This window comes from Dendrobates tinctorius, unplaced genomic scaffold, assembly GCF_039654945.1.
Source record: "Dendrobates tinctorius isolate UK_male_01 unplaced genomic scaffold, ASM3965494v1 ptg000164l, whole genome shotgun sequence".
NCBI classification, from domain to species: Eukaryota; Metazoa; Chordata; class Amphibia; order Anura; family Dendrobatidae; genus Dendrobates; species Dendrobates tinctorius.
This window is the reverse complement of record NW_027361831.1, coordinates 5,249,688-5,393,866: the sequence shown is the minus strand read 5'-3', so window position 1 is coordinate 5,393,866 and position 144,179 is coordinate 5,249,688. Positions and strand designations below refer to the sequence as shown.

At 45.1% G+C, this 144,179-nt stretch overlaps 1 protein-coding gene and 1 pseudogene across 4 annotated transcripts; both read left to right on the top strand.

The window, feature by feature from the left end:
• Positions 1-57,076: 57,076 nt before the first annotated feature.
• Positions 57,077-126,624, top strand: LOC141052930 (uncharacterized). 4 transcript variants are annotated; one of them, XR_012220928.1, is made up of 13 exons: positions 70,770-70,899; positions 96,521-96,670; positions 96,800-96,979; positions 97,063-97,186; positions 97,270-97,367; positions 99,014-99,163; positions 99,293-99,460; positions 99,546-99,669; positions 99,753-99,850; positions 100,049-100,139; positions 106,238-108,070; positions 120,257-120,624; positions 126,008-126,624. XR_012220928.1 is itself a non-coding variant. In XM_073550251.1 (11 exons), exons 1-11 carry the CDS (start codon positions 70,873-70,875, stop codon positions 107,761-107,763), a joined length of 2,736 nt encoding a protein of 911 aa, XP_073406352.1. In that variant the 5' UTR covers positions 70,770-70,872; the 3' UTR covers positions 107,764-109,369. The 4 variants fall into 4 exon arrangements, 3 of the variants coding, with proteins under 3 accessions (XP_073406353.1, XP_073406352.1, XP_073406354.1); XM_073550251.1 differs by lacking the exons at positions 120,257-120,624; positions 126,008-126,624 and having other exon boundaries at positions 106,238-109,369; XM_073550252.1 differs by lacking the exons at positions 70,770-70,899; positions 96,521-96,670; positions 96,800-96,979; ... (1 more) ...; positions 120,257-120,624; positions 126,008-126,624 and adding an exon at positions 57,077-57,132 and having other exon boundaries at positions 106,238-109,369.
• Positions 57,705-66,794, top strand: LOC141052973 (uncharacterized; annotated as a pseudogene).
• Positions 126,625-144,179: the final 17,555 nt, after the last annotated feature.

Genomic DNA, 144,179 nt, shown 5'->3' with positions numbered 1-144,179 from the left:
CAGCAGGCCTCATCCTGGGCTCCAACAACGCCAGTTGGTGTTCAGAAGTGCCGTCTTCACAGAGAAAAACACACTAACTCCTCTGTTAGTGGAGTTCAGTAATGCCAGCTGTTCCCCTGCTGTGTAGACGGCAAAGTCTCCTGCTGCCTCCACATGCCAAAAAACAGCAGGCCTCAGCCTGCTCCATGCCTCATCCTGGGCTCCAACAACGCCAGTTGGTGTTCAGAAGTGCCGTCATCACAGAGAAAAACACACTAGCTCCTGTGTTAGTGGGGTTCAGTAATGCCAGCTGTTCCCCTGCTGTGTGGATGGCAAAGTCTCCAGCTGCCTCCAAACTCACACTACAACGCTTTTTCTCCTCGCTCCAAGTAGGCCTCAGCCTGCTCAGAGCATTGATCCTGGGCTACAACACAGCCAGTTGTAGCCTGGAAGTGCTGTCCGCACAGATAGAAACGCTCGCTCCTGTGTTAGTGGGGTTCAATAATGCCAGCTGCTCCCCTGCTGTGTGGACGGCAAAGTCTCCTGCTCCATCCACATTCAAACTACAACTGATTTTTAACCATGCTCCACTTATGCCTCTGGCTCCACTGTCTCTAGTATTTCCCCTGGCCTCCAACCCCGCGAGTGACAGCTCTGAAGTGGCGTCAGCACAATCCACACTTGTTCCTGTGTAACTTGGCCTCAGTCACGTCAGTTGATCCCTTGATGTGTGTCCGTAAAGGTCTCCTGCTCTGTCCACATTCCCATTACTAGTAGTGTGAATGAGGACAGAGCAGGAGACCTTGCCGGACACACATCGGGGCATCAACTGACGGGACTGAGGCCAAGTAACACAGGAACAAGTGTGGATTGTGCTGACGCCACTCCAGAGCTGTCACTCCCGGGGTTGGAGGCCAGGGGAAATACTAGAGACAGTGGAGCCAGAGGCCTAACTGGAGCACGGTTACAATCAGTAGTAGGCTACAACCTCTATAAAACGTGCTGGAAGTTGGCCTCAGCCAACTCCATGCCTCATCCTGGGCTCCAACAATGCCAGTTGGTGTTCAGAAGTGCCGTCTTAACAGAGAAACACACACTAGCTCCTGTGTTAGTGGGGTTCAGTAATGCCAGCTGTTCCCCTGCTGTGCGGATGGCAAAGTCTCCTGCTGCCTCCAACATCACACAACATGTTATTTTCCACTTGCTCCAAGTAGGCCTCAGCCTGCTCGGAGCATTGATCCTGGGCTTCAACACAGCCAGTTGTAGCTTGGAAGTGCGGTCCGCACAGATAGAAACACTCGCTCCTGTGTCGGTGGGGTTCAGTAGAGCCAGCTGTTCCCCTGCTGTGCGGATGGCAAAGTCTCCAGCTGCCTCCAACATCACACTACTACTGACTTTTAACCGTGGTCCACTTAGGCCTCTGGCTGTACTGTCTCTAGTATTTCCCCTGGCCTCCAACCCCGCCAGTCGCTGCTCTGATGTGCCGTCTGCACAATCCACACTTGTTCCTGTGTTACTGGGGCTCAGTCACGTCAGTTGATCCCCTGTGATGTGTCCGGCAATGTCTCCTGCTCTGTCCCCATTCCCATTAATAGTTGTGGGAATGTGGACAGGGCAGGACACCTTGCCGGACACACATCAGGGGATCAACTGACGTGACTGAGCACCAGTAACTCAGGAACAAGTGTGGATTGTGCAGACAACTCTGCAGAGCAGCAACTGCCGTGTTTGGAGGCCAGGGGAAATACTAGAGACAGTAGAGCCAGAGGCCAAAGTGGATTACGGTTACAATCAGTAGTTGTGTACAACCAATATAAAACTCGCTCCAAGTTGGCCTCAGCCTGCTGCCTGATTGACCCCTGGGCTTCAACATCGCATGTTGCTGCTCAGAATTGTTTGCCACGGGTACTCCCTCCTGCCCAGCCAGGTTCCAGCAACATCAGCTGTTTCTCGGCAGAGCCTTTGACCTAGGTGCCTCCTTCATGGTATCCGAGTTCCAGCAACGTCTGCTGGTCCTTGGTAGTGCTTTTTAGCACAGGTACCTCCTGCTTAGTAACCGTGTTCCAGCAACGTCAGCTGGTCCACGGTTGTGCCATTGGCTGTTGTTCCTTTTGCTGCCCCTCCGGGTTCCAGCACCGTCAGCTGGTTCTCGGCAGTGTCTTTGCCACGGATACTCCCTCCTGCCCAGCCTGGTTACAGCACGCCTGCTATTTCCAAGTAGTGTCTACGTCACTTTGCCACTGATACGTTGTCCTGTCGTGTTGCGGTCGAGTTAGCCGAGTCTATGGTGCCTGCAGTTTCAGTGCTTCCTATGTGGGCTGCGGGTTCTGGTAACAAAGGCTGGTTCCATAAATGCCAATAGGACAAGCACTCCCTGTAGGACTGTGGGTTTCGGTAACTGCGGCCGCCTCGCGGCCTTGCAACTTTGTTTTTCATGGGTACCTTCTGCTACCCATCCGGGTTGCAGCACCGTCAGCTGGTTCTCGGCAGTGCCTTTGGCCTAGGTGCCTCCTTCTTGGTATCCGAGTTCCAGCAACGTCTGCTGGTCCTTGGTAGTGCTTTGGAGCACAGGTACCTCCTGCTTAGTAACCGTGTTCCAGCACCGTCAGCTGGTCCACGGTTGTGCCATTGGCTGTTGTTCCTTCTGCTGCCCCTCCGGGTTCCAGCACCATCAGCTGGTTCTCGGTAGTTCCATTGACTCTTGTAGCTAATGCTACCCATCCGGGTTCCAGCACCGTCAGCAGGTTCTCGGAAGTATCTTTGGCACGGGCACTCCCTCCTGCCCAGCCTGGATCCAGCACGCCTGCTGTTTCCGGGTAGTGTCAACGTCACTTTGCCACTGATACGTTGTCCTGTCGTGTTGTGGTCGGGTTAGCCGAGTCTATGGTGCCTGCAGTTTCAGTGCTTCCTATGTGGACTGCGGGTTCTGGTAACAAAGGCTGGTTCCTTAGTGCCAATAGGTAAAGCACCCCCTGTAGGACTGTGGGTTTCAGTAACTGCGGCCTGCTTGCGGCCTTGCAACTTTGTTTTTCATGGGTACCTTCTGCTACACATCCGGGTTCCAGCACAGTCAGCTGGTTCTCGGCAGTGCCTTTGGCCTAGGTGCCTCCTTCTTGGTATCCGAGTTCCAGCAACGTCTGCTGGTCCTTGGTAGTGCTTTGGAGCACAGGTACCTCCTGCTTAGTAACGTGTTCCAGCACCGTCAGCTGTTCCACGGTTGTCCCATTGGCTCTTGTTCCTTCTGCTGCCCCTCCGGGTTCCAGCACCGTCAGCTGGTCCTCGCTAGTTTCATTTGCTCTTGCAGCTTCTGCTGCCCATCCGGGTTCCTGCACCGTCAGCTGGTTCTCGGCAGTGCCTTTGGCCTAGGTGCCTCCTTGTCGGTATCCGAGTTCCACCAACGTCTGCTGGTCCTTGGTAGTGCTTTGGAGCACAGGTACCTCCTGCTTAATAACCGTGTTCCAGCACCGTCAGCTGGTCCACGATTGTGCCATTGGCTCTTGTTCATTCTGCTGCCACTCCGGGTTCCAGTACCATCAGCTGGTTCTCGCCAGTTCCTCAGCCTTCTTGTAACTTCTGCTACTTTTCAAAGTTCAAGCTTGTGGAAATGGTTTTTGATTCTCACTCTGGATCTCCCTGACAATGACCCTGAAGACGACAACCCTGAAGACCACACAGAAGAATACCTAAAAGATGACCCTGAAGAAGATGACAAAGAGGACAAAGAACAGGAAGACAACCACCAAGATGTAGAACAACAAGAGACAGAAGACAAAGAAGCATAAAAACCAAAAGCAGAAGAACATTAAGCATAAGACTAAAAATCTGAGCAAATGAGATTATCAAATTTATAAGCAGAAGAAGACTAAGCAGTGTATGGGGGTGAGTCCGTTCCTCCTCGTGGTGCCCCTGGAAAAGGCCTGCTGCTGCAGGCCAAACTGAACGTGGACAAATCCTGTTGTAAATCTTTTGTGACAGGCTGAACGGAAGGTGTAATCTTCAAACTTTTAGAGATAACAACTACAGGAATGCCTGACACAAATAAGAATATGATGAAGAAGAATAGGAAGAAGAAGAAGAATAGGAAGAAGAAGAATAGGAAGAAGAAGAAGAATAGGAAGAAGAAGAAGAATAGGAAGAAGAAGAAGAATAGGAGGAAGAAGAAGAAGAATAGGAAGAAGAAGAATAGGAAGAAGAAGAAGAATAGGAAGAAGAAGAAGATACTGCTGCTGCTGCTGCTGAAGATGATGAAGGAGAAAGTGTGGGAGAAGTAAAAAAGGAGGTGAAGAGCATGGAAGTATTGAAATCTACATATCTGACAAAAAATTAAAGACTTTAACATAGTCAATATCTTTGTAACTACGAACGTCTTTAAAAAAAAAAACTAATTCCTGCTATTCCATTTGATTGGGCTAAACCTCTATGGCTTTAATGTCTCCAACACCTCCCACAATACATTCTACATTATTATTAGTTGTTTTTCTCCATGTAGAATTAACCAACAGGGAAAGAAAGGGTTTTTTTAATTCCGATATTTCTGTTCCATTGACTTGAATGCGACTTCCGGGATCGGAATCGGCGATACCCGATACTTTTTTTAGATCGGCCGATCCATTCCGATACGATATTTTTCAGTATCGGGTGGTATCGCTCAACACTAGACGAGATCCAAGACTCCATCTTGGATCAGGGCGAACAGGTGCAAGCAAGTCTGGAATCCTTACACACTGGCTCAAGATTGCATGGACCAGGGATCATCCCACTGAACGCCCACTTTTTTTTTTTGTTACCATGGGTATAATACTACTCAGACAACACAGGGTTAGAGTAAAACAGTGTGGCAATACTTTATTGAACCACAAACAGATAATAACACATAGAACTGTCCCAACAAAATACCCTAGATGGTGCAACATTACAGAATTTCACCCTTCCACTGACTCGCCCAGATTAAAGCAACTGCGACTTCAAGGGCCAACTACCTCTACCCATGACACGCACAGAGAGAAGGTAACAACAGGTAACAACAAGCTTAGGAAGCTGACAGTCCATTGAGGTACGAGGCCAGGTGACCTGACTTCTCTCAACATCTACATGGAGCCACAATAGTCAATCAGCATATTATAAAACACTGATTGTTCAGTGGCACCACACCCTTGTCATGCAGAAACAACAGAGAATGTTACAACAAAAAGTAACTCAAACGTCAACATCCAGGCTCATACGAACAATAGTCTTTGCTTCTTGACCAAACAATCTTAACAATTCCGAAACAGGGAAGAATAGGAAGCATTTAAGGAAGCCAGGATGGATGAACACAGAACTTAAGCACATGCTTAAAAGGAATAAAGAAATGTTTATAAAATGGAAAGAGGGAGGCATATTTAAAGAAGAATATAATGCTGTCTGCAGAACCTGCAGGGCACAAAACAGATTAGCTAAAGCTGACAATGAATTGAGGCTTGCAAGAGATGTCAAAAGCAATAATAAAGGATTTTGGGGATATGTCAAAAGTAAAAGAAAAGTCAAAGATGCTATAGGAGTTTTACAGGATGAAAATGATGAAATGGTAAGACAGCATGTTGAGAAGGCTGAACTTTTAAATTCCTATTTTGCATCTATTTTCTCTCAGAAAGGAAATGTAACATCAACTGTTCTTCACTGTCCTATTAAGGGAATAGAAGAATCCAGGATATCTATAAACAGAAAGATAGTGAGGAAACACTTAGCTAACCTAAATGAATTCAAGTCTCCAGGTCCAGATGAATTATACCTCAGAGTACTGTAGGAGATAGCAGAAGAAATTTTTGAACCCCTCTCCATAATCTTTGAAAATTCTTGGAGAACAGGAGATGTCCCAGAAGACTGGAGAAGAGCAAATGTTGTTCCTATCTTCAAAAAAGGGAAGAAGGTGGACCAAGGCAACCATGTCCCGGTGAGTCTGACTTCTATACCAGGAAAGATCTTTGAACAAATTATTAAAAAACATGTATGTCAGTACCTGGATAAGAATGAAGTGATTAAACAGAGTCAGCATGGGTTTGTAACTAATAAGTCATGTCAGACTAACTTAATTTCCTTCTATGACAGAATCACTGATTGGGTGGATCAAGGAAATGCCGTAGATATAGTATATCTTGACTTCAGCAAAGCATTTGACAAAGTATCCCATACAATCCTTATTGAAAAAATGACTAGGTATGGAATGGACAAGGCAACTGTTAGGTGGATTCATAACTGGCTTAGTGATCGGACCCAAAGAGTGGTCGTAAATGGCTGCACATCTAGTTGGAAGAATGTCTCAAATGGGTTACCACAGGGCTCTGTCCTGGGCCCTGTATTGTTCAACATCTTTATTAACGATTTAGATGAAGGAATTGAGGTTAAACTGATTAAATTTGCTGATGACACAAAGCTAGGAGGGATAGCTAATACTAGAGAAGAGAGAGAGGGGATTCAACAAGATATAAATAAACTGGAGAAGTGGGCAGCAACTAACAGAATGGTTTTTAACAGGGAAAAATGCAAAGTACTACATCTGGGCAATAAAAATGAAAAAAGCATATACAGAATGGGAGGAATAGGGCTAAGCAACAGCACATGTGAAAAAGACTCGGGTATACTAATAGATCACAGACTGAATATGAGTCAACAGTGTGATGCAGCAGCAAAAAAGGCAAATGCAATTCTAGGATGTATTAACAGAAGCATACAGTCTAGATCACGTGAAGTCATTATTTCCCTCTACTCCTCTTTGGTCAGACCTCATCTGAAATACTGTGTCCAGTTTTGGGCACCACATTTTAAAAAAGACATCAACAAACTGGAGCAAGTTCAGAAAAGAGCGACCAGATTGGTGACCGGTCTGCAAACCCTGTCTTATAAGGAAAGGTTGCAGGATTTGGGAATGTTTAGTTTGCAAAAGAGAAGACTGGGAGGAGACTTAATAGCTGTGTACAAATATCTAAAGTGCTGTCACATTGTAGAAGGGTCAACTTTATTCTCATTTGCACAAGGAAAGACTAGAAGCAATGGGATGAAACTGAATGGGAGGAGACACAGATTAGATATTAGAAAAAACTTTTTGACAGTTAGAGTGATCAATGAGTGGAACAAGCTACGACGAGAAGTGGTGAGTTCTCCTTCAATGGAAGTCTTCAAACAGAGGCTGGACAGACATCTGACTGGGATGATTTAGCGAATCCTGCTTTGAGCAGGGGGGTTGGACCAGATGGCCCAGGAGGTCCCTTCCAACTCTACGATTCTATGATTCTATGATTCAACCAAAGGCAAACACATAAATTCAAAAGTCAGCATAAAGATAAAAGTCTATGCATAATTGCTTACTTAAACTTACATCTGACATAATTAAGAAGAAATGCTGTGTTGTCACATTGCTCCTCCATCTTAAATAGCCAGTTGTGATAGACTTTCAATCATCCTTCTCTACTTACCGGCGACTATCCATCAGCATGTCTTGAAGCACAGACATGATTACACATATCATACAGTTTCCTCAGAGCATATTTCATTTTTTACTTTGCGAATAAACTCTGCACGTAATTGATGAGAACCGACTCGTATCCATTGTGTCAACACACGGTGTCCTCCACATCAAGTGGTTTCTGGATTAAATCCGATCAAGTGTCAGTGGCCTGGTATTTATTCTCTTAGAGCTGGCACAGCACCTATAGTTGCCATTTCTTTTATAGTTGCAGTTTCTTGTTGCAGTTATACATCCACTCTGGTCCTCTTCCCAAGGCAGAGCTGGTGGGGTTTGACATAGTGGCATATGAAACCTTCTGTGCATGCCTCACCTATGGTCTGCTGGGTCTATTTGTATCTGTATGCCTTCCTGGCTTTGGAGCCCTGGGATGGTGTCTATGAACATCAGTCCCCTGCAGCTCTCCATATCCATCGGGCTGAGTAGTATCCCGCTGCTACCACCAAAATGTGGAGACATGGGGGGATCAACTGGTGCTGTAGTCCACTGGCCCACGACCGCATGTACCAGGGATCATCCCACTGAATACCTGCTCACCTTTTACTCTGAGCATAATATTACTCAGACAACACAGAGTGAGGGTAAAACAGTGCGGTAATACTTAATTGAACCACGAACAGACAGTAACACATAGAACAGGCCCAGCAAAATACCCAAGATGGTCCATAATTACAGAGTCTCAGCCTTATGTTGACTCGCCGAGATTAAAGCAGCTGCGACTTCCAGGGCTGGCTACCCCCACCTGTTACACACACAGAGAGGAGGTAATGACAAGCTTAGGAAGCTGACGGTCTACTGAGGTATGAGGCCAGGTGACCAGAGGGTCACAACCTGTCTTCTCCAAACATCTCCATGGAGACAGGTGACCGGTGGACCCCAAACCTGGCTTAACCAAACATATACATCGGGCTCAGGTGACTGGTGGGTCCAAATCCTGGCTTCACGAAATGTATCCATGGGTTCAGTGATGGTCAGAGCACCAGGACTACCCCTGTCATTAATTCATCTGTTACTAATCAATGTTAAAGCTAAAAATGCTGGCCCAAGCCCTCTCCCATGCATTCATGCTGCATAATTATACTATTTGTACTCTGGGTCAATTGATGCCACATTTGCTGGTGTTAACCTCTAGTTTGAGCTGTTTTGAAATATTTTTGGCCCCAATGAAGGCGTTGTCTATGTGTTTGGTTCTATTGTATTACTTGGGGTTCGGATATATTCGTTGAACCGTACAGCGAAGATGTTCGGTGAACATCAGGGTGTTCATTGATCCGAACCTTGAAAAGTTCGCTCATCTCTACCCAGCAGGCATGACCGCTTGAAGATGCTCAAATTAATCCCCAATTATCATCAGAACAGAGGTCCTAATTGTGTGACATAATGGCTCTCTATCTAGACATATTCATCAGGAAGGACTTCCCTGGCCGTTCATCAAGTAAACAAAGGCAACCCCAGCCATCAGATAGTCAGTATACCGGGTTTCTTTACAGGTAAAGGCAGATATTCATTGGGAAACAGAGGAAATATTGAAGCTTGGGATAAGACGAAAGTCCAAAAGTAAGTGGGCCTCCCTAATTGTAATTGTTCCGAAATAGGACCAGACCATATTTTGTGGGTACTACAAAACTTGCGATCATCTGATCACTCGTGCTATGCACGGTATTGCCACAGGATTGCTGTATATAACAAATATCATGGTCCCCTATGAATGGCAGCCACAAACTGGTTTTCACAGGAGTACCATTATGACAGCCACGCGGGTCATCAGCAGACTTCTGGTCATAATGGCAACCCATCAGCGAACCACCATCATTTCACTGCGGCACCAATGGACACACAGAACGGTTAGTCCACCTGCACAGTAAATGCTACTGTCACAGATTGACAGCGGCATTTAAAAGTTTAACAGCCGCGGACAGAACCCCGCTCCTCTCGGATGTTCGAGGCAGATGATGGTTGAATAACACAAGTAGACAACATTGATTGTAATATGTTTATCAAAAATTTATGAATATTAAAGTTCAAATGTCCAACGTCATATCCATTGCTGAGCAGCTCTGAAAAAAACACTTGTAGAGATTCTCCAGGTCTTGGAAACTGCATCTGCTCATGTTCTCAGCGCAGGTCAGTGCAGATATTCACCTTTTTCTTCCAAGATGTGTCATGCCTGTATAGAAGCGATAAGTCGCCTTTCTCATTAACCTGAAAACAATTAAAAGACATGTTTTAAAAAAAACTAGACAATATCCACTGGTTATCAAATGAAACAAACTCAGCAAAGGCAACTTCAGCGTTATATTTCTGGTCATCAGCTGAAGTTGAAATCGACTTGAAATATTGCATTATATATTGTCTGCAAAAAGGGCCAATCTGGAAATTGATAAAAGGAAGTTGCCAATATTAGTGTAATGATAGAAAAATGCAATATGAGCCATATGACTGGTGAGAGCGCTCACAATAGATCTGTACGGCTTGTAATGTCTGAGGGACGCATCTCGCCCGTCAGATCGTGTGTTGGCGATTCTTCCGCAGCAGTAGGCTGATAACTTCATCATTTCCTGCTTTTCTCAACCAGAATTAAAAAATTGTACAGCGAGAAAAAATAATTATAAGAAATACAGAAATAAAAACTGTATTCCATTTCTTCTATTATTACACCTTGCTTACACTATCATGTCCTCGCTGCTGCTCTTCTTGAAAACAAGAATGATTGTTACTTCCAATGATTTAGTTTTGACATGAAGAACATATATAAATGGAGGAAAACCACAGAAATATTTACCTGGAAAATCCATGGTGGAAGCTTTGTGTCAATCAGAATAGGTGGATTCTGGACATTTGCTGTTAGCTGCTTGTGATGAAGATGTAAACTGATTGTCTCCCTACGTGGGGAAAAAAGGCAAAGTATATAAAAACATTTAAAGTTTAAATGATAAAACTCAATAAGAGACTAAATTAGAGGCTCAAGACTCTCAATATTTTAAAAATCACTTCTTATAGATTGCTGACGATAGTGGAGGCTCCGTTCTTACCTCCATCACAGGTAGATGAGATGACAATATTTAGATAAGTCTCATTATTCAAGAAACGAACCTGAAAATATAAAGAAAAATAATTACATCCAACAAAGCGTAAACTCATAGAAGCTTTTCCAAAGCATTGTAGATAGATGCTGGGAATTGCCAATCATTCCATATCCAGCCAGTTATGGCAAATGGAACCGGGGTTTATCTGGTAACCTATGAGGACGGATTCCGGATATTTCCTGCTAATTGCTGGTGATGAACACAGATATTCATTGTCTCACTACTCAGCGAAAATAGATAAAAGCGTCTGAACTTTATAAAGAAACCAAATTAGAGACGGAATATTCTGAAGAATAGTTACATGTTTAGCTGATGGACAGTTGACGTAATCGGCCTCCACACCGGCGACAGAAACATTTGTTCTCGGCTATTTTTCGAAAACGCCCAATTCTGCAAAGATAAGAGGAATATTGGTTACTGGACTGGAATGAATGTTCACTTATACCATGGATTTAATTAAAAAGGACAAATTGAAACCAATATATTAAGATCTGGCCACAGCACAGAAAATGTAACATGTCACATCCTAAACCCTACGGCTCCGACGTCAGTCCGCTCTGATAGTAGTAAAGTATAGAAGCATTCTACCAACAGAACCGCACGGACGTCTCCGCAGTGATTGTGTGTCATGAGGAGATAAATCATAAAGTCCACTTACTCTTTATCACACAGGTCGCATTTATACTTGTACTTATAGTGGATGGTATAACTGTGATGTTCTGTCACTTTTGGCAGCTCGGGATGGATACGATTTACCCTCCTGGTGAGAGCCTGCCACCACGGGCCATGGTTGTCTCTTTGTTCACCGATGTGTAGCCAACAGGCCGCATGGCACAACTCGTGCGCAAGTGTGGATCGTACTCGCACTAAAACAAGAGGTTATACAGTTATGAGAAAATCTGAGTACACCCTGATTGAACTGTTTGGTTTTACACAGCAAGACAAAATACATCCTGATATGAACAACACGTGACAAGTCAACCATCCATTAGTTACCGAAAAATACTTAAAAATGCAGTAGCAGAGAGTGAAAAATAAGTACACCCCATGAATCAATACCTTTTAGAATCATCTTTAGCAGCAATAACTGGAAGTTGCATCAATGGTGTACTTAATTTATCACACATTGCTCTGGATTTTTGACTAAGTTTTTAAAGAAAAAAAAAAACACTACATCATTTATTTATCATGTTGTTTTCTGAGATTGAATTTCCCTACTTTTAGGACTTTAAGGACCTGATACTTTTTTTATTTTCTCCTGATATGTAAAATATTAGAATTCATAGAGGGTGTACTTAGTTTTTCTTATGACAGTATGTACAGTGATCGTATAAGATGTATTACATCACAAGCAGCAGTTTTTTGCCCTGTATACAGGTTGTCTTATGAAGCCGCAGGATGGATGTGATGTGAAACCTACCGGCAGAATCCAAGACTTTCTCAGAAAGCTCAATAACTGAGACTCGGCGGTTGTTATCCAGCTTGTTCCAGCACTGAGCGGATGTTGATGTCAGCCTCTTGCTCCATGAAATATCCATTTTCACAGGGAGCTAAAATAGAGGAAACAAATTCCATTACATCATTAAACTCTTTGAACCTAGTCTTACAAAGTCCCCAACTCTCATGTGTGATTTACAGCACTGGTCTACTTGTATGGGGTCTACCGAGAGATCCAAGATGTGAGAACAAAAATAAAAATAAACTTTTTTGAAAATGTCCAAATATCAACTAAATGGTTTTTATATATGTAAAAATCCTGCGAACTTCAAGCCAAAAGTTGCTAATCTTTTTGTCTCTGCGTGGTGGATCATCTAAGGTTTTCCTCTCATCCCACAGATAAGAAGAAGGTGATGACATTTACCAAACTAAGTGAGATTTACCTGATCTATTCCATAACTATATTACAGAGACATGACAAAGGGGTTATGATACCCTTCAGAAAGTTATAGATATTTTTCTTGGAATTTGTTGTTTAATGGGGGAGATAATAGAGAAGTCATGTATCACCCAGAAACCGATGAAAAGATGTGATACCTTATTCCCGAAGATTGTCCTGTTGTACAGATCGTACAGTCGCTCCACCAGCTCATTCTTTGTTTCCTGGAAGTTGGTAACATAGATGGAAGTGGGAGAAATAATCTCTTCCAGGAAACAGCTGGGGATGTTACATAGTGGTGTCCTGGGAAAGATAAGGAATCATACATGAATCCACAGGAAACATCTTGCCTAATTCATGGCTTTATATAGAGGTAGATGCACCTGGCATAGCTTACCTCTCCTCTGTATCAGAGCTCTCCTCGCTGTCAGATGGTGAATTATCTGTAGAGAAATATTGAAGCGTGAAAATACTTTTTATAAGGTTCAAATCAGACATGTTAGTATGCAGGTCCGTACTAAAGAGAGGTCTATAGATTATATAGAGTGTAGACCACTAATAAGACTATGAATATGGGATCTGACCAAAGCAGAACACGTAGCTGACCAGACCACCAGAAATCCACAGGATCATCCATTGGGATCAGGTTCTGAAATTATAATGGGGTTCAACAACAACAGGGCCTATAAACTCTCAGACGTCTATTCCACCTATTGCTCAGCTAATCGATCCTTATTAATGTTGTATGTGCTCAGTACAAGATCAGAAGTGAACATGTCCTGAATGACTGGAGGGTGGACCCTCAAATGGTAAGGGTCCGTTCTCTGGAGCCTTCATGTAAAATAAGACTAGATGTCCTATCACCTTATTTCCTGATTTATGGTAGCCTCCATTGGGTTTAATGGAGATGTGGGATTCCTTGTGCAGGGCTTTCTCTATTGATGTATATTGGATTTATGAAAAGAGAAAAGCAAATGTATTGCACATCTGTAATAAATTCTATAGGGACAGCAATGGCCATAAGTCAACATGGCGGTGAGTTGTTCTCCCAATATGGAAGTGTCTGAGATATAGGACCCACACGAATCAAGCATGTGTAAAATAGGATTACGTCTGTAAGGTATCTTTAATTTAACCCCTTAACACCTATGTACGGCGCTCGTCAGTAGAGAATGAATGGAGAGGTCTCTGGAGTTGAGCTCGCCTCTTTCCCGGCAGATGATGGTTTTGTCATTCAGCCATCATCTGCCTCTGACAGTCGAGAGTAGATTGGAGCTCTGCCTGCTTCTGTTAACCTGTTAAATGCTGCTGCCATTCTCTGACAATGGCATTTACAGCACATTTCCCAGGTGGCTCACTGTTCCAACTCCTGATCAGTGCCCTTGTAATTGTTAGATTTGGAAACTGACCTGTGACAGTACAAAACACTCATTGTTATTTCTACAATAACACAAACCTGGATTGTGTCTAGAAATGATAACTTACCATTGTATGTGAAAGTTCCTCTAGTATTTGATTCGTCATCATCAATACTACTGATGTCATCGGAGCTGTGAAATGAATGTAACAGAATATGAGCCACCATTAGTCATTAATCCCCATCATGGACTATCTAGTAATGGAGGAGGTGTAAGTCTTACCAGGTGGAACTGTCCGTATCATCTGATGATGGTGAAATCAGATCTGTGGGGGCAACACAACATAAATCCCTTATTAGGCTATTGTAATAGCAACGACTGGGGCTCAATATCAAATAAATACATTCTAATAAAGTATGCAGTGTACCCCTATATGTACATGGGGCGAAAAATCACATTCAGCTACAGTAACTCACACTGTGCATGGCCACCATCAGAAGAAATCCCCAAATCTCATTTCTGGCTGACTTAAGAGCGAATGTATGAATAATGTTCCTGACGACATTGTGAAAATGGTGGAGGTGGTGGACCTACACCAATAAAGCTTGACTAAAATAGGATTACCCCTTTAATGTATCTTTCATTTAAAAATGCACAGACCCTTCTATAATTTACCTTTAATTGTTACATTTGGAAACTGATCTGTGACAGTACAGAAGGTTCAGTGTTCTTTCTACAATAACCCCGGATGTTATCTAGAAATGATAACTTACTATTATACGTGGAAGTTCCTGCCCTATTGGAATCATTGTCATCATCATTAAGAATGATTTCATCGGAACTGTGAAATAAATGTAACAGGTAATGAGCCACCATTCATCATTAATCCCCATCATGTACTTAGTAATGGAGGAGACGTGTGTCTTACCAGGTGGTACTGTCCGGACCATGATCTGATGGTGGTAAACTCAGATCTGTGGGGGCAACACAACATAAACCTCTTATTAGAATATTGTAATAGCAATGACTGAGGCTCAATATCAAAAGAAATAAATCCTAATAAAGTATCCAGTGTACCCCTATATGTACATGGGACACAAAATGCATTCAGCTACAGTAATCTGCCCTGTACATGGCCACCATGAGAAGAAATCCCCAAATCCCACTTCTGTCTGACTTCATAACTCCTGCATGAATATTCCTGACCAAATGCTGAAAAGAAATGGTTAATATGAGCTCATTTACTGTAGGCTTCCAATAGAAATAAATCCAAGCCCTGACCACAATGTGCATGTGATCTGCACCCAATGACTACAATATGGCATCGATATGTATCAGAGCCTTTACTCTGGATTAGGGGTACAGTACCTGGTAAACTCGGAGTCGGGCCCGAATTGAAGCCAGTGATGTTATCTCGGCCATGAGACCTAGGAATTGGCTTCTTTCTTGGATGATACTGAAAAAATGGCAAACACGTCAGATATAATCTATAACCATGAACTTCTCCAATCTATAATATTTCTCCATATTCCACTGATTACAGGTAGACTCAGATATGGATGTGGTTTCCATTGGCCTGTGCTTATTTCATATACAGAGTGTAAAGGGTGTACCGGACACTTATGGTTAGCTATGGATAGGGGTGGTGGTGACATTTGTGTCTTCTTACAATATTATTATGTATCGTGTACATGGATATATTGTCACAAATATTACAGGTGAGTGCAGTCTTTACTCTGCAAACATGATCCAAAGTATCACCCCATCTACTTGGAGCTATATGTTTGGTCCCACCATCTTTTTCTGGACAATTTGTCCCAGATATATTTTAGTAATTTAAGACTATAAAATGATACCTGATGGAAGTCGTCATCATCACTGCTGTCCTCGCTGTCAGAGAGAACTATAATTCGCTTAAATCGCTTTTTTCGCATCATATTAGCACAAGTCACTCACAACACTCCTCTCTCCACAAACGCCTGCAAAAACCCTCAACGGAATCCTGGATGACGGAGCGTTCTATAGCGTCCAGCCATTTGTGACATCATTAGAATGCTGCAATTGTTTGCTCATTTTTTGTATTTTACAACTTTAATTGTACTAAACATACTGTACAAATACAAAAAAAGGAAATCAGATAAAAACAACAATCTTCCTAATTCCTTCACTCCAGACCTTTTTCCAATTGTTCAGAAATATATAATAATTAAAAAAACACATAAATCAACGTAAGAAATAAAGAAACTCCACTAATGTTTAAGCTGTTGATTATCCCTTTCTCCGTGTTTTAATGCTCTCCACTACATTTTTTTCCAATTGTTCTCCCAATTTTCAAAATTCTCTGAGGAGTAAAACCAGACCCTGTCATATTTTGTAACTCTCTTAAGTAATTTCTTCTCTTGTGTAATACTCCATTTTTTCCTTATCCATTTCCTAAAGAAATCCACTCTTGCTATATAAAGCCGCCTACTTAAGACTCTTCTTCCTCATTTCATCTCTTCCGCTCCAAAGAGCCTTTTACAATTGTGGACTTGATCTCAATGGAGATCTGAGTCCCCAGGTTCCAATCTATATCTTCATACCTTCTGATAAATGTATCACATCTGCCCATGTTCCTTACACAGTTTACAAGTATTGTCCGCTTTCTTCTTCATTCTGTAGAGTGCTTGGTGAAAATAATGGGACCAATGGATCAACTGGGTCAATTTATGAATTTATTGATTGACATCCCACTTATATGTAAATATATATGTATATATAGTGACTCTAATATTTACTCCATACATTAATCTAACTCTCAAAGATAAAATTATGCATGTAATCTCCAGTTATTAGTGTATAAATGTATTTATTACATTATAGCATATTGTATGTTATATACAAGGTTATTATTATTAGATTTTTTTCGTGTGGCAAATGATCAATAAGTAATCCATTCCTCTGAGTGATGATGTGAAAGTTGTTTGATCCCTTCGTACTCTTCACCGCTTGTTGAATCTGACAATATCTAAAATCGTGAACTCTACTTAAAGGGGTTGTCCCACAAACAAAGTTCGTTTTAATCAATAGATCTCGGAATAATAATAATTTCCATGATTGGATGTGTTTAAATGAAATGTTCCTGTGCTGAGATAATCTTATAAATGTGCCCCTGCTGTGTACTGTGTAATGGCCGTGTCTGACCATGCAGGAACATTGTCTGATCACACCACAGCTCCTGGGCAAGGGAGGAAGCCAAAGAGAGTATACAGACATTAAGGTACCGTCACACTTAGCGATGCACCAGTGATCCCGACAGCGATATGACCCGGTCAGGATCGCTGGTGCATCGTTAAGTGGTCGCTAGTGAGCTGCCAAACAAGCAGATCTCACCAGCGACATAGCGGGGTCGGGGGTCGCTACTTACCTGTCAGACAAGGCGATGAAGACGTCTTCCCGCCCGCGTCCACACGTCGCTCGTCTCCACAGCAGGAAGCTGGCGACGAGAAACGGCTCAGGCCGTTCTCGCGCGATCAGCGATAATCAGCGAGGGAGCCGGTTGGAGGTAAGTATCACACATAGCGATATCGCTGCTACGTCACAAAACCAGTGACATTATAGCGATATTGCTAGCGATATGGCTATGTGTGACGGGGCCTTTACAGTACAGGATCGTAAATTCTTTCTTTGAGGTAAATCTTTTTTTAAAAATAGGCAGGGAAATGCTTTATCTCACAAAAGGAATTAGTGGTGATCCAATGCTGTAATGTCTGTATACTCTCTTTTGCTTCCCCCCAGCCGAGGAGCTGTGGTATGATCAGACCATGTTCCTGTATGGTCAGACACGGCCATTACACAGTACACAGAAGGGGCACATTTATAAGATTATCTTGGCACAGAAACATTTTTTTTAAAAGACATCCAATTGTAGAACTTAATATTATTCCAAGATCTACTGATCTGGGAATAATAAGTCTGATATTAAGTCTGATAATAAGTCTGGTCTAATTGTACTGATTAAAAGAGAGCTAACTGCAGAGACCACAGCAGTGGGTGAATGAGAAGGATAAATGAGTTTGTTTTTTTAATCAGAACTTTATGGTGGCCAGAATACTGTATGGAGAACTGTGGGGGTGCATTATACTACATGGACAACTATAGGCAGTGCATTATACTGTATGTAGGACTATGGGGTCCATTTTACTACATGGAGGACTATGAAGCAGTGAATTATAATGTGGATTTGGCGACATTATGAGGGTCTGGCTGTGGGGACATTACAAGAGGGGCTGGTTGTGGGCACATTACAAGAGGGGCTGACTGTGGGAACATTACAAGGGGCTGGCTTTGGGGACATTACAAGAGGGGCTCTGGGGGACATCATATTATATGGGAGGCTGTTGGGGGCATTATAATGTATGTTAAGGGCTGTGCTGGTGACCATACTATATAATGGGGGCTGTGGTGGACATCATACTGCATAGGGGGCTGTGGTGGACATCATAGTGTATATTTGGAAGTTGTTGTGTATATACTGTATGGGTGGCTGTGGTGACCATCTTGCTGTGTAGTGGTACAGTTTGGAGAGGACAAAATGGTGAGCAGTATGGGGGCATAGTGTAAAGAGAAGGCACAAAATGGATATGGAAAGGGGACAGCGTGAAATGGTGCACAGTATGGACAAAGGTTAGCATAGCAGGGGACAGTAAGGAGATATAGAGAGTGCAAGGGAAAGCAGTGGACAGGGGGCAACCATGGTATAGGCCGTGGTTCTTAATGATGGACATTGTGGCAGTTATAAAAAAAAAACAACAAAATGCCTAGACCTGTGGCAACCTCCAATTATCAAATCATCATATAAGAAAAATCAGGAAGTCATATTGCCATAAAAATATAAATTTTTATTAGGTAGTATTAAAATGGTACAATGAACCTACTAAAAAGTTAAAAAAAATGGCAAACAATGCAAAAAAGAACGGCTATTGGAGGAATGAAAAAGCCAGATGGTATGCACTAATAAGCAAATAATAGGTTGTATGAATTAATCTCACAATGCGAGTAATACACATATATATATACATATCAAGCAGCCAGAGGGCCTGCTAGCAAAGTGCACAGTGCATAAAAAAACAGTAACCAACTTTATAATGCTCATAATGTAGAGAGGGCACATACTATATACAATAGTAGTGGCGAAAATATATTATCCATATGTGAACCATATTAGGAGCAATCGGCTCTATTGCCTAAAAAACAATTGCTTCAATATCCGAGTGTCCCAAATTAGACTCAAGTGATGCAGTAAGGAAAAAGCACAGAGAGCAGGCTGAGAGATAAGTAAAAATTGGCAGCTGAATGCAATACGTCATACCTCCAATGAGCCATGGCACCCCCGACGCGCGTTTCACATGTTGCTTCCTCCAAGGGAGCGTGCGCACACACACAACAGCACCTCTCGCCTGCCTGCCGCCCACCCTTCCTATCCACGCTCTGGCACAGCAGCAGCCACTGAATGATGACATCATTCAGCGGCGCTCCTCTGTGTTAGGAAGCGCGGGTGGCGGGCAGGAAGCAGGACGGATCCTTGCAGCTCTGCTGCTATTTTCTTTTGCAGGCAGCAGAGCTACTCTGATCACTCCCTGCCCGCTGCCCTGCAGGGCCCCCCATGGCAGTACCAGATCGCAGCTCTGAATCTCCTCGGTTCAGGGAACAGGCTGCTTTTTTAACAAGCGGTTCCATCGAACCAGGGAGAACCAGCCAAATCCCACCCCTGGGTGTATGTATAGAAAAAATATTCAGCACCCAAATATGTTGTGCAGTTATATGTATATATAATAGGTTCCATGTGAGATGCATGTCCCTAATGTATCAGCAGTGTCCGCCCTCCCCCCACCTTTGTAATTCCCACCTGCGGCTTTTGTAATGCATGTCTGGCCTGACGCTTGTCTATTGGCCAGCCCTCTGTATCTGTGTGATATATTCTGTGTCCTGTGGGTAAATTGTTGTCAGACTGGAAATACATGGAGAAGCAGTGATCTTTTATATGCGCCCATGCACTCAGAGGAGTTCCAGCCAGCGTCATTCATTCAGACTCCAGCCAACGCAAAGCGGACCTCCGAAAACACGGGGTGGTACTGAAAGAGGTACCCCAGCTTGGTAGACCCCGTTACAACTCTCTTTGCAGGAGAAAAGTTATTTCTTTATTCACAAGATAGGAATCCAGAAAGGTTTATAATAATGTAACGTTTCGGTCTCAATTAGGACCTTCTTCAGACTAAATAAACAGAAAAAAAAAAAGTACATAGTCAGTCAATGTGAACTGGTTTACATACACATAATTCATCAAAGACTATAGTACATAGAAGCAGAAAAGATGGCTGCTAAACCCAAAAAAAAAAGAGGTATGTCTATGTCATAAAGAAAAAAAACACAAATATATCACAAGACAAAATATGTAATAAATGATAAGCCTTTCACGCATAGTACATATTAAGGAAAAATGATCAATCTGAGATATAGCACTGCATAATTTAAATATAAACACTATGTACAATCTGACTTAATATTTAATAGAGTAATACTAATAGAGGGGATGGAAAAATATAATATAGCATCAGCATATATCAGAATCACTAAGATATGTAGTATTGTATGGCTGATGAAAAGAATAAGAAAAAGTCAGGCATTTCTAGCCAGAAAAGAAAAAACAAAATGAAAATAAAAATAGGGAAAATAAGACAAAAAAATTCTAATGCCTCTTTCCCTTATAAACCTCCAGAGATGCCCCGTGTGTTCCCTTGTATAATTAGTAGGTGAAATCGCCTATCATGGCACTGATAAAAGGTAACTGCATGGTTAATACTAACATAGGCAAAAGGAGCCCAGCATAGTGTGCCCGTGAAAAAACATATTCAGCTTACCATATAAGCGCAGGAAACGGGGTGTCTGTGATAACGGCGCCTGTCAGAAATGCGGGTGTCTGCTGCAGGTATAGAGGTCGCTAAAGTGAAAGTGCCAGTGTTCGGACTTATATATCGGTTGTGTGTCAGGGATAGAGTGTGCACCCAGGGTCACATGTGTTGGCTTCCCAGAAGTGTGTCTGCTTGTAATGGATGCATCCCTGTGGAATGCAGGGTGGAACGCACAACCGGAAGTGCGTCATGGTAAAATGGCTGCGGCCGGAAGTACCGGTGACACGCATAGTGGAATGCAGAGGAAGTTGTGATGACATCTGGATTCTCTTTTTTAACCAGGGATTCATCTGTAGAAGGAGTCAATTGTAGAGAATGTTTCAAATAGAGCAAAAGACAATAGGCACAAAAATATAATAAAGGATATAAAGGTAAAATGAGAGGTGTAGGCCTGGTGCTCTGAGAGCCCTGCCAAATTAAGGCAACACACATGAAAGAGACCCAACTTGGAGTCTAAACCTTTCCAAATAAATTAGGGGCAGACACCAGGAAAAGTGGCATCAATTGACCCACAGTAAAAATGTGTTAATAGCACAGGAACAGTCATCGATGGGCCATGCATGAGGTGTCATGGTCTGGGGCATCATTTAGAGCTTTGAATTTAAGTTTAAACTAATATGAGGTGGGTGAGGGACCGATGTGAGCCTTCTTTTCTGGGAGCCCTGATACATCATGCAACAGCTCAAATTGCTTTTTTCAACCACACTTGGGTGGCACAAATATCAGCTTTTTAGACCACAAGTGTTAGAAAAATTTAAGGATAGTAATACAGGTAGTTGACTGAAAGTAAGTGCAGGCCTTCCAGTCTGGGAGCCCTACTGCTACATGCAACACACATGAAGGAGACCCAACTTATAGTGCAAACATTTAAAAAAAAATATTGCCACACATCAATAAAGTGGCATCAATTTCCCCATAATAGAAATAGGGTAATGGGCCTCTGACACCCCTTCCATCACAAGCAACCAACGAGATGGAAACCCAACTTGGAGTGTCCATATTTAAAAAAAAATTGTCACACACCACTATAGTGTCATCAATTTTCCCTTAGTAGAAATAGTATAAGGGGTTTCTGGCACCCCTTCCACTACAGGCAACCCACCAGATGGAGACCCAACTTGGAATCTCCACATTTCAAAAAACTATTGTCACACACCCCTAAAGTGGCATCATTTTCCCAGAGTAGAAATAGTATAATGGGCCTCTGATTCCCCATCCACTACAGGCAACCCAACAACCCAATGAAGATCCGACTTGGAGTACAAACATTTGAAAAAATGATTGTCGCACACCCCTAAAGTGGCATCAGTTTCCCAGAGTAGAAATAGTATAATGGGCCTCTGATTCCCTTTCCACTACAGGCAACCCAACAACCCAATGAAGATCCAACTAGGAGTACAAACATTTCAAAAAATGATTGTCACACACCACTAAAGTTGCATCATATTTCACAGAGTATAAACCGTATAATGGGCCACTGACACAACTTCCACTACAGGCAACCTACCAGATGGAGACCTAACTTGGAGTCTCCACATTTAAAAAAAATAGTGAACACCACTAAAGTGGCATCAATTTCCACAGAGTATATATAATATAATGGGCCCTAACACCCTTTCCACTACAGGCAACCTTACAGATAGAGTCCCAACTTGGAGTCTCCGCAACTTTTTGATAACGGGTGCTCTGGTCCACTGTGTAATAATTATATGGGTACTACGGAATCTGATCGTGAGGGACAATATGAGACAGAGACCAAAGTTGATGTAAATAAGTATATTTCACAAGAGTGACAAAACTAAACATAATACTTTCTGCAACAGTAACAAAAACGCAGCACAATATGGAATAATGCAGGTAAAGCAAAACCGGCAGTACACTTTGTGCAATTGTAACGAAAATTCAGCACAATATGTATATGTCCTAAGCGACTGAAGAGCAGGGTAAGACCCCTCTTTATAACCAGTCCAACAGTACTAATACTCAAGTGTGCACAGGGCACAGAACGTAGGAGTCCAGCAGCAGATTCCGTATGTAAGGAAGTACAACGTATTAATGAAGAAGTCCCACAATGTAGCAAATCAGCATGCACACAGTACTAGGGTACATAAGTCCAGCTAACATAACGGTGAAATGCACACGGTATTCAAACATAGAAGTCCAGCATGACCCAGGAGAAGCAAAACAGGAGAAGGTCGATATATGTACCTATAGGGCTGAAAGTCCCACACAAGTCCAGCAACGCAGCCCCAACAGACACAGACACAAAGGAGATCGCAAAAGTCATGATTCCATACTGGCCACAGCAGCTCCAAGAGTGATCATCTCCACACCAGAAGTCCACACAGTAGTTGAGTACAGTCGGGCAGTAGGCAGCAGAATGTAGAGGGGAATAGCACTGAGTAACAAGCAGCAGCCGCAGCAGGGAGTCCGCTAACAGATGGGCAGGAGCAAGACAGCAACAAAATACTCAGGCACAGGAGAGCACATGACCCAGACTTAAATAATCAGGACAGACAAGAAGTTCCATGACAGGACGAGATCCAAGACTCCATCTTGGATGAGGGCGAACAGGTGCAAGGAAAGTCCGGAATCCTTACACACTGGCTCAAGATTGCATGGACCAGGGATCATCCCACTGAACGCCCACTCTTTTTTTTACCATGGGTATAATACTACTCAGACAATACAGGGTTAGAGTAAAACAGTGTGGCAATACTTTATTGAACCACAAACATATAATAACACATAGAATTGTCCAAACAAAATACCCTAGATGGTGCAAAATTACAGAATTTCACCCTTCCACTGACTCGCCCAGATTAAAGCAGCTGCGACTTCCAGGGCTGGCTATCCCCACCTGTTACATACGCAGAGAGGAGGTAATGACAAGCTTAGGAAGCTGACGGTCTACTGAGGTATGAGGCAGGTGACCAGAGGGTCACACAACCTGTCTTCTCCAAACATCACCATGGAGACAGGTGACCGGTGGACCCCAAACCTGGCTTTCCCAAACGTATCCATCGGGCTCAGGTGACTGGTGGGTCCAAATCCTGGCATCCCTAAATGTATCCATGGGTTCAGTGATGGTCTATGGAGCAGATCTGTATTCTTTCAGCAGGGGATGTGGTCCCCTAAGTTGACATCTTGTAGAATGTCCCATCTGTGTCCCTTGTGATGGAGCCATGATGTCCTGGCTGCTGTCTTGTATAGTGTTCCTGGCTGTGGTTTTGAAAATAGTCTTTGGTTCTTTGGGTCTCTTGTTACAGAGGCATATCCCCTTTATATAGTTCAAAACTGTTGTACTTCAAGGTATCATCCAGAGTTCAAATGGAAGATGTGATGAGATTAACTCACATTTTTTGAGTATTTAATCGCTAGGCATGGTTCATCCTTCTCTGGTTTGCAGGTCAGAAAGCCACAGGGTCCCACACAATGGCCAATCATCATATTATCAAACACCGATTGTTCAATGACCCCACGCCCCTGTTTTGCAGAGATAACAGACAACAAAGTTTCAGCAAACAGCAACTCAAACGTCAACATCTAGGCTCGCACAGACAATAGTCTTTGCTTCTTCACTAAGCATAGACAAACACATAAATTTAGAAGTCAACATAAAGATAATAGTCTATGCCTCCTTGTTTACCTAAATTTACGTCTGGTTTAATTAAGAAGAAATGCTGTGTTGTCACATAAATGTAAACTGTATTACTGTCATATAGAAAATACTTATAAAATTGAGATACCCAACACACAAATTGATCAATTCATGTGTGCCCACAAGCCACGACAAGGCATAATATTGTTTGAGGCACATTAATCCTTCTGCTATATTCATGGTGGATAGGGAAGAAATGTAATTTATGGAAAAAAAACACACTCTTTAAGCTTTACAGAAGACAAGTCCTTGTTTAATGCAGCTTTGTACCTTAAAGTATAGCATTCATGTTTCCAGGGACATATTAGCTCACCTTAATGTATTAAACCCGGTGCTTATTGGAATATACTGTATATAATTTGCCAACAATAAAGAAGGCAATTACCCAGTTTCACCCATATGGATGGAAGGTTATGTATAATGTAGAATTGTTTACCAAACAGATGTATTGAGCATGAAGCTATGCTATTAACCTTGCATGCTGACTGCTCCTGTGCCATTAACACATGCAAAGTGCTAGTTCTTCTTGCACTTTCAGATGATTCTTACATCTGTACAAGAAATAACCTGTATCTGCTGAAACTGTGCTTCCCCAGGGAATCGTGTAATATCCCGAGCTCAGGGCTATTAATGCTGGTTAATTCTCCAATATACCTCATTGTCTCCCTTATTGACATAAATGCTTTTCCATTGCAGCTAATCCAGAGGTTGACAGATGTGGCAGAGGAGTGCCAGAGCAACCAGCTGAAAAAGCTCAAGGAAACGTGTGAAAAGTACGGTAATCTCTTATTGTCTATAAAATACTCATGAGTTCTAATATAATTTTGCTTTTTTTAAAATCTATGTACGTTATGTATATTTTGCAGGGAAATGAAAGAGTTAAAAAAGAAGATGGACAAGAAGCGGCAAGAAAAGGTCACAGAAACCAAATCGAAAGATAAGAATCCGATGGAGGAGTAAGCGTGGGGCGCTACACAAGTTTTTGTATTTTCATTGAAGAAATTATATCATTATCATCGAAATATCTTTGCATTTTTCTACATATATAAATGAAATGGATGTTTAAATATTAACATTATGATTTTTTAATGCATTTAGAGCATAAGTATTTGATCTCCTAAACTCTAAAGTCTCAGTCTTTGAAGTATGACCTCTAGTTCATCTGGCAATAGGGCTCCATTAAAGGGAATCTGTCACCCTTTTTTTGGCCTATCAGCTGTCGGCATTGACATCAGGGGTTTATCTACATCATTCTGTAATGCTGTAGATAAGTCCCCGATGTAACCTGAAAGATAAGAAAAATACGTTCGATTATATTCACCGGAGGGGGCGGTCCGGTCCGTTGGGTGTCACCATCCGGTCCGGCGCCTCCTATCTTCATACGATGCCGTCCTCTTCTTCCCTTCCTGTAGTGGCTCCGGTGCAGGCGCACTGCTCTGTCCTGTTGAGGGCAGAGCAGAGTCCTGCAGTGCGCAGGCGTCGGGAGAGGTCTGGCGCCTGCGCACTGCAGTATTCTGCTCTGCCCTCAACAGGGCAGAGCAGTGGGCAGAGCAGTGCCCCGGAGCCACGACAGGAAGGAAAGAAGAGGACGGCATCGTATGAAGATGGGAGGCGCCGGACCGGACCCTGACACCCATCGGACTGGACCGCCCCCTTCAGTGAGTATAATCTAACGCGTTTTTCTTATCTTTCAGGTTACATCGGGGGCATTACAGAATACTGTAGATAAGCCCCTGATGTCAGTGGCGGCAGCTGATAGTCCAAAAAAAGGGTGACAGATTCCGTTTAAACAGCCATATTGTGGCTCCATACAACCTTTTTGCATAAAGCACCCATAAAAGTCCTAGCGCCTACACTGTAGCTTTATTTATGGAAACCAAAAGAAAGGAGGTATGCTCCACACCATCAGGCTATTGCCACATGGTTACTTCAGTGTTGTGACAAAGCTACTGCCAAAGATCACAGTAGCACAATGTTGCAACGTAGTAAATGAGGTCACATTGCAACCTGCAAATTGCCACAAGTATTGTGTGTTGCTGCAGCCACCTGGGTGTCCCAACACAACCACATTAGCCGTCATTAAGTTGCAGTGTAGCATCGTGATTCTGCACTCTTTGACTGCGCCATGAAGCACACAACCGTGTAACTCTTTCCTGGAAAAATGTTAGTTTAAATACAGTGGCTTGCAAAAAATATTCACCCCCTTGGCATTTTTCATGTTTTGCTGTCTCACAACCTGAAGTTTCACAATTTTTTGTTTGAGGGGTTGCATCAGTGCATTTAAACAACATGCCTACAACTGTGAACATTTGGTTTCCTTTTCATTGTGAAGCAAACAACAAATAGGACAACACTAGCTGAAGAGCCCGGCGCTGCCCGGGCATAGTAACTAACTGTGGTTAGTTATAACAAATTATAATTATCCTCCATCCCATAGTCCCATGCCCATATACCCATCATACATATCCACGATCCCATAGGCCCGTGTCCATATACCCATCATACATATCCGCCATCCCATAGGCCCGTGCCCATATACCCATCATACATATCCTCCATCACATAGTCGAGTGCCCATATACCCATCACACATCCTCCATCCCATAGTCCCATGCCCATATACCCATCATGCATATTCTCCATCCCATAGTCCCATGCCCTTATACCCATCATACATATTCACCATCCCATAGTCGAGTGCCCATATACCCATCACACATCCTTCATCTCATAGTCCAATGCCCATATACACATCATACATATCCTCCATCCCATAGTCCCGTGCCCATATACCCATCATACATATCCGCCATCTCATAGTCCCGTGCCCATATACCCGTCATACATATCCTCCATCCCATAGTCCAGTGCCCATATACCCATCACGCATCCTGCATCCCATAGTCCCGTGCCCATATACCCATCATACATATCCGCCATCCCATAGTCCCATGCCCATATACCCGTCATACATATCCTCCATCCCATAGCCCCGTGCCCATATACCCATCACACATCCTTCATCCTATAGTCCCGTGCCCATATACCCATCATACATATCCGCCATCCCATAGTCCCGTACCCATATACCCGTTATACATATCCTCCATCCCATAGTCCAATGCCCATATACCCATCACACATCCTCCATCCCATAGTCAACCATTATGACATCATAATGAGCGGCGGGGCTTGCAAACTATGATGACATTAGCGTCACCATGGCAACCATTGTGACATCATAATGAGGGGCGGGGCTTGATGCGCACACACTGTTTCCCCAGTATGTAGATAGGGGCATTATGACATCATAATGAGGGCCGGGGCTTGACGCGCACACACTTTTTCCCCATTATGTAGACTGGCAAAATTGTTTGGCGAATTGGAACGCGCGGGGTTAAAATTTCGCCTCACAACATAGCTTAGGACGCTCTCGGGGTCCAGTCGTGTGACTGTGCCAAATTTTCTGGCTGTAGCTGCGACGGTGCGGATGCCTATCCCGGACATACACACACACATACATACATACAGTACATACATACATACACACACTTGAGCTTTATATATTAGATATAGTGACTCTAATATTTACTCCATACATTAATCTAACTCTCAAAGATAAAATTATGCATGTAATCTCCAGTTATTAGTGTATAAATGTATTTATTACATTATAGCATATTGTATGTTATATACAAGGTTATTATTATTAGATTTTTTTCGTGTGGCAAATGATCAATAAGTAATCCATTCCTCTGAGTGTTGATGTGAAAGTTATTTGATTCCTTCGTACTCTTCACTGCTTGTTGAATCTGACAATATCTAAAATAATGAACTCTACTTAAAGGGGTTGTCCCACAAACAAAGTTCATTTTAATCAATAGATCTCGGAATAATAATCATTTCCACAATTGGATGTGTTTAAATGAAATGTTCCTGTGCTGAGATAATCTTATAAATGTGCCCCTGCTGTGTACTGTGTAATGGCCGTGTCTGACCATGCAGGAACATGGTCTGATCATACCACAGCTCCTGGGCAAGGGAGGAAGCCAAAGAGAGTATACAGACATTAAGGTACCGTCACACTTAGCAGTGCACCAGTGATCCCGACAACGATATGACCCGGTCAGGATCGCTGGTGCATCGTTAAGTGGTCGCTAGTGAGCTGCCAAACAGGCAGATCTCACCAGCGACATAGCGGGGTCGGGGGTCGCTACTTACCTGTCAGACAAGGCGATGAAGACGTCCTCCCGCCCGCATCCACGCATCGCTCGTCTCCACAGCAGGAAGCTGACGACGAGAAATGGCTCAGGCCGTTCTCGCGCGATCAGCGATAATCAGCGAGGGAGCCGGTTGGAGGTAAGTATCACACATAGCGATATCGCTGCTGCGTCACAAAACCAGTGACATTATAGCGATATTGCTAGCGATATCGCTATGTGTGACGGGGCCTTTACAGTACAGGATCGTAAATTCTTTCTTTGAGGTAAATCTTTTTTTAAAAATAGGCAGGGAAATGCTTTATCTCACAAAAGGAATTAGTGGTGATCCAATGCTGTAATGTCTGTATACTCTCTTTTGCTTCCCCCCCAGCCGAGGAGCTGTGGTATGATCAGACCATGTTCCTGTATGGTCAGACACGGCCATTACACAGTACACAGCAGGGGCACATTTATAAGATTATCTTGGCACAGAAACATTTTTTTTAAAAGACATCCAATTGTAGAACTTATTATTATTCCAAGATCTACTGATCTGGGAATAATAAGTCTGATATTAAGTCTGATAATAAGTCTGGTCTAATTGTACTGATTAAAAGAGAGCTAACTGCAGAGAACACAGCAGTGGGTGAATGAGAAGGATAAATGAGTTTGTTTTTTCATTAAATCTCTTATTTATTGAGTTTTGTATTTTAAATTACAGAAGGTACAATAATCATATACAATAAGTACCATTAGCACTATAAGTACCTTTAAGGGTATAGACAAGCCAAACATTAAATGTTCATATTTAAAGAAATATGATATACAACTAGTAAAAGTATAAAGAAGAAGCATTACATTACATTGTACCACTTCAAGATCCTCTTTTTCATATTGACATGACCCTTCTGTGTCTCTATTAATATTAATAATCCATTCACACCGTCACATTGAATTTATCTTGTGTGTTAAAGCATTCAGCTGCCAGCTCTTTCATACAAAAGATCATAGATAGTTCCTCATACCATTCTCGTATAGATGGTTGTTCTGTCATTTTCCAGAGCCTCGGGATAATTGCACGAGCCGCGGCTACGCAAAACCTTAAGATGTCTTTTTTAATGTGGTTCGGAGAACCTGGGAGCATAGACAGTAGCGCCACTTCAGGGGACCCTACAATAGTTATACCTGTAATCAACGTATAATTTCTGAAAACTTTATCCCAGAAACCGCGTATCTTCACGCAATCCCACCAGATATGTAGCATGGTTCCTGTCTCTGCGTCGCAGCGCCAACTGTTATGAGTGAGTCACCGTAGGAGGCAAAAACAGAAATACTGGCTAAGTCCAGAAAACCAGAGAAGTTGGCAGCTATCGGATTGCAGACCCCTGAACCTATCAACAACAACTAGCAGTAGCCGTAGGGGGTTCCTACGGTGCCCTAGACCCCTCGATCACAGCCGGAGAACTACATAGCCTAAAGACAGAAAGGGAAATCTAAACTGCCCCAGAGCAGACCCCAAAGCAATAGGCAGCCCCCAACATATAATGACGGTGAAGCAAGATGAAAAAACACTCACACAGATAGAAAGATAGGCTGAGCAAATGATGGGGCCCAAGCTAACTAAATAGAACAGAATAGAAAAGCTGCTGTCTGCAATCCGCCAAAACCCTGTCAAAAACAAGAGCCAACAGGCTGATAGGGAAAAAGTCCCTGAAGACTCTAGGCTTCAAAAGACTATATCAGTACTCAGGTATTTTCTGAAGACAGAGCAAAAAGGAATTCAGCTCACCCCAGCAGGGAATGGCAAGTCCAGAAAAACAATGCAAAACAAAACCAAAACACAAATGCAAAAAGCAGAGCAGAAAACTTAGATTTTGAGGAGCAGGAATCAGACTGGTCTCCAAGAATCCCTCAGAGAAATCACCCGCAAGGCAGAAGGGCGTCGGCTGCCTTATATCCAGTCAGCAATTTCAGTCACCCAGTCATCATCATTCAGCTCAGGTGCTTGGTAATCAGCCTCACTACCTTCCTTCACCAGAAGAGGGAGTTCATCAGACCTCAATGGTGAAGGGGAAAATGAATTCACAACAGTACCTCCCCCTTGAGGAGGGGTCACCGAACCCTCATCCACGCCACCAGGGCGATCAGGGTGAGCCCGATGAAAGGCACGCACCAATCTTTTGGCATGAATATCAGAGGCAGAGACCCAGGAATTATCCTCTTGACCATAACCCTTCCACTTAACCAAATACTGGAGTCTCCGTCTAGCCAGACGGGAATCCAGTATTTTCTCTACCTCATATTCCATGTTACCTTCAACCAATACAGGGTCCGGAGGTGCCACCCCAGGAACAACTGGTTAAACATACCTCTTCAACAAGGACTTATGAAACACATTATGGATTTTAAATGTGACAGGAAGAGCCAAACGAAAAGAGACCAGATTAATAATCTCCAAAATCTTGTAAGGTCCAATAAATCTAGGCTTAAACTTAGGAGAAGCCACCTTCATAGCGATATTTTTTGATGATAACCACACCATATCATCAACCTTAAACTGGGGACCAATGGTCCTATGTCGGTTAGAAAACCGCTGGGCCTTTTCCTGGGAGAGAGATAACTTATCCACGACTTGGTCCCAGATCTGGTGCATTCTCTCCACCACAGTGTCAGCACCTGGGCAGGCAGAAGGCTCCACCTGCCCTGAAGAAAATCGAGGATGAAACCCAAAGTTACAAAAAAAAGGTGACATCAAAGTGGCAGAACTAGCTCTATTATTTAAAGCAAATTCGGCCAAGGGCAAAAATGAAACCCAATCATCCTGATCAGCGGAAATAAAACATCTCAAATATGACTCCAAGGTCTGGTTTGTTCTCTCCGTCTGCCCATTGGTCTGAGGGTGAAAAGCAGAGGAGAAGGACAACTGAATTCCCAGCTTGGAACAGAAAGTCCTCCAAAATCTAGACACAAACTGAACTCCTCTGTCAGATACAATGTTCTCAGGAATCCCGTGCAAGCGAACCACCTGTTGCAAAAACAGGGGCACCAACTCAGAGGAAGATGGCAACTTAGGGAGTGGTACAAGATGAACCATCTTAGAGAACCTATCACAAATCACCCAAATAACAGTCATTCTCTGAGAGACAGGCATATCAGAGATGAAATCCATTGAAATATGGGTCCATGGCCTCCTGGGGACAGGCAAAGGCATCAACAACCCACTAGAGCGAGAACAAGGTTTAGACCGGGAGCAAGACCCACAGGACTGCACAAAATTCCTGACATCACGAGAAAAGGCGGGCCACCAAAAAGACCGACTCACCAGATCTCTAGTACCAAAAATACCTGGATGACCAGCCAATGCAGAGCAATGAACTTCAGACATCACTCTCTTCTTCCACTGGTCAGGAACATACAACTTTCCACTGGGACAGCGCTCAGGTTTGTCCTCCTGGAACTCTTCCAGAGCACGTCTCAAATCGGGCGAGATGGCAGAAAGAACTACCCCTTCGCCTAAGATGGTGGCAGGCTTGGTCACCACAGGAGAATCAGCAATGAAGCTCCTAGAGAGGGCGTCTGCCTTGACATTCTTAGTGCCAGGAAGAAAAGAGACCACAAAATCAAAACGTGTAAAAAACAAGGCCCACCTAGCCTGTCTAGGGTTCAAGCGTTTGGCCGACTAGGTAAATCAAATTCTTGTGGTCAGTGAGGACCACGACTTGATGTTTAGCTCCCTCCAACCAATGTCTCCACTCCTCAAATGCCCATTTCATGGCTAACAGTTCCCGATTCCCCACATCATAGTTTCGTTCAGATGGAGAGAACTTTCGGGAAAAGAAAGCACAGGGATTCATTTTAGATGTTACAGGATCCTTTTGGGACAAAACAGCTCCTGCACCAATCTCAGAAGCGTCCACCTCTACCTGGAACGGGAGTGAGCCATCAGGTTGCCGCAAAACCGGGGCAGAAGTAAATCTTCGCTTCAGCTCCTGAAAGGAAGAAACAGCCTCCAGAGACCAATTCAACACATCGGCACCCTTCTTAGTCAGATCAGTCAATGGCTTGGCAATACTAGAAAATTTTGCTATAAATTTCCGATAAAAATTAGCAAAACCCCAAAACTTCTGGAGGGCCTTCAAAGAAGTGGGCTGAACCCAATCACAAATGGCCTGTACCTTGGCCGGGTCCATTTCAATAGTTGACGGAGACAAAATAAATCCCAAAAATGAAATCCTCTGTACCCCAAAAAGGCATTTCGATCCTTTGACATACAGGGAATTCTCCCCCAAGATCCGGAACACAGTCCAAATATGTTCCACATGAGAATCCCAATCCTTGGAGAAGATCAAAATATCATCCAGATAGATAATCAAAAATTTATCCACAAAGTCTTGGAAAATGTCGTTCATGAAGCACTGGAAGACAGAATGGGCATTAGTGAGCCCAAAAGGCATCACCAGGTACTCAAAATGTCCCTCCGGAGTATTAAACGCCGTCTTCCATTCATCCCCATGCTTAATGCGGATAAGATTATACGCCCCCCTGAGGTCAAGCTTGGTAAACCAGCAAGCACCTTTAACTCTGGAGAATAGATCAGAAATCAGGGGTAACGGATACTGATATTTAACAGTAATTTTGTTGAGAGCATGATAGTCAATACAAGGCCTTAATGAACCATCTTTTTTAGCCACGAAAAAAACCCCAGCACCTAAGGGTGAAGAGGATGGTCTAATATGACCCTTCTCCAACGACTCCTTAATATAGGATCGCATAGCCTCGTGCTCGGGTACAGATAAATTGAAAAGCCGACCCTTGGGAAATTTACACCCCGGGCTCAGCTCAATTGCACAGTCATAACTCTTATGAGGAGGCAAAGACGCAGACTCATTCTCACTAAATACATCATAAAAGTCAGCCAAATAGTCAGGACTCAGGAACATCATGCGACTGGGGAGAGGTGGAGAAAACAGGAGCATCACTAAGGGCACACCGACAACCCCAACTCACCACAGACACAGATTTCCAATCCAAAACTGGATTATGGATTTGCAGCCAGGGAAACCCCAGAACAATGGTATCATGCAAATTATGCAACACCAAAAATCTGCAATTTTCTTGATGGTCTGGGGCGACCCGCATTACCACCTGGGTCCCAAACTGAGGTTTATTTTTCGCCAAAGGAGTCGCATCAATACCCCTCTAAGGGATAGGCGTCCGCAAAGGCGTCATAGGAAATCCACAACATTTAGCAAAATCCAAGTCCATCAGGTTCAGAGCTGCTTCCGAATCCACAAAAGCCTTGGCAGAAAATGTGGACAGGGAGCAGATCAGAGTAATTGCCAGAAGAAACTTAGGTTGAACACCACCCACAGAAAACGTGTGAGCACAACGTTTCTCTCCTTTAGGGCAGACAGAAATAATATGCGAGGCATCTCCACAAAAAAAACACAGCTTATTATGCCTTCTGAACTCCTGACATTGTGCCCTGGACAAAACTTTATCACATTGCATAGGTTCAGACATTTGTTCAACAGGTGGCAACACCTCTCGTGCGGTCTTGCGTTCACGCAAACGCCGATCAACCTGAATGGCTAATGACATAGAATCGTCAAGACAAGAGGGAACAGGAAATCCCACCATAGTATCTTTTACGGTTTCTGACAAACCTTTCCAAAAGAAAGCTGCCAAGGCATCATCATTCCAGGTAGTAAGGACCGCCCACTTTCGGAATTTTTGACAGTACAACTCTGCAGAATCCTGACCTTGGCTCAATGCCAACAGGGCCTTTTCAGCCTGATCAATAGCATTAGGTTCATCATACAACAACCCCAAGGCTTGAAAAAATGCATCCACATTATTTAGAATAGGATCATCAGGTTTCAAAGAAAACGCCCAATTCTGGGGATCGCCGCGCAGCAAAGAGATGACAATTTTAACCCGCTGCGCGGAGCTCCCCGACGAGTTAGGCTTCAAGGCAAAAAATAATTTACAATTATTCTTGAAATTCAAAAATTTAGACCGATCCCCAAAAAACACATCAGGAGTAGGGATCTTTGGTTCAGCAGCATGTGAATAAGTAAGATAGGCGGAAATTCCCCGCATTTCCGCAGCGAGCTGCTCCACACGATCAGACAATTGCTTCATCTCCATTGAGAGAAAAAATTCCCCCTGCGGCCTCAGAGATATAGAGGAAAAAATATACACAAAGAAATTCTGACACCTTTTTTTTTTTTTTACAATTCTTTCCTGCTATTGAGTACCCTAGGATCTGCAGTATGGCTGGTGATTCTGTTATGGATGAGTCACCGAAGGAGGAAAAAACAAAAACAATAGCTAAGTCCAGAAAACCAGAGAAGTTGGCAGCTATCGGATTGCAGACCCCTGAACCTATCCACAACAACTAGCAGTAGCCGTGGGGGGTTCCTACGGTGCCCTAGACCCCTCGATCACAGCCGGAGAACTAAATTAGCCTAAAGACAGAAAGGGGAAATCTAAACTGCGGCAGAGCAGACCCCAAAGCAATAGGCAGCCCCCAAGATGAAAAACACTAACACAGATAGAAAGATAGGTTGAGCAAATGATGGGGCCCAAGCTAACAAAATAGGACAGGATAGAAAAGCTGCTGTCTGCAATCCACAAAAACCCTATCCAAAAATGTACCAACAGACTGATAGGAAAAACAGGCCCTGAAGTCGCTAGGCTTCAAAAAGACTATATCAGCACTCAGGTATATTCTGAAGACAGAGCCAGAGATCAACAGATCAGAGACAAAAATGGAATTCAGCTCACCTCCGGCCGGGGATGGCTGAACTACAAAAAACAAGGCAAACAAAACCAGAACTAAAGTGTACAAAAAGCAGAGCAAAACTTAGCTTTGAGAAGCAGAAATCAGACTGGTCTCCAAGAATCCAGCAGGAAAATCACCAGCAAGGCAGCAGGGCGTCGGCTGCCTTATATCCAGTCATCAGTTCCTGTGACCCAGTCATCATCTACCTGCTCAGCTGTTTGGTAATCAGACTCACTACCTTCCTTCGCCAGAAGAGGGAGTTCATCAGACCTCACTGGTGAAGGGAAAAATGAACTCACAACAATTTGCCCACTTTGATGCCAGTTCTGATGCCCAGAACCCCTTTGTGCCAGGCTGGAGAGACATGGATTTCATGTGGGGCATCAGTAGGTATGTAAATCAGGTGTTAGATCATTGGCACAAAGCCATTTAACCCCTTAAAAATAGCTGTTACTTATTCAAATCTGTGAAAATGAGTGATTTGACCACTTTGATGCCAGTTCTGATGCCGATAACCCATTTGTGCCAGGCTGGAGAGACATGGATTTCATATGGGGCATCACTAGGTATGTAAATCAGGTGTTAGATCAGTGGCACAAAGCCATTTAACCCCTTAAAAATAGCTGTTACTTATTCAAATCTGTGGAAATGGGTGATTTGCCCACTTTGATGCCAGTTCTGATGCCCAGAACCCATTTGTGCCAGGCTGGAGAGACATGGATTTCATGTGGGGCATCAGTAGGTATGTAAATCAGGTGTTAGATCAGTGGCACAAAGCCATTTAACCCCTTAAAAATAGCTGTTACTTATTCAAATATGTGGAAATGGGTGATTTGCCCACTTTGATGCCAGTTCTGATGTCCAGGACCCATGTGTGCCAGGCTGGAGAGACATGGATTTCATGTGGGGCATCAGTATTTATGTAAATCAGGTGTTAGATCAGTGGCCCAAAGCCATTTAACCCCTTAAAAATAGCTGTTATTCAAATCTGTGAAAATTTAACCCCTTAAAAATAGCTGTTACTTATTCAAATCTGTGAAAATGGGTGATTTGCCCACTTTGATGCCAGTTCTGATGGCCAGAACCCATTTGTGCCAGGCTGGAGTGACATGGATTTCATGTGGGACATCAGTAGGTATGTAAATCAGCTGTTAGATCAGTGGCACAAAGCCATTTAACCCCTTAAAAATAGCTGTTACTTATTCAAATCTGTGAAAATGGGTGATTTGACCACTTTGATGCCAGTTCTGACCCAGAACCCATTTGTGCCAGGCTGGATAGACATGGATTTCATGTGGGTCATCAGTAGGTATGTAAATCAGCTGTTAGATCAGTGGCACAAAGCCATTTAACCCCTTAAAAATAGCTGTTACTTATTCAAATCTGTGAAATTGGTTGATTTGACCTCTTTGATGCCAGTTCTGATGCCCAGAACCCATTTGTGCCAGGCTGGAGAGACATGGATTTCATGTGGGGCATCAGTAGGTATGTAAATCAGGTGTTAGATCAGTGGCACAAAGCCATTTAACCCCTTAAAAATAGCTGTTACTTATTCAAATATGTGGAAATGGGTGATTTGCCCACTTTGATGCCAGTTCTGATGTCCAGGACCCATGTGTGCCAGGCTGGAGAGACATGGATTTCATGTGGGGCATCAGTATTTATGTAAATCAGGTGTTAGATCAGTGGCCCAAAGCCATTTAACCCCTTAAAAATAGCTGTTACTTATTCAAATCTGTGAAAATTTAACCCCTTAAAAATAGCTGTTACTTATTCAAATCTGTGGAAATGGGTGATTTGCCCACTTTGATGCCAGTTCTGATGGCCAGAACCCATTTGTGCCAGGCTGGATTGACATGGATTTCATGTGGGACATCAGTAGTTATGTAAATCAGCTGTTAGATCAGTGGCACAAAGCCATTTAACCCCTTAAAAATAGCTGTTACTTATTCAAATCTGTGAAAATGGGTGATTTGACCACTTTGATGCCAGTTCTGACCCAGAACCCATTTGTGCCAGGCTGGAGAGACATGGATTTCATGTGGGGCATCAATAGGTATGTAAATCAGCTGTTAGATCAGTGGCACAAAGCCATTTAACCCCTTAAAAATAGCTGTTACTTATTCAAATCTGTGAAATTGGTTGATTTGACCTCTTTGATGCCAGTTCTGATGCCCAGAACCCATTTGTGCCAGGCTGGAGTGACATGGATTTCATGTGGGGCATCAGTAGGTATGTAAATCAGGTGTTATATCAGTGGCCCAAAGGCATTTAACCCCTTAAATTTAGCTGTTACTTATTCACATGTGTGAAAATTGGTTCTCTGCCCACTTTGATGCCAGTTTTGATGCCCATAACCCATTTGTGCCAGGCTGAAGAGACATGAACTTGATGCGTGGCATCACAAGGTATGTAAATCAGGTGTCAGATAAGTGGCACAAAGCCATTTAACCCCTTCAATACCATACCTCAGTGCCCACTTTGATGCCCATTTTTGTGCCAGCCTTCTATTTTTTGTATCTATTTCTAAGTGTATTCACAAAAGGACACATGATTGCATATTATTGTATACTTAGAATGTTTTATTTTTATTGAAAAAACCTGAAAAAAACAGAAAATACAAAATAGCCGAATAAGAAACTGAACGAATAAGAAACCAACTTGAGCAGCGTATTACTGGGCACAGGGGGCAGTAACCCCTCCATTACTGGGCACAGGGGGCAGCAACATTATATAATGCACTGATAACTGTTAACAACATATATCTGGTGAGCAGGAGACAGACGGCCGCTCCTCTGTTATCTCTCAGTAATAAATGTACAATTACTGTGATAACGATTATTATTATTATTATTTATCGGCCTTCAGCTCGATCTGGAGCCGTGATGACTTGATGGATGAATGATCTGTAGGAAGAGGAGAGGGGGATATTGATCTCACCGCACCTTGCAGTCCATTGCTGGGCGTTGAATTCCGTGTGGAAGGTGCCGGCCCCGTTGGTGAAGTTCAGCCAAATAATGAAAGTGTGAGGAGGAAAGAAATCGTCACATTCATCCAACAATAGATGAAATATATCAAAAATTTCTTGTAACATCTTTACAAACATGGATTCCAAAGCTTTCTAAAACACCTGACGCGTTTTGGGCGTCTAAGCAGCCTTCGTCATAGGATGCCAGAAACGCGTCAGGTCTTTTTGATATCTTTGGAATCCATGTTTGTAAAGATTTTACAATACATTTTTGATATATTTCATCTATTGTTGGATCGTTTTCCTTCTCCCAATTTCATGATCTTTCTGAAGATCTACCTTGTAAGCGCCTAGATCGGTCCACCAGGGACTTCTCCACCGTTATGTTGATGGTAACGAACCGTTGGGTTGATACAACCATATTTACTAGAGAACAAATTTACTGCCACATGATGGACAGGAAAAAAAAAAAGGAAAGGAAAGCTAAAAATAAAGCAAACACACATCCATGGCAAGAGATATACATCTGGAGGGAACCAGGTGGCGAAGGATGTCTAACGGCTAACCCATATACTGTGACAGGGTCACTGGCACAGTTTGTTGAGGGGAGATATGTGTCACGAAGATTGCTTTCTTCCGTGATCGAAAACTCATAAATGTATCTCCAGCATGCTATGTGCTGAAGGGGTTAATCGACCATGATAAGGGACTGGGTTTTTGGTGAGTAGGTGAGAGATGGGCAGGATGACTACTCACCATATCTATACCTCAAGGATGTGGCTGAGGAGTTAAATGTTCAGCCTCTGTTTTTTATTCTCTGTGTTGTATGTTTGGAGAAGAAAGTCTCTAGACGTGGCTCCAGGAGGAGCTGAGGACTTTGAGTGTTCCATGCGGGTGAATCTCGCAGAAAAAAAGGACTCTATCGGACTTTATCTTTTTGTTTTGCCTTTAGGCCAGAAAGGCCATCTTTATTTTGTTCAACCCTGCTACGGTTTATGCTGTGTTCTAATAAACCAGCAGATGAACCCTCTAAGCTACAGACTACAATGCACCATAAAGCAAACAAAACATCATAACCCCCCATATCCCCCCCCAAAAAAAATAAAAAGTTTGCAAAATTTAAAGCACTTTGTATTTTCTTTCTTTACATTTTCCCAGTACGTTGAATGTTAAAGTGGATGATGTCATTTTGAGCTGCAACTCGCCCCACAGAAAATAAGCCCTTATGTGTCTATGTGGATAGAAAAGTACAACAGTTACGGCTTTTGGAAGAAGAGAGAAAAAACGCAAAAATAAAAAATCGCTATATTGGGAAGCCATGAAAGAGAATGTAGGTCACGTAATGCATTCCCAAGAAGACTCATGGCTGTACTAGCTCAAAAGGGTGCTTCTACTCAATACTGACCAAAGGGTCTGAATACTTATATCCATGTGATATTTCAGTTATTCTTTTTTAATAAATTTGCAAAAATTTCTACATTTCTGTTTTTCTCAGTCAAGATGGAGAGCAGCGTGTACATTAATGAGAAAAAAATGAACTTTTTTGAATTTACCAAATGAATGCAATGAAACAAAGAGTGAAAAATTTAAAGGCGTCTGAATACTTTCCGTACCCACTGTATGTGTGTATACATATGTCACAATTCTGCCTACATTGCTGTAATACCGCTAGGCAAAAAACCCATAAGAACCTCATGTTCAGGTATATGTATTTTTGCCTGGCGGTATTAGATCAATGTATGATTTTAGGAGGTGCGTTCCATGATCTTTTTTTTCAGCAAATTGCATGATCTATACTTTTTTTCTGACTCCTCCCATTTGGCACAAGTGATTTTAATTAGCAGGAGACTGCGAAGGGGTTCCGCCTATTTTTGCTCTCACTTGAGAGCTGAGGAAGGTGAGTTTCAATGCTCCTTTGATTTGGTGTTAATGCTGTGTGACGGTCATTGTTGATGTTGTTGTGTGCTTGTGGGGCGGTGTGGTCTGGAGTCATGTGGATTCAGCCTTACAGCATGGGTGCTGTGAGGCACCAGGTCGCCCGCCCTGCTGGTGCATTGTTCCGGCGGTGGTTAGCGCATTGCATCACTGCTTTAAGGTAATAGAAGTTAGGACCCACTGAGAGATTCGCCGTGATGTGGCAGTGGGCTACATACAGTCTGATCAGAATGTTAAACTAAGAACCTCATGTTCAGTTAGATATAATTTTGCCTAGCAGCATTAGATCAGTGTATGATCTTAGGAGGTGCTGTCCATTCTCTTGGTGACAGTTCAGTACAATTGGACGCTGGGACGTGCTGAGCTGCCAGTGTGATCAGTGATTGTCATACAGCTTAATCAGGGCGAGGGCATGCAGGATTTCATCTTTCCTATTCAGAGTGATTACCTGCCTATTTAGCTGGCTCTCTGCCTCCAATTACTACCAGTTGTAGTTTATGCTCAGTGGTATTTGCGTGTCCTGTGTTCCTTTGCATAGTCTCAGATATATGTTACATTGCTTCTGACCATCTGTTTACCTCTGTCTTGATTCTCTATCTTCCTGAAATTCTGATTGCAGACCGTGACTTGACTACGCCTTTGTCTTGCCCCGTTTTTATGACAAACTTTATTAGGATCTAGACCAGGACCTTTTGACTATCACGCTCCACGGCTTGCCCGTGAGCAGTGACTAGTGTCACAATATATATCTACATGCATATGTAACATATTTTTCTCTCTCACCCATGACAGCACCGCGGAGAGAGGGGATCCGCCCATCCTGGACAGGAACCTACAGATAAAAAGGGTGGTACCTCCCCTCCGCCTTCAGTTGGGTTCCTATCCCTGATGGGTGACCTACAGAACCAGCAGCAGCTTACCAAAGAGGAGATCCAGGGCCGTCCCGTCCGAGGATTGACTGCGGGGAGGCCCCTGTCATGGCGGGGTCGGTTCCTGAAGCCACCACCGCTGCAGCCGACGGGCTCGACAGGGTGGGCGGGGGTTAGAGGACCGAGCCGCTGCTCCAGAAAGGAGGCTGGGGCTGGTGGGGACCCAGGGCACACGCGAGCCGCACTATGGTACAGAGGAGTACCAATACGGCGCTGCCCTGGAAATGAACAAACTACTTCTGGGTCCCCGTGGTCGGCGCATGCGCACGGCGCACTCCCAGGAGAAAGCAGTGCAGCCTGGGAGAGGAGGTGACGTCACACGCCGGGAGATTCGAAAATGAAAGCGCTGAAAGTGCTCCTGGCTGGAAGCGTCCCGGAAGTGGGGGACAGTGGAACAGCAAGAGCACTAGCCCAAGCAGGAGCCAGGCAGCAGCGACACCACCATCTCCGGCAAAAAAGAGCGGACAGGTGTGGTGACCGGTCTAGTAGCCACTCCACGCAGCGCAGCAGATCGGCTGCAAGGAGCAGTCACCATCCTCAGATCAGCCCATACGGGACCTGAATCCACCTCCCGAACTGGTACCTGCAACCGCGCTTACCTGGTGAGTGACCTTCGAGAATGTTCACCATTGTAACAGACTTCTTTTCCCTTATCAGGGAAATAAGAAGGGGGGAAAACAAAGAACGGGGTATGCCCCACTGGTAGCAGAGCTCTACCAATCTCATGAGATAAGAGGCTCCATGAATCCCGCGGACCTAAGAGCTGTAATCAGTTCAGAGTACCCCCCCTTTTCATCCCTGACATGCGGGGGGGAAGTTAAAGGGAGGGACGCCATAGCGGGTTCCCAGTCACATGTCTCGACGTCAGAGGAGATTACCTCACATACCTCGGACACCGGCTCATCATCCTCAGATGAGCAAACGGGAGGCCGTCATTGTTTTCCCCTAGAGGAGGTAGACACGCTGGTAAAGGCAGTAAGATCTACCATGGGGGTGGCAGACCCTCGCCCTGATAGGCCAGTCCAGGACATAATGTTGGGGGACTGGGCCAAAAGAAACGCAGGGTGTTCCTGATAAACGAGAATGTACAGGGAAAAAAAAAAAGGGGAAAAGCCGGATAGGCAGTCTCTTCCCTTAAGAGGAAATATCCCTTTGACGAAGGGGCGTCCACATCTTGGAACAAGGCCTCGAAATCCGAAGTAGCTGTCGCCAAGGCCTCAGAAAAAAAAAAAAATTTGCACTCCCCTTTGAGGACAGGGGTACTCTGAATCACCCCTTAGATAGAAAGGCCGATACCTTCCTCAAGGGTGCTTGGGAAGCAATAGGCCAGCTATAGCGGCAACATGTACCTCCAGAGCCTTATGGTATGGGTGGATCAACTAGATAAATAGTTGAGGGAAGGTACACCCAGGGGAAAAGATTCGGGAATCTATTCCAAGAATAAGGGGAGCAGGCGGCCTTCTCGGCGGACTTATCAGCCGACTCAGTAAGATTATCATCCAAAGCGGCAGCCCTGTCAAAACGCAGACCGAAGAAAGTTGTGGCTCAAATGTTGGCCAGTGGATTTACAAGCTTAAATGAAGCTATGCTCGATCCCCTGCGAAACGAAGTTCCTATTCAGGGAGACGTTTGATCACATCCTCCAAAGGCAGGGGATAAAATGAAGGGATGCCCAAACCTGGGGCCTATAGCTTTTAAAAGGTCCTTTCATAACAAAGTTCTTTCAGAGGAGGTCACCGAGGGAACAGGAATGGGATGAGAGAAGAGGAGATAGAGGTCCTCTTCGGTAACTTATCCCGAGACAAGAAACCTTCTAACTGACAGTTTGTGGAAGGAAATCTTGGACAGCCCTTGGTTATTAGTAGTAGAAACAGCAAGGCACTCATCAATTGGTTTGTGGCAGGTGCACAAGTAGGGTCTCCAGCCCATATAATAGTACAAAAGAACTTGGCACTCAAAGTGGCGAATGAAGTGAATGTTTGTTTTATTTGAATCCAGATTATACGTGTTAAACGTTTTCGATCCAACAGTGGATCTTCATCAGAAATTCTCTGGACTGTATTTTTGAGAGTAAAGGAGAGATAATGCGAGATTGGCGTCCTCCACTTCAGCGGACACACCGCACGCTACATGAGCCACAAGGAGCAGCGCCACAAATAAGCGACTTAGGTCGCTATACCAATAGCGCATTATCTCTCCTTTACTCTCAAAAATACAGTCCAGAGAATTTCTGATGAAGATCCACTGTTGGATCGAAAACGTTTAACATGTATAATCTGGATGCAAATAAAACAAAGATTCACTTCATTCGCCACTTTGAGTGCCAAGTTCTTTCGTACTAGCCCTTGGTTATTAATTCTGATCACCTTGGGCCTAAGGATAGACTTTTTCTCTCTCTCTCTCCCACCTCAAAAAATACGTAGTAACTCCACTAAGATCCTCTATACGGAATAAAAGCGCTCGAAAACGAGGTCCTAAGCTTAGTAAAGAAAGGAGTCCTCCATGAGGTTTCCCTGCAGGAGAGGGGCAGAGGCTTCTATTCCCCTCTTTTTCTGGTGACCAAACCGGATAATTATAAATTTGAAAAGTCTAAACGTTTATGTCAAAAAACAAAAATTCAAAATGGAGTCAATCAAATTAACCACCAAAATCCTGTTCCCACACTGCTTCAGGACAGTATTAGATCTCAGCGACGTGTACTATCAGGTCTCCATCCACGAAGACTCCAGAAAATACCTCAGACTGGCGGTCACTATAGAGGGCGAGATAAAAGGGGTCCAATACGGGACCTTGCCGTTCGGAATATCTATAGCCCCATGAATATTCACAAAACTAGTAGCAGAAATGATGGCCCGCCTAAGGTAGCAGGACAAATTAATAATCCCATATTGGACGACTTTTAATAGTGGCTAAATGCAAGGAACAGAGGGACAGAGTGATGAACACTCTACAGAACTTCGGCTATCTTCTGAACCTGAGAGAATTGAGGTTGGAGCCAACACGTTCGGCAGTTCCTAGGAAAACACTGGACTCAAACACCCAAGAGCAATACCTCCCGGACCGCAAAAAAGAGAGCATCGCTCAAATGGTAGCAGGTGCGATTCAGAACCCTTCCATGACACTAAGAAAAGCAATGTCATTACTAGGGTCTCTTTCTGCCTGCCTACGGGCAGTCCAATGGGCACAGCTACATACGAGACCTCTCCAATGGGATGTATTAGCCAGCCAGTTAGCATTACAAGGTCACTTAGGGGGCCGCATTACCCTAGATTCTAAAACTATTAATTTCCTAGCCTGGCGTGGAAACAAAGACATCCTATCCAAAGGGATTCCTTGGGTAAAAAAAAAAAAAAATCACACATATAATTACCCCGGATGCCAGTCCCACAGGATGGGAAGCGTACATGAACAGCAGGGTGGCCCAGAGGGAAGGGGGAGGCCAGGAACTAGAAGCCTCCTTGAACCAAAAGGAACTCGGGCAGTAGGCTACGCCTTAACACACTTCCTACCTGTGCTGTGAGGTCATCATGTCCACATATTTTCGGACAATCAGGTGATGGTGGCTTATATAAATCATCAGGGGGGAACCAGGTCCCGAGCTCTAATGAACACGTCTTCCAAAATCCTCACCCTATCTGAGTATCTCTCTCAGCACTGCACATACGGGGAACAGAGAACTGGAGAGCAGACCTTCTGAGTCGCACCATATTACGCCAGGGAGAATGGGTCCTAAAACAGTCCTTTTTTCTGCAGATTGTAGAAATGTGGGGAGCCCCAGACATAGATCTGTATGTCAACTACAAAAACAAAAAAGTGAAACCTTTTTTTGTTCCCTAGACCCCAGGGGGAATCCTCGGGCCCTGGACGCTCTTATGCTCCCGTGGACACAGAGTCTAATGTATGCCTTTCCCCCAATCATTCTCATTCCGGCAGTCATAAGGAAAGTCAGAGAGGACGGAGCAAGAATGATACTAATGGCTCCCCTCTGGCCAAAAAGAACTTGGTTCTCCTGGCTGAGAATGCTCTCAATAACCGACCCTTGGGTCCTACCAGATCTCCCAGACCTACTGTCTCAGAGACCAGTGTTACACTCTCGAGCAGTGAACCTCCATTTAACACATGGAATTTGAAAGGGCACTGCTGAGGGAAAGGGGTTTCTCTGAAAGCCTAGTTTCTACATTACAAAAGAGTAGGAAACTGGTCACGACAAGAGCCTATGGGAGAACTTGAAGGAAGTTTCTGTCCACCTCCAGGGTCCAGGATGGAGTCCAGATTGACAAAATTCTCGAATTTTTGCAGAGGGGCTTAGAGCAGGGACTTGTGGTTAACACACTGAAAGTACAGATAGCGGCCTTAGGTGCCTTTTATAACCAGGATTTGGCAGGCAATTCCCTGGGTAGCACGGTTTATCAGGGCCGCAACCAGGTCTAGGCCAATAGTTAACCTGAAATTACCATCATGAGACCCGAATCTCATACTATCTGCACTAACAGGTCCCCCATTTGAACCTATCCAGTCAGCTCCCCTTAATATCTTATCATTAAAACTGTGCTTCTAACGGCGCTATCATCATCTCACAGGGTAAGCAATATTCAGATCCTATCAACAGCGCCACCGTTGACCAAAATTCTAGAAGATAGTCATCTTGAAGCCTGACCCGGCATATCTACCTATAGTGGCATCACATTTTTCATAGGTCCCAAGAGGTAGTCCTTCCTTCCTTCCTTCTACCCAAATCCCAGGAATAGGGGAGAAGAAAGATTTCACACCTTAGATGTGAAGAGGTGCCTAGTTCAGAGGCCACCAAAGGATGTAGGAAGGAAGGCTCTCTCTCTCTCTCTTTGTGTGTTTCCAGGGACCTCGGAGGGGACTCAAAGCATCTAAGAGTACCCTGGCAAGATGGATAAGGGATGCGATTGGCATATACATCCAGTGGGAATACCATTCCGGAGGGGTTGAGAGCTCATCCCAAAGGAGCAGTAGCGACCTCGGGGACTGAAAGATCCGAGGTATCGATAGAACAGATCTGTAAGGTGGCCACCCGGCTAACACCTTCTACCTCTTTTCAGACACTATCATTTAGAGCTAGCCTCTATGTCTGACCTGACCTTCGGGAGAAGGGTCCTTCAGGCGGTGGTCCCTCCCTAAGCTACTAATCTCTGTAATTCTCTCCATGGTGCTGTCATTGGTGAGAGAGAATAGCTTAGTTACTCACCGATAACGGTGTTTCTCGGAACCCATGACAGCACCCACTTATTCCCCCCCTTCACGAGTGTGGTGAGCACGTTTTACTGTCTGTGGAGTGTTTCCGTTTAGGCACGGTGCTTCTTGATAGTAAGCAATATTATAATGTTGTGTATATACTTCTGTTTAACTAATCTGGAAACCCTCTGATGCTCTGTAACCAACTGAAGGCGGAGGGGAGGTACCACCCTTTTTATCTGTAGGTTCCTGTCCAGAATGGGCGGATCCCCTCTCTCCGTGGTGCTGTCATGGGTTCCGAGAAACACCGTTATCGGTGAGTAACTAAGCTAATTGTAGCTTTCCAGTAAGGCAGCCTAATGACCAGCTATTGAAATGAGAATTGCAGAAAATCGTGTAAACCATTACATTACTTAACCCATCGTGCGGCGATAAAAAAAAAATTAGTAGATGGACTCGTTAGGTCTAGTTTTCAAAGCGACAATGGCTAGAGTAATGATGGCTACATCTGGGCAACCAACTTTAAACTTTCCTTTACTATTTTATGAATGTAGCTTACAAAATATAGAGAACACAGCTAAAACATTTATGTAGGATTGATGTAACCTTCAGTAAACTATTATACATAGAATTTGTTGAAGACTTGCTTGTCTAGATGATTTTTTACAGTCCAGCTTTAATCTGAACTAAAGGAAGGCGGTTCATCATCATCATCGCCCTCAGACTCTTCTTATGAGAAGAGATTAAGATCACCGTTTTCAAAATTGTATTCACTGCTTTCTTCTTGGTCTCAAGGGTCTTTCTATCCTAAATTATGAATATAATCCTGAACTACCTCTATCATCAAATTACTCAATTTCTTGAGTCTGATCCATTTTTAAAGACTGATTCGTCATCTAAAGGGGCTTTTACACATAGCGATATCGCTAAAGCGTCTCCGATTTTGTGACGCAGCAGCGATATCGCTAGCGATATCGCTATGTGTGATACTTACCTCCGACTGGCTCCCCCGCTGTCTGTTGCTGATCGCACGAGATCGTCCAGTTCCATTTCTCGTCGGGCACTTTTTGCTGGGCTTCCTGCTGGCGCCGACGAGCGACGCGTGGACGCGGGCGGGAGGACGTCAGGATCGCCGCGTCTGAAAGGTAAGTAACGGCCGCTGCTGCGTTGCTACATAGCTGTGAGATCTGCCTGTGTGGCAGCTCACTAGCGACCATTTAGCGATGCACCAGCGATCCTGTCCGGGTCGTATCGTTGTCTGGATCGCTGGTGCATCGCTAAGTGTAAACGGGCCTTTAGTGTTCAGGTGAGGATTGTGTGCTGTTTTCACTCATTCTTCATCTCTTACTGTGTAGATAGGCACCGACACACGCTGCTTTACTTTACACAGGTCAGTGTGGTGGTATCTCCTGTCTTTATTGCTCAAACACCCCCCATTGTTTAACCACCTGGATGAGACGGTCGCTATTGATCACAGTATCTTAGGGCTTAAACAACCCGTGCAATTAGTATTATGTAAGATCTTGAGATCTTTATCTGGAGATCTTGTGGTCCACATGGAGCTGTAGGGCTACAGGATTCGGCAGAGCTGGGAGTAGTGTGGAGACTGCGACCAGCTGGGACCGGTGTCTTTCTGTCCTCGTGGAGCTCCGTGCCTGGTTTCAGCTGGGAGAGAGTGAAGCTGCTGGCTACCTGCCTTGTACCCATTTCCAGCATGCAGATGATCCCGGGATAGGAAAGCTGGTGGAGTGTGTGGTGCTGGAGATGTTCTGGAGATCTTGTGATCCAGGTGGAGCTGAAAGGGTGAGCTGGGCAGGTTTGGACTGACTGTTGGCGTGTCCCCTGATGTCCCTGTCTTGTTGCACCCATGCCCTCCCCCCCAGCAGTGCTGGGAGCACCCTTTATGGAAAGTTGTACATTTAACTCTGCTAAGCTGTGACTGTTCAGTCTTTATAGCTACAAGCTGAGTGTAGTCATGGCCACTGCACTCTGTAAACCTACTCTTATGATTTCAAGGGACGATTTATTATTCTGGAATCATCCGCAATTTCTCATGGACTCCCCTTCTTCTAGCATGATTGCTAATTCAACAATTGAGTACATAAAATCCATTACTTCTGTGAAACCTGTGGAGGTGTACTGCAAGAGAGGTAGGAGAGGAGGAGTCCTGGCACGCCTTCGGAGGAGAGGGTTCAGAACAGCTCTTCCTTCACTCCACTTGGCTAATGTCCGTTCCTTATCTAACAAAATGGAGGAACTGAACTTACTTTGTAACATGAGATCTGATATGGCCAATTCAGCTGCTCTTTGTTTTACTGAGACCTGGTTGAATGACACCATCCCTGATTGTAGTCTGGATCTACCTGGTTTTGTTATCTACAGAGCTGACCGTGATTGTGTAGCTTCAGGTAAACAAAGGGGGGGTGGGGTATGTCTCTACATCAACACTAGCTGGTGCTGTGATGTTAACATACTGGGAAAAGGTTGCTCTCCAGATCTAGAGTACCTTGCACTCAATTGTAGACCATTTTACGCTCCAAGAGAGTTTTCATCTATGGTTCTGGTTGCAGTATATATTCCCCCTCAAGCATCTGTTAAAGCTGCTATTGGTGAATTAGCTTGCAAAATATCAGAATGGGAGAAAGGATCTCCTGAAGCATTTGTGATCGTAATGGGGGACTTTAACAAAGGAAAACTCAACCTGGATCTCCCCAAATTTACTCAACATATAAACTGCTTCACGAGAGAGAACAATACGCTTGATCACTGCTATACTGTCTTAAAAGGGGCCTACAGGGCAGTGAGGAGAGCAGCAGTGGGCTTTTCAGATCATTGTCTAATTCATTTAATTCCAGCCTACAGGCAAAGGTTGAAAACATCCAAACCTACAGTTTATACAAAGAAGACATGGTCTGAGGAGGCAAAATTGCAACTGCAAGCATGCTTTGAATGCACGGACTGGGAGGTATTCCAGGAAACATGCTCGGGTCTGGATGAATGGGTTGATGCAGTGTCCTCATATATCCGTTTTTGTGAAGACACGTTTATTCCATCCAAATCTGTCCACTTTCGGGGAAACAACAAGCCGTGGTTTACAAATAAAGTCAGGTTGATCCGTAAGAGAAAAGAGGAGGCTTATAAAGCAGGCGATATTACTGAATTCAAGAAACTTAGGAACTCGCTATCTAAAGAGATCAAGTTAGCCAAACACGAGTATGCAAAGATTCTGGAGGAAAGGTTCTCATCAAAAGATACTAGATCTGCATGGAGAGGATTAAGAGAGGTCACCAATTATAAAAGCCACCCCACTATAGTGAACCCCAGCAGAAGTCTGGCACCAGAGTTAAATGAATTCTACTGCAGATTTGAGGCAAGCTCTACACACAGTGGCTATTCATCTCTAAGCTCCTCAGTCTGTTCATATAAAGATCATTCATTGTGCAACACCCAAGTAGTGATCTCCGAGGCAGAGGTGATACCCATCCTGAAGGGACTTAAGGTCAAAAAGGCACCTGGCCCTGATGGTGTATCTCCAATGTGTCTGAAAGTATGTGCTACCCAGCTTGCCCCTATACTGACAAATATATACAATGTGTCACTGAAAGAGTGCGTTGTACCTCAGTGTTGGAAAAATTCCACAATTATCCCTGTCCCCAAGAAAGTGGGATCCTCTGAGTTGAACGACTATAGACCAGTAGCACTCACATCTGTAGCTATGAAAGTCTTTGAAAGAATTATGATGTCCCACCTGATAAAATTCACGCAGAAGCTATGGGACCCGCTTCAGTTTGCCTATAAGGAGAATCGGTCGGCAAACGACACTGTCAATCTGGCACTGAAGTACATTTTGGATCATACAGATGAACGGCACTCATATGTCCGGATTCTTTTCATGGACTTTAGCTCAGCGTTCAATACCATTGATCCGAATTTACTTCATAAGAAAATGGTAGCTCTTGGAGTCCCTCTCAACTTATGCTTGTGGATTTATAACTTCCTGACAGCCAGGATACAGAGTGTAAAAGTTGGACCATTCACTTCGGACACCTTGGTCACAAACATCGGGGCACCTCAGGGGTGTGTTTTGTCCCCGTTACTGTTTTCTCTCTATACGAATGATTGCATCTCTTCAGCAGACTCAGTAAAAATCTTGAAATTTGCCGATGATATGACACTGATTGGTCTCATCAGGGGAAATGCTGAAGACTTGTATCGGAGTGAGGTGAAAAGAATATGTGACTGGTGTAAAGCCAATAATCTTGTACTCAACACTAAAAAAACTGCTGAGATGGTTGTGGATTTTAGTAAAGATCAACATGAGATACTTCCAATCTACATCCATGACGAAGTGGTTCTTAGGGTCACAGAGACCAAATTCCTTGGTGTTATCATCTCTCATGATCTTAAATGGGGGAAAAACGTGGATGCTGTTATAAGAAAAGCACAACAGAGGATGTTCTTCCTGGGTCAGCTGAAAAGATATGGTTTGTCTAAGAATCTGCTGATCTTATTCTTTAATGCTGTCATCAGATCTGTGATTTGTTCCTCTCTGATAGTCTGGTATGGGGGAGCCACTGCGCATGACAAACTCCGCTTACAAAGGACTTTCAGAACAGCAGAGAGAATTATAGGCTCCCCCCTGCCTAAAATCCAGGATCTTTATGATAAGAGTATTCAATCCCACGCATTGAAAATTTCATCCGATCCCTCTCACCCGGGACACTCCTCATTCCAACTACTCCCTTCAGGACGTCGCTTCAGAGTCCCCAAATGCAGCACCAACCGCCATATGAACAGCTTCTATCCACTCTCTGTTCAACAATTAAATCGTCATGTGTAGACTATATACTGTATCTGTCTTGTTAGATGTTACTTGTTGTATCTGTTGTTATATATTATGTTGCCTCTTTGCCACAAAGAATTCCTTGTATATATGTAATATGTACTTGGCGATAATAAATTTGATTGATTGATGATAGATTGATGTAATAGTATGTGACAATGACAAAACGGCCTCTGCATGATGTACAGTTACAGCAAAGTGATTTTCCAACCAATCATAAATACAAAATCTATGTTATTCTTTATTATCTCCAGTAATTGTATTATTACATGGGATCTTTATGTTGTTACGTCGTCATCTTCCCATTCAGATTCCTACAATATCGGCTCCTCTCAGTGGAGATCTTCTAAATAAGAGAATTTTCCTGATTGACTCATCAAGGATGGATAGGGACAGAGACAAGATGGCGCAGAAGATATTACACCTCACCCTAGAGATCCTCTTCCGGCTTACTGGGGAGGTGAGAGATCCTGATGACGTCACATTACATCATTCTTATCTATGGGAATAACAGATGGACAGAACTGGAGAGGAGAGGACTCTGGAAATGTCTGTAGTGAGATTTATTAATGTGTCTCTCCATAACCAGGATTACACAGTATTGAAGAAGACCTCTAGTAAGCGCTGTCAGGACCCTGTGTCTGAGGGTTGGAAAAGACCTCTGAGCCCAATCACAGGGCCTCCACCTCACCCCTTAATACATGAGGACATCAATGACCAGAAGATCCTAGAACTCCTCTACAAGATGATTGAGCTGCTGACTGGAGAGGTGACACTGCTGGGAATGCTGGGACATTATACAGTAATGCTCTGAAGGGATTGGGGGATGACAGTATCATTGTATGTGTCAGGTTCCTGTAAGATGTCAGGATGTCGCTGTCTATTTCTCCATGGAGGAGTGGCAGTATTTAGAAGGACACAAAGATCTGTACAAGGACGTCATGATGGAGGTTCCCCAGCCCCTCACGTCACCAAGTAATAGACAGGACTAAATACACATGGCCTATAATTATCTGTATGTAAAGAATGAATTTAGTCCCTGTATGTGTTTCCTCCAGTTCTATCCAGTAAGAAGACAACACCAGAAGAACCTGATGTTCCTCAGGATCATCAGGTAGATGGAGAGAAGGTGACATGAGATCTCCCCTATGATGTGTAGACGGCTGTAAAGGTCTTGTGCTCAGTCTTGTTTTATCCACCACTATTATGTTTTATACTTGTGTAATGAGAACGGTGGAGATGTCAGGATTAGAGCTGATCATAGATGCGACTTCTCCATCTGTTTGTTACTTTTACAATATTTTTTTGCAGGGTGAAGATCTGACCCATATTAATACTACAGAGATATATGTGAGGGGTGATGAACAGTCTAAAGAGGAGAAAAAGACAGGGGGAAACAGGGGTAAAAAAAAAACTCCAAAACATTAGGGGAGGGCACAATACTAAGAAAAGATGAAAGATTGCCTGCGAATCAAACCAAACCGGGTCCTTTAAGGGATATAGCTTGACAAAAGGTAGACTGGTTAAGTATTCAAAAAAAGGTCATTATAAGTGCTAGCAAAGTGCCATGCAATATAACTGATGAAGGTGACCAGAAGACCCCATCTTGAAGAAGCCTTTTGGCGAAACAGCGCTCGTCGTGCGCAGGACTGGTCACAGTATCCCCTTCTGTTGCCGCATCTTACCACAGCAGTCCGCACCAACCATTTCAGGTAATTTCTGCCGACATTTCCTACATTTTGGTACAGTGTTGCTGTACACTGCGTTTTTTTGGAAAAGGCTGCAATAACGGCTGTTTATGATAGTCTTCTGGTCACCTTCATCAGTTATATTGCATGGCTCTTTGCTAGCACTTATAATGACCTTTTTTTGAATACTTAACCAGACTACCTTTTGTCAAGCTATATCCCTTAAAGAACCTGGCTTGGTTTGATTCGCAGGCAATCTTTCATCTTTTCTTACTACTGTGCCCTCCCCTAATGTTTAGGAGGTCTTTTCACCCCTGTTTTCCCCTGTCTTTTTAACCTACTTTTAATCTTGTATATTTAATTTGCTCTCTGTCACCAGTCACTTTGTACTGCTACGGCAGATTATGTGGTTTCCAGACTCTTGGAGATGAAGCATCTTCAGCCTCGGCTCTTTGTGTCTCCACACAAGGTCTTTGAACACATTTTCTATGATTTATAAATGCTTTTTCTTTTGAGTCCAAAATATAATATTTGAAAGCACAAATAAAATGGTGGAAAAATGGGCCACTTTTTTCCAACAGATATTTTTTATCCTGTTTTTTAAAAAAAGGAAATTACACTAAAATGTCTGTAATCACCTATTCTCTTCTCCCAAACCAAAATGTGGGGGTAAAATTTTCTTTACATCTATACAGAAACCTCATTATTCAGGAGCAAAAATCTCTTTTGTGTCATCAATCTCCAAGTACCAGAACGTTTGTTATTTTTCCTAACTACCATAGTAACAATCAGCACCCGGCAGTCACATAGCGAGATGCTAATGCAACGTTTACCACCTGGATGAGACGGTCGCTATTGACCACAGTATCACAGGACTTAAACAAGCCGTGCATTTAGTATTATGGAATAGTATGTGACAATGAGAAAACGGCCTCTGCATCGTGATGTTCCAACCATCATAAATACAAAATCTTTGCTACATCTCTTTCTATGTTTTTCCTTATTGTCTCCAGTAATTGTGCTATTACCGTAGGATCCTTTATGATGTTACATTTTTCCTCCCATTCAGATTCCTACAGTTTCTGATCCTCTCAATGGAGATCTTCTATATAAGAAAATGTTTCTGATTACCCCATCAAGGATGGATAAGAACAGAGACAAGATGGCGTTGGGGATATTACACCTCACCCTAGAGATCCTCTTCCGGCTTACTGGAGAGGTGAGAGATTCTGATGATGCCACATTACATCATTTTTATCTATGGGAATAACAGATGGACAGAACTGGAGAGGTGAGGACTCTGGAAATGTCTGTAGTGAGATTTATTAATGTGTCTCTCCATAACCAGGATTACACAGTAGTGAAGAAGACCTCTAGTGAGTGCTGTCAGGACCCTGTGTCTGAGGGATGGGGAAGATCCCCGAGCCCTCCACCTCACCCCCTGATACATGAGGACATCAATGACCAGAAGATCCTAGAACTCCTCTACAAGATGATTGAGCTGCTGACTGGAGAGGTGACACTGCTGGGAATGCTGGGACATTATACAGTAATGCTCTGAAGGGATTGGGGGATGACAGTATCATTGTATGTGTCAGGTTCCTGTAAGATGTCAGGATGTCGCTGTCTATTTCTCCATGGAGGAGTGGCAGTATTTAGAAGGACACAAAGATCTGTACAAGGACGTCATGATGGAGGTTCCCCAGCCCCTCACGTCACCAAGTAATAGACAGGACTAAATACACATGGCCTATAATTATCTGTATGTAAAGAATGAATTTAGTCCCTGTATGTGTTTCCTCCAGTTCTATCCAGTAAGAAGACAACACCAGAAGAACCTGATGTTCCTCAGGATCATCAGGTAGATGGAGAGAAGGTGACATGAGATCTCCCCTATGATGTGTAGACGGCTGTAAAGGTCTTGTGCTCAGTCTTGTTTTATCCACCACTATTATGTTTTATACTTGTGTAATGAGAACGGTGGAGATGTCAGGATTAGAGCTGATCATAGATGCGACTTCTCCATCTGTTTGTTACTTTTACAATATTTTTTTGCAGGGTGAAGATCTGACCCATATTAATACTACAGAGATATATGTGAGGGGTGATGAACAGTCTAAAGAGGAGAAAAAGACAGGGGGAAACAGGGGTAAAAAAAAAACTCCAAAACATTAGGGGAGGGCACAATACTAAGAAAAGATGAAAGATTGCCTGCGAATCAAACCAAACCGGGTCCTTTAAGGGATATAGCTTGACAAAAGGTAGACTGGTTAAGTATTCAAAAAAAGGTCATTATAAGTGCTAGCAAAGTGCCATGCAATATAACTGATGAAGGTGACCAGAAGACCCCATCTTGAAGAAGCCTTTTGGCGAAACAGCGCTCGTCGTGCGCAGGACTGGTCACAGTATCCCCTTCTGTTGCCGCATCTTACCACAGCAGTCCGCACCAACCATTTCAGGTAATTTCTGCCGACATTTCCTACATTTTGGTACAGTGTTGCTGTACACTGCGTTTTTTTGGAAAAGGCTGCAATAACGGCTGTTTATGATAGTCTTCTGGTCACCTTCATCAGTTATATTGCATGGCTCTTTGCTAGCACTTATAATGACCTTTTTTTGAATACTTAACCAGACTACCTTTTGTCAAGCTATATCCCTTAAAGAACCTGGCTTGGTTTGATTCGCAGGCAATCTTTCATCTTTTCTTACTACTGTGCCCTCCCCTAATGTTTAGGAGGTCTTTTCACCCCTGTTTTCCCCTGTCTTTTTAACCTACTTTTAATCTTGTATATTTAATTTGCTCTCTGTCACCAGTCACTTTGTACTGCTACGGCAGATTATGTGGTTTCCAGACTCTTGGAGATGAAGCATCTTCAGCCTCGGCTCTTTGTGTCTCCACACAAGGTCTTTGAACACATTTTCTATGATTTATAAATGCTTTTTCTTTTGAGTCCAAAATATAATATTTGAAAGCACAAATAAAATGGTGGAAAAATGGGCCACTTTTTTCCAACAGATATTTTTTATCCTGTTTTTTAAAAAAAGGAAATTACACTAAAATGTCTGTAATCACCTATTCTCTTCTCCCAAACCAAAATGTGGGGGTAAAATTTTCTTTACATCTATACAGAAACCTCATTATTCAGGAGCAAAAATCTCTTTTGTGTCATCAATCTCCAAGTACCAGAACGTTTGTTATTTTTCCTAACTACCAAAGTAACAATCAGCACCCTGCAGTCACATAGCGAGATGCTAATGCAACGTTTACCACCTGGATGAGACGGTCGCTATTGACCACAGTATCACAGGACTTAAACAAGCCGTGCATTTAGTATTATGGAATAGTATGTGACAATGAGAAAACGGCCTCTGCATCGTGATGTTCCAACCATCATAAATACAAAATCTTTGCTACATCTCTTTCTATGTTTTTCCTTATTGTCTCCAGTAATTGTGCTATTACCGTAGGATCCTTTATGATGTTACATTTTTCCTCCCATTCAGATTCCTACAGTTTCTGATCCTCTCAATGGAGATCTTCTATATAAGAAAATGTTTCTGATTACCCCATCAAGGATGGATAAGAACAGAGACAAGATGGCGTTGGGGATATTACACCTCACCCTAGAGATCCTCTTCCGGCTTACTGGAGAGGTGAGAGATTCTGATGATGCCACATTAAATCATTTTTATCTATGGGAATAACAGATGGACAGAACTGGAGAGGTGAGGACTCTGGAAATGTCTGTAGTGAGATTTATTAATGTGTCTCTCCATAACCAGGATTACACAGTAGTGAAGAAGACCTCTAGTGGGCGCTGTCAGGACCCTGTGTCTGAGGGATGGGAAAGACCAGTGAGTCCAATAACGGGGCCTCCACCTCACCCCCAGATACATGAGGACATCAATGACCAGAAAATCCTAGAACTCACCTACAAGATGATTGAGCTGCTGACTGGAGAGGTGACACTGCTGGGAATGCTGGGACATTATACAGTATCGCTATGAAGGGATCGGAGTGATAACTGTATCATTCTATGTGTCAGGTTCCTATAAGGTGTCAGGATGTCGCTGTCTATTTCTCCATGGAGGAGTGGAAATATTTAGGACACAAAGATCTGTACAAGGACGTCATGATGGAGGTTCCCCAGCCCCTCACATCACCAGGTAGTAGACAGGACTAAATACACACGGCCTATAATTATCTGTATGTAAAGAATGAATATAGTCCCTGTATGTGTTCCCTCCAGATCTATCCAGTAAGAGGACAACACCAGAGAGATGCCCCCGTCCTCTTCGTCCACAGGAATGTAAAGAAGAAAATCTAGATGTTCCTCAGGATCATCAGGTAGATGGAGAGAAGGTGTCATGAGATCTCCCCTATGATGTGTAGACGGCTGTGAAGGTCTTGTTCTTAGTCTTGTTTTATCCACCAGTATTATATGTTTTATACTTGTGTAATGAGAACGGTGGAGATGGCAGGATTAGAGCTGATCATAGATGTGACTTCTCCATCTGTCTGTGACTTTTACCATATTTTTTTCAGGGTGAAGATCTGACCTATATTAATACTACAGAGACATATATGAGGGGTGATGAGCGGTGTAAAGAGGAGATTAATAGATATGACTACCCAGGTGAGTAGTAACCACTAAATGCAGATAAATCACTTATACTTTTCAATCACTGGTTGTTATGATACTGGTGGAGCACGGCTGCAATCTAATGGCTGGAGAAGCATGAGCTGGGAACAGCGAGCAGTAGTTGAAGTTCTTGGAATTAGCACTAGGAATCGTAGGAACAAGAGAGTAGAGGAGTGTGGAAAGTCTGGGTAAAACAGTTCTCAGTAGCTGGAGACTGGAATTAGACTAAAGGCTAGACACATTATTCAAGCAATGTGTGAGAGTTCCATGTAGCTATAAGTAAGTCCAAAAATGTGTACTTTTATTGTTTATATATTTTTTCATACAAATATTTAATTATGGATACAATATCTTTTTTATTTATTTTTTTATATATATATTTTTACAATTATTTACAAAAAAAAGTTTTTTTGTTTTTTTTTACTTTTTTACTTGTCCCACTCTAGGACTATCATTTTTTGCAGGCTGATTGCTTGTACAGCATGGGGATGCAGCAGCTTCTCTGTGTTGTACAAACTGTCAGCTCTGCACTGCGCATGATCAAGCAACTTTCCTAGCTCTGGTGACCCGGATGTTGGGTCACAATGGCATCGATCGGGACCCAGCGTCACGCCGCGGGGTCTCTGATCCAAGGGCAGAGGGGCTGTCATCTCTCGGCTCCCGAAATGCTACGTTTGATTGCAGCATTTAGGGGGTTAACGTGCCGGGTGTCAGTTGTCAGAATTAGCTGACACCTGGCGGTGATTGCGCACGCACAGCTTGTGTGCACACATGATCACCATGATGGAATAATCCATCCCTGGTTGATAAGGTCCAGGACGCAGGGACGCATTATTATGTCACATGTCAGAAAGGGGTTAAAGATAATATGGTTTTCCTATAGGAGCCCAATCTACTGCACTCCCAGAACATGTGTAGCAAATGTGCATTTTCAGTTCCACATCTTGGACAATCTGCATTTGGACATATTCCTATTTTACCAATTCTAAAAAGAAAGCTCGGTGTTCTATATACACTATAAATAAGGTAGATCTGCGAGAGCCTCTGAGATTCACATGGGGACATTCTAGGAGTGAGTTCCAACACTTATTTCCACTGTTCTTCCATAATGGGCCCCACATCTAAGTATAGGGATATTTTGTCCTCTTGCACTGTGGATTTAGTGTATATTTCTCTATAGTGTGTACTTAATGTGGACAGCATACCTGAAGTGTCTGTAATTATTTCCCCTTCTGCTGATACTAGTTTAATTATATGTATAGACCCATTTTGCGCCTTTGCAATTTTTGCCATAAAAATTCCTGCACTTTCCCCCTCAATAAAGTATAAAATAAAAATCTAACTTTGGGACGTCATCCCCGTTAGAAGATCGGTCATGTCCCTCTGAGATGACTCCACTGCTGCCTATTCGTTTCCTATGGATTTTCTATGTACCGTAGTTAGCATCTTGCATCATGATTTCTTGCTGCGATTCCTGAGGTTTCTCCTGTGTTTTGTATTTTATTTTGCTGATTTCTCTTCTGCAAATTCCCTCAAATGAAAGCCTTAATCACATCCCACACTGCTTCCCCCCAGGGCTGTTCCCTTGTTGTTACGGAAGTATTCCAAAATACTAGATGGGAGGGACCATTTAATGGCTTGTAGCCAATAAGGATGTAGCCTGTTTGGCACGCAGTCTCCTTTTTACGTTCATGGAGAAGAAAGGTAATTATAACGCACTCAAAACCTAGCAACAGTCATAGATAAATCCAAACACGTACTCCAATAATAGCCAACAACCTCTAGCCATGCAAAAAAAGCTACCTCTGACAATGAGTGCTAACCAGGGCCCAGATTATAGAGGAGATAAGGGTGGCTTACAGTGAACAGCGGAGCCTTAACACAGGAAAGCTTCAAGCGCTCTCAACTGAGCAGATTAACCCCTGCACTGCTGAAAGAAACTTGTACCATTTAAAATGAAGGTGAAGTGCTTCTAATCAGTGCAGGAGTAGGAGAAATCAGATGCTGTGGTCTTCTGGCTTCTCGCTGTAGCGGTAAACCCTTGACAGTAGATATTTTGTAGGCACAATGTAATGGGGGCAACGCTTGTGGTTACCTGGCAAGTAAAAAATTGCTATCATAAACAGGCTTGGTGCTAGCAACTTTATTTTCCAGATCTCAGAAATTCCCCCGCTTGTCACCCTTTAACCCTTATACATAGACCTGAAGTTATACTGGGACCCCTGGGCAGAGGCCATGGAGTTAGCTGCTGTTCGGTGGTGCGAGATGGCAAGAAGAATAGTCAGGTAGTTGGAGCAGAACCAGGAAGACAGAGAAAATACAAAATCGGAAGATGCAAGAGTAGTTTGTAAAGTGGCTGGAGTCACAACAGAGTACAAATACACCTGTCCTGAGCTGAGCACAGAGGTCTGAACCAGAGGACAACAAGGCTGTATCTGACAGCTTCCGGCTTTATACCTCAGGATTTAGTAGGTTGTAGTGCTTTCCAATTGGCTGAAGCAGGGAGCTGATTACTCCAGCCAGACTACACTACAAACATGCCATTTTGTTACCCAACACATCATGCCTAGATTGTGCTCCAAGAGACATGCACACAATAAATTGTTAAGTAAGTTCTTCTCACATTAGCAATGCCATATACATAGATGCTAAATGTAGTTTGGACACACTGCAAGACTCAGAAGTCAGGGAGAGATTTGACTTTTGGAGATTGGAATTTGCTGGATTGGTTTATGGACGCCATGCTGTTTTTCAAGAACCTTTGAGTTACTAATAATATTGAAAACTCTTTTTCCATTGATAGATGATGGGCCTGAGTGGGGACTTGTTTTTTTGTGGGGTGAATAGAAGTTTTTATAGGTATTATTTTTACCTACATAACATTTTTGGTGGCTTTTTATTCCAATATTTAAAGGCAGAATAACCAAACAGTTAACACCACGCTTTACCTTTTCACTCCATGAAGCCTATTAGGCTAGGTTCACATAGCGGTAATGCAGTCCATTCAACGCATAGCGTTGACGGATTGCGTTAATGCTACTTCCTAACGTGATCGCGCTAGTGCAGAATGACGGCACATCGCTAACGCATGCCAATTATGACATGCGTTAGCGATGCGCTCGCCTATAGCAGTGTATGGGTACGTTAACGCATCCGTTACATAGCGTTAATGCTGCTATGCAGGGGTGGATTAAGGGTAGCCAGGGCCCGGGGCAGTTCAGACTCTGTGGGCCCCCCTCGTCACGTGACGGGGGTCACGAATCGTAGAGCCACACTCTACATAGAGAAGAATGGGGCCTCCAGCACCGACCTCCACCCGCAGAGCCACACTCTACATAGAGAATAATGGGGCCTCCAGCACCGACCTCCACCCGCAGAGCCGCACTCCACATAGAGAATAATGGGGCCTCCAGCACCGACCTCCACCCGCAGAGCCACACTCTACATAGAGAATAATGGGGCCTCCAGCACCGACCTCCACCCGCAGAGCCGCACTCCACATAGAGAATAATGGAGCCTCCAGCACCGACCTCCACCTGCAGAGCCGCACTCCACATAGAGAATAATGGAGCCTCCAGCACCGACCTCCACCTGCAGAGCCCCACTCCACATAGAGAATAATGGAGCCTCCAGCACCGACCTCCACCTGCAGAGCCGCACTCCACATAGAGAATAATGGAGCCTCCAGCACCGACCTCCACCTGCAGAGCCCCACTCCACATAGAGAATAATGGAGCCTCCAGCACCGACCTCCACCCGCAGAGCCGCACTCCACATAGAGAATAATGGAGCCTCCAGCACCGACCTCCACCCGCAGAGCCGCACTCCACATAGAGAATAATGGAGCCTCCAGCACCGACCTCCACCCGCAGAGCCCCACTCCACATAGAGAATAATGGAGCCTCCAGCACCGACCTCCACCCGCAGAGCCACACTCCACATAGAGAATAATGGGGCCTCCAGCACTGACCTCCACCCGCAGAGCCGCACTCCACATAGAGAATAATGGGGCCTCCAGCACCGACCTCCACCCGCAGAGCCCCACTCCACATAGAGAATAATGGGGCCTCCAGCACCGACCTCCACCCGCAGAGCCCCACTCCACATAGAGAATAATGGAGCCTCCAGCACCGACCTCCACCCGCAGAGCCACACTCCACATAGAGAATAATGGAGCCTCCAGCACTGACCTCCACCCGCAGAGCCGCACTCCACATAGAGAATAATGGGGCCTCCAGCACCGACCTCCACCCACAGAGCCGCACTCCACATAGAGAATAATGGGGCCTCCAGCACCGACCTCCACCCGCAGAGCCGCACTCCACATAGAGAATAATGGGGCCTCCAGCACCGACCTCCACCCGCAGAGCCGCACTCCACATAGAGAATAATGGAGCCTCCAGCACCGACCTCCACCTGCAGAGCCGCACTCCACATAGAGAATAATGGAGCCTCCAGCACCGACCTCCACCTGCAGAGCCCCACTCCACATAGAGAATAATGGAGCCTCCAGCACCGACCTCCACCTGCAGAGCCGCACTCCACATAGAGAATAATGGAGCCTCCAGCACCGACCTCCACCTGCAGAGCCCCACTCCACATAGAGAATAATGGAGCCTCCAGCACCGACCTCCACCCGCAGAGCCGCACTCCACATAGAGAATAATGGAGCCTCCAGCACCGACCTCCACCCGCAGAGCCGCACTCCACATAGAGAATAATGGAGCCTCCAGCACCGACCTCCACCCGCAGAGCCCCACTCCACATAGAGAATAATGGAGCCTCCAGCACCGACCTCCACCCGCAGAGCCGCACTCCACATAGAGAATAATGGGGCCTCCAGCACTGACCTCCACCCGCAGAGCCGCACTCCACATAGAGAATAATGGGGCCTCCAGCACCGACCTCCACCCGCAGAGCCCCACTCCACATAGAGAATAATGGGGCCTCCAGCACCGACCTCCACCCGCAGAGCCCCACTCCACATAGAGAATAATGGAGCCTCCAGCACCGACCTCCACCCGCAGAGCCGCACTCCACATAGAGAATAATGGGGCCTCCAGCACTGACCTCCACCCGCAGAGCCGCACTCCACATAGAGAATAATGGGGCCTCCAGCACCGACCTCCACCCGCAGAGCCCCACTCCACATAGAGAATAATGGGGCCTCCAGCACCGACCTCCACCCGCAGAGCCCCACTCCACATAGAGAATAATGGGGCCTCCAGCACCGACCTCCACCCGCAGAGCCGCACTCCACATAAAGAATAATGGGGCCTCCAGCACCGACCTCCACCCGCAGAGCCGCACTCCACATAGAGAATAATGGAGCCTCCAGCACCGACCTCCACCCGCAGAGCCGCACTCCACATAGAGAATAATGGGGCCTCCAGCACCGACCTCCACCCGCAGAGCCACACTCCACATAGAGAATAATGGAGCCTCCAGCACCGACCTCCACCCGCAGAGCCACACTCCACATAGAGAATAATGGGGCCTCCAGCACTGACCTCCACCCGCAGAGCCCCACTCCACATAGAGAATAATGGGGCCTCCAGCACCGACCTCCACCCGCAGAGCCGCACTCCACATAAAGAATAATGGGGCCTCCAGCACCGACCTCCACCCGCAGAGCCGCACTCCACATAGAGAATAATGGAGCCTCCAGCACCGACCTCCACCCGCAGAGCCGCACTCCACATAGAGAATAATGGGGCCTCCAGCACCGACCTCCACCCGCAGAGCCACACTCCACATAGAGAATAATGGAGCCTCCAGCACCGACCTCCACCCGCAGAGCCACACTCCACATAGAGAATAATGGGGCCTCCAGCACCGACCTCCACCCGCAGAGCCGCACTCCACATAGAGAATAATGGGGCCTCCAGCACCGACCTCCACCCGCAGAGCCGCACTCCACATAGAGAATAATGGAGCCTCCAGCACCGACCTCCACCCGCAGAGCCGCACTCCACATAGAGAATAATGGAGCCTCCAGCACCGACCTCCACCCGCAGAGCCGCACTCCACATAGAGAATAATGGGGCCTCCAGCACCGACCTCCACCCACAGAGCCGCACTCCACATAGAGAATAATGGGGCCTCCAGCACCGACCTCCACCCACAGAGCCGCACTCCACATAGAGAATAATGGGGCCTCCAGCACCGACCTCCACCCGCAGAGCCGCACTCCACATAGAGAATAATGGGGCCTCCAGCACCGACCTCCACCCGCAGAGCCGCACTCCACATAGAGAATAATGGGGCCTCCAGCACCGACCTCCACCCGCAGAGCCGCACTCCACATAGAGAATAATGGAGCCTCCAGCACCAACCTCCACCCGCAGAGCCCCACTCCACATAGAGAATAATGGAGCCTCCAGCACCGACCTCCACCCGCAGAGCCACACTCCACATAGAGAATAATGGAGCCTCCAGCACTGACCTCCACCCGCAGAGCCGCACTCCACATAGAGAATAATGGGGCCTCCAGCACCGACCTCCACCCGCAGAGCCGCACTCCACATAGAGAATAATGGGGCCTCCAGCACCGACCTCCACCCGCAGAGCCGCACTCCACATAGAGAATAATGGAGCCTCCAGCACCGACCTCCACCCGCAGAGCCGCACTCCACATAGAGAATAATGGGGCCTCCAGCACCGACCTCCACCCGCAGAGCCACACTCCACATAGAGAATAATGGAGCCTCCAGCACTGACCTCCACCCGCAGAGCCGCACTCCACATAGAGAATAATGGGGCCTCCAGCACCGACCTCCACCCGCAGAGCCGCACTCCACATAGAGAATAATGGGGCCTCCAGCACCAACCTCCACCCGCACTCCACATAGAGAATAATGGGGCCTCCAGCACCGGCCTCCACCCGCAGAGCCGCACTCCACATAGAGAATAATGGAGCCTCCAGCACCGACCTCCACCCACAGAGCCGCACTCCACATAGAGAATAATGGGGCCTCCAGCACCGACCTCCACCCGCAGAGCCGCACTCCACATAGAGAATAATGGGGCCTCCAGCACCGACCTCCACCCGCAGAGCCGCACTCCACATAGAGAATAATGGAGCCTCCAGCACCGACCTCCACCCGCAGAGCCGCACTCCACATAGAGAATAATGGGGCCTCCAGCACCGACCTCCACCCGCAGAGCCGCACTCCACATACATGGCTGCTCTCAGTGCTGTGCGCACAGGACCTGTGATGAGGTCACAGGAGGGGAGGAGACAGGGGTCACATGATCGGGGGCCCTGACACCTTACCTCCTGTGATCTCATCACAAGCCTTTGCACGCTACCAGCAGCATCAGCGTTCACGCTACTTGTAGATGCTGCTGGTAGCAGAGCACATAATGCCGCCCCCACGGTCACTCACTTTTAGGTGGGGAGAAGATGGAGTGCCATTGCAGCAGCCAGCAGGAATGTGGTGGGGGCCCCCTTAGAAGCTCTTGTGGTGGGGGCCCCGGGGCTGAAGCCCCGCCTGCCCTGCCTATAATCCGGCCCTGCGCGGTGGCGGATTATAATGGGGCAATTTACTGGCCTGGGCTGTGGGCCCCTTAACCCCACTGGGCCCGGGGCAACTGCCCAAATTGACCTCATTATAATCCGCCACTGCTGCTATGTAATGGATGCATTAAACGCACCCCCTAATGCAGTATGAACCCAGCCTTAGACTGTCTTCTGTCATTGTATTAGTGAATAATTCAATGGACATTTTAATTAGAAATGTTCAAAAATATAAATTTGAAGGATATTTTATTAAAAATAATAATTGGTTTCATTTTTGGCAGATGACTGTACCAGGAGATCAGAGGGACAACTGACATCATCAGTTTTTAAATCGGATGATCCTGAGTCTACACAGGATACAACTGAAGAGAATGCCATTACTGCAGTTATAGCATCATCCCTACACAGCAAAGATCTATCACCTGATCCTTTGAAACAGATCCTATCTTTTAATTCATTACTGGCTAGTAAGAACAATAAAAGTCATAAAAGAGGCCTTAAAAAACAAACTGCTCTTAAAGCAAAGAAGATATTTTCACATTCAGAACAGGGAAATAGTTTTTTCCTCAAAACGTCTTTTGCTAAACATCAAAACATTCACACAGAGGAGAAGAGATTTTCTTGTTCCAAGTGTGGGAGATATTTTAGCCTGAAGTCAGATCTTATTAGGCATGAGAAGATTCACACTGGGGAGAAGCCACATTCGTGTTCAGAATGTGGGAGATCTTTTATCCGAAAATCTGTTCTTGTTACACACCAGAGAACTCACACAGGGGAGAAGCCATTTTCATGTTCAGAATGTGGGAAATGTTATACATATAAATCCAATCTTACTGCACACCACAGAACTCACACAGGGGAGAAACAATATTTATGTTCAGAATGTGGAAAATATTTTGGCCGGAAGTCGACTCTTGTTAAGCACCAAAGAATTCACACAGGGGAGAAACCTTTTTTATGTTCAGAATGTGGGAGATCTTTTATCCGGAAATCTGTTCTTGTTAAGCACATGAGAACTCACACAGGGGAGAAGCCTTTTCAATTTTCAGAATGTGGGAAAGGTTATACAGATAAACCATGTTTTGTTAAGCACCAGAGAAGTCACACAGTGGAGAAGCCTTTTTCATGTTCAGAATGTGGGAGAAGATTTACAGATAAATCATATCTTATCTCACATCAGAGAATTCACACAGGGGAGAAACAATATTTATGTTCAGAATGCGGAAAATATTTTCATAGTAAAACGACTCTTGTAAAGCACCAAAGGATTCACACAGGGGAGAAGCCTTTTTTATGTTCAGACTGTGGGAAATCTTTTAACTGGAAATGTGTTCTTGTTACGCACCAGAGAATTCACACAGGAGAGAAGCCATTTCCATGCTCAGAATGTGAGCAATCTTTTAACCGGAAATATGTTCTAACAACGCACAACGCACCAGAGAATTCACACAGGGGAGAAACCATTTTCATGTTTAGAATGTGGGAGATCTTTTATCCAGAAATCTCTTCTTGTTAGGCACCAGAGAACTCACACAGGGGAGAAGCCTTTTTCATGTTCAGAATGTGGGAAAAGTTTTGCAGATAAATCATGTTTTTTTAAACACCAGAGAAGTCACAAACAGGAGAAGCCTATTTCATGTTCATAATGCAAGAAAATTTTGACCAAGAATGGTACTGTCTTTAACATCAAAAATACAACATGGGGAGAAGCCATTATCATACCTAGAATGTGAGAAATTATTTACCTGAAAATCGTATTTCGATAACTATCAAAAATAACTTTCACAGGGTGAATTATACATTTATACAAATTGTAGAAAAAACATATAATAGGCTGAACAAGAAAGGGAAATTACTTTAGAACTTACCATATTCCACTTTCCAAGCTCCCAAAACCAAGAAATTGACAAGAAAGTTCTGAGTTACCAATCCTTTGGAGATAAAGCATCTTCAGTCTCTGCTCCTTATGTATCGACACAAGGTCTTTGAACACATTTGCCATGATTTTAAATGCTTTTTTTTTATCCAAACTGTAGTATTTGAGAACACAAATAAAATAGTGGGGAAATGAGCCACTTTTTTCAGATTTTTTTAGCATGATTTTTTTAAAGAAAAATTTATTACAATAAAATGTTCCTAATCACCTTTTCTCTTCTCTCAAACCATAATGGGGGGATAAAATTATCTAAACAGATGCCTCATGCACAGAAATATTAGGTATACAGCAACATCACTTATTATATACAGAAGAATAGCGCTTGCTCTTCAGTTCTATATACAATGACATATAGATCACACAAGGTCCTCATACTTAGGCCGTTTCCATTATACTCATACTCTATTCATAGAATATCAGTGAGTCTCCTTATACCGAGTAGGGAAGCTCCGGAACAAAGACCTCATCTTGCACTGACACGCAGGAGACTAGGCCCTAAAGTATCCAGCCACGGGGCCCAAATTCTCTCATTTTGGGCTCTAGCATTTCTTGTAGAATAAATCCCTTTCTCATACAGTCCTGTAGTAGTGACTTTGTTATCACATTTTGTAGGAGGGTTCATGTGAATCCACCTAAATGTTATCAATTTATGTGCAAGAAACAATAAACGTCCTACCGCAGTTTTACCGTGTGTCCAGTGTCAGTTCTTCTACATTCCCTAATAAAAACCTTGTTGTCGCTGGCTAAACCTGCTGCTCATGATTATACAAATGTAATAACTTTACTCCCAAAATTATTTATATTCCCGCTTTATGTGTATAAGATCAGCAGCACTTCGGACCTTTGGGCTCTGTACATATGCCGACCTTGTGGAGAAACAGAGGGGTCATATATCCTAACCGATTCATGATGCATATCCATCGATTGTCAGTGGAGGACCCAATATTCATTTCCCAGTTACCCATACTAATTATTTCTCGTTCCTGTCATTGGGAGACACAGACCAATGGTACACTCTGCTGCCACCTGGAGGTTGACACTATTATTGCATTTAAATAACATTGGCTCCTCCCCAGCAGACTATACCTCGCCTGCGGGAGCCAGGCTTCCTCAGTTTATTGTAGTGTCAGTTCTAGCAGTTTAGGCCAGATCTGTCTCAGACCTGTCTTAGGTTATGTGCTGTCCACTTTGCTTTTATTTTTAAAATGGATGTCTGTGGGTAACAGAGTGTAATTGAGAACTGCGTCACCCACATAGTGACTGTAATTGTTCAGTCCTTATCCTCTCTCATCCCTGTGGCCGGACTAAAGTACCTTGACAGTCGGTGGACAGGTATTGGGGCAGAGGTCCAACAAGATCTTGCCCGCCGCCAAAAAGATGCGTGTGAATAGAGCAGAAGTTAAAAGGATCCAGAGCTTCAGGACCGGTAAGTATAACCCTGTCATGAGCCTGTCTCTCCCCCAAATCCCCCCCATCCTGGTCCCCACTGCTTCCCCGCTTCTATGTTGTTTTTTGGGGACGGTCCTTGTTCAGAGGCCTGGTGCTGCTGCTGGCTGTCCCGCTTGCCCATCTGCTCCCCTCAAGCATAGTTGGTCTGGGTTAGACTGGCGGTGGGCGGGAGTGGGGCCTTGCTGCACGGCTGCCTGGGTTCCTGCGGGCTTGGCTCAACTCTTTGTGGGCTGGGCAGTAGCTGGCGGTATGGCAGGTCTGGCTTTACGGGCAGAAATGGGTCATGTGTGGGTGTGGCCATAGGTGCACTCGGCCATACAGCTGATGTGATATTTCAGCTAATCATCGCTCTGGATGTTTCCAGCCATTTGTTGGCCAAGTTACCTCCGGCCTATCGGCGTGGCCAGTAGAGACAGTGGACAGATAATCCCTGGTATTTTGTATTAGGGTAGAGGTGATGTCAGCAGAAGAGATGTATGATTGGGTGTTATTAGCATAGAGATGATAATGGAAACCAAATCTGCTGATGGTTTGTCCAATAGGGGCGGTGTATAGAGAGAAAAGGAGGGAGCCTAGGACTGATCCTAGAGGAACGCCGATAGTAACAGGAAGAGGAGAAGAGTAAGAGCTGGCAAAAGATACAGTGAGGGAGCAGTTAGAGGAGGTAGGAGTGGTACCAGGAGTGAGCGCTGTCTGATTGAGGGGAGCATAGTGAGGAGGAGCTGGTGATCCACAGTGTCAAATGCTGCAGAGACGTGCACTCTGTACATGTCGTACAAACACAGCTCTGCCCCGTACATGTCGTACACATGCAGCTCCACTCTGTACGCCTTGTACACACACTGCTCTGCTCCGTACACACGTGGCTCCGCTCCGTACACCTCGTACATACAGCTCCGCTCCGTACACCCCGTACACACACGGCTCCGCTCCGTACACCTCGTACACACACGGCTCCGCTCCGTACACCTCGTACACACACGGCTCCGCTCCGTACACCTCGTACACACACGGCTCCGCTCCGTACACCTCGTACACACACGGCTCCGCTCCGTACACCTCATACACACGGCTCTGCTCCGTACACCTCGTACACACACGGCTCCGCTCCGTACACCTCGTACACACACGGCTCCGCTCCGTACACCCCGTACACACACGGCTCCGCTCCGTACACCTCGTACACACACGGCTCCGCTCCGTACACCTCGTACACACACGGCTCCGCTCCGTACACCTCGTACACACACGGCTCCGCTCCGTACACCTCGTACACACACGGCTCCGCTCCGTACACCTCGTACACACACGGCTCCGCTCCGTACACCTCGTACACACACGGCTCCGCTCCGTACACCCCGTACACACACGGCTCCGCTCCGTTCACCTCGTACACACACGGCTCCGCTCCGTACACCTCGTACACACAGCTCCGCTCCGTACACCTCGTAGACACCCGGCTCCGCTCCGTACACCTCGTACACACGCGGCTCCGCTCCGTACACCTTGTACACACGCAGCTCCGCTCCGTACACCTCGTACACACACCTGGCTCTGCTCCGTACACCTCGTACACACGGCTCTGCTCTGTACATCTCGAACACACACGGCTCCGCTCCGTACACCTCGTACACACACGGCTCTGCTCCGTACACCTCGTACACACACGGCTCCGCTCCGTACACCTCGTACACACACGGCTCCGCTCCGTACACCCCGTACACACACGGCTCCGCTCCGTTCACCTCGTACACACACGGCTCTGCTCCGTACACCTCGTACACACAGCTCCGCTCCGTACACCTCGTAGACACCCGGCTCCGCTCCGTACACCTCGTACACACGCGGCTCCGCTCCGTACACCTTGTACACACGCAGCTCCGCTCCGTACACCTCGTACACACACCTGGCTCTGCTCCGTACACCTCGTACACACGGCTCTGCTCTGTACATCTCGAACACACACGGCTCCGCTCCGTACACCTCGTACACACACGGCTCTGCTCCGTACACCTCGTACACACACGGCTCCGCTCCGTACACCTCGTACACACACGGCTCCGCTCCGTACACCTCGTGCACACACGGCTCCGCTCCGTACACCTCGTAGACACCCGGCTCTGCTCCGTACACCTCGTACACACGCGGCTCCGCTCCGTACACCTCGTACACACACGGCTCTGCTACATCCACCCTGTAAACCCCTCCTGACCCCACACAGAAACTTCCCCTCATCCAGCACCATGACAACCAGCACAGCAGAGTCCTGCATACACTGAGGCCCCTGATCATGTGACCCCTGACTCCTCCCCTCCTGTGACCTCATCCCAGGTCCTGTGCACACAGAGCAGCCATATATGTGGAGTGCGGCTCTGCAGGTGGAGGTAGGTGCTGGAGATTCCCCATTACTGGGCACAAGGGGCAGTAACCCCTTCATTACTGGGCACAGGGGGCAGTAACCCCTTCATTATTGGGCACAGGAGGCAGTAACCCCTCCATTACTGGGCACAGGAGGCAGTAACCCCTCCATTACTGGGCACAGGGGGCGGTAACCCCTCCATTACTGGGCACAGGGGGCGGTAACCCCTCCATTACTGGGCACAGGGGGCGGTAACCCCTTCATTATTGGGCACAGGGGGCGGTAACCCCCCCATTACTGGGCACAGGGGGCGGTAACCCCCCCATTACTGGGCACAGGGGGCGGTAACCCCTCCATTACTGGGCACAGGGGGCGGTAACCCCTCCATTACTGGGCACAGGGGGCGGTAACCCCTCCATTACTGGGCACAGGGGGCGGTAACCCCTTCATTACTGGGCACAGGGGGCGGTAACCCCTCCATTACTGGGCACAGGGGGCAGTAACCCCTCCATTACTGGGCTCAGGGGGCAGTAACCCCTCCATTACTGGGCACAGGGGGCAGTAACCCCTCCATTACTGGGCTCAGGGGGCAGTAACCCCTCCATTACTGGGCACAGGGGGCAGTAACCCCTCCATTACTGGGCACAGGGGGCGGTAACCCCTCCATTCCTGGGCACAGGGGGCGGTAACCCCCCCATTACTGGGCACAGGGGGCGGTAACCCCCCCATTACTGGGCACAGGGGGTGGTAACCCCCCCATTACTGGGCACAGGGGGCGGTAACCCCTCCATTACTGGGCACAGGGGGCAGTAACCCCTCCATTACTGGGCACAGGGGGCAGTAACCCCTCCATTACTGGGCACAGGGGGCGGTAACCTCTCCATTACTGGGCACAGGGGGCAGTAACCCCTCCATTACTGGGCACAGGGGGCAGTAACATTATATAATGCACTGATAACTGTTAATAACATATATCTGGTGAGCAGGAGACAAACGGCCGCTCCTCTGTTATCTCTCAGTAATAAATGTACAATTACTGTGATAACTATTATTATTATTTATCGGCCTTCAGCTCGATCTGGAGCCGTGATGACTTGATGGATGAATGATCTGTAGGAAGAGGAGAGGGGGATATTGATCTCACTGCACCTTGCAGTCCATTGCTGGGCGTTGAATTCCATGTGTAAGGTGCCGGCCCCGTTGGTGAAGTTCAACCTAAGGCCGGAGTCACACTAGCGATTAAAACGGTCGAATGCAATGCGATAAAAAATCGCATTGCATTCGAACCCATGTTATTCTATGGGGCAGCTCACATCATGCGATTTTTTTTTTATCGCATCCGATCCTCGGATCGAGACAATCGCAGCATGCTGCGATTGTCACCGATTTTCGGATCGGATTCCCCAATGCAAGTCTATGGATGCGATAAAAAAACGCATGGAAAAGGCACCAAACGTGTGACTTGCGATTAAATCGCACAACTTCTCCAGGTCTACAGGATAGGGCATCAGGCATTGGATGTCAATTTGATGCTTAGATGCGATTAAAATTGGTTCCTTGCCGGAAAATGGGATGACAGACGGATATCTGGCCAAGAATTCTTTGTGCGATTTCGTACCGTTAAAATGGGACCGATTTTTTTAATGGTTGTGTGTGACTCCAGCCTTATATTGAAAGTGTGAGGAGGAAAGAAATCGTCACATTCATCCAACAATAGATGAAATATATCAAAAATTTATTGTAAAATCTTTACAAACATGGATTCCAAAGCTTTCTAAAACACCTGACGCGTTTTGGGCGTCTAAGCAGCCTTAGTCATAGGATGCCAGAAACGCGTCAGGTCTTTTGATATCTTTGGAATCCATGTTTGTAAAGATTTTACAATAAATTTTTGATATATTTCATCTATTGTTGGATTGTTTTCCTTCTCCCAATTTCACAATCTTTCGGAAGATTTACCTTGTACGCGCCTAGATCGGTCCACCAGGGACTTCTCCACCGTTATGTTGATGGTATCGAGCCGTTGGGATGATACAACCATATTTACTAGAGAACAAATTTACTGCCACGTGATGGACAGGAAAAAACAAAGGAAAGGAAAGCTAAAAATAAAGCAAACACACATCCATGGCAAGAGATATACATCTGGAGGGAACCAAGTGCCGAAGGATGTCTAGCACAAATACTGTGACAGGGCACAGTTTGTTGACCCATAAGTGTATCTCCAGCATGCTATGTGCTGAAGGGGTTAATCAGCCATGATAAGGGACTGGGTTTTTGGTGAGTAGGTGAGAGATGGGCAGGATGACTACTCACCATATCTATACCTCAAGGATGTGGCTGAGGAGTTAAATGTTCAGCCTCTGTTTTTTATTCTCTGTGTTGTATGTTTGGAGAAGAAAGTCTCTAGACGTGGCTCCAGGAGGAGCTGAGGACATTGAGTGTTCCATGCGGGTGAATCTCGCAGAAAAAAAGGACTCTATCGGACTTTATCTTTTTGTTTTGTCTTTAAGCCAGAAAGGCCATCTTTATTTTATTCAACCCTGCTACGGTTTATGCTGTGTTCTAATAAACCAGCAGGTGAACCCTCTAAGCTACAGACTACAATGCGCCATAAAGCAAACAAACCATCATAAATTAAAAAGGGGGGAAGCCAGCGCTGCTTCTGGTCAGAACGCAATACATAAAGTGCATATGCACATATTGATTTCTAACTGTACTTTAAAATGAGACATTTAGCAAACAATTGATCAATTCTTTGAGCCACCCCGCCACGTCACGGCATTCTCACATGGGGCAGTCCTACTCTACGTTTTTTACATTCGCTGTGCCATTACGGCCTCCTAAATGTATTAAAAGCTAGACTATATCAAATACCAAATATTCCTGAAGCGTTTCTGAATCACTCCCATGGCACCAGAAAGGCGAGTGCAGATAAAGGCTGACCAGGTCCGGACCTCAGATCTGACCTCCACCCTGCCAAACCAGCAACCACAGATGAAGGGTGAAACAGGCCCTTGCAAATTTTAAAGCACTTTGTATTTTCTTTCTGTTTTCCTAGTACGTTGAATGGTAAAATGGATAGTGTCATTTTAAAAAACTGGGCTTTTCTTCCCTTGACTCCACTTTGAACTGATCGCTGCTTTGAACTTTTCTAACAGATCAAAGCAGCACTCTGCAAGAGGGAATAAAACATTACTTTGCCTTTCTGGGCACAGTCCAGAATTGCAGGTTACACAGGTTTATAAACAGTAACAATAGTGAGTGATGAAAAATGTGTAGTGGCCGTCTCAAGGTACCGCAGCGCTGCCCTCATTCAAAGTGAAGGAGAACTACTCAGCAGTGACCGTCATAAGCGCTGCACAGGAGGAGAGTCCACAGCTGCCAACTCTCTTCCCTGTACAGCACCTGCCGTCCCTAAATCCTGATGATCAATTCTATTATATCAACAATTCATTGATTTTAAGCTTACCTTTGCAGTCTTCTCTTCTGTTCAGCAGGGGGGCTTCAAGCTCATGCGTGCTTATCACACACTCAAACTGAGCCACTCACACTGCCCTTTCGAGACACAGCAGTGGGATTGATCTTTAGGGAAGAAATGCAGAATATTAGATATATTTTAGCATGGAATGCAAGCAGATTCCACGCTGAAATCCACTTCTACATTTCAAAGTATGAATATCTCTAATGTCTAGCCACAGTCACACAAATGTGATAACACTGTATCTGGATGCTGACGACTTCTGAATTCTGGGCTGGCTTGGAGATGGCTGGTTTGGGAAGCTGGCTGGCTTGTGGACAGCACCTGGCAAGAATGGCAGGCTAGAAGGCTTCACTGTGAACTGAAAAAGTATAAATATTTGCTGCAACTCCACATTTGACAAAAAATATATTTAAAAAATTGTTGGCCGTCCAGGTGCTGAGATTGCTAACAACCACCAAACTAGTAACAGGTACATCCATCATCCCCATCATTGCCCTCTCCCCATCACTCCCATCGTTGCCCACTCCCATCATTGCCTTCTCCATCACTCCCATCAACCCCATCATTGCCTTCTCCATCCTACCCATTATTGCCTTTTCCATCACTCCCATCATCGCCTTCTCCATCACTCCCATCATCCCCATTATTGCCTTCTCCATCACTCCTATCATCCCCCTCATTGCCTTCTCCATCCCTCCCATAATTGCCTTCTTCATCACTTCCATCATTGCCTTCTCCGTCACTCCCATCATCCCATCATTGCCTTCTCCATCATCCCCATCATTGCCTTCTCCATCATCCCCATCATTGCCTTCTCCATCCCTCCCATAATTGCCTTCTCCATCACTCCCATCATCCCCATCATTTCCTTCTCCATCACTCCCATCATCTCCATCATTGCCTTCTCCATCACTCCCATCATCCCTATCATTGCCTTCTCCATCCCTCCCATCATTTCCTTCTCCATCACTCCCATCATCCCTATCATTGCCTTCTCCATCACTCCCATCATTGCCCTTCCCGATCACTCCCATCATTGCCTTTTCCACACACACCTCTCTGCTCCTCTCCACGTGCTCGGCAGCTTCCTCCCGCACTTCCTCCTCTCCTGCCAGCTTCCTCTCACTGGTAAACAGCGGCACAGAGCTGAATGATGATGTCATCCAGCCGCGCCGCTGAATGCCATGTGAGGAAGGACGGAGCACTTACTTACAGGTTAGGGCCGGCGATGCCCGTGCCAGCAGAAAGGGCTCCGCTTGCCCTCTCTGGCACGCGTGCCATAGGTTCACCATCGCTGGCCTATGAGGATAGAAATGTACAAAAGTTACAGCTTTTGGAAGAAGAGAGAAAAAGCGCAAAAATAAAAAATCGCTATATTGGGAAGCGGTGAAAGAGTATGTAGGTCACGTAATGCAATTGCGCTGCATTTTTTGCTTCGACTTTTCAAAATTTATTCAGAAAATCACGATAAAATGCAGTGATAAACAATAAATTAAAACCAACACCAAAAAATAACTGCAATGCAATATGGTGTATGGCTTTACCGTCATCCTATTCAGCATGTGTAGGGAGGATGAACTGACGGATAGATCTGCCTGTAGTAAGAGGCAGAGGGGAAGCGCAGTGTAGGTACAAAAGCGCTGAGATTAAGAGAAAAAGGTGCCGTGTTGTAGTTTGACCATTAGAGGGCAGTGGGGAGTGTAGGAGTTTGACTGTGTAACTGCCATTGGTCGAATTAACTGTCAAGTGATAGTGGGCAGAGCCACCAGGACTGGGAGTATAAGAGGTTGAGGGAAGGTTCTGGAAAGTCCAGTCAGCCAGGGGAGCTCACTAGTAAGGAGGTTCTGCTGTAGAGGGAGAGACGGAAGAAAGCCACCAGAGAGAAACTGACAGTTGACACGGTAACGGGGGGTGGCCCAGAGGACATTAGCCACAGACGGAGACGGTCTGGGGGTACCAATGGGACGGTGTACTGGGAATGGTGAAGCACTGTGGTGGATTGGCCTAGGGCAGCCACAGTGAGAAGAGCCACAAAGGATGCCACAACGGTAAAAATAAGAATTGAAGGTACCCAGGTCTGTGAACAAAAGGACTGTGAAATTCCTGTGTTGCATGGTGGTGGTCGTCAGAGAGGCGGCCAATAAAAACGGACCTGTTGAATATAATCCTTGTCTCAGTCTCGTGTCTGTCGGCGGCAAGAACTGGGTCACCCCCCATTCCTGTAGGATCGCTCTCTCACCCTACCTACACATGCAGTATGCTACATCACACCATTGTCAACATTCAGGTATACGGCACAGAACTTTAGACAGGAAATGTGGGAAGAGGTATACTTTACTCTAGGCACTAAAACATTATTTCAATATGATATAACCTGCTCTTTTCATTACCAAAACGACCCGCAAAGTAGGTCAGGTGGTAAGAAATGTCCAATAAACTCACGGGTATAGATGAGCAAACCCGAACCTTTGTTCAAGGTTCGTGCCAGACAGTTAGTCCAGTGCTAAACGCCGAACACAGACTTCTTCCGGGCCAGAACCCGAATTTCCACGGGTCCACTCATCCCTACTCACAAGCTTACTCTCTGCCAAGACATATTTCCCATCAAGACCACATTGACTGATAGGATAATTCATTAGAGAGACCTCTTGTTAAAGGGAATTTGTCAGCAAAAGTTCCCCTCCAAATTTTTAATATATTGAAAGACTCACAGCCATTCTTTTAGCCAGCCGGTCCAGAAAAATTGCCGTTTGAATCAATATGCTCTCCCCAAACCTGTGTCACACCAGCTCTATTCCCCGCTCATCTGCTTACAGATTCCCTATCAATAAAACATTTGAAAACGGTTTAAAAAACATCCACTTATGCTTCATTAACTCATCCGTGTCCTATTGCTGTCCGTCGTTTTCTTGGACAGCACACTGACCCATGAAGTTTCAGTGCAGCAACGTTCACACATTCAGTATTTGGTCAGTATTTCACATCAGTATTTCTTAGCCAAAACCAGGAGAGGAACAATCGGAGGAAAAGTATAGTAGAAACACGTCACCACTTCTGTATTTGTCACCGACTCCTGGTTTTGCTTACACATACTGATATAAAATACTGAATGTGTGAACGTGGCCCGAGCCACATGAAAAGGTTTTAAGAACGGGTTTGTGTTTCTGGTCAAGAAGACTCGGAGCATATCCTATTTTCATCAGTTCTGCGATTAGACTTGTTTGTTAAAGTCCATGGGGAACTGTGAGATATGGATGAAACTTGGAAGACATACTTTGTACCTTAGAGTTCCATCCTAGTTTAGTTTTTAATTGATACATTTGTTAAGAGTCAATGGATAAAAAAGTTCAGAAAGTCTTCCTTCTTCAGTGGGAAAAAAACGTGAAAAAAAATAGTGTCATTTGGATGTCCAGTCATACTGCCGTAGTTAAAAGGCAGACAGTGAAAGAACAGTTAAGGTTTATCTTTTTGCTGTTGATGTTCTTTTCCCTGCACCTATCTTCTGTTTCTTTTTAGGAAGTAGACATAATATTTTCTAACAGTACATATTGTGGTGTACTGACCACTGTGTCCGCTAGAGGGCGCTGTTTGGGTGTCCCAGGACGAACGGATAGCCTTGTTCAGAGTGGTAACAGGAGCAGGGTGCTAAAGGATCCTTATGTATCTCAAGGTGGGTGGCCTTGGGATGGAGGCTTGCTTATGTGCTGATCAGCAGAGCTGATCTTTCGTTCCAATGTGTCAGGGAGAAGTCTCCAGGTAGCTAGTTAGACGGACGGTACCAGTTACCTACAAACCCACCCAGGGGGTGTGTTTAAGAACTCTATTGTAAAGTGTGTATGAGTGGTTGGTTGAAGGACCTGTGATGAGGTCATAGCCATGTGACCCGGTGGGCGTTGCTACGGACCATATAAGGTGGCCAGGGTAGGTCAGATGAAGTGAATGCTGGGACCTGGTTGGTCTGTTTTGGAAGGTCCCGTCTGAGAGAGATGCGGCTGTCTTTCTGACAGCAAGTGAACGCTGTGTTTAATGGCTGCACGTGCCTGATAGTTCCCTGGAGGGAATGGACGTCTGCAGCGTGGTGAAGCGGCCATGAGGTAAACCCAGAGAGGGGATATATCTGTGAGGCTGAAGAGCCTGCGTATGGACATGGCACAACCTGTGTGGCCACAGGGATAACAGAGTGAAGCTCTGTGATGGACTCTATGCTGTTAATATGAACTTTATGTTGCTGGTCTTGGTTTATGATGCCTAAATAAACCGCATGGACTGTGATTGTTTTTATGGAAAACCTGTGCCGAATGTGATTTATTGGCTGCCAAGCGAGTATCCCCTACCTGAATGACATCGCTACCTTACAATATTTAATCCTTTATTTTGTAATTTGTGGTTTACTTTGCATGCTTTAAGATCTTTTCCTATTTCAGCACACATTTCCTTCTGCAAGTAGTTTTCAATCTGCTCAGCTGTTCTTTAAGCAGCATAGATCCTAGTTAGAATTGTTTGGTCTGTGGCTAGGGCTATCTTAGCTCACATAGGAATCACGGGGGGTGGGCAGGATCTCTTGTCAGTACAGGAACCAGCATGGTCAAGTGCAGTTTTTAGTTTTACATATTTTGCTGAGTGAGTCTTTATAAAGACTTTTTTTTTTAGAAATGAATGGTGGGCAACCATTGATGAATGAACCATTGAGTCATTCATCCAGTATTTCAGGCTAGATATACAGTACATCCATATACAGTGGGTACGGAAAGTATTCAGACCCCTTAAAATTTTTCACTTTGTTTCATTGCAGCCATTTGGTAAATTCAAAAAAGTTCATTTTTTCCTCATTAATGTACACTCTACACCCCATCTTGACTGAAAAAAAAAACAGAAATGTAGAAATTTTTGCAAACTTATTAAAAAAGAAAAATTGAAATATCACATGGACATATGTATTGTGGTGTAGTGACCACTGTGTCCGCTAGGGGGCTCTGTGTGGGTGTCCCAGGACAGGCGTATAAACCTTTACAGTGTCCTAATAGGAGTAGGATGCTGAATGATCGTAATGTATCTCAAGGTGGGTGGCCTTGGGATGAAGGCTTGATTATGTGCTGATCAGCAGAGCTGATCTTTCGTTCCAGTGTGTCAGGGAGAAGCCTTCAGGTGGTTGGTGAGACGGTGAGACGGGTGGGATCAATCACCTACAAATCCACCCAGTGGCGTGTGTCTAGAACGCCATAGTAAAGTGTATGTGTGTGAATGCTTGTAGGACCACCTAGAGTCCGAGCTTTCGGCAGCCAAGGCCCTGAGACAAACGGCCGAGCACAGGGTGGAAGAGCTCGAGAAAGAAGTCTTGGAGCTCAGAGGTCACCTATCAACGTGGCAAAGTCTGAACAACACCCTAATGGAAGAGGTGAAAGTGCTCAAAGAAACTGTAAGAGGCCTTCTGCGGGAGAAGTGGGACGAAGACTCACAGCGGCCGGTCCCGAGTGCTAACAAGACGGAAATGCCAGTACCCATCTTGGCAAAGGGTTGTGAAGAGGCTAAATCTCATGAAGCGTTGGAGCCAAGAGCTGAAGAAGTCAGTCACCCGGTCGGGTCAACTGTAGTGAGGGAAGTGTCCGTGGTAAAGCCAGAGCCTTCTGTCCAGGAAGTAAGCAAGACCACAGCCTTCAAGTCTGTGATTGATGTACCAGAAGACATGCAAGAAGCCTGCACTGAAGAAGGTGTGCATGAGGTTTTTAAAAAGGCCGTCAAAACGTGTAAGGTGCACTGGGCACCTGAGACTCGGCATTTGGTGATAATATCAGCCAGGGAAGACACAGCAAACCGGGTACCTGTCCTGAAAGAGATGCATTTGCAATGTCTCCACGCCAAACAACTGGTCAGGCGGAGTAATATGAAAGATGCTCGACGCCTAGAGTTAGCAAGGGAGGCTATGGATAGGCTGGGTTTGCGGAAAGATGTAATTCCGGTACCCAAAGGTCTGACTGGGAGAATCATTGGAAGACTCGGGAAGGTAATGCAAGATCTTGTAAATATCTCCGGTGTGGTGAGGGTGAGGATCCCTCTTGATGATGAAGATCAGGTATCCAGTAAAGAGGCCATGGTTCCCATCATGGTGGTTGGCTCCATGGAAAGCCTGAGAAACTTTCGGATGCTCTTGGAGTATCGAGTGGTGTAACTGCAAGAGATTGAACAGTTGAGGCTGGACTGACTGTGGATCAATAAATAGGTACGGAACACCAGGTGGCGGCCGCCTTCAACCCAAGATGTAAGGACCCTATGGTTTCCTCCAAGAAGTGACATGGCAGGTGTCTGAAAACTAACAGCAAGGCAAGGACACCAGAAGTCTGCGAGTGGCAATTCGACTGGCAGGGCAAAACTGAGAAACCATAGCTCTGAGGAGATGTTCAATGGGTCAGACTTAGACCGGACAGTTAGCGTAGCTGTTAGGGAGACGTATGACCGCACCATCTGGGAGAGCCGGTCGGCAAACGGAACAGACAGAGAAAAGATGGAAATTAAACAGTGTCTGATGACGCAGACAGACTTTGACGGAAAGGCCAAAGCCCAAGGCCGATATTCTGACTGCTGGGGGCGGGCGGTGGCCTAACGGCGATATGAAGCCGTATGACACATGGGTAATGTGTGTTCAACCCCACAAGTTTGAACAGAGGGGGAAGGTATGTGGTGTAGTGACCACTGTGTCCGCTGGGGGGTGCTGTGTGGGTGTCCCAGGATAGGCGTATAAGCATTTCCAGTGTACTAATAGAAGTAGGATGCTGAATGATCGTAATGTATCTCAAGGTAGGTGGCCTTGGGATGAAGGCTTGATTATGTGCTGGTCAGCAGAGCTGATCTTTCGTTCCAATGTGTCAGGGAGAAGCCTTCAGGTGGTTGGTGAGACGGGTGGGATCAGTCACGTACAAATCCACCCAGGGGCGTGTGTCTACAACGCCATAGTAAAGTGTATGTGTGTGAATGCTTGTAGGACCTGTGATGAGGTCATAGAATCATAGAATCGTAGAGTTGGAAGGGACCTCGTGGGCCATCTAGTCCAACCCCCTGCTCAAAGCAAGATTCGCTAAATCATCCCAGACAGATGTCTGTCCAGCCTCTGTTTGATGACTTCTATTGAAGGAGAACTTACCACCTCTCGTGGCAGCCTGTTCCACTCATTGATCACTCTAACTGTCAAAAAGTTTTTTCTAATATCTAATCTGTGTCTCCTCCCATTCAGTTTCATCCCATTGCGTCTAGTCTTTCCTTGTGCAAATGAGAATAAAGATGATCCTTCCACAATGTGACAGCTCTTGAGATATTTGTAGACAGCTATTAAGTCTCCTATCAGTCTTATCTTTTGCAAGCTAAACATTCCCAAATCCTGCAACCTTTCCTCATAAGACAGGGTTTGCAGACCAGTCACCATTCTGGTTGCTCTTCTCTGAACTTGCTCCAGTTTGTTGATGTCTTTTTTAAAATGTGGCGCCCAAAACTGGACAAAGTATTCCAGATGAGGTCTGACCAAAGAGGAGTAGAGGGCAATAATGACTTCACGTGATCTAGACTGTATGCTTCTGTTAATACATCCTAGAATTGCATTTGCCTTTTTTGCTGCTGCATCACACTGTTGACTCATATTCTGTGATCTATTAATATACCCAAGTCTTTTTCGCATGTGCTGTTGCTTAGCCCTATTCCTCCCATTCTGTATATGCTTCTTTCATTTTTATTGCCCAGATGTAGTACTTTGCATTTTTCCCTGTTAAAAACCATTCTGTTAGTTGCTGCCCACTGCTCCAGTTTATTTATATCTTTTTGAATCCTCTCTCTCTTCTCTAGTATTAGCTATCCCTCCTAGCTTTGTGTCATCAGCAAACTTAATCAGTTTACCATCAATTCCTTCATCTAAATCGTTGATAAAGATGTTGAACAATACAGGACCCAGGACAGAGCCCTGTGGTACCCCACTTGAGACATTCTTCCAACTGCATGTACAGCCATTTACGACCACTCTGGGTCCGATCACTAAGCCAGTTATGAATCCACCTAAGAGTTGCCTTGTCCATTCCATACCTAGTCATTTTTTCAATAAGGATTGCGTGACTACGGACCATATAAGGTGGCCAGGGTAGGTCACATGAGTGAATGCTGGGATCCGGTTGGTCCGTATGGAGGGTCTCGCCTGGCTGACGTGCTGAGTGCATGTGTAGACTCTGTGAGCTGCAAGTGTCTGCCAGTTCCCAGGGTGAGGGAATGAACGTCTGAAGTTTGAAGCAGCTATGAGGTAATCCGGCCACGGGGTTATATAACTGTGAGGCTAGAGAGCCTGTGTACTGGACATTGCATAACCTGTGTGACCACAGGGTTAACAGAGGGGAGCTCTGTAATGAACGTTATGCTGTTGCCATAAAAAGCCTGCTGCAGTATCTGGTTTATGCTGATTAATAAACCTCATGGACTGTTGATGTTTTATGAAAAACCTGTGAAGGACCTGGTTATTTGGCTGCCAAGCGAGTATCCCCTACCTTACTGACAAGCGCTACCTTACAGTATTCAGACCCTTTGTTCAGTATTGAGTAGAAGCATCCTTTTGAGCTTGTACAGCCATGAGTCTTCTTGGGAATGATGCAACAAGTTTTTCACACCTGGATTTGGGGATCCTCTGCCATTCTTTCTTGCAGATCCTCTCCAGTTCCATCAGGTTGGATAGTGAACGTTGGTGGACAGCCATTTTCTGATCTTTCCAGAGATGCTCAATTGAGTTTAGGTCAGGGCTCTGGCTGGGCTAGTCAAGAATGGTCACAGAGTTGTTCTGTTTTCAATGTTTTATTTATTGAAAATTATTGGCAACATGACAGCGATGCAGTAAATCCAACAATGCAGGCGTAATACAGCACAAGTAAACAATACAGTGTTCAGAGGACCATACCGGTCTCAAGAATGGTTATGAAAAAGCTGAAGATTGACCAAGTCTACAGGGATGTAAACACCCACTCCGCCGTCAGAACATCATTACCATGAGGAATCATTACCATGATCAATTCTTACTTGTTATTAACACATAAACATACATTTGGAACAGAACTGGTGCCCCGATGTTCAATAATAAACCTTCTGATGAAACAATTGACTTAGTAGGAACCAAATCAGGGCCTAAAGAAAGGGGTGAAAAAACCACAGGAGTGTACCAATAGAACAGATGGGGGGGTAGGGAGTCGAGGGGCGGGGGAGGTTGGTGGGAGGTCCGTAGACACGCTGCTCAAGTCTAAGATTCAAGATGTAGGGTCAGGCGTAATCATAGAAATGAATTTTTCTGATTTCCTGTACGACACCCAAGGAGTCCAGACATGCGAGAAGGCAGAAAAGCTATGTGTAGAAAGTGCTACCAATTCTTCAGAAAGATACAGTTGGTCAATTTTAGCTAATAACTGTCTCAAGCTTGGAATATTAGACGTATGCCAAAATGTAGGTAGGATGAGCTTGCCAGCTGTAAGTATGAAGGAGGCCAGTTTAGATATGGCTTTATTATTTGGAACAATTGGAAGATTGAGGAAAACATGTTCCGGTGTGAATTTTATATGGGTACGTACTACCTCATTCAGAACCTGGAATACCGTGTTCCAAAATTTTTGTATGGTGTGACAGGACCACCAGATATGTAGATATGACCCTCTGTCCTTCTCGCATCTCCAACACAAGTCCGACAAGGTGGGAAGCCATTTGTGCAACATGAGGCGTGTTATATACCAGTGAGTCAATATTTTATAGCCATTTTCTTGAGCTCTCACACAGTGTGAAGGGCCATATGAAAATTTATATATTAGGTTAGTTTGGGAGTCAGAAAAAGAGTGACCTAACTCTCCTTCCCATCTCCGAACAAAGGCTCTTTTTTGAGAAACTTGCTGTACAATCAACATATTATAGAGGGCGGAGAGCATTTTTTGGGGGGTTTTTGTTTGGGAGCACAGTGATTCAAAAGTGGTTAAAGGTCGTGTAATGTCGCCATTTATCATGGCTTGGCGTAGCGACTTCCTTAGAGATTCATAATGTAAGAAGGTATAATTAGACATTCTGGGTAGTGTTTTCATATCTTGAAAGGGTATAATAGTCCCCTCTTTATATAACTGATCCAATAGAGGTGATTTATCTGTTGATGTAGGTTTCACCAATCCCGCTGCCATGACATCCGAAACCTTAGCAAGCGGCGAGGGGGTCGGCGCTAAATAAAATGCCACTGACTTCCAGCATTTAATCGCCGCCCTAGTAAGGAGATTCGGGAAGGTAATTTTAGGTGTCACTGCAGGAGAGAGGATAACAGAGCGCAGATGAGTCGGAGCCATCTGCTCTTCAATATTGAGCCAGGGTTTCTCTCCAGTCTTCCTGACCCATTCGACAGTCCTTGATAGGACAGCAGCCAAATAGTAAGTGCAGATATTAGGGGCTCCCATGCCACCTTTCCCTCTGGGCAATGAGAGTGTATGTGAGTTAAGTCTCGGCCTATGTTTATTCCAAATATACTTAAAGATAGAACAATTGATCTGGGCTAGGAACGACCTAGGCAAATCTATAGGCAGCATCTGAAATAGATAGATTAATTTAGGCATGAGGATGCTCTTGATCAGGTTTTTTCTGCCCATCCAAGATAGGTACGGGGCCCTCCATCTTTTAGTCTGGTCTGCAACTAAACTAAGAAGCGGTTTATAATTTAAATTGAATAAGTCTTTAAAGGGCGGACTAATTTTAATACCCAGATACTTTATATAATTGCCCGGCCAGTGGAAGGGGAATTGTGACTTAAAATCATTTATAGTGCTAGCAGGTATATGTATGCCCAGTGCTTCGGATTTAGATGGGTTAATTTTGAAATTAGACAGAGCTGTATTTCTCTAGAATCCGCATAAGGGCTGGTATGCCTCTGTGGGGACAAGTCATATTGACTAATAAATCATCAGCAAAGGCCATGGTTTTATGCGTTAAACCCTGTATGGACACCCCCTCTATGTCTTTGCATAAATTTATAGCTTTGGTAAGCGGCTCCATCACCATTATGAATAATAACGGCGAGAGAGGGCATCCCTGCCTTGTTCCATTATGAATCTCAAATGAGTTGGTAAGGGAGTTATTAAGTTTAATTCTTGCTGTGGGGTGAGATTACATTTGCAATATTGCCGCTACCAGAAGAGGGGGAAAATTAAAGCTAAGGAGGGTTTCCTGCAAGAAGGTCCAATCCACTCTGTGGAATGCTTTTTCCGCGTCTGTGCCTAGTAGCACCAAGGGTATCTTATGGAAATCAGAATATTGCATCAAATGTAGAACTCTCCATGCATTTTCCTTGCCCTCTCAACCTCTAATGAAGCCGGTCTGATCTGGGGAGATCAGTTTAGGTAAATACTCCGCAATGCGCCTCGCGAGCATACTGGCATAGATTTTTAGATCCACATTCAGTAAGGAAATGGGTCTGTAGTTACTACAAAGTTCTGGGTCCTTGCCTTCCTTGTAGATTAGAGAAATATGAGCTTCCAGGGATTGGGGAGGGAAGGCGTTACCTTGGAGTATTTCATTACAAAGATTAAGTAAGTGAGGTTCTAGGGCCTCAGAAAAGGTTTTATAATAGATAGCAGGAAATACATCGGGGCCGGGGGCCTTCCCTGAGGGACTGTTCGAAACAGTGGATCGGACCTCCCCCCGGGTGAAGGGCCTAGTGAGGAATTTTTGTTCTTCTGATGTAAGTTTGGGGAGATTAAGGCTAGCTAAAAAGGACTGGATTTCTGCTTGTTTTCGTAACCTGTCCACGTCAGATTCATCAGGTTTCAAATTGTAAAGGCTTGAATAATATTTTAAGAATTCCTGTGAAATTTGGCCAATGTCAGATGTTTTACTGCCACTGGAGGTTTTCAGGGAGTGAATAAAAGTCTTAGCTTGTCTAACTTTGATTAATGACATCATAAGTCTAGAGGCCTTATCGCCATGTACATACATACGATTTCTCCAACTAATGTACTGCTTTGCGGACTGCTTATTTAGCAGATCCTTTAGTTGTAAGCGCTTGGCTGTCAGTGCCTCCAGATTCTGACGCAGTAAGGTTCTTTTATGTTGTTTTTCTAAATTAACTATCTCTTCATAAAGATCTTGTATTGCCTTTTTGCGCTGTTTGTTGAGGTGAGAAGCTATAGAAATTAGTTCCCCTCTGACCACTGCTTTGTGAGCCTCCCATATCATTGGAAAGCTCACCTCTGGAGAAACATTATTCTTAAAACAGTCTGTTAGAATGTTTCTGATTTGTTGTTTGTTAGTGTCTGAGGTTAGAATTGAATCATTTAGCCTCCATGAGCGATACCCGGAATGGGGTTTTGAAGTTGAAAACCGTACTGCAACTATCGAGTGGTCCGAGTGTACTGAGGGAAGAATTTCTGCTTTAAATAGGTTCGGCAACAAAGATCTTGGTAGGAAAATATAATCGATTCTGTGGTAGGAATTATGGGGATCGGAGAAAAAAGTGTAGTCAAGGTCATTAGGGTGCATATGTCACCACTAGAGTTGAGCGATACCGTCCGATACTTCAAAGTATCGGATCGGAATGGATCGGCCGATCTTAAAAAAAGTATCGGTATCGCCGATTCCGATACCGGAAGTCCCATTCAAGTCTATGGGACTTCCGGTATCGGAATAAGAAAAATCCTGTTTTTCCCTTGTACAGCCTCTCTGGGGTCTGTACGGGCCTTTCGGGGGGCTGTGCCGGCCTGCCAGGGGGGCTGTGCAGGCTCCGGTGGGCTGTGCCGGCCTGCCGGGGGGCTGTGCACCCTGTGGGGGTCTGTACCGGCCTGCCGGGGGGCTGTGCCGGCCTGCCGGTGGTCTGTGCACCCTGTGGGGGTCTGTACCGGCCTGCCGGGGGGCTGTGCCGGCCTGCCGGGGGGCTGTGCTGATGTCCGGGGGTCTGTGCAAGCATCGTCCGATGGGACTACAAGTCCCATCTGGCGATGCCTGCTACCATGACAGTGATTGACACATTAGCCAATGATGGGACAGTAGTAGTCCCATCATCCGGCTAATGTGTTAAATGTTAAAAAAAAAAAAAAAAAAAAAATACTACATACATACTACATGCATGCTACATACATACTACATGCTACATACATGCTACATACATACTACATACATACTACATACATACTACATACATACTACATACATACCACATATATACTACATACATACTACATACATACTACATACATAACACATATATACTACATACATACTACATACATACTACATACATACTACATGCATGCTACATACATACTACATGCTACATACATACTACATATATACTACATGCATGCTACATACATACTACATGCTACATACATACTACATATATACTACATACATACTACATACATACTGCATGCTACATACATACTACATGCTACATACATACTACATATATACTACATGCATGCTACATACATACTACATGCTACATACATACTACATATATACTACATGCATGCTACATGCATGCTACATACATACTACATACATACTACATGCTACATACATACCACATATATACTACATACATACTACATACAATACATTCATACAATACATACATAGACATACAGTACATATAACATAGAGTAACATACTTACCAATACTTGTCACATTGTTCCCCGAAGCCATTGTCTTTTACGGAATAAATATTAACATAACAAACCACAAAAATACTCACCCACGATCCGAAGCAGTCCACGAGTGTGTCCCACGACGATCTTGGGTAGAGAACTGCAGCATCAGCTGTTGCTGCCGTTCTCTACGGGATGCAGGAATCCAATGACGGAAGGTAGGTATCCTTCCGCACTGTATTCCTCCGCCACTTAAAAAAAAAAAAAGTCCCTAGTCTCACTTTATGCCATTGCTGCGTGGGAATTTCCCACACAGCAATGGCATAAAGTGAGACTAGGGACTTTTTTTTTTTAAGTGGCGGAGGAATACAGTGCGGAAGGATACCTACCTTCCGTCATTGGATTCCTGCATCCCGTAGAGAACGGCAGCAACAGCTGATGCTGCAGTTCTCTACCCAAGATCGTCGTGGGACACACTCGTGGACTGCTTCGGATCGTGGGTGAGTATTTTTGTGGTTTGTTATGTTAATATTTATTCCGTAAAAGACAATGGCTTCGGGGAACAATGTGACAAGTATTGGTAAGTATGTTACTCTATGTTATATGTACTGTATGTCTATGTATGTATTGTATGAATGTATTGTATGTAGTATGTATGTAGTATATATGTGGTATGTATGTAGCATGTAGTATGTATGTAGTATGTATGTAGCATGCATGTAGCATGCAGTATGTATGTAGCATGCATGTAGTATGTATGTAGCATGTAGTATGTATGTAGCATGCATGTAGTATATATGTAGTATGTATGTAGTATGTATGTAGCATGTAGTATGTATGTAGCATGTAGTATGTATGTAGCATGCATGTAGTATATATGTAGTATGTATGTAGCATGTAGTATGTATGTAGCATGCATGTAGTATGTATGTAGTATGTATGTAGCATGTAGTATGTATGTAGCATGCATGTAGTATATATGTAGTATGTATGTAGCATGTAGTATGTATGTAGCATGCATGTAGTATGTATGTAGTATGTATGTAGCATGTAGTATGTATGTAGCATGCATGTAGTATATATGTAGTATGTATGTAGTATGTATGTAGTATATATGTGTTATGTATGTAGTATGTATGTAGTATATATGTGGTATGTATGTAGTATGTATGTAGTATGTATGTAGCATGTAGTATGTATGTAGCATGCATGTAGTATGTATGTAGTAATTTTTTTTTTTTTTTTAACATTTAACACATTAGCCGGATGATGGGACTACTACTGTCCCATCATTGGCTAATGTGTCAATCACTGTCATGGTAGCAGGCATCGCCAGATGGGACTTGTAGTCCCATCGGACGATGCTTGCACAGACCCCCGGACATCAGCACAGCCCCCCGGCAGGCCGGCACAGCCCCCCGGCAGGCCGGTACAGACCCCCACAGGGTGCACAGACCACCGGCAGGCCGGCACAGCCCCCCGGCAGGCCGGTACAGACCCCCACAGGGTGCACAGACCACCGGCAGGCCGGCACAGCCCCCCGGCAGGCCGGTACAGACCCCGAGCAGTCCACACAGCCCCCCGGCAGGCCGGCAGAGACCCCCGGAAGGCCCAAAATGACGGCGCATCATGATGCGCACTCACCGCGCATCATGATGACGTCAGGCTGTCAATCAACTTTGAACTTCCGATTCCGATGCCGACTTCCGATATTGAAAAAATATCGGAAGTCGGTATCGGAATTCCGATACAGCAAGTATCGGCCGATACCCGATACTTGCGGTATCGGAATGCTCAACACTAGTCACCACACATCTATTAATGAAAGACTATGCAGGGATTTCTCTATCCTGATAATATTTTGGTATGAAATCTGACATTTTTTTCGTGGACGAGTCCAAGATTGGGTCTAGAGGTATATTAAGGTCCCCTCCAAGAAGTGGTATGCCCTCTAAGAAGGAGCGGAATTGATTTAGTTTGGATGTAATCCATTTGATTTGTTTTTTGTTGGGGGCGTATAAGTTGCCAATAGTGACCAAGGTTCCTGCCAGTAGGCCTTTTATAAAACTATATCTCCCCTCTGGGTCAACCAGTGAGTCAGATAGTAAAAAAGAAGTATTCTTGTCAAATGCAATTGACATCCCTCTAGAACTCTTCAGGGGGGAAGTTGCGTGGTACCACTGGTTGTAATATGAATTATCAAAAGAGGGAAGTTTCTCAATTTGATAGTGCGTTTCTTGTAAAAGAAGAATATTAAAATTTTCCTTTTTCAACCAATTCAGTGTCTGTGCTCTTGGCATAGGTGAATTTAAGCCATGCGGGTTAAAGCTTGCTAATTTTAGTGTACTTTGATTAGCTTCCATATAAATTGAAGTGAGCGTGCGGACCTTTGTTCTGCAGTGTGACCTCACAGGACCAACCCGGGGAGGACGTGGGCAAAAACAAGGGGTAATTGGAGTATAATGGTATTAAGTTTACTTTAACTGGGGTAGTGCACTGGTCAATGTCAGTGCAAATAACAGTAACATAAACCATGTTGATTTGAGACAATTAACATTTCAAAAGGGGGGGAAGTGATTATGATGACGCCAGTGTCACAGGCCTCATGTATAAACACCTCTCTCCCATCTCTTGGAGCAATGCCTGCCCCCTCACTCACAGTCAAGATATATCAAAGTGGATCGAGCAGGCCCCCCCGAGAAAGGAAGCAACAATAAACTGTACTGAGTAGTGCTCTACTCACACATGAGGTCCATGAAATCCGCCATAGATATCGATTGATGCCGCAGTTTGACCTTTCTACCTGAAACGAAAATTAGAACACAAAAAGAAAACACAGGAATACAATAAAGTCAAACTAAGCAGCCTCCAGATGACTCTACCGTTGCTGATTGGCCATATCCAACAGGCAGTTCCCATGTCGTGGACAAGTCCTTGTCTTAGGCCATCAGCTCGTCAGTTTTCTTCATCCGGATAAATAGATTTTGGCTTTGCTGCTTTACGCCGGTTTCGAGTGGACTTTGCTGATTGGACCAGATTCCAAGGCTCGGGCCGGGACAGAGGGTGCAGTGAAGGAACTGGATGGTATACCTCTATGTCCGGATACTTTTCCAGGACTATCCCCAGCTCTTTGCACGCCTCTTGGATTTCCGCCGAGGTCCTGGCCTGGATGCGTTTGTCCTTGGAAGTTATTGCGATGCCAAATGGGTACAACCAGCGGTATTGGTATTGGTTATGGCGCAAAGCCTCAGTAAAGGGTTTTAGAAGACGTCTCTTATTTAATGTCGATGCTGCTAGGTCCTGAAAGATCAAGACTGGGGAATCCCCAAATGTTATATTTTCTGCTTCCCTTGAATGTCTTATTATTAAATCCTTAGTACAATAATCTAAAAAATGGCAAATGACATCCCAGGGAGGGTCTCCCATTTTCGGTCTTGGTTTTAACGACCTATGTGCCCTTACTATCTCAAATTGTGAGGGGTCGTCTTGAGACAAAAGTTTAGAAAATATTTCAATCAAGGTTGCGGACAGCGCTTCAGCCGCTACTGATTCAGGGATGCCCTTTATCCGCAAGTTATTCCTTCTTTCTCTATTCTCATGATCCTCAAGGATAGAATATATTTGGTTGATATGTCCTCCTTGGCTCTGTGAGCAAGCTATAGCCTCATTGGTTTGCTGGATTATGGTAGAATTGGATGCCTCGAGCGTGTCCACCCTGTGGCCTATTTGTGAGATTTCTTGCTTAATGACGGATAAGTCTTTGACCACTGGTTCAAGAGATTTAGTAAGTATCCTCTTTATGAAGGATCTAGAGACAGGTTGGTCTCCCATGCTACCATTGTCCTCCATATCGCTTACTATATCTGATTCAGAGTCGCCTTGAGAGTGCTGATCCGTGGGCACTAGAGGTTTGGATTTAGTCACGGTGGATTTAGTTTGTTTTTTATTAAGGAATTTATTCATATCTACTTGAGTTACAGAAACTTTAGATACAGAAGAAACTGATGTGGATCTACCAATCTTGACCATCCTTAGACGTTGAAATTCAGCGATATCGGGTAGCTATTTTAGCATCATTCACATTCCCCCCGTATAAATTTTCATGAAGGTAGTCACATTTTTAAAGGATGCGCAAGTAGTTTGGTTCGTCCTTTATTTTGAGATAGATGGATGCTAATCTTCAAAGTGACCACTTGGTGTCAATATTATCTCAGCAATGAGTCTGATTCTAAAGAGAGTGTCCTGCATCTTTATTTCTGCTTTCCTGGGACCTCTAGTCTGAGAAGAAAAACACTCAGGGGAAAAAAAAACGAGGGTTAACTCTTCAGGGCATACAGTGTCTCCTTTCTTCCCCAATCTCCTTCGCCTTTATGGCCTCTCCTGTTTCTCTCCCTTCCTTCCCTCTCCTCCTACCCTCCTTCAGACCCAGACCCTGTTTTTTTATGCCTTCAGTGAATTATATTTTTATTGTATATTTTCTCTCCCTCCCTTCCCGTCTCCCCCTCTTTTCAGCCACAACTCTGGGTGCGATTTTATCTCAGAGACAGTTTGTGCTGTGCTCCCAGCTTCAGCCCCCAGCGTTGCCTCTCCCCACAATATGGCGCCGGCCAGGGGCTGGAAAAAGAGTCCAGAATGTCACTAACGTCCCCGGGTCTCGCTCGGGTAGCTTCAGATCCCGGTGACAGGCAGGCCTGCAGCCAGGGAAGTCAGGAGCAGGAGAAGAATTCACCACACTCCCCAGCAGAGGTATGTAATGAGTGCTGCCGGCCAGTGGTTGTCAGCACATGTAAGGAGGCGGGGGAGGGGTGCAATGTGACGGAGTCAGGCTGCAGAGTCTCCTGTTCACTGCTCCAGCGCCCGGGTCTCTCAGAAAACTAGTGAGGGGGAAGTGTGGCCACTCAACAGGGATGGCGAGGGGGGGGAAGTGTCCAACAGTCTCTTCAAACGGTACCTCTGTGACTCTGAATGTCTTTCCTCCACAGCAGCTCACTGTATGAATATGGCGTCTGTCCTCTTTTCACTGGCACCTGGGACTTGGCAAGCTCTCAAATCCGGGCAGCCGCTTTTCCCTCTTGTACAGTTTTAAGCTTCTGGAGGAGCAGGATGGGTTCCGGACACTATTGGTGTTCAATTTATAGCCAAGGGGTCACTTCCCTCTTTATAATCCTTTAGCTTCAGCAGGAGCACCTGGTAGACATGTCTTGTCGCAAGCTCAGCCAGGCCACGCCCCCCACAGAGTTGTTCTGAAGCCACCTCTTCGGCCAAGTCTGAGGTCCAGAGCACTCTGGAAGAGGTTTTCATCCAATATATCTCTGTACTTGGCCGCATTCATGTTTCCTTCAATTGCAACCAGTCATCCTGTCCCTGCAGCTGAAAAACACCCCCATAGCATAATGCTGCCACCAACATGTTTCATTGTTAGGATTGTATTGGGCAGGTGATGAGCAGTGCCGGGTTTTTTCCACACATACCACTTAGAATTATCACCAAAATGTTCTATCTTTATCTCATAAGATCAGAAAATCTTATTTCTCATAGTCTGGGAGTCCTTCATGTGTTTTTTAGCAAACTCTATGCAGGATTTCATATGTCTTGCACTGAGGAGAGGTTTCCGTTGGGCCACTCTGCCATAAAGGCCCAAATGGTGGAGGGATGCAGTGATAGTTGACTTTGTGGAACTTTCTCCCATCTCCCTACTGCATCTGTGGAGCTCAGCAGTAGTGATCTTGGGGTTCTTCTTTACCTCTCTGACCAAGGCTCTTCTCCCATGATTGCTTAGTTTGGCTGGACGGCCAGGTCTAGGAAGACTTCTGGTGGTCCCAAACTTCTTCCATTTAAGGATTATGGATGCCACTGTGCTCTTAGGAACCTTGAGTATTGCAGAAATTCTTTTGTAACCTTGGCCAGATCTGTACCTTTCCACAATTCTGTCTCTGAGCTCTTTGGCCAGTTCCTTTGACCTCATGATTCTCATTTGGTCTGACATGCACTGTGAGCTGTGACGTGTTATATAGACAGGTGTGTGCCTTTACAAATCAAGTCCTATCAGTTTAATTAAACACAGCTGGACTCCAATGAAGGAGTAGAACCATCTCAAGGAGGATCACAAGGAAATGGACAATATATGACTTAAATATGAGTGTTTGAGCAAAGGGTCTGAATACATATGACCATGTGATATTTCAGTTTTTCTTTTTTAATAAATTTGCAAACATTTCTACATTTCTGTTTTTTTCAGTCAAGATGGGGTGCAGAGTGTACATTAATGAGAAAAAAAGAACTTTTTTAATTTACCAAATGGCTGCAATGAAACAAAGAGTGAAAATTTTAAAGGGGTCTGAATACTTTCCGTACCCACTGTATGTGTGTATACTGTACATATGTAAAAATTCTGCCTATTGGTGTGTCTTGACACAGTGAATGACGGTTCAGACGTCCAATCTAAGGCAGGGGCATGCTGAGTTGTCAGTATGGTGATGAACATGCAATACGTTAAAAAAAGAGCATGGACCGCACCTCCAAAGAATCATACTGTACAATGCCCTAAATCCGCTAGGCAAAAAAAACCTAAGAACCTCATGTTCAGGTATATGTATTTTTGCCTGGCGGTATTAGATCATTGTATGATTTTAGGAGGTGCGTTCCATGCTATTTTTCTCAGCAAATTGCATGATCTGTACTTTTTTCTGACTCCTCCCATTTGGCACAAGTGATTTTAATTAGCAGGAAACTGCGAAAGGGTTCAGCATATTTTTGCTCTCACTTGCTGAGGAGCTGAGGAAGGTGAGTTTCAATGCTCCTTTGATTTGGTGTTAATGCTGTGTGACGGTCATTGTTGCTGTTGTTGTGTGCTTGTGGGGCGGTGTGGTCTGGAGTCATGTGGATTCAGCCTTACAGCATGGGTGCTGTGAGGCACCAGGTCGCCCGCCCTGCTGGTGCATTGTTCCGGCGGTGGTTAGCGCATTGCACCACTGCTTTAAGGTAATAGAAGTTAGGACCCACTGAGAGATTCGCCATGATGTGGCAGTGGGCTACATACAGTCTGATCAGAATGTTAAACTAAGAACCTCATGTTCAATTAGATATAATTTTGCCTAGCAGCATTAGATCAGTGTATGATCTTAGGAGGTGCTGTCCATTCTCTTGGTGACAGTTCAGTCCAATTGGATGCTGGGACGTGCTGAGCTGCCAGTGTGATCAGTGATTGTCATACCGCCCAATCAGGGCATGCGGGGTTTCATCTTTCCTATTCAGAGTGATTACCTGCCTATTTAGCTGGCTCTCTGCCTCCAATTACTACCAGTTGTAGTTTATGCTCAGTGGTATTTGTGTGCCATGTGTTCCTTTGCATAGTCTCAGATATATTGTTGTATTGCTTCATCTGATTGCCTAGCCCCTCTGTCTTGATTCTCAATCTTCCTGAAATCCTGATTGCGGACCGTGACTTGACTACGCCTTTGTCTTGCCCCTTTTTTATGACAAACTATTAGGATCAAGATCCGGCACTTTTGACTATCAACCTCCACGGCTTGCCCGTGAGCAGTGACTAACGTCACAATATCTATCTACATGCATATGTAACATATTTATTGTAGCTTTCCATGTACAGTAAGCCAGCCTAATGACCAGCTATTGAAATGAGAATTGCAGAAAATCGTGTAAACCATTACATTACTTAACCCATCGTGCAGCGATAAAAAAGAAATTAGTAGATGGACTCGTTAGGTCCAGTTTTCAAAGCGACAATGGCTAGAGTGATGATGGCTACGTCTGGGCAACCAACTTTAAACTTCCCTTTACTATTTTATGAATGTAACTTACAAAATATAGAGAACACAGCTAAAACATTATGTAGGATTGATGTAACCTTCAGTAAACTATTATACATAGAATTTGTTGAAGACTTGCTTGTCTAGATGATTGTTTACAGTCCGGCTTTAATCTGAACTAAAGGAAGGCGGTTCATCATCATCATCGCCCTCAGACTCTTCTTATGAGATGAGATCAAGCTCATCGTTTTCAAAATTGTATTCACTGCTTTCTTCTTGGTCTCAAGGGTCTTTCTATCCTAAATTATGAATAGAATCCTGAACTACCTCTATCATCAAATTACTCAGTTTCTTGACTCTGATTAATTTTCGAAGACTGATTCCTCATCTTAGTGTTCAGGTGAGGATTGTGTGCTGATTTCACTCATTCTTCATCTCTTCCTGTGTAGATAGGCACCGACACACGCTGCTTTACTTTACACAGCTCAGTGTGGTGGTATCTCCTGTCTTTATTGCTCAAACACCCCCCATTGTTTAACCACCTGGATGAGACGGTCGCTATTGATCACAGTATCTTAGGACAGAAACAACCCGTGCAATTAGTATTATGTAATAGTATGTGACAATGACAAAACGGCCTCTGCACCGTAATGTTCCAACCAATCATAAATACAAAATCTTCACTACATCTCTTTCTATGTTATTCTTTCTTATCTCTAGTAATTGTATTATTACATGGGATCTTTATGATGTTACATCGTCATCTTCCCATTCAGATTCCTACAATATTGGATACTCTCAGTGGAGACCTTCTAAATAAGAGAATTTTCCTGATTGACTCATTAAGGATGGATATGGACAGAGACAAGATGGCGGAGAAGATATTACACCTCACCCCAGAGATCCTCTTCCGGCTTACTGGAGAGGTGAGAGATTCTGATGACGTCACATTACATCATTCTTATCTATGGGAATAACAGATGGACAGAACTGGAGAGGTGAGGACTCTGGAAATGTCTGTAGTGAGATTTATTAATGTGTCTCTCCATAACCAGGATTACACAGTAGTGAAGAAGACCTCTATAGGGCGCTGTCAGGCCCCTGTGTCTGAGGGATGGGGAAGACCCCTGAGCCCAATCACGGGGCCTCCATCTCACCCCCTAATATATGAGGACATCAATGATCAAAAAATCCTAGAACTCACCTACAAGATGATTGAGCTGCTGACTGGAGAGGTGACACTGCTGGGAATGCTGGGACATTATACAGTATCGCTATGGAGGGATCAGGGTGATGACGGTATCATTGTATGTGTCAGGTTCCTATAAGGTGTCAGGATGTCACCATCTATTTCTCCATGGAGGAGTGGGAGTACTTAGAAGGACACAAAGATCTGTACAAAGACGTCATGATGGAGGTTCCCCAGCCCCTCACATCACCAGGTAATAGACAGGACTAAATACACATGGCCTATAATTATCTGTATGTAAAGAATGAATTCAGTCCCTGTATGTGTTTCCTCCAGATCTATCCAGTAAGAGGCCAACACCAGAGAGATGTCCCCGTCCTCTTCTTCCACAGGACTGTAAACAAGAAGAACCCGATGTTCCTCAGGATCATCAGGTAGATGGAGAGAAGGTGACATGAGATCTCCCCTATGATGTGTAGACGGCTGTGAAGGTCTTGTGCTCAGTCTTGTTTTATCCACCAGTATTATATGTTTTATACTTGTGTAATGAGAACGGTGGAGATGGCAGGATTAGAGCTGATCATAGATGTGACTTCTCCATCTGTTTGTTACTTTTACAATATTTTTTTGCAGGGTGAAGATCTGACCCATATTAATACTACAGAGACATATATGAGGGGTGATGAACAGTGTAAAGAGGAGAAAAAGACAGGGGGAAACAGGGGGAAAAAAAACCCTCCAAAACATTAGGGGAGGGCACAGTAGTAAGAAAAGATGAAAGATTGCCTGCGAATCAAACCAAACCGGGTCCTTTAAGGGATATAGCTTGACAAAAGGTAGACTGGTTAAGTATTCAAAAAAAGGTCATTATAAGTGCTAGCAAAGTGCCATGCAATATAACTGATGAAGGTGACCAGAAGACCCCATCTTGAAGAAGCCTTTTGGCGAAACAGCGCTCGTCGTGCGCAGGACTGGTCACAGTATCCCCTTCTGTTGCCGCATCTTACCACAGCAGTCCGCACCAACCATTTCAGGTAATTTCTGCCGACATTTCCTACATTTTGGTACAGTGTTGCTGTACACTGCGTTTTTTTGGAAAAGGCTGCAATAACGGCTGTTTATGATAGTCTTCTGGTCACCTTCATTGGTTATATTGCATGGCTCTTTGCTAGCACTTATAATGACCTTTTTTTGAATACTTAACCAGTCTACCATTTGTCAAGCTATATCCCTTAAAGGACCTGGCTTGGTTTGATTCGCAGGCAATCTTTCATCTTTTCTTACTACTGTGCCCTCCCCTAATGTTTAGGAGGTCTTTTCACCCCTGTTTTCTCCTGTCTTTTTAACCTACTTTTAATCTTGTATATTTAATTTGCTCTCTGTCACCAGTCACTTTGTACTGCTACGGCAGATTATGTGGTTTCCAGACTCTTGGAGATGAAGCATCTTCAGCATCGGCTCTTTGTGTCTCCACACAAGGTCTTTGAACACATTTTCTATGATTTATAAATGCTTTTTCTTTTGAGTCCAAAATATAATATTTGAGACCACAAATAAAATGGTGGGAAAATGGGCCACTTTTTTCCAACAGATATTTTTTATCCTGTTTTTTAAAAAAAAGGAAATTACACTAAAATGTCTGTAATCACCTATTCTCTTCTCCCAAACCAAAATGTGGGGGTAAAATTTTCTTTACATCTATACAGAAACCTCATTATTCAGGAGCAAAAATCTCTTTTGTGTCATCAATCTCCAAGTACCAGAGCGTTTGTTATTTTTCCTAACTACCATAGTAACAATCAGCACCCGGCAGTCACATAGCGAGATGCTAATGCAACGTTTACCACCTGGATGAGACGGTCGCTATTGACCACAGTATCACAGGACTTAAACAAGCCGTGCATTTAGTATTATGGAATAGTATGTGACAATGAGAAAACGGCCTCTGCATCGTGATGTTCCAACCATCATAAATACAAAATCTTTGCTACATCTCTTTCTAAGTTTTTCCTTATTGTCTCCAGTAATTGTGTTATTACCGTAGGATCCTTTATGATTTTACATTTTTCTTCCCATTCAGATTCCTACAGTTTCTGATCCTCTCAATGGAGATCTTCTATATAAGAAAATGTTTCTGATTACCCCATCAAGGATGGATAAGAACAGAGACAAGATGGCGTTGGGGATATTACACCTCACCCTAGAGATCCTCTTCCGGCTTACTGGAGAGGTGAGAGATTCTGATGATGCCACATTACATCATTTTTATCTATGGGAATAACAGATGGACAGAACTGGAGAGGTGAGGACTCTGGAAATGTCTGTAGTGAGATTTATTAATGTGTCTCTCCATAACCAGGATTACACAGTAGTGAAGAAGACCTCTAGTGAGTGCTGTCAGGACCCTGTGTCTGAGGGATGGGGAAGAACCCCGAGCCCTCCACCTCACCCCCTGATACATGAGGACATCAATGACCAGAAGATCGTAGAACTCACCTACAAGATGATTGAGCTGCTGACTAGAGAGGTGACACTGCTGGGAATGCTGGGATATTATACAGTAATGGTATGAAGGGATCGGGGTGATGATGATATATCATTGTGTGTGTCAGGTTCCTATAAGGTGTCAGGATGTCACCGTCTATTTCTCCATGGAGGAGTGGGAGTATTTAGAAGGACACAAAGATCTGTACAAGGACGTCATGATGGAGGTTCCCCAGCCCATCACATCACCAGGTAATAGACAGGACTAAATGCACACAACCTATAATTATCTGTATGTAAAGAATGAATTCAGTCCCTGTATGTGTTTCCTCCAGATCTATCCAGTAAGAGGACAACACCAGAGAGATGTCCCCGTCCTCTTCTTCCACAGGACTGTAAACAAGAAAATCCTGATGTTCCTCAGGATCATCAGGTAGATGGAGAGAAGGTGACATGAGACCTCCCCTATGATGTGTAGATGGCTGTGAAGGTCTTGTGCTCAGTCTTGTTTTATCCACCAGTATTATATGTTTTATACTTGTGTAATGAGAGCGGTGGAGATGGCAGGATTAGAGCTGATCATAGATGTGACTTCTCCATCTGTCTGTGACTTTTACATTATTTGTTTCAGGGTAAAGATCTGACCCATATTAATACTACAGAGACATATGTGAGGGGTGATGAGCGGTGTAAAGAGGAGATTCCTAGATATGACTACCCAGGTGAGTAGTAACCACTAACTGCAGAAAAGTCACAGATACTTTTCAATCACTGGCTGCTATGATACTGGTGGAGCACGGCTGCAATCCAATGGCTGGAGAAGCATGAGCGGGGAACAGCAAGCGGTAGTTGAAGTTCTTGGAATTAGCACTAAGAATCGTAGGAACAGGAGAGTAGAGGAGTGTGGAAAGTCTGGGTAAAACAGTTCTCAGTAGCTGGAGACTTCAATAAGACTAAAGGCTAGACACATTATTCAAGCAATGTGTGAGAGTTCCATGTAGCTATAGGTAAGTCCGAAAATGTGTACTTTTATTGTTTATACTGTATATTTTTCATACTAATATTTATGGATACATCTTTTTTATTTATTATTATTTTTACAATTATTTAGAAAAAAAAGTTGTTTTTTTTGCTTTTCTTTTTTTTTTTTTTTTACTTGTCCCACTCTAGGACTATCATTTTTTGCAGGCTGATTGCTTGTACAGCATGGGGATGCAGCAGCTTCTCTGTGCTGTACAAACTGTCAGCTCTGCACTGCACATGATCAAGCAACTTTTCTAGCTCTTGTGACCCAGATGTTTAGTCACCATGGCAACGATAGGGACCCAGCATCACACTGTGGGGTCTCTGATCCAAGGGCAGAGGGGCTGTCATCTCTCTTTCGGCTCCCAGAATGCTGCGTTTGCAGCATTTAGGCGGTTAAAGTGCCGGTCAGAATCAGCTGACACCTGGCAACGATCGCGCATGCACAGCCTGTGTGCGCGCATGATCACCATGACGGAATAATCCATCCCTGGTCGATAAGGCCCAGGACGCAGGGACGCATTATTATGTCACATGTCAGAAAGGGGTTAAAGATAATATGGTTTTCCTATAGGAGCCCAATCTACTGCACTCCCAGAACATGTGTAGGAAATGTGCATTTTCAGTTCCACATCTTGGACAATCTGCATTTGGACATATTCCTATTTTACCAATTTTAACCCCTTAACCCCCAAGGGTGGTTTGCACGTTCATTACCAGGCCAATTTTTACAATTCTGACCACTGTCCTTTTATGAGGCCATAACTCTGGAACGCTTCCATGGATCCTGGTGATTCTGACATTGTTTTTCTCGTAACATATGGTACTTTATGTTAGTGGTAAAATTTCATTCATATAACTTGTGTTTATTTGTGAAAAAAATGGAAATTTGGCGAAAATTTTGAAAATTTCGCAATTTTCCAACTTTAAATTTTTATGCCCTTAAATCACAGAGATACGGCACACAAAAAACTTAATAAGTAACATTTCCCACATGTTTACTTTACCTCAGCACAATTTGGGAACCAAAATGTTTTTTGTTAGGAAATTGTAAGGGTTAAAAGTTGTCCAGCGATTTCTCATTTTACAACACCATTTTATTTTTAAGGACCACATCACATTTGAAGTCACTTTGAGGGGTCTATATGATAGAAAATACCAAAAAGTGACACCATTCTAAAAACTGCACCCCTCAAGGTGCTCAAAACCACATTCAAGAAGTTTATTAACCCTTCAGGTGTTTCACAGGAATTTTTTGAATGTTTTAAAAAAAAATGAACATTTACCTTTTTTTCACAAAAAAATTACTTCAGGACCAATTTTTTTTATCTTACCAAGGGTAAAAGGAGAAATTGGACTGGAAAAGTTATTGTGCTATTTGTCCTGAGTACGCTGATACCTGATATGAGGAGGGAACCACTGTTTTGGCGCATGGCAGAGCTCAGTAGGGAAGGAGCGCCGTTTGACTTTTTAAATGCAAAATTGGCTGGAATTGAGATCGGGCGCCATGTCACAATTGGAGAGCATCTGATGTGCCTAAACAGTGGAAACCCCCCCCACAAGTGACCCCATTTTGGAAACTAGAACCCCCAAGGAACTTATCTAGATTTGAGCCCCCAAGGGCTTCACAGAAGTTTTTAACATACAGCTGTACTACTAAAAAATCATATTTGTTCCAAAAAATGATCTTTTCACCCCCAATTTTTATTTTCCCAAGGGTAACAGGACCCCAAATGTTATTGTGCAATTTGTCCTGAGTACGCTGATACACCATATGTGAGTGTAAACTACTATTTGGGTGCATGGCAGAACTCGGAAGGGAAGCAGCGCCATTTGACTTTTTTGACTGGAATTGAGATTGGACACCATGTTGCATTTGGAGAGCCCCTGATGTGCCTAAACAGTGGAAACCCCCCACAAATAACACCATTTTGGAAACTAGACCCCCCAAGGAACTTATCTAGATGTGTGGTGAGCACTTTGAACCCCCAAGTGCTTCACAGAAGTTTATAACGCCCGGGTGTGAAAATAAAAAAATCATATTTTTTCCACAAACATGATCTTTTAGTCCCCATTTTTTCATTTTCCCAAGGGTAACAGGAGAAATTGGACCCCAAAAGTTGGGGTCCTGAGGACGCTGATACCCCATATGTGGGAGAAAACTACTGTATGGGCACACGTCGGGGCTAGGAAGGGAAGTAGTGACGTTTTGGAATGCAGACTTTGATGGAATGGTCTGCGGGTGTCATGTCACATTTGGAGAGCCCCTGATGTGCCTAAACTGTGGAAATCCCTCACAAATGACCCCATTTTGGAAACTAGACCCCCCCAAGGAACTTATCTAGATGTGTGGTGAGCACGTTGAACCCCCAAGTGCTACACAGAAGTTTATAACATAGAGCCATAAAAATAATTATATTTGTACCCAAAAAAATGATATTTTTGCCCCTAATTTTTTATTTTGCCAAGGACAAGAGGAGAAATTGAACCCAAAAAGTTGTGCAATTTGTCCTGAGTAGGCTGATACCCCATATGTGGAGGTAAACAACTGTTTGTGCTCATGGCAGAGCTTAGAAGGGAAGGACCACCGTTTGACTTTTTCAACGCAGAATTGGTTGGAATTGAGATCAGATGCCATGCTGCGTTTGGAGAGCCCCTGATGTGCCCAAACAGTGGAAACCCCCAGTTCTAACACATCCCTAACCCTAATGGAAAAATGGAAATAAATACATTTTTTTTAATTTTATTATTTATCCCTAACTAAGGGGGTGATAAAGGAGGGTTTTATTTACTATTTATGGCGGGTTTTTATGTGTGGCAGCTGCAATACGCTAAAAGACGTTTTTTATTGTAAAAATTGTTTTTGCATCACCACTTTTTGAGAGCTATAGTTTTTCCATATTTTGACCCACAGAGTCATGTGAGATCTTATTTTTTGCAGGACGAGTTGACGTTTGTATTGGTACCATTTTCGGGCATGTGACATGCCCCCGCGGCCATATTGGATCTGGGGGCCTGCAGGGAGGAGACCATCGGAGCAGCGCAGCATATCGCGCTGCTCTGAGGGTCTCAGGGAAGCACGCAAGGAGCCCCCTCCCTTCGCGATTCTTCCCTAATCCCCCGGTACACTGCGATCATGTTTGATCGCAGTGTGCCAAGGGTTAATGTGCCGGGGGCGGTCCGTGTCACATAGTGCCAATTGTCAGGTGTGATAATTAGGCCCGGCCCGCACTTTCCCCCTCAATAAAATATAAAATAAAAATCTAACTATGGGACGTCATCCCCGTTAGAAGATCGGTCATGTCGCTCTGAGATGACTCCACTGCTGCCTATTCATTTCCTATGGATTTTCTATGTACCGTAGTTGTTCCTGTGATTTCTCCTGTGTTTTGTTGCAAATTGCAGAAGTATTCCAAAATACTAGATGGGAGGGACCATTTAATGGCTTGTAGCCAATAAGGATGTAGCCTGTTTGGCACGCAGTCTCCTCTTTACGTTCATGGAGAGGAAAGGTAGTTATCACACACTCAAAACCTAGCAACAGTCATAGATAAATCCAAATACGTACTCCTATAATAGCCAACAACCTCTAGCCATGCAAAGAAAGCCTTCTCTGACAATGAGTGCTAACCAGGGCCCAGTGTTGTGAATTCCCTTGCTCGGATCTCTGAGCCGAAGCTCCCTCTGCTCCCTCTGGTGGTTACTGAGAGTAGTGGAGCTGGCCAGGTTGATGGAAGTTCCCCACCTGACGACGATATTTGGGAACCTGCGATTACTGGCTGGGAGCATACAATTGAGCTGGCTGCTCTTGAAGGTTGCTGGTGATTTTCCTCCTTGTGCATTTGGAGTTCTTTTGTCCCCTGCCTGATCTGCATGGTTCAGTTAAATGATTCATTTGCTAATCCTTTGCATCTAATTTGGTTGTGCCTTTTTTTGCTTTCTGTCTTTGTTACAAGGGTTCAGCGTACTCCCTGCTGGGGGCAGCGCTGGGCCCTGCTCTATATGTTACAGCTTGTGTCAGTTTGTTCAGTCCCCTGTTATGTTAGCATCTTTTGCTTTGCTTCCAGTTTATACCAGAGTGCTGATCTAGCGGGGGTGAGGTCGTGTGGCCTCAGGTTTTTTGTATATCAGAAGTGTTGGATTTTTCTAGGGTTTTGTGCGTGATTGCACACAGTAACTTTTCTGTCCTGTCCTGTCTAGTCAGCTTGAGCCCCACCGTTTGCTCAGTCTGTTTTCTGCCTGTGTTTGTGTCTCATCTTGTCTCACCGACAATATATGTTTGGGGGCTATTGATTCCTTTGGGGATCTGCTCCGGGGCAGTTTAGATTTCACCTTTCTGACTTCAGGCTTAGTTAGTTCTCCGGCTGTGACGAAGCATCTAGGGCATCGTAGGAACGCTCCACGGCTACTGCTAGTTGTGTTGATAGGATCAGGGGTCTGCAATCTGCCTAGTTACCAACCTCTCTGGTTTTCTGGTGGCTTAGCCTGTTCCTGCCATCCTCCTCGGTGACCCATTCATAACAGCCCAGATTATATAGGAGATGAGGGTGGCTTACAGTGAACAGCGGAGTCTTAACTCAGGAAAGCTTCCAGGCGCTCTCAAGTGGGCAGATTAGCCCCTGCACTGCTGAAAGAAACTTGCACCGTTTAATATGAAGGTGAAGTGCTTCTAATCGGTGCAGGAGTAGGAGAAATCAGATGCTGTGGTCTTCTGGCTCCTCTCTGTAGCGGTAAACCCGTGACAGTAGATATTTTTGGAATATTTTGTAGGCACAGTGTAATGCGGGCACTGTTTGTGGTTACATAGCAACTAAAAAAATTGCTATTACAAACAGGCTTGGTGCTAGCAACTTTATTTTCCAGATCTCAGGAATTCCCCCGCTTGTCACCCTTTAATCCTTATACATAGACCTGAAGTTATACTGGGACCCCTGGGCAGAGGTCATGGAGTTAGCTGATGTTCGGTGGTGTGAGATGGCAAGAAGAATAGTCAGGTAGTTGGGGCAGAACCAGGAAGACAGAGAAAATACAAAATCGGAAGACGCAAGAGTAGTTTGTAAAGTGGCTGGAGTCACAACAGGATACAAATACACATGTCCTGAGCTGAGCACAGAAGTCTGAATCAGAGGAGAACAAGGCTGTATCTGACAGCTTCTGGCTTTATACCTCAAGATTTAATAGGGTGTAGTGCTTTCCAGTCGGCTGAAGCAGGGAGCTGATTACTCCAGCCAGACTACACTACAAACATGCCATTTTATTACCCAACACAGTGCCCAGATTGTGCTCCAGGAGACATGCACACAATAAATTGTTAAGTAAGTTCTTCTCACATCAGCAATGCCATATACATAGATGCTAAATGTAGTTTGGACACACTGCAAGACTCAGAAGTGAGGGAGAGATTTGACTTTTGGAGATTGGAATTTGCTGGATTGGTTTATGGAAGCCATGCTACTTTTCAACAACCTTTGAGTTACTAATAATGTTGAAAACTCTTTTTCCTTTGATAGATGATGGACCTGAGTGGGGACTTGTTTTTTTGTGGGGTGAATAGAAGTTTCTATTGGTATTATTTTTGCCTACATAACATTTTTGGTGGCTTTTTATTCCAATATTTAAAGGCAGAATAACCAAACAGTTGAACACCATGCTTTACTTTTTCACTCCATGAGGCCTATTAGACTGTTCTGTCATTGTATCTGTGAATAATTCAATGGACATTTTAATTAGAAATGCTCAAAAATATAAATTTCAAGGATATTTTATTAAAAATAATAATTGGTTTTATTTTTGGCAGATGACTATACCAAGAGATCAGAGGGACAACTGACATCATCAGTTTTTAAATCAGATGATCCTGAATCTACACAGGATACAATTGAAGAGAATGCCATTACTCCAGTTATAACATCATCCCTACACAGCAAAGATCTATCACCTGATCCTTTGAAACAGATCCTATCTTTTAATTCATTACTGGCTAGTAAGAACAATAAAAGTCATAAAAGAGGCATTAAAAAACAAACTGCTCTTAAAGCAAAGAAGATATTTTCACATTCAGAACATGGAAATAGTTTTTTCCTCAAAACGTCTTTTGTTAAACATCAAAAAATTCAAACAGAGGAGAAGAGATTTTCTTGTTTCAAGTGTGGGAGACATTTTAACCTGAAGTCAGATCTTACTAGGCATGAGAAGATTCACACTGGGGAGAAGCCACATTTGTGTTCAGAATGTGGGAGATCTTTTATCCGAAAATCTGTTCTTGTTAAACACCAGAGAACTCACGCAGTGGAGAAGCCTTTTTCATGTTCAGAATGTGGGAAATGTTTTTTACAGAAATCAGTTCTGGTTAATCACAAGAGATACCACACACGGGAAAAGCCATACTCGTGTTCAGAATGTGGGAAATGTTTTACGTATAAATCAAATCTTACTGCACATCACAGAACTCACACAGGGAAGAAACAATATTTATGTTCAGAATGTGGAAAATATTTTGGCCGGAAGTCGACTCTTGTTAAGCACCGAAGAATTCACACAGGGGAGAAGCCTTTTTTATGTTCAGAATGTGGGAGATCTTTTATCCGGAAATCTGTTCTTGTTAAGCACATGAGAACTCACACAGGGGAGAAGCCTTTTTCATGTTCAGAATGTGGGAAAGGTTATACAGATAAATCATGTTTTGTTAAGCACCAGAGAAGTCACACAGAGGAGAATCCTTTTTCATGTTCAGAATGTGGGAGAAGTTTTACAGATAAATCCTATCTTATCTCACATCAGAGAATTCACACAGGGGAGAAACAATATTTATGTTCAGAATGTGGAAAATATTTTCATAGTAAAACGACTCTTGTTAAGCACCAAAGAATTCACACAGGGGAGAAGCCTTTTTTATGTTCAGAATGTGGGAGAGCTTTTATGCGGAAATCTGTTCTTGTTAAGCACATGAGAACTCACACAGGAGAGAAGCCATTTTCATGCTCAGAATGTGGGCAATCTTTTAACCGGAAATCTGTTCTTGTTACGCACCAGAGAATTCACACAGGAGAGAAGCCATTTTCATGCTCAGAATGTGAGCGATCTTTTAACCGGAAATCTGTTCTTGTTACGCACCAGAGAATTCACACAGGGGAGAAACCATTTTCATGTTTAGAATGTGGGAGATCTTTTATCCGAAAATCTGTTCTTGTTAGGCACCAGAGAACTCACACAGGGGAGAAGCCTTTTTCATGTTCAGAATGTGGGAAAAGTTTTGCAGATAAATCATGTTTTTTTAAACACCAGAGAAGTCACAAACAGGAGAAGCCTATTTCATGTTCATAGTGTGGGAAAATTTTAATCAAGAATAATACTTTCTTAAACATCAAAAATACAACATGGGGAGAAGCTATTATCATGCCAAGAATGTGAGAAATTATTTACTTGAAAATCATATTTGAATTATAAATTTTATTGAGAAATTATACAAAAAACATATAATAGGCTGAACAAGAAAGGGAAATTACTTTAGAACTTACCATATTCCAATTTCCAAGCTCCCAAAGCCAAGAAAAAGGCAAGAAAATTCTGGGTCGCCAATCCTTTGGAGATAAAGCATCTTCAGCCTCTGCTCTTTATGTCTCGACACAAGGTCTTTGAACACATTTGCCATGATTTCAAATGCTTTTTTTAATCCAAACTTATATTTGAGAGCACAGAGGAAATGAGCCACTTTTTTCAATCAGATTTTTTTTTATCATGTTTTTTTTTTTAAAGAAAAATTAATTACAATGAAATGTTCCTAATCAACTTTTCTCTTCTCTCAAACCATAATGGGGGGATAAAATTATCTAAACAGATGTCTCATGTACAGAAATATTAGGTATACAGAAGAATAGTGCTTGCTCCTCAGTTCTATATACAATGACATATAGATCATATAAGGTCATACTTAGGCCGTTTCCATTATGCTCATACTCTATTCATAGAAAGAATAACAGTGAGTCTCCTTAGGCCTGTTTCACACATCAGTTTTTTTGGTCAGTCAAAATCTGCTAAAATTGTGAAAAATGAGGATGAATACCCCAAAACAGCTGTCTGTGGATGGATACCATGTTTTGGCATAGGTGGTTTCCTTCATTGGAGACTGCCCTTCCTGTGGTTGTTCCTTCCCGGTGAAAGACCTGGCTAGTCATTGCTTGCGTTGAGAAACATGTGATGGTGTCTCCGCGGCTGTTGATTTACATGTTTTTGCAAAAATCCGCTAAAATGGCGGATAGCGGATTCGTTCCTGTACTGACCACAACGTTTGTCACCGGACCGTTATTTTAACGGATCCGTCAAAGGAAGAATTTTAAAGGAACCGCTGCGAGAAAGAGAGACATTTTTCAGCCGCCAGAACAGAGTTTAGGGTTAAATTTCCGGCTGAGTGAAGTCTTTCGGGCATGCGCAGTGAGAAGTGCGGATCCTGCCGCCCCGAAGAAACGTTGCATGGTCCGTTCGGACATGTCGGCGGACGTCAAAATTTTTGTGGATCCGCAAAAAAACGGATCCAACGGATGACCATCCGTCAAGATCCGCCGGTAATGCAACTCAATGGGAAAAAAAACGGATCCGCCAAGAAAAATGGCGGATCCGTTTTTTTTTCAAAACAGCGGATTTTGACTGATGGACAAAAAAGGATGTGTGAAACAGGCCTTATACCGAGTAGGAAAGCTCCAGAACAAAGACCCTATCTTGTACTAACATGCAGGAGGCTAGACCCTAAAGTATCCAGCCACGGGGCCCGGATTCTCTCATTCTTGGCTCTAGCATTTCTTGTAGAATAACTCACTTTCTCAAACAGTCCTGTAATAATGACTTTATCACGTTTTGTAGGAGGGTTCATGTGAATCCACCTAAATGTTATCAATTTATGTGCAAGAAACAATAAACATCCTACCGCAGTTTTGCCATGTATGTCCAGTGTCAGTTCTTCTACATTCCCTAATAAAAACCTCGGTATCTCTGACCAAGCCTGCTGCTCATGATTATACAAATGTAATAATTTTACTCTCAAAAAGTATTTATATTACCGCTTTATGTGTATAAGATCAGCAGCTTCCGCTAGGCACTTCGGACCTTTGGGCTCTGTACATATGCCGACCTTGTAGAGAAACAGAGGGGTCATATATCCTAACCGATTCATGATGCATATCCATTGATTGTCAGTGGAGGACCCAATGTCCATTTCCCAGTTACCCATACTAATTATTTCTCGTTCCTGTCATTGGGAGACACAGAACCTTGGAATAGTCTGCTGCCACCTGGAGGTTGGCACTATTGTTGCATTTAAGTAACATTGCCTCCTCCCCAGCAGACTATACCTCAACTGCGGGAGCCAGGCTTCCTCAGTTTATTGTAGTGTCAGTTCTAGCAGTTCTAGGCAAGATCTGTCTCAAACCTGTCTTAGGTTGTGTGCTGTCCACTTTGCTTTTATTTTTCAAATGGATGTCTCTGGGTAACAGAGTGTAATTGTGGACTGCTTCACCCACATAGTGACTGTGATTGGTCAGTCCTTTTCCTCTCATCGGTGTGGCTGGACTAAGGTACCTTGACACAATCGGTGGTCAGGTATTGGGGCAGAGGTCCGACTAGATCTTGCCCGCCACCAAAAAAATGTGTGTGAATAGAGCAGAAGTTAAAAGGATCCGGAACTTCAGGACATGTAAGTATAACCCTGTCATGAGCCCATCTCCCCCAAATCCCCCCAATCCTGGTTCCCACTTCTTCCCCTCTTCAATGTTCTTTTCTTTGGGACGGTCCTTGTTCAGAGGCCATGTGCTGCTGCTGGCTGTCCCGCTTGCCCATCTGCTTCCCTCGACCATAGTTGGTCTGGGTTAGACTTGCGGTTAGCGGGAGTGGCGCTTTGCTGCATAGCTGCCTGGGTTCCTGCGGGCTTCTTTCAACTCTTTGTGGGCTGGGCAGTAACTGGTGGTAGTGCAGGTCTGGCTTTATCGGCAGAAATGGGGCATGTGTGGGTGTGACCATAGGTGCACTCGGCCATACACCTGTTGTGATATATCAGCTAATTACTGCTCTGGATGTTTCCAGCCAATCGGTGGCCGAGTTACCCCTAGCCTATCAATGTGGCCAGTCTTCCACCCAATAAGCGTTGTCTCAGCACGCCGGGTACTCGCCCATCTGGCTCCACCCTTTCCTCTTCCTGGCTACAGCGCAACAGTGTTAAACAGTGTGAGGCTCAGAAGCACCTTGGCGTCTTCCTCCTTGTGGGTTTGCAGGCTCACCTGGGAACACATTCCTCCTGCAACGTGAATGTGGTAAGCTGTTGGCTACTGGGGGGTAATATTAAGCAGTCATAACAGTTTTTTGTCACTGTTTAGTGGAGTCTTCTATTTTCCCTTCACCCATGACAGCACCACATGAGAGAGGGATCCTCCCCGCCAGGACAGGAACCTACTGAGACAAAAGGGGTGGCACCTCTCCCCCGCTTCAGTTGGGTTCCTGGCCTGGAAGGAATCCCACTGTGGTGGTGCCTGTCATGGCGAAGAAAGAAGAAAAAAAAAAGCCCAGGCCCGTCCCGGCGCGGAAAGAACAGGTAGCTTACCTGTAGCGCCTGCCGTCGGGTCCTGGAAGCACAGCCCCCGGGGTTACTCTGGGCTCCGGGTTCGTGTGGGCGCAGGATGGGATCCTGGTGGCTCCGGGGAGCCCCCACCACGCCGCCCTCCCCTCGCGCACGCCGCATCTTGATCCCCGTGGCAGGGGAGAGACGCTGGCTTCCAGCCGCTGACGTCAGCGGCGCTATGGATGCTGGGTGCGCCGGCTGACAGCAGAAGGCGACGGTACAATGGCGCCGGGTGTGACGCCGGCCGGCTTTCTGAAGCAGTCGGCCGGCGGTCGCAGGGGGGAGGGGGGGAGACGCTCGCTAGGACGGAGGCGCGTCATTTAAAAAGAAGAGCCAGAGGCAGAACGAGCGGTGCAAGATGGAGTCAGAGCAGGAGTGATCAGTGTCCCTCCCTCACAGCCCTCTGGCAGAAAACATAGAAGCCAGTCAAGCAGCAGTCGCCCCAGCCGCAGGTCGGGGGACTCCTCAAAGAGCACAGGTCACGTGCTCCGACGCAGCCTCCGAGTCCGGTACCTTTGATTTCGGGTGGTGAGTGATCTTCGTGAATGTTAGGATTTATGTTAATAGGGGTTTTTCTGTTGTATGTCTACCCTGTAGGAAAGGCCCAGAAAAGCAGGAAGCAAGAAGAACAATAGGGACTGCGCTATATGTAAATCTCCCCTAGCAAGAGACTGGCAGAAAGATCTCTGTGCCTCTTGCATTCAGCGGACTATGGCGGAGGAAGCGCCTAGTTTCGCAGCCAATCTGATATCTGCCCTCAGGACAGAAATGGAGGGTTCAATTAAGTCCATATTGAAAAAAGGGAAGAAAAGTAGGAAGAATCCCCCTAGTTCCCCCTCAGATTCCGCATCAGTCTCGTCTCAGGCGGAACAATCATCCTCCTCAGACTCTTCGGACAGTGACATGGGGGGTAAGCCATGTTTCCCTGTAGAAGACACAGATGCCCTCCTAAAGGCCATTAGAACCACAATGGGCCTACAGGAAGAAAGGGCGGCTAAAACCCTAGAGGACGTCATGTTTGGGGGGCTTCAGGAGAGAAAAAAGCGGACCTTTCCAGTGAACGAGAAAATCCAGGCGCTTATTGAGAAAGAGTGGAGGAAACCCGAAAAATCTGGGGCGCTTCCGTCCACCTCTAAGAGACGATATCCCTTTGAGCACAAGGATGCGGAAATATGGGACAAAGTCCCAAAAATAGATGCAGCAGTATCCAGGTCTTCTAAAAGGTCGGCCCTGCCTTGGAAGACGCAGGGGTTCTTAGAGACCAGCTGGACAAGAAGGCGGACTCATATTTGAGGCACGCGTGGGAAGCGACAGCAGGAGGACTAAAGCCGGCGATAGCAGGCACCTGCACGGCACGCTCCCTCATGATCTGGCTGCAACAGTTAGAAGAGAAGCTGGCATCAAAGGTCCCAAGAGAGAAAATTTTAGCAGATATGTATCTCTTGCACGGGGCAGCAGCCTTTTTGGCAGATACCTCGGCGGACTCTATGCGGCTGACAGCTAGGGCAGCGGGAATATCAAATGCTGCTAGACGCGCCTTATGGCTGAAGGGCTGCCCGGGTGACCTACAGTCCAAAGCTAAATTGTGCTCTCTCCCCTGCGATGGTCGGTTCTTATTCAGCAAGAACTTGGACGATATTCTAGAGAAGGCAAGCGATAAGAAAAAAGGCTTCCCCAGATTCCCGATGGATCAGAGAAGACAGCCCTTTCGGAGGGGAAGATTCAATAGGGGGCGTCCTCCTGCTGACCGGAGAAGATGGGAGGATAAAAGGAAAAAAGAGTCGGGATTTATGTTTGGTGGAGGTACCTCCGCCTCAAAGATATCGCCACAATGATGCCAGCATTCCAGTGGGGGGGGAGATTGGCACTCTTTTTCCAGGCCTGGGAAAAGATCTCCTCCAATACCTGGATCCTGAGCATCCTAAGAGAAGGCCTGAGAATCCCCTTTATTCACCAGCCAAAACCTGTGGTCGTCATCACACCCATCAGGAAGGTGACCGAAGAGCAGTTGGCCTTAGAAGCAGATATCCTGAGCCCGATAGACAAGGGGGTACTTTACGAGGTCCCACACACACAGGAAGGATGGGGGTTCTATTCACCCCTTTTCCTGATAAAAAAAAACGGATCAATCATTCAGGACGATTATAAATCTCAGACGGCTCAATCGATGGGTAAGAAACCAGACCTTCAAGATGGAATCAGTGGCTACGGCGGTGAAGCTGCTACATCAATATTGCTTCATGGCCGTAGTCATCTTGAAGGATGCATATTATCACATCCCTATCCATCCAGATTACCAAAAATACTTGAGGGTAGCGCTTTATATTCAAGGCATACTGAGCATTTTCAGTTCAGAGCTCTTCCGTTTGGCATATCCATAGCCCCGAGAGTTTTCACCAAGGTCATAGCGGAAGTGACAGCCTTTCTCCGGATTCACGATATGGTCATAATACCATACCTGGATGATTTTCTTATAGTGGGCAGCTCAGAGGACCACTGTATGGCGCAGTTGAGTCGGGTGATCAACACCTTGCAAGAATTAGGGTGGATAGTCAATGTCAAAAAATCCAAATTGCAACCCCTAAAAAAACAGACCTTCCTGGGATTTATACTAGATTCAGAAAGGCAAGAGTGTCTGCTCCCAGAGTCCAAAATAGAGAAGGTGCAAAATCTGGCCTGGGCAGCCCGAAACCAACCATGTATGACATTGAGAAGGGCAATGTCCCTACTAGGTACCCTAACATCCTATATTCCGGCGGTCAGGTGGGCTCAGTTTCACACCCGGCAACTCCAGGGGGAGATATCAGCACAAAGGTCGCTAAGAGGGCGTTTAGAAGGAAGGCTGGAGCATTCCGTAAAACCAGAGACTCTCAACTGGTGGCTGGACAGTACAAATCTGACCTCAGGAATACCGTGGGACAGACAGACAACGGATATAATATTAACAGATGCAAGCTCCTCGGGGTGGCGGGCACACCTAAGGGGCTTCATAGGTCAGGGTTCCTGGACACCTCAAGAAAGGGAGGCATCGTCCAACCTGAGAGAACTGTAGGCAGTAAACAAGGCCCTAAGTCACTTCATTCCGCTACTCCAGGGTAGCAATGTACGCATCATGTCAAACAACAGAGTAGCAGTGGCATACATCAACCACCAAGGAGGGACAAGATCACACTCCCTAATGGAAGTGGTAAGCGACATTCTGGGCAGAGCAGAGGAACACCTACACTCCTTGACAGCCTTACACATAAAAGGGGCAGAAAACATAGAGGCAGATTTTTTGAGTCGCAATACCCTGAGGCAAGGAGAATGGACGCTAAATCCATTTTTCAAAAAATAACGCAGCTTTGGGGGAAACCAGTGATAGACCTCTTTGCCCACAAGCGCAACAGGCAAACAGAAAGGTTCTGCTCTCTAAACCCGAGGGAGAAGCCATGGGCAGTGGACTCATTGCACATCCAGTGGAACTTCAAGCTGGCTTATGCGTTCCCCCCAGTGGCCCTGATCCCAACAGTTGTCAGAAAGATCAGAAACGATCAAGCCAGGGTGATTCTAATAGCCCCATTTTGGCCAAAAAGGCCCTGGTTTGCTCTGATACGAATGATGTCCCTCTCCGATCCATGGGTTCTGCCAGAAATCCCAGACCTACTAGCTCAAGGCCCAATATTCCACGCTCAGGTCAAAGGATTCCATCTGACGGCGTGGAATTTGAAAGGTCACTTTTAATGGATAGAGGGTTCTCCCCGGGGTTGGTGGACACTCTGCTAAAGAGCAGGAAACCAGTGACGACTAACATCTACGGCAGGACATGGAATAAGTTCCTACAGTTCCTAGGTAAGCTGTTAGGGAACGAACCCCCGATTAGTGCCATCCTGGAGTTCTTGCAATCGGGGTTGCAGATGGGATTAGCAGTGAATACACTTAAAGTTCAGGTGTCTGCACTAGGGGCACTCTACAACTGCAGATTGGCATCAAATAGATGGGTAGCCAGATTCATTAAATCCTGCCATAGAGCTAGGCCTATCCCAATACCCAGAATAGCGCCCTGGGACTTAAACCTAGTGCTAGAAGCCCTTACAAAGGAACCGTATGAGCCCTTACACCAGCTACCCCTAAAGTTTCTGACCCTAAAAACGATCATTTTAGTGGCCCTTACGTCAGCCCGCAGAATAAGCGACTTACAGGCTCTCTCAGTGAATCCACCTTATACGCAAGTCTTTCAGGATAGGGTAGTGTTAAGAACAGACCCCGCTTATCTGCCTAAGGTAGCTTCAGATTTCCATCGGGGTCAGGAGATTGTCCTCCCATCTTTCTGCGAGAATCCAAAAAATCTGGGGGAGGAAAAATTCCATAGTTTGGATGTTAAGAGAGCTCTATTAGAATATATGTCTGTCACTAGCCAGTGGAGGAGGTCCCAGTCCCTATTCGTAGCTTTTCAGGGTGCCAGGAAAGGCTATGGGGTTTCAAAAGGGACTATTGCTAGATGGATTAGGGAAGCCATTAGTGTAGCCTATTCAGCTAGTGGTATCCCAATTCCTGACGGCATCAAGGCTCATTCCACCAGAGCCGTGGCGACCTCCTGGGCTGAAAAAGCAGAGGTATCAATTGAACAGGTTTGTAAGGCCACTACCTGGGCCTCACCGTCAACCTTCTTTAAGCACTATAGATTAAATCTATCCTCTGCTGACAACCTTTGGTAGAAGGGTGCTGCAAGCGGTGGTCCCTCCCTAAGGTGTTTCGAAGTCTCCAAAAATCTCTCATGTGGTGCTGTCATGGGTGAAGGGAAAACCACCATGATTACTTACCGGTAGCCGTTTTTTCCGGAACCCATGACAGCACCCGTATATTCCCCCCCCTTTTCACCGTATGGTTGTGCACAATTAGTAGGGTGTTTTTGAGTGATGTGGTGTTGGATTAAACATGTAACTAACCGGGAAGTCCTCTCAATGCTCTGTAACCCAACTGAAGCGGGGGAGAGGTGCCGCCCCTTATGTCTCAGTAGGTTCCTGTCCTGGCGGGGCGGATCCCTCTCTCATGTGGTGCTGTCATGGGTTCCAGAAAAACCGGCTACCGGTAAGTAACCATTGTGGTTTTCCTTCTGAGTCTAGAGTGCCCTGTGCTTGCCCATTAGCACAGACTGCACTTGTAACTTTCAATGCTTGTATGACTTGTAGTAATAAGTGTCCCACTGGTCAGTCTGTGGCCTGTACCCCTTATGCTTCCTTGCTAGTTGCCACACAGGGAATCTAGTTCAGAATCTGTCCTAGATTCATATCAGTTGGAAAAGCTAAGGGAAATAGTGGACAGTTTAGTGTTGGTTGTTGTTGCCTCTTTGGGAGCGACAACTTTGCCGTCCCCTTCTGTTACCAAAACAGAATTTTTATTATGAGAGGTAAGCACGTGGCTAGATAATTTTCTAGCCATGAGGAAATTACAGAGGTGTAACAGAGGGCATGGGAACTCCCAAACAAATGCTTTTAAAAGCATAGCGGTATGGAGGAATTATATCCCTTCCCAGCATAACTGGTGCCTCTTGGTCCAGTCCACTGGTGATAAATACTCCAGTGTCTTGCTTATCTGTAGTGACCATCCTACTTCTTGCCGAGATTGCGGCACTTAAAGATTTCATGGATGAACGTATAGATGCTGTGGCAAGGTCTGCTTTTGAGGCAGCAGGTTTTGCTCTTTGCCCAGCCTTCTCTGCGACTTGGGTTTTCAAGGCGGTAATAGCATGGGCTAAGCATTTGCAATGATGATTGTTGGCTAGTTCCCAAGATCTGGAATTATCAAAGATCGCGAATCAGATTGCACAGGGAGGAAAGGATCTCTGTTTAGCATCTTTAGATGTGGCGGAGTACTCTGACAAAGCGGCAAGTAATTGTGTCACAATTCATCGCATGCTAAGGCTCAAAGTATGGATGGTAGACCTCTCTTCAAAGAAATCTCTGATGGGACTACCATTCCAGTGGTCTCGCTTATTTGGGACCAGGTTAGATAAAAGCATTTTGGAAGCAACAGGTGGCAGAAGCACCCTGCTTCTTTAGTCTTGGTCCAGCCGTCCTGTCATGGAGACGTGTGGCCTTGCAGGTCTGTCCCTTTTCATCAGTTTCCTGCTACAGATGAATCAGGTTAGCAGGATAGTCTGAAGGTCGCCCAGGAGAGCTACCTTTAGAGCAACACATGCAAGATGTCCTTCTAGATCAGAGACTAGGCCATCCGGGTCCAGAGGTAATAGGAAGGGCAATGCCTACTGAGCGGCCCCCACTCAGGAATTCTTCCTGTCTGGGTACCCGCCTCCTCCTTTTTCAGGAGGCATGGCTAGAGGCAATCAGCTATCTTTAAATGAGGGAGATCATCTCTTCACATTACAGAATAGAGTTCACCGCTCTACCTCAGGATTGTTTCTTTTGCCATCGCTGCCCCGGGTCCCCAGCATAAGAGCCAATTTCGACCAGTCAATAGCTTCTATGCTTCAGGCAGGGGTGATTGTAAGTGTTCTCTGAGTGCATCAAGGGGTTTTATTCACACCTACAGAGGGTACGGAAAATATTCAGACCCCTTTAAATGTTTCACTCTTTGTTTCATTGCAGCCATTTGGTAAATTCAAAAAAGTTTTTTTTTTATCATAAATGTACACTCTGCACCCCATCTTGACTGAAAAAACAGAAATGTAGGAATTTTTGCAAATTTATAAAAAAAGAAAAGCTGAAATATCACATGGTCATACAGCTCTGGCAAAAAATAAGAGACCACTTCCAAATGTTCAGTTTGTCTGATTTGTCTCTTTATTGGTATATTTTTGAGTAAAATGTAAATTGTTCTTTTAGTCTACATACTTCTGACATCATGTCTCCGAATTTCCAATCAATAAATTTTGTGGGTTTTTTTCTGAAAGGTAGAAATGGTCAAAAAAAATTTTAAAAAATGCTTTCAGGCCTCAGATTATGCAAAAAAAAAAAACAAGTTAATAATCATTTAGAAACAATACTAATGTTTTAACTCAGGAAGAGATCAGAAATCAATATTTTGTGGAATAACCATAATTTTTAACAACAGTCTTCTTGCATCTTGGCATGCTTTCCACCAGTCTTTCTCACTGCTTCTGGCACAAAAATTTAAGCAGTTCTTCTTTGTTTGATGGCTTGTGACTATCCATCATACTCTTGATTACATTCCTGAGGTTTTCAATGGGGTTCAGGTCTGGAGAATGGGCTGCCCATGACAGAGTTTTAATGTGGTGGCCTCTTAATTTTTGCCAGAGCTGTAAGTATTCAGACCCTTTGCTCAGACACTCATATTTAAGTCACATGCTGTCCATTTCCTTGTGATCCTCCTTGAGATGGTTCTACTTCATTGGAGTCCAGCTGCGTTTAATTGAACTGATAGGACTTGATTTGTAAAGGCACACACCTGTCTTTATAAAACCTCACAGTGCATATCATACCAAATGAGAATCATGAGGTCAAAGGAACTGGCAAAGGAGCTTAGAGACAGAATTGTGGCAAGGCACAGATCTGCCAAGGTTACAAAAGAATTTCAGCAGTACTCAAGGTTCTTAAGAGCACAGTGTCCTCCATAATTATTAAATGGATGAAGTTTGGGATCACCAGAAGTCCTCCTAGACCTGGCTGTCCAGCCAAACTTAGCAATCGTGGGAGAAGAGACTTGGTGAGAGAGGTAAAGAAGAACCCCTAGATCTCTGTGGCTGAGCTCCACAGATTCAGTAGGGAGATGGGAGAAAGTTCCACAAAATCGACTATCACTGCAGCCCTCCACCAGTTGGGCCTTTATGGCAGAGTGCCCCGACGGAAGCCTCTTCTCAGTGCAAGACATATGAAAGCCTGTATAGAGTTTGCTAAAAAGAACACACGAAGGAGTCCCAGACTATGAGAAATAAGATTCTCTGGTCTGATGAGATGAGGATAGAACTTTTTGGTGATAATTCTAAGCAGTATGTGTGGAGAAAACCAGGCACTGCTCATCTCCTGTCCAATACAATCCCAACAGTGAAACGTGGTGGGAGCATCATGCTGTGGGGTTATTTTTCAGCTTCAGGGACAGGACAACTGGTTGCATTTGAAGGAAACATGAATGCGGCCAAGTACAGAGATATCCTGGATGAAAACCTCTTCCAGAGTGCTCTGGACCTCAGACTTGGCCGAAGGTTCACCTTCCAACAAGACAATAACCCTAAGCACACAGTTAAAATAACAGAGGCATGGCTTCAGAACAAATCTGTGACCATTCTTGACTGAACCAGCCAGAGCCCTGACCTAAACCCAATTTAGCATCTCTCGAGAGACCAGAAAATGGCTGTCCACAAATATTCACCATCCAACCTGACAGAACTGTAGAGGATCTGCAAGGAAGAATGGCAGAGGATCCCCAAATCCAGGTGTGAAAAACTTGTTGAAGACTCGTGGCTGTACTAGATCGATAGGGTGCTTCTACTCAATACAGAGCAAAGGGTCTGAATACTTATGACCATGTGATATTTCAGTTTTTCTTTCTTAATAAATTTGCAAAAATTTCTACATTTCTGTTTTTTTTTCAGTCAAGATGAGGTGCAGAGTGTACATTAATGAGGAAAAAATGAACTTTTTTTTAATTAACCAAATGGCTGAAATGAAACAAAGAATGAAAAATTTAAAGGGGTTTGAATACTTTCCGAACCCACTGTATTTCTTATCCCCAAAAAGACAGCTTGGTGTGGCCTATTTTAGGTTTGAGGCACCTGAACAAATGGATTCGGCTTTGTCACTTCAAAATGGAGTCGCTCCGTTCAATGGTCGAATCCATGGAAGACGGGGAATTTCTTTCTCTGGTAAATATTCAAGACAATTATTTGCATGTGCTAATTTTTCCAGCCCATCAGCAATTCCTTCGCTTTGTGGTCAATCAAGATCAATATCAGTTCAGGGCTCTCCCATTCGGACTGGCCACAGTTCCTAGTGGATTCACGAAGATCCTGGCCCCATTTGTGGCATTGCTATGGTCCAGAAGAATAGCTGTTTTCCCGTATATGGATAATAATCTTGTCAAAGCACCATGCTTTGTGCAAAATCTAGAGAGCCTAAGATCGTTGAGCTGTTCCCTTCATATCCCTTTTATACCTTTTGATTTTACTGTTGTATTATTAGCTTGCTTTCCTTGCTTGTCTGCTGCTGCCATCTACTGACCAGAAGCTTTGTGTCACACCCTCACTCCTCTTTTCAGATTTTTCTAGCACGTGAGAGTGTCCTGCAGCCTTGTGTATGAGCTCAATTCCTGGCATCCATTTTACTTTCAACCACCATGGGACAAGCAGAAGCATGTCTCGCTGCCGCCTGGCAAAGACTGGAGCGCACCTTTGGCAGCGCAGAAGCAAACGAGAAAGCCCTATTCAAGAGACTTTAGAACATCCCAAAAATCAACCTCAAGGAAGTCCACAAGCTTCAAGACCTAAGTTATTTGGAGCTGGAGCTCGCCAAAAGAGATCCTTGTCTGTCTGGCTTGTGTTACCTGGATACAGCACATGGAATCAACCCAGTTGTGGTGAAGCTACCATACAGTCTGCAGGAGAAGTGGGCAACATCAGTCACAAGGTATTGTAAGGTAGCGCTGTCATTCAAGGTTGGGGACACTCGCTTGGCAGCCAAATAATCAGATCCGCACAGATTTTCCATAAAACCATAACAGTCCATGCGGTTTATTCAGGCACCATAAACCCACAGCAGCAACATAAAGTTCATATCCATAGCATAACGTTCATGACAGAGCTTCCCTCTGTTATCCCTGTGGTCACACAGGTTACGCAATGTCCAGTACGCATGCTCTTGAGCCTCACAGTTATCTCGCCCCGTCAGGGTTACCTCATGGTTGCTTCAGACTCCAGATGTTCATTCCCTCCCCTGGGAACTCTCAGATACTGGCAGCCATTACACACAGCCACTTCACGTGCTGTCAGGCAGGAAGCCCCATCTCCCAGCAGGACCTTCCACAACGGACCAACCGGGTCCAAGCATCCACGCATGTGACTTACCCTGGCCTCCTTATATGGTCCGTAGCCACGCCCACTGGGTCACATGGCTATGACCTCATCACAGGTCCTTCACACTCACATAGTCTTTTACTACCAGCGTATTCAGACACCCCTGGGTGGATTTGTAGGTAGCTGGTCCCACCCGTCTCTCCAGCTACCTGAAGACTTCCCTAAGACATTGACACGGAACCTCAGCAGTATCACTGCTGATCAACACATACACAAGTCTTCATCTCAAGGCCACCCACCTTGAGATACATTACAATCATTCAGCATCTTACTCCTATCAGGACACTGGAAATGCTTATACGCCTGTCCTGGACCACCCACACAGCACCCCCTAGTGTACACATTGGTCACTACACCACATACCTCCCCCCCCGTTCAAACTTGTGGGGTTGAACACACAACATTACCCCGTTATCTCGAGACCGGGCACTCATTACACCTTGCCCCACAGATCGAGAGAACTGTCTCCGTCTGTCATCCGGCCTCATCTCTACGTTAGGCCTCCCCCGCCCCCAGCTGTCAGAATAACGGCCTTGGTCTTTGGCCTTCTCGTCACAGTCTGTCTGCGTCATCAGACACTGTTTGATCACCACACTCCTTTCACTGACCAGCTCTCCCAGTTGGTGTGGTCATAAGTCTTAATCGAGCCTACTGTCTGGCCTGAGTCTGACCCATTCAGCGTCTCACAGGAACTAAGGTCTCTCAGCTTCGTATGGCCCGTCGAACAGCTACTTTCTGACATTCTTCGGCCACCTGCCATGTAACTACTTGGAGGAACCCTTCGGGTCCTTACATCTTGGGTTGAAGGCGGCCGCCACCTGGTGTTCCGTACCTCTTTATTGAGCCGCCGACGGTCCAGCCTCAACTGCTCAATCTCTTGCAGGTATCCCACTCGATACTCCAAGAGCATCCGAAAGTTTCTCAGGCTTTCCACGGAGCCAACCACCATGATGGGAATCCTACCCTCTTCACTGGATACCTGGTTTTCATCATCAGGAGGGATCCTCACCACACCGGAGATATTCACAAGGTCTTGCATTACCTTCCCGAATCTTCCAATGATTCTCCCAATCAGACCTTTGGGTACCGGAACTACATCTTTCCACAAACCCAGCCGATCCATAGCCTCCCTTGCTAACTCTAGGCGTCGAGCAGCCCTCCCACCACTCCGCCTGACCAGCTGCTCAACGTGGAGCCACCGCAAATGCATCTCCAGGACAGCAACTCGGTTTGCTGTATCCCCCCTGGCCGACACCATCACCAACTGCCGAGTCTCAGGCGCCCAGCTCATCTTACACGCCTTGACCGCCTCCTTAAAAGCCTCATGCACATCCTCCTCAGCACAGGCTTCTTGCAAGTCTTCGGGCACGTCGATCACAGACTTGAAGGTCGTGGTCTCGCTCTTTTCCTGGACAGAAGGCTCTTGGTTTACCACGGACACTTCCCTCACTACAGTTGTCCCGACCAGGTGACTGTCTTCTTCAGTTCTTAGCTCACCAACTTCATAAGATTTTATCTCTTCACGACCCTTTGCCAAGATGGGGACTGGCAGTTCCGTCTTGTTATCACTCGGGCCCAGCCGCTGTAAATCTTCATCCAAGCTCTTCTCCCCCAGAAGACCTTTTACTACTCCTCTGAGTTCTTCCATCTCTTCCCTAAGGGTCTTGTTCACGCTTTGCCAGGTGGACAGGTGACCTCTGAGCTCCAAGACTTCTTTCTCGAGCCCCTCCACCCTGTGCTCGGCCATTTGTCTCAGGACTCTTTCTCGTTCGAGATGTTCTTCCACTGTCTCTGTTATTAACTGTATCTCATAATCTTGTTCTCTTTTGGTTAGCACGTGTCGCACCACTACCTCTTTAATTATATTGTCAAAGGGTACCACTGGGTCAATCCCGTCAGCCGAGTGAACCATCCCGTTACCGTCTAACCGTGTTTTTACCCCAGTTGTCTCGTCAGTCAGGTCACGTCTGCTGGCCCCACAGTCGAAATGTCTCCATCGTCCTACCATACGTCATTAAACAAAACAAAGTCCCGGCCCCTCTCCAAGGCATACAATAAGTCACATGGTATCCCGCCCCCTTGGCACACACCACCTTTGGTCCCCTCAAACATTACTCTATCTACTGCATAGTCCACCGTGACCCCGTGTTTACAGCGAACCCTGACGTTTTTCTCGGTCAGAGAGAAAACGAGAGGAGTTCCTGTCAGTCACCTGACTCTTTGAGTCCAACCGTCCAGAGATTCCTTCTCGGTGAAACATCACAGTACACACCCGTGGCCCGTCATTATCCGGAAAGACTGTCCCCGATTCTTCAAAAGTTATGCCCATACACTGCGGTTCCCCAGACATATCCACTGAAGCAACAGTGTTGTCATTTCCTGAACCACCCTGATTTAGGTCGCTGCCCCCCCGGGACTCCACCACTTTTTGGGTTACCACCCCAATTTGGGTCACCGCCCCCTCTGGGACTCCATCCCTTTTTGGGTTACCACCCCAATTTGGGTCACCGCCCCCTCTGAGACGCCACCCCTTTTTGGGTTACCACCCCGGATTGGGTCACCGCCCCCTTTCGAGATTTCCCCATGTCCTCTCTACAGGTCTTAGACCACAGTTCACACAACACAGTTTATGTCTCTTTTACGATACCAGACAAGTCCTTGTTGGCACCACCACAGCTCCCGCTGTCACCGATCTCCGACACCTCTGGCTGCCGTTCACACACAGCTGCCGGTGTCACCTTCGTAACCCCGCCGAGTTACAGGAAGCCGCTTGTCCCTTTCGTAACTCCGCCGAGTTACAGCAAGCCGCTTGTCACCTTCTTGACCCCACTGAGCCACCGCAGGCTGACTTGAAAGGGAAAAGAATAAAAAAACATACATGCAACACAAAACTCACGTGTCCTGTCTGTGTGCTATTCAGGATGCCCGTCTCCTCTTGAGACCAACACACAGGGCGCACCGGGTGCTATTCAGGGAGCCGACCCTCCTCCCAGGGTTTCCCAACCCACTGGCCTCACCAGGTCCAGGGGCTCGGCGGGTGCTATTCAGGACATTCGTCTCCGCCTGAGACTGTCGAGACTGTCCAACACTTACGCCTCACCAGGTCCAAGGTCATACCACGTGCTCCAGGGATCCGATTCTCCTCCCAGAACCTCCCAACACCCCTCCAGGACCTTGCTCACTGAACCCTCCAGGTACACAGTCTTTCTCACTGACCCCAGTCAGTACAACATGAACACCTGTCTGTTACCTGTGTCGTCCACACAGGTCCTCGGATACCTCTTATCCACAGAGGCACCCTATAGCAATCCACAGTCTTTTTCTCTGACGCCAGTCAACACATCAGACGGTCTTCACGACCTTCACCTGCCGGCCGCGCAGCAGAGGTGTCCTATAAGTCTTTTCCACTGACCCCAGTTAGTATATCACACAGCTTTCAAGACCGTCAGCCCTCCTGGCTCAGCGTTGCCAGCACTGCACCATGTGCTTCTGGAAACCATTGCCCTTAGCAACCGAATTTTGCAGTCCTCTTCCGTTGCTCCTAGCAACAAGGCTGCAACACTGCCGTTTGCATTTCTCCACCAATTGTAAGGTAGCGCTGTCATTCAAGGTTGGGGACACTCGCTTGGCAGCCAAATAATCAGATCCGGCACGGATTTTCCTTAAAACCATAACAGTCCATGCGGTTTATTCAGGCATCATAAACCCACAGCAGCAGCATAAAGTTCATATCCATAGCATAACGTTCATGACAGAGCTTCCCTCTGTTATCCCTGTGGTCACACAGGTTACGCAATGTCCAGTACTCAGGCTCTTCAGCCTCACAGTTATCTCGCCCCGTCAGGGTTACCTCATAGTTGCTTCAGACTACAGACATTCATTTCCTCCCCTGGGAACTGTCAGACGCTTGCAGCCATTATACACAGCCACTTCACGTGCGGTCAGGCAGGAAGCCCCATCTCCCAGCGGGACCTTCCACAACCGACCAACCGGGTCCAAGCTTCCACCCATGTGACCTACCCTGGCCACCTTATATGGTCCGTAGCCATGCCCACCGGGTCACATGGCTATGACCTCATCACAGGTCCTTCACACTCACATAGTCTTTTACTACCAGCGTTTTCAGACACCCCTGGGTGGATTTGTAGGTAGCTTGGCCCACCCGTCTCTCCAGCTACCTGAAGACTTCCCTAAGACATTGACACGGAACCTTAGCAGTATCACTGCTGATCAACACATACACAAGTCTTCATCTCAAGGCCACCCACCTTGAGATACATTACGATCATTCAGCATCCTACTCCTATCAGGACACTGGAAATGCTTATACGCCTGTCCTGGACCACCCACACAGTGCCCCCTAGCAGACACAGTGGTCACTACCAGAGAATATGGGAAGCAAGGTGTGCCAGAATCCGCGCTGCTGAGTCCACAAAATCACCTGGGATGCAAGATGTTGTAACAAAGTACTTCTTTATTCCTTCCTACGCGTTTCGGCGCCCTTCCTGGCACCTTCCTCAGGGATATCATATCATATCCCTGAGGAAGGTGCCAGGAAGGGCGCCGAAACGCGTAGGAAGGAATAAAGAAGTACTTTGTTACAACATCTTGCATCCCAGGTGATTTTGTGGACTCAGCAGCGCGGACTGTGGCACACCTTGCTTCCCATATTCTCTGGCGGTTTTTCCACGTTGGAGTGGTCGGTGGAGGTCCTGCAGCAGCTGATACTGTGTTATGTCTTCAAGCCAGTTGTGGGTCACACAACTGGAATAGGTGAGTGGTACTGCATTACACCACTCACATCGTAGTGTCACTAGTGATAGGGCACTATTGCGCGTCTTGTTCCCCCACCCTTTTTGTATTGATACAGTGGTCACTACACCACAGTATAAAAGAGTACATGATGTCACCTTCCCCCCATATATTCACTTCTGCAGGTTCATCGACGAGCAGTCCCAGATGAGGAATGACCCCAGCCTGGACTTTCTAGAGTTCAACACTGCAACTTCAACTACAACATCATCAAAGTATGAAACGTAGAGACTTTAAGAGCACTGTGAGACCGATTCTGTACATATTTTTCTGCTGGAAGTTAAGAAATGTATCTTGAGACACTGGCTGGAGAAGAAACCATCGAGTGTTTCAGAACTGATAGATACTATAAAATCCCTAATGTTGATGGACAATATAGATACAGAATCCCAAAAAGGAAATACTGAAAAAATTTTCAAAAAATGGAGGACTTTTATTGAATGAGTTATTCGCAAGCAGAGATCAGTCAATTAATGGTAGCATTTAAAGGTACAATATGGTACAATCTTGAGGATGTAGCTGGTAACTTGGGGATCTTGAGGTCATAATATTTGTTTATCATTTCATCGCTAGTTCTGCATATGGTTCAAATGAAGTATTGTAACATTCAAACAATTAAATTGAAAGTGGATGAGAGCAACATTGTATTGTCAAGATATATGCATATAATGTATGGTTTCTGATGTATATTTGATTGCATATTAATATGTCAAATCATCTAATAAAGAATTTTTTTTTTATTTTTTTTTTTTAAAAAGAGCACTGTGAGTGTTAGACTAATCTCCCATCACCTGCAGTACCCACTGGTAAACAGTACACTACCTCATTGGGAGACAAGTCCTTCTGTTACGTGTTACAGAACCACTTAGCACCCAGAATATGTTGTGCAGTTATATGTATAATAGGTTCTATGTGAGATGCATGTCCCTAATGCATCAGCCCACAGGCTGCGCCCCTGGGCAGAGGGGACACAATATTCTCCTTTTGTCTGCCCTCCCCCCACCTTTGTAATTCCCACAGTAAACATCGGCAGGCTCCGGCCACCTGCGGCTTTTGTAATGCATGTCTGGCCTGCCGCTTTTCTATTGGCCTGCCCTCTGTATTTGTGTGATATATTCTGTGTCCTCTGAGTAAAGTGTTGTCAGACTGGAAATACGTGGAGAAGCAGTGATCTTTTATATGCGCCCATGTAACCAAGGAATTCCAGCCAGCGTCATTCATTCAGACTCCAGCCAACGCAGAGCGGACCTCCGAAAACACGGGGTGGTACTGAAAGAGGTACCCCAGCCTGGGTAGACCCCGTTACACCTTCAATCATGAATGTCCCATTCAAAAGAAACCTCTCTCGCTGAATAAGTGCAGAGGTTTAAAATCAAAACCCTACTGGAGCACAAGAAAGTCCTCACCAAGCTTGGGGTATGTTTCAGATGCTGCGCTTCAGTGGAGCATATGGCCAAGGACTGTAAAGCTGTCATCAAGTGTGAGGAGTGTCATAGTGAAAAACACGCCACAGCTATGCATCCATCCCCATTTGCTGGAGATTCATTGGCTGCAGTCGCCAGCATCGCTCCCACTCCAAGTCATGGTGGGGAGCCCCAGAGTCAGACTGACACCGCCACGGCCGTCTTATGACTCCTGCTCTGATGTGTGTGGCGATAGCCAAAGGGAGAAATGTTATGCCCGAATATGTCTAATCAAGGTCTGTCCAGAGGGGCTTCCAGAAAAGGCAGTGAAGATATATGCCATCATAGATGACCAAAGCAACCGGTCCTTAGCAGGACCCAAGTTCTTTGAAGCCTTTGGAATTTAAGGTCCATCAGAACCCTACACCTTAAACACCTGCTCAGGCCGCTTAGAGACTAGCGGCAGAAGAGCTCCTATCAATGGAGATATCGAAATACCTCTACCAACTCTTATTGAATGTGACCAGATACCCAATCGCAGGGATGAGATTCCTACTCCTGAAGCTGCATTTCACCAACCCCACTTAAGGCACCTGATCAGTGTCGTTTCTCCTGTAGATGTCAACACCGAGATTCTGCTCCTGCTCGGCAGAGACAATCTAAGAGTACACAAGGTGAGTCAACGATGTAATAGCTTGACTATGCACCATACGCCAAGATACTGGACATGGGATGGGTAGTCATAGGAAATGTATGTGCGGATCGTTCAGAAATTAACTCTTTGAAGACACGTGCGTGGAGATGGGCACACAACTTTCATTAAACCATGTCATCATCATTGCGGAGTGAATGAGAAGTCTCAAGACCCCACACAGACACCTGATATCGCTTCTCTGCGTATTGACAACTTGGGAAGATCAGTCTTTCAAACAACTAAGGGCGATGATAAAGTAGCTCTGTCAGTGGAGGACAAAGAAGTCATCAAAATAATGGGCTGTGAGTTCTCTAAGAATTAAACCAACCACTGGGTTTCTCCATTACCCTTCCAAGCTACCAGGGTAAAACTCCCAAACAATGGGGAACAAGCTCTGTCTAGATTTAATTCTTTTCAGCGTACCATGAACAACAATCCTGTTCAAATCAGCATCCCCATGGTGTTTACTGAGTATGTGTCCAAGAATAAAAGTGCAGAAGTGGAGGCCAAAGATGAGAAACCCAAGATAGGCCTCTACCAAGGAACTGAGAAGAGCAATCCTGCTAACCAGAGTCTTTCTGAGCCATTGCCATCTGTGCCAGCGAGCTTTGAGGATAGGCCCAATGTCGGGGCATGGTTTTGTGCCAAAGATGAGAAGGAAACAACAAAAACCAAGATGGTACAAGCTCCATTCAAAGCCAGGGAAAAGAGAGAAGGAGCGCAGGGAGCTCCAAGTGTACACCAGGAACTGTTTAACGACCAGCATGTTTGACCTGTCCATCAAAGACAAACCCAAAACTCCATTCAAAAAATTGAAGGACAAACTGAAGGTCAAGAAGCTTTCACAGATGGAGTCATAGATCGAGTCGTCCTCTGCCAGCATGCCGAGCAACATCTGCCAACTGGACAGCGACGATGAGGATGAGAAGAAGCCAAAGTCCAAGGCAGAAGCGTTCTTCAACGGACATCTACGGAAATGTTCCTTAACCAGTTCCAATACTTCTTTGGGCTCGGACAGCACCATCTCCTCCACAAGCGGCACCATTCCCACCAATGCTGGAATTTCCATAGTTCTTACCAATGTTGTCAAGAAACCTGCCAGCAGAAACAGCAGCGTTTCCACCGAGCCCACGGATAAAGACCGTGAAGCTTCGCCCAGGATGATGCACAAGATGGCATTCAGGTACGAGGTCAGCCAACTCAAGCCCATCCCAGAACCAAAGGCCGTACAGAACTTGAAGCCAAAGGGCAGCCCCACCTCCAACTCTTCTGTCTGCATCAAGAGAAACCACGTCTACACAGAAGTGCCTGTTCCAAAGCCAATCCCTCTGGAGAAATCCTCCCCCGCGTCCAAGTCTTTTCACAATATCGTAAGGAGAGCTGAGGACATAACGGACATGATCAGAGGACCGAGCCAACCTTTCGAGAAACTGGAGACTAAGCATCTGGGTCCTGCTGCGGAGGGGCAAGATGCCTCCTTAAAACAAACGCCAAAACCAAAGCCGACCAACGACCTAGTGCTCATGATAGACCAACCCACAGACAGGTCTGATTGGCCTATGGGACTAATTACTAACATACTTCCTAGCCAGGATGGCAACGTTCAGAAGCTGGAATTGAAGGTCATCAGGAAAGGCGAGGCAAACACTTTTACAAGACCCATCCACTAACTTGTTCTGTTGTTGCCTGGTGAGAGCATCCCTGAGGGATGAACAGTACCAGTTTTGAGTTTTTCTCTTGATATGGACTTGATTTAGCCTTAATGTTGCATTTTAACATGCTTTTGCTTTACAGATTGTTTTGTTGTGGATTCTAGTAGTGAAATCCCCAAAATGAATTTCAATGGGGAGTGTGCTATTCCCTTCATATCCCTTTTATACCTTTGATTTTACTGTTGTATTATTAGCTTGCTTTCCATGCTTGTCTGCTGCTGCCATCTACTGACCAGAAGCTTTGTGTCACTCCCTCGCTCTTCTTTTTAGATTTTTCTAGCACGTGGGAGTGTTCTGCAGCCTTGTGTATGAGCTCAATTCCTGGCATCCATTTTACTTTCAACCACCATGTGAGAAGTACACATCTCTTTTGGGCTGCAGAAAGCAAAGTATTTTGACCACATTCAGTAGTGGCTCCAGGGGTGAACACTCACAAGATAACCACAGGAATGGCTACTTGTACCATCTGCATCGTACCACCTCATGTCTTTGGGTTATGGTTCAAATAAACCACCGCTGATTCATCTCTCTGTGTCCATGTTTGAATCCATCCACCCAAGAGTGAAACCTGGTCCTGTCTGCCCCGCTGCAAGGATACGAAGGTAGGACTTCTCACACCATCGCCATACTACACACCTTCAATCGCCTTAAGTGGGGACAGAACAATCGTTCTTCAGACTCTGGAGCGATTCAGTTGGCTTGTCAACAGGACAAAGTCTGTTTTAGTTCCCACACAGCAGCTACAATTTCTGTGAATGGTGTTAGACACCATTCAGACATTGGTATTTCTTCCGGAGGAGGAGACATTATCTCTTCATATATCCATCGGAATTTTGCATGAAAGATGGTGTCGACTTTGAAAGCATTGCTGTTTGCGCAATTTTGGTTAAAACCTCTACAGAACACGCTTCTAGCCTTTAGGGATAGATCAATACTGTCCCTGGATCGAACTATTAATCTTCCCCCTTGTTAACTCGGGGTTGTTCTTTTCATCCCAATCAGTAGCAGGTGCTCACCACAGATGCCAGCCTTTCTGGCTGGGAGGGGGCAATTTTCAGTCACTTGACTGTCCAAAGGATTTGGAACAGGCAGGAGAGACTTCTCCTAAACAGTGAACTGGAGATCACAGCTGTCCATCTGGCTCTTTTACATTGGCAGCAAATAGTCCAGAGGGTAAAGATCAGAGTTCAATTAGGCTGACACACGAGGCCCATCTGCCATGGTGGAGGTCACAGAGATTTTGGAGTGGGCAGAGGAAAAGGTTCCTCTAATCTCGGCAGTTCATACCCCAGGAGTAGACCACTGGGAGGTGGACTTTATAAGTCGCCAGCAGCTACCCGCAGGAGAGTGGGCTCTCTATAGGTGTTCAAGAAGATTTGTTGGCAGTGGGGTCAGCCTGATGTAGATTTATTGTCATTCAGACTAAATCACAAGGTGCTGAAATTTGTGACAAGGTCCAGGGAATCCCAGGCGATCGCAGTTGACTCCCTGGTAATCCCTTGGTCCCAGTTCGCTCTGCCTTATCTCTTTCCACCTCTACAACTTCAACCCAGACCTCAATAAGATCAGAGCCGAGGGTGTTCCAGTCATTCTCATTGCTCCAGACTGGCTTTAGAGGACCTAGTTTTGGATGTGATCTATCTCCTGGTGGATGTCCCATAGGCTCTTCCGGATCAGTCGGACCTTCTTTCCCAGGGTTCGTTCCTCCATCTGATTTTACGTGTGCTCAATTTGACGTCGTGGCTGTTGAAGCTCCAATTTTAGGGGAACATGTCTGGCTGAATTAGTAATCCAGACTATCATTAGAGTTCTAAATCCATCTTCATGGCAAGTCTTTCATTAGTGTGAGTCTACCAGTACTTCGCCATTATCTTTTTGTGTAAATCATGTTTATTGAATTAACAATATTAAAATAAAACATTGCTTTCAACAATATCATGTCTGGTTCTTGAATGAAAAACAAATTTTATATTCCATTGTTGCGTACACCAATATTATCTTCTAATTGGAATAACAACTATTAATACCATTCAGTCCAGAAAATTGTCATACACAAAACAACCTCTATATTGTGTATTCTCATGAAAATTAAAATAGAGGTTTGATGAACAACATTAAAATAACAGGAAAAAAAAAATTAAAAAGAAGTCAGAGGGAAGAAAAGAAAAAGGAAAGAGAGGAAGGTAGAGAGGGGGAGAGAAAAAAAAAGGGGGAAGTAGAGGTAAGGAGAAAGTTATAAGCAGAGGGTCAAGTAATCCAGACACCCCCCTCGAGCACTTTTGTGTCCTCCGTCCCATACGGAGGAGATAATAAGTTGGTGAAGACCATTTTAAGCCAAAGACAAACAGGTCTGTTGTGAGTTCATTTTCCCCTTCACCATTGAGGTCTGATGAACTCCCTCTTCTGGTGAAGGAAGGTAGTGAGGCTGATTACAAAGCACCTGAGCAGAATGATGATGACTGGGTGACTGGGATTGCTGACTGGATATAAGGCAGCCGACACCCTTCTGCCTTGCGGATGATTGCTCTGAGGGATTCTTGGAGACCAGTCTGATTCTTGCTCCTCAAAAGCTAAGTTTTCTGCTCTACTTTTTGCATTTGTGTTTTGGTTTTGTTTTGCCTTGTTTTTCTGGATTTCTGCCTTTCCCTGCTGGGTGAGCTGAATTCCTTTTTGCTCTGTCTCAGATAATACCTGAGTACTGATATAGTCTTTTTGAAGCCTAGCGTCTTCAGGGCTTTTTTCCCTATCAGTCTGTTGGCTCTTGTTTTTGAGAGGGTTTTGGCGGATTGCAGACAGCAGCTTTTCTATTCTGTCCTATTTAGTTAGCTTGGGCCCCATCATTTGCTCAGCCTATCTTTCTATCTGTGTGAGTATTTTTTCATCTTGCTTCACCGTCATTATATGTTGGGGGCTGCCTATTGCTTTGGGGTCTGCTCTGGGGCAGTTTAGATTTCCCTTTCTGTCTTTAGGCTATGTAGTTCTCCGGCTGTGATCGAGGGGTCTAGGGCACCGTAGGAACCCCCCCACAGCTACTGCTAGTTGTTGATGTTAGGTTCAGGGGTCTGCAATCCGATAGCTGCCAACTTCTCTGGTTTTCTGGACTTAGCTAGTATTTCTGTTTTTGCCTCCTACGGTGACTCATTCATAACACAGGTCAAACCAAGTGAACAAGATCTAAAGTGTACAGAATATTTCTGATGCTATCCTATATATGAATCAAGGTCCTGATAGCCAGATATCTAATTCCGGGGTTTCCCTGAATGCTAGCCAGGGAGGCCCAAGTGTTATATAGTCTGTCAGGGTTCCCTGTGGTTTGAATCAGCAAATACTCCATTCTATAAATATCATTGAGTTCTGCAACAAATTCAGAGAGAGAAAGGTATTTCTCTTGCTTCCAAAACCGGGGGATCAGATTCCGAGTAGCCGTGAGAAAGTGCCTGAGGAGATTCTTCTTAAACCTGGAAATCGACATATCACATAAAGATAAAAGTGCAAGTTCCACTGTAGGTTGAATTTGACATATTGATAGCCTGTTGCAGAGATCAAAAATCGACAATCACAACTTCTTTATAGGCGGGCAGTCCCACCATATGTGAACATATGTTCTTTTATCCTGTAAGCATCTCCAACATGTGTCCGGAATCACTGGAAACATAGAATGCACCATAGAGGGACACCAGTACCACCTTGTTAAAATCTTATAGCTCCTCTCCTGTGATACCGAGTGTAACAACGTTCTAAATGTAAATATAAGCACCCTGCCCCTCTCCTCTTGAGATAGGGATCTCCCCAAGTCATGCTCCCACATTGAGAAAAATAATGGGAAGTCATGTGTCGGAGTCTGATTTTTTTTAAAAAGATTGTGCAGCAAGGAAATCGTGTGGGTCGGAGGGACCCCCGTGACACAGAGCTCCTCGAAGGGAGTTAAAGGTCTCCTGATATTTTGTTTGGATATAGCAGTTATAAAACTTCTTAGTTGTTCATAAAAGAACCAGGCACCTGTGGGTGGTACTCCACCCTGAAATATCTCATCTAATGACCTCATATCAGATCGATCCAGGAAATCATAAACAGTAGGACGTGAACTCCTACACTTATCTAGATAAAATTTCCTATTAAAACCAGCAGGGAAATTAGGATTATCATAAATAGGAGTCAGTGGCCCAGGAGATGTTGAGGTCTGAAGAGCCCTGTGCCTCTGTTTAGTAAATAAGATCATGTTCCTGGTCAGGAACGGCAAGGTGGCTCCCCCCTTCCGTGGACCACAGTATAATTTGAGGATCACTACCATTAAGATCACTTTCCAAATTGACCCATTTCTTACTATCCCTGCTATGATATAAATCTAGAATACAAGTTCCCATTGATGCACGGCTATAAGTTAGAAAGTCCGGTAGGCCAACTCCACCCATTCTTTTAGGACAACTTAATAGGTGGTATGATATTCGAGCCAGTGTATGGGACCACACAAACCGGGAAATCGCTTTTTTAAGGCGGGAAAAAAAGGAGGCAGGTAAATATATGGGGATCGTTTGAAACTAATAAAGAAGGCGTGGCAATAAGTCCATTTTAATTACATTGGCTCTACCAAACCATGATAACAGGAGTTTGTGCCATTTTTCTAGGTCCAATTCTGCTTTATGTAAGGCAGGCTTGAAATTGGTGTCATATAGCCTGGACACTCTAGGTGTTATTTTGATTCCCAAATAGGTGATGGAGTCAGAACGCCATTTAAAGGGGAAGGAGGTGCACAACTTTTCCACCACGGAGGGTTGTAATGATATTTTCAGAATCTCAGATTTATGTGAGTTAATTTTAAAATTACTTAATAGGCCAAATTCATGTAGCTCTGAAATAATGTTTGGTAAGCTTATTGTGGGGGAGGTGACATACAAGAGAACATCATCATCGAAAAGTGCCAATTTGTGTTCTTCTGACCTCAATTTAACTCCTTTGATTGAGGGGTTATTTCGTATTGCGGTGGCAAGGTACTCCATTGTTAATATACACTCACTGGCCACTTTATTAGGTACACCATGCTAGTAATGGGTTGGACCCCCTTTTGCCTTCAGAACTGCCTCAATTCTTCGTGGCAGAGATTCAACAAGGTGCTGGAAGCATTCCTCAGAGATTTTGGACCATATTGACATGATGGCATCACACAGTTGGCGCAGATTTGTCAGCTGCACATCCCTGATGCGAATCTCCCGTTCCACCACATCCCAAAGATGCTCTATTGGATTGAGATCTGGTGACTGAGGAGGCCATTTGAGTACAGTGAACTCATTGTCATGTTCAAGAAACCAATCTGAGATGATTCGAGCTTTATGACATGGCGCATTATCCTGCTGAAAGTAGCCATCAGATGCCTGTTCTTAGCTGAGAGGAGTGGTACCCAGTGTGGTCTTCTGCTGCTGTAGCCCATCTGCCTCAAAGTTCGACGCACTGTGCATTCAGAGATGCTCTTCTGCCTACCTTGGTTGTAACGGGTGGCAATTTGAGTCACTGTTGCCTTTCTATCAGCTCGAACCAGTATGCCCATTCTCCTCTGACCTCTGGCATCAACAAGGCATTTCCGGCCACAGAACTGCCGCTCACTGGATTTTTTTTCTTTTTCGGACCATTCTCTGTAAACCCTAGAGATGGTTGTGCGTGAAAATCCCAGTAGATCAGCAGTTTCTGAAATACTCAGACCAGCCCTTCTGGCACCAACAATCTTGCCACGTTCAAAGGCACTCAAATCACCTTTCTTCCCCATACTGATGCTCGGTTTGAACTGCAGGAGATTGTCTTGACCATGTCTACATGCCTAAATGCACTGAGTTGCCGCCATGTGATTGGCTGATTAGAAATTAAGTCTTAACACACAGTTGGACAGGTGTACCTAATAAAGTGGCCAGTGAGTGTATATAGAAGGGGGGAGAGTGGAGATCCCTGCCTTGTACCGTTCCTAATGGGGAATGCGTCTCAGAAAGCACCATTCACCTTAACTCGTGCGCTAGGACATGTATACAAAGCTGAGATCCTCTGGAGCATTACTCCTTTCAAGCCAATTCCTTGTAGAGCTTGAAACATGAAATCCCAGTGTACCCTGTCGAAGGCTTTCTCAGCATCAATCGACAGGATACACATGGGGTCCCCCTCCCTCTCCGCCCTATCAATGATATAGTCCGGATGGTATTGTCTCTCGCCTCCCGCCCTAGAACAAAGCCCACCTGATCTTGATTTATCATTTTCGGAAGAAGGGGTCCCAATCTTTTTGCGATAACTTTTGTGTAAATTTTAATATCTAGATTTATTAAGGATATTGGCCGATAATTGAAACAGTAAGACGGGACTTTGCCTGGCTTAGGTAAGACCGTGATGTGAGCGGTCAAAGCCTGGGAAGGAAAGGATCCTCCCGAGGAAATAGAATTACACATTGCGAGGAGCATTGGGCTCAACGAGTCGGAGAATGACTTATAAAAACCAGCTGTATACCCATTCGAGCCAGGACTCTTTCCCTGTTTTAGTTCTTTAATTGTTTCAGACACCTCCTCCAATGTGAAATCTTTTTCTAAGGCTGGTTTCACATTCGCGCTTTTTAAGCGCACGCACGGCCGGGGGTAGCTCCGCCCCCGAGCCGGCTCTCTGCCCGGCGTGCCCGCCCCTTCCTTCCTTGTAGCGCCGCCTCCTAGCGCACAGCGGCGCCTGCGATCGGCGCACCCTATCTTTAGCATAGGGTGCGCAGATCGTGCGCAGGCCGTGCGCTAGTTGCGCTTTGACCTGCGCTGCGCACTTTTGACGGTGCGCCGTGCGCGCCAAAATCCGAAAAGTTTGATTTTGGCGCTCACGGCGCACCGTCAAAAGTGCGCAGCGCAGGTCAAAGCGCAACTAGCGCACGGCCTGCGCACGATCTGCGCACCCTATGCTAAAGATAGGGTGCGCCGATCGCAGGCGCCGCTGTGTGCTAGGAGGCGGCGCTACAAGGAAGGGGCGGGCACGCCGGGCAGAGAGCCGGCTCGGGGGCGGAGCTACCCCCGGCCGTGCGTGCGCTTAAAAAGCGCGAATGTGAAACCAGCCTAAGTCTGTCAGTTTGTCCTCCGATATGGGAGGAATACTATTTTGTACATGTTAATTTTATTGTGATGTGACTGTACTGGTAGATCCCTATAGTGACCAGCTATATTATATAAAGTTTTATAATAGTCATTGAAGCCCACAAGAATATCCCCGGTACTGTGCACCTTCTTTCCCCCCCTTGTTATGATAAAGGGTATATAAGTGTTTAAGCCACGCGGGTGTATAGCTCTGGCCAGTAACTTGCCGCTTTTATTTCCAAGTTGATAGAAACGGTTGCTGAGCCGTTCCCTAAAGCATCGTGATTTCTCGTCCAGTAAAGCCAACATTTTTTGTCTGGTGATAGAGAGATGTGCAAATGTAGCGGGGTCTAGATCACGTTTATGTTTATTTTCTAGTATGTAAATTTGATCTGATAGACTGGATAACTCCGCGATTCTCTCTTTTTTCAGTCGAGCACCATGTGAGATAAATACCCCCCTCACAACACTTTTTAAAGCTTCCCACTTGATAGGAGGGGATGTGGGATCTTCACCATGATCAATTATAAAATTGGATATTGATCGTTCCACCTCTGATTTGCACAAGGCGTCTTGAAGTAAATTCTCATTCAGGCACCATGAGAACCCCGATTTTGCATTTGAGTGTAATATGATGGAAAAAAATATTGGGGCATGATCTGACCATAGTATCGACCCCACATCCGCCTCCACCGGCAGATCTAGCAAGTTGTGTGATATAAAAAAATAATCTATTCTACTGTAAATGTTGTGAGTTTGTGAGAAGAAACTATAGTCTCTAGTGTCAGGGTGGAGGACCCTCCAAATGTCCACCAATCTCATGCTGCACATCTGTTTCTTAATTTGATTAACAGAGGATAAGGGGTATGATGTCCTACCTGAGGAAACGTCCACCGCGGGGTTCATGGAGATGTTAAAGTCCCCCCTAATATGACAGGAGAGGAGCCAGCGAAGTCCTCAAGGCGTTTCTTGCATTCTGCTCCAAATTTCCGCTGTCCTTGGTTAGGGAAATATACATTAGCTATAACCAGTTTGCGGGTTGCGCATGATATTAACAAGAAGATATATCTGCCTTCCGGGTCTATTACAGAGTCTAGAACCTCAGGCATGAAAGTTTTATGAAAGGCTATTGAGACTCCTTTAGACTTAGAATGTGGGTTAGAACTATGGTACCATTTGGGGTAATGTTTTGAAACGCATTGTGGTATAACACCAGTTTTAAAGTGGGTCTCCTGAAGCATTAAAACCGAGACCTTTTGCCTATTATTTGTGGTCAGGACCTGTCTCCTTTTCTCGGGTATGTTCAGCCCCTTAACATTAAAGGAGCAAAACTTAATTTTATCCATAATCTGATGGGAATCGTACATCTCCAATTATTAGATATCCGCTCGAGGGAGGGGCCATGACACCTATATAGAGATTGGGTAAAGTAAGGGGTTGGAAAGGGAACAAGAGGTAAGAAGTGAAGGATTTAGAGTGAAGAGAGTACGGGATAAGAAAAGAGGGAAAAATAAGGAATACCTGAAGAGTCACATGGGAGTAAACACTCCAATTTTTATGCATCACTGATGCTGGTTCTGGTAGAACACTACCCAGATACCCCACCAGGAGAGAGGAAGCCCAGAAAAGACCCGAGACTCCCTCCCCAGCCCAACAAATCTAGGAAAAACATTCAGTTATCGCTGAACATCTGCATACATCAAAAACATTCAAACAGATATGACAAATCAAAGCAAAACAGAACACTTGTATAAATATCCACGAGAGTGTATATATATTCTTATCCAGACGGTGTTTCTATTTGGGGAACACTCCAATTGTATTCAGGCTTGTCGCAACCGAGGACATGACAATACCGGGAGAAGTCCTCAAGTCGGATTAGAGGAATCTCCTCTGCTGCTTCTCTTTTTGGACTGCTGAACCTTTAGCCATTTGGGTGGTGCCCCTGGAAGTGTTGGGCCCACAGGCCACTCCGGGAGATCTATCATGGGGAGTTCAAAGGCACCCAGAAAATTTGTCAGGTCAGCAATCCGTCGAAAAGAAGCTGTTTTGCCTCCATTGAAGTCCGTTAATTGAAAGGGATAGCCCCATCTATATGGAATGTCTCTTTCCTTGAGTTCTGCTAACAACGGCTTCAATGCTCTCCGCAGTTGCAGTGTGCGCCTTGACAGGTCTGACAAAATTAGGATTTGTTGATCTTCGTATCTGATGGAACCCTTTTTCCTGGAAGCTGTCATTATGGCCTCCTTGATTCTGTAATAGTGAACTCTACAGATCACGTCTCTAGGACGCGTATCTGAGGTAGATTTAGGTCCACCATCTTTGTCGTCAAGTATGTCCAGGAAGATCCTCTGAGCTGTGCGATCCAATTCGGCGGGACCAATAGACTCTGGTAGGCCTCGGATACGTATGTTGTTACGTCTACTGCGGTTTTCTAAGTCCTCCAGACCCGATGAGAGTTCCTCCATCCTGAGAGTGTGGAAAATTATGATATCCCTATGTGCCTGTAATTCTTGGGAAATATCTTCCTGTGTTTTCTCCACTTCCTCGATTCGTGTGGTAAATTCCTTCTGTAAATTGTGGATTTCTTGTTTATAAGCATTTTCTAATCTGCACGCGAACCCTTCAAGGTCTTTTTTAGTGGGAAGTGCTTTTATAAACTTGCTTAATTCGGCAATACTCATTTCTTCATTGGCTGCATTATCTTCGTCCTGTTCATCAAACATTGTTATAGGAGAGCTGTGTGAGGTAATAGTTCCACTTCCAGAGAGTCAATCTCGAGATGTATATTGTGATAAAGATGATCATGTATTTCTGGCCTGGGGGGTTGGGTTTAGGTAATGCTTCATGTCTTTTAGAGTGGCCCCCTGATTTGAATCTGCATTAAGTTCAATAGCCCGTCTGGATTTGCTCATAGGTGTCTGTTGTTTGTTTCAGCTGCTATTATTTTAGAAAGGCATGGGGAGGTGGAGTAGTCACTCCATTAGAATCGGTCCTCCATCAGCAAGCCCCTCTCAAGTAGAGCGTCTATATATTTGAAAATGCGTTAGGGTCGTACACTCAGCTCCAAAACAGTTCCAACACTAGGTGGCACTCAAGTCTCTGTATTGACAAGCTAAGCAGAGATTTCTGTGTATAGTCTTCATATAATATTCACCCCGAGGTCCAAATGAGATATAAATAAAGGCTGAAAATTGTTGGAGATTGATGTCAAGAGATTTAAAGGCAAAAGAAACTTTAATATGCTGGTAAGTGTGCCTTCATAACTTTCAGTTCCAGTTGAGGCAGGTAAATATACCTTTTTATATACACTGTCCTCCAAAATGGCGGCCGAAGCTCTCGGCGGGAAAAGTCCTCTGTACTAGGGGGTAATGGCGGGGGCCATTCTATATCGGCTTCCCCCCTGTTCCACCACAGCTCTCTTCTCTTAGTGCCCAATTCCACAGCAGCTCCCAACCAGCTGTCTGCCAGCATAGGGCTCAGCAGGGAGAGTATGGAGTTAAGAGATATATGCAGTGAAGCGTGACCGGAGTGGGGGAGCGGGGAGGATATCTTCTTACCTCCATTCCACCGTCCCTAGGCAGTAAGCGATGGTCCCCAGGAGCAGGCTCTCTCAAATGCAACCACCTCCAACCGACTCCCGGGTAAGCTCAGCTTTGTCCTGCCAGGTCCCTGCCTTCTCTCCTGCTGCTCCCAGGCTCGTAATGGATGCCTCTGTCTGCAGGGCAGCCGCATTTCAGACCTCCATCACCGGCTCCTCTGCCACCACTCCTCTCCCACAATGCCTCGCCATTATCTTTTTCCTTCCAGTGCTGCTCTCTTTCTTCCAGTCTGGATAGCAAGAACGGCTAGCACATAACTACCTCAGGGGCCTGGTGTCCTCCCTGGCTATTATATGTCAGAGAGATTTGCCATCTATACACCAAGTTAAGAATGTTCTCCAGGGGCTGGCTCATGTTAAGTCACTTTATCGAACTTCTCTGGACCCTTGGGATCTGAATCTTGTTTTGGAGGCTTCAGTCTTCGCCTTTTGAGACACTCAGAGAGATCTCTGCGCTTTTTCTTTCTTATCAGGTAGCTTTTCTTACAGCCATCACTTCTATTAGGAAGGTCTCGGTGCTTGCGGCTGTCTTCTCAACACTACCTTATCCTGATGTAGAATAAGGTAAGGAGTGTGACGTCAGTTCCGTCTTTTCTCCCGAAAGTAGTTTCGAGTTTTCACCTTAATGAAGATATTATTTTACCTCCCTTTTGTACGGCACCATCACATCCTATTGAGAATGCTCTGTATAAATTGGACGTTGTTAGAGCCGTAAGACATTATTTATCGGTCAATGCCTTATTTAGTCTTTCTTATTCCTTGTTTGTTATACTTGAGGGCACTCGTAGGTGTGAGACTGTTTTCAAAGCAACCATTGTCCGCTGGATCAAGATGGCTATTATCCAGGTCTATAAGGCTATGCAGGTGACCCCATATAAGATTAGGAGGCACTGTATGCGAGTGGTGGTAGCTTCATGGTCTCCCGTCCTGACCAGGACAGTACCCAAGTGTGGTCTATCCCACTAATGATGTCCCTGTACAAAACCTCACTGTAACAGGGTCTTCTGTGCTGTAATACCTCTTTACATTACCACCCCGTTTCTCAGGAGGTCTGCCCTGCTTTTCCTCACTTCTGAATGAAGGACGCTGGCTTGAAAGGCTTTGTAACATGGGAACATATAAAAGATCACTGCTTCTCCATGTATTTCCAGTGTGATAACATTTTACTTATCGGTCTCAGAATGTATATACATACAGAGGGCAGGACAATCAATGTGTGTCGGGCCAGTAGATAACAGGCTTCAATTAAGATGCCAGACGTACATTACAATAGCCGTGGGATTTACAAAGGTGGGGGGAGGTCAGAAGTGGGATATCTCGTTTACCTCTGCCCAGGGGGTCGCAGCCAGTCGGTTGCTGCATTAAGGGCATACATCTCACATTACACCTATAATACATGCATCTCCTATTCGGGGTGCTGGGGAGTTCTGTAACACGGTTTCCCCTTTTCAGCATCATGATCGTCATACACAGTCTGATCCTTAACGGATTGGCTTGGGGATGACCGAAGTCTATGGGGTTGGTACAAGTTCCGTTTGTCGACTTAGTCCATCGGCGTTACCATTTTGTTTGCCGGGTCTGTAGTGGATGGTGAAGTCTATAGGTTGTAGGGCCAAACTCCACCGCAATAATCTGGCGTTGTCTCCAGAGACCCGATTAAGCCACACTAGGGGATTATGGTCCATTAGGAGGGAAAACTCATCCATACAAATATGGTTGTAACTTCTTGAGTGCCCATACTACTGCCAGGCACTCCTTCTCGATGGCTGCATAGCTTACTTCGTGGGGCAATAGTTTCCGACTCAGGTAAGCTACCAGGTGGTCTTGACCGTTCCGCCCGACTTGGCTCAGCACTGCTCCCAATCCTAACATAGAAGCGTCTGTGTGAATAAGGAATTGCTTAGTTGGATAGGGTGCGGCCAATACCGGGGTATTTGTGAGGGCATCGTTTAGCTGGCGGAAGGCTTCCTCACACTCGGGGGTCCAGGTTACCTGGCGGGGAGGTTCTTACGGGTCAGATCAGTGAGGGGCTTGGCTACGCTGCTGTAATTGGGGACAAATTTCCTATAATACCCTGCTGTCCCTAGAAACGCCGTGACCTGGGTTTTAGTGCATGGGGTGGGCCATTTGGCTATGGCCTCAATCTTGGCTGGTTCTGGTCACTGTTTCCCACTGCCCACCCAATGTCCTAAATACTGAACCTCTGCTTTGCCCATGTGACGCTTGTTGGGGTTCAAGTTGATTCCGGCCTTGTGGATCCTGTACAATACTGTCTCTAGGTGATTTAGATGCTCATCCCATGTCACGCGGTAGATGGCGATGTCATCCAGGTAGGCACAAGCATAGTCCTGGAGACCATCCAGAAGCCGGTCAGCCAGCCTCTGGAAGGTCACAGGGACATTCTTCATCCCGAATGGCATAACTCGAAACTGGAATAAGCCGAACGTGGTGACAAATGCAGACTTGGGAATAGCGTCAGGACTTAGGGGGATCTGCCAATAGCCTTTGCATAGATCAATGGGGGTCAAATACTTTGCCCCCGCCAGCCAGTCTAACAACTCATCCACACGCGGCATGGGATACGCATCCGTCACCGTTTTCTCATTTAGCTTGCGATAGTCTACACAAAACCGGGTAGTCCCATCCTTCTTGGGCACTAACACTACGGGGGATGCCTAGGGACTATCTGACTCTTCAATGACCCGTAAATGCAACATCTCTTGTATCTCTTGTCGCATCCCTTCTCGTACAGACTCAGGGACGCGGAAGGGGGGTTGTCTCAGGGGGGTCTGATCCTGGGTCTCAACCTTGTGTTGTGCCAGGTGGGTGTACCCCGGTCTCTCTGAAAACATCCTCTGGCGCTGCCTCAACAACGCCTCCACCTGCTGTCTCTCCCGGGGCCCTAGGTTTTCTCCCAAGTGTACCTGGTTCCATGTTTTAGACTGAGTCCTCTCCCCTAAGACATCAGGCAAGGGGAGTCCTGCTAAATCCTCTGCTTCGGGAGCACAGATGGCCACTACCTCTTCAGGGCGCTCCCGGTAGGGCTTCAGCATATTCACATGGAACATGCGGATAACCCTGGGGTCGTCACAATCGGCGACATTGTAGGTGGTGTCGGATATTTTCCCCACTACCTGGTAGGGCCCCTGCCATGCAGCTTTGAACTTGTTGTGCCTAGTTGGTTCTAACACCAGGACCTTCTGTCCTATCTCAAAGATGCGTTCTCTGGCCCTCCGATCGTACCATACGCGCTGGCGCCATTGGGCCGCCTGCATGTTCTCACGCATAGCCTGAGTCAGCTCCTGTTGACGGTCCCGGAATTCCATCACATAGGGCACAATAGGTATCCCTTCTATGGTTCCCTCCCCTTCCCAGTGTTCTCTCACTAAGTCTAGGGGTCCCCTTACCCGCCTCCCGTATAACAGTTCGAACGGGGAGAACCCCATGGATTCTTGAGGCACCTCCCGATAGGCAAACAGGAGGTGTGGCAAGAATTTCTCCCAGTCCCTGTAGGTCCTGGTAAATGTCCCAATGAGTTGTTTAATGTTCCGTTAAAACGTTCACACAACCCATTGGTTTGTGGGTGGTACGGGGCACTTCTAATGGACTTTACGCCGCACAGCTTCCACAGTTGGTTGGTCACCTCTGCTGTATACTGGGTACCCTGGTCCGAGATAACCTCCCGGGGAAATACAACCCATGAGAAAACCTGGAGCAGGGCAGCTGCCACCGTCTCTGCCAGTATGTTAGGTAATGCAACCGCCTCTGGATACTGTGTGGCACAATCTACCATTGTCAATATATACTT

Bases quoted from the DNA above. Each gene is read 5' to 3' on its own strand.
- LOC141052930 (XM_073550251.1), top strand. From the start codon at position 70,873: ATGTGGAGTGCGGCTCTGCAGGTGGAG. The intron at 96,671-96,799 runs GTGAGAGATTCT...CTCCATAACCAG, and splicing joins TCTTCCGGCTTACTGGAGAG to GATTACACAGTAGTGAAGAA. The intron at 99,670-99,752 runs GTAATAGACAGG...TGTTTCCTCCAG, and splicing joins CCAGCCCATCACATCACCAG to ATCTATCCAGTAAGAGGACA.